Source organism: Carcharodon carcharias, chromosome 15 (assembly GCF_017639515.1).
Source record: "Carcharodon carcharias isolate sCarCar2 chromosome 15, sCarCar2.pri, whole genome shotgun sequence".
NCBI classification, from domain to species: Eukaryota; Metazoa; Chordata; class Chondrichthyes; order Lamniformes; family Lamnidae; genus Carcharodon; species Carcharodon carcharias.
In genome coordinates, this window is record NC_054481.1 from 52,564,761 (window position 1) to 52,708,939 (window position 144,179).

The window sequence follows — 144,179 nt, forward strand, 5'->3', positions numbered from 1 at the left end:
GTGTCCAGAGTGTCACGCAACTGTGCGTCCAGAGTGTCCCATGACTGTTCATCCAGAGTGACCCGCCACAGTGCATCCAGAGTGCCCTGACACAGTGCATCCAGCGTTTCTTGCCACTTTGAATCCAGAGTGTCCCACCACTGTACATCCAGAGTGTCCTGGCAATGTGCATTCAGTGTGTCCCACCACTATTCATCCAGAGTGTCCCACTACAGTGCACCCAGAATGTCCGGACAAGGTGCATCCAGCGTGTCTTGCCACTGTGCATCCAGAGTGTCCTGGCAATGTGCATTCAGTGTGTCGCACCACTGTTCATCCAGAGTGTCCCGCCACAATGCATACAGTGTGCCCCGACACAGTGCATCCAGAGCGTCTTGACACTGTGCATCCAGAGTGTCCCGCCACTGTGCACCCAGAATGTCCCTCCAATGTGCATTCAGAGTGTCCCTCCACTGTGCATCCAGAGTGTCCAACCACAGTGCATCCAGACTGTCCCGACACAGTGCATCCATCTTATTTTGCCACTGGGCATCCAGAGTGTCCCGCCAATGTACATCCAGAGAGTCCTGGCAATGTGCATTCAGTGTGTCCCACCGAAGTTCATCCATAGTGTCCAACCTCTGTGCATCCAGAGTGTCCCCCACTGGGCATCCAGAGTGTCCACCAGCTCTTTATCGAGAGAGACCCCTCTCTTTAACCAGAATGTCCCACCACTCTTTATCCAGAGTGTCCCCCACTGTGCATCCAGAGTGTCCACCCACACGTTATCCAGAGTGACCCCACTCTTTACTCAGAATGTCCCACTACTGTTTATCCAGAGTGTCCCACCACGGTTTAGCCAGCGTGTCAAGCCACTGTGCATCCAGAGTGTCACGTGAATTTGCATCCAGCTTTTCCGACCACTGTCCATCCAGATTGTCCCTCCACCTTGCATTGACAGTGTCCTGCCACTGTACATCCTGGCAATGTGCATCCAGAGTGTCCCGCCACTGTGCACCCAGAGTTTCCTGGCAATGTGCATTTAGAGTGTCCCGCCACTGTACATGCAGAGTGTCCCACAACTTCGCATCCAGAGTGTCCGACCCAGTGCATCGAGCGTGTCTTGCCACTGTGCGTCCACAGTGTCCCACCACTGTACATTCAGATTGTCCTGGCAATGTGCATCCAGAGTGTCCCACCACTGTGCACCCAGAGTGTCCTGGCAATGTGCATTCAGAGTGTCCCACCACTGTGCATCCAGACTGTCCTGCCACTGTGCATCCAGAGTGTCCCGCCACTTTGCATCCAGAATGTCCAACACAGTGCATCCAGCGTGTCTTGCCACTGTGCATCCACAGTGTCCCGCCACTGTACATCCAGAGTGTCCAGGCAATGTGCATTCAGTGTGGCCCGCCAATGTACATCATGAGTGTCCAGGCAATGTGCATTTAGTGTGTCCCACCACTGTGCATCCAGATTGTCCCAACATTGTACTTCCAGAATGACCCACCACTGTGCATCCAGAGTGTCCCACCACTGTGCATCCAGAGTGTCCCACCACTGTACATCCAGAGTGTCCCGCCAATCTGCATCCAGAGTGTTCCGCCACAATGCATACAGAGTGCGCTGACACAGTGCATCCAGAGTGTCTTGCCACTGTGCATCCAGAGTGTCCCTCCACTGTGCACCCAAATGTGCCTCCAATGTGCATCCAGAGTGTCCCACCACTGTGCATCCAGAGTGTCGCACCACTGTACATCCAGAGTGTCCTGGCAATTTGCATTCAGAGTGTCCCGCCACTGTACATCCAGTGTGTCCTTGCAATGTGCATTCAGAGTATCCCACCACTGTGCACCCAGAGTGGCCTGGTAATGTGCATCCAGAGTGTCCCACAACAATGCATACAGAGTGCCCCGACACAGTGCATCCAGAGTGTCTTGCCACTGTGCATCCAGATTGTCCAACCACGGTGCATCCAGAGTGTCCCGACACAGTGCATCCATCGTATTTTGCCACTGGGCATCCAGAGTGCCCCACCAATGTACATCCAGAGTGTCCTGGCAATGTGCATTCAGTGTGTCCCACCAATGTTCATCCATGGTGTACCGCCACTGTTCATCCAGACTGTCCTGACAATGTGCATCCAGAGTGTCTTGCCACTGTGCATCCAGAGTGTCCCGCCACTTTGCATCCAGAATGTCCAACACAGTGCATCCAGCGTGTCTTGCCACTCTGCATCCAGAGTGTCCCACCACTGTACATCCAGAATGTCCTGGCAATGTGCATTCAGAGTGTCCCGCCACTGTGCACCCAGAGTGGCCTGGCAATGTGCATTCAGTGTGTCGCACCACTGTTCATCCAGAGTGTCCCGCCACAATGCATACAGTGTGCCCCGACACAGTGCATACAGAGCGTCTTGACACTGTGCATCCAGAGTGTCCCGCCACTGTGAACCCAGAATGTCCCTCCAATGTGCATTCAGAGTGTCCCTCCACTGTGCATCCAGAGTGTCCAACCACAGTGCTTCCAGACTGTCCCGACACAGTGCATCCATCTTATTTTGCCACTGGGCATCCAGAGTGTCCCGCCAATGTACATCCAGAGTGTCCTGGCAATGTGCATTCAGTGTGTCCCACCAAAGTTCATCCATAGTGTCCAACCTCTGTGCATCCAGAGTGTCCCCCACTGGGCATCCAGATTGTCCACCAACTCTTTATCGAGAGAGACCCCTCTCTTTAACCAGAATGTCCCACCACTCTTTATCCAGAGTGTCCCCCACTGTGCATCCAGAGTGTCCACCCACACGTTATCCAGAGTGACCCCACTCTTTACTCAGAATGTCCCACTACTGTTTATCCAGAGTGTCCCACCACGGTTTAGCCAGCGTGTCAAGCCACTGTGCATCCAGAGTGTCACGTGAATTTGCATCCAGCTTTTCCGACCACTGTCCATCCAGATTGTCCCTCCACCGTGCATTGACAGTGTCCTGCCACTGTACATCCTGGCAATGTGCATCCAGAGTGTCCCACCACTGTACATCCAGAGTTCCCTGGCAATATGCATTCAGAGTGTCCCGCCACTGTGCACCCAGAGTTTCCTGGCAATGTGCATTTAGAGTGTCCCGCCACTGTGCATGCAGAGTGTCCCACAAATTCGCATCCAGAGTGTCCGACCCAGTGCATCGAGCGTGTCTTGCCACTGTGCGTCCACAGTGTCCCACCACTGTACATTCAGATTGTCCTGGCAATGTGCATCCAGAGTGTCCCACCACTGTGCACCCAGAGTGTCCTGGCAATGTGCATTCAGAGTGTCCCACCACTGTGCATCCAGACTGTCCTGCCACTGTGCATCCAGAGTGTCCCGCCACTTTGCATCCAGAATGTCCAACACAGTGCATCCAGCGCGTCTTGCCACTGTGCATCCACAGTGTCCCGCCACTGTACATCCAGAGTGTCCTGGCAATGTGCATTCAGTGTGTCCCGCCAATGTACATCATGAGTGTCCAGGCAATGTGCATTTAGTGTGTCCCACCACTGTGCATCCAGATTGTCCCAACATTGTACTTCCAGAATGTCCCACCACTGTGCATCCAGAGTGTCCCACCACTGTGCATCCAGAGTGTCCCACCACTGTACATCCAGAGTGTCCTGGCAATGTGCATCCAGAGTGTTCCGCCACAATGCATACAGAGTGCCCCGACACAGTGCATCCAGAGTGTCTTGCCACTGTGCATCCAGAGTGTGCCTCCACTGTGCACCCAGAGTGTCCCGCCAATGTGCATCCAGAGTGTCCCACCAATGTACATCCAGAGTGTCCTGGCAATGTGCATTCAGAATGCCCCGCCACTGTACATCCAGAGTGACCTGTCAATGTGCATTCAGAGTGTCCTGCCACTGTGCACCCAGAGTGGCCTGGCAATGTGCATTCAGAGTGTCCCGCCACTGTGCATCCAGAGTGTCCCACAACAATGCATACAGAGTGCCCCGACACAGTGCATCCAGAGTGTCATGCCACTGTGCATCCAGATTGTCCAACCACAGTGCATCCAGAGTGTCCTGACACAGTGCATCCATCGGATTTTGCCACTGGGCATCCAGATTGTCCCGCCAATGTACATCCAGAGTGTCCTGGCAATGTGCATTCAGTGTGTCCCACCAATGTTCATCCACAGTGTCCCGCCACTGTTCATCCAGACTGTCCTGACAATGTGCATCCAGAGTGTCTTGCCACTCTGCATCCAGAGTGTCCCACCACTGTACATCCAGAATGTCCTAGCAATGTGCATTCAGAGTGTCCCGCCACTGTGCAGCCAGAGCGGCCTGGCAAACTGCATTCAGAGTGTTCCACCACTGTGCATCTAGAGTGTCCCGCCACAATGCATACAGAGTGCCCCGACACAGTGCATCCAGTGTGCCCCTCCACTGTGCATCTAGAGTGTCCAGCCACAGTGCATCCAGACTGTCCGGACACAGTGCATCCATCGTATTTTGCCACTGGGCTTCCAGAGTGTCCCGCCAATGTACATCCATAGTGTCCTGGCAATGTGCATTCAGTGTGTCCCACCAATGTTCATCCATAGAGTCCCGCCACTGTTCATCCAGACTGTCCTGACAATGTGCATCCAGAGTGTCCCACCACTGTACATCCAGAATGTCCCACCACTGAGCATCCAGACTGTCCCACCTCTGTGCATCCAGAGTGTCCCCCACTGGGCATCCAGAGTGTCCACCAACTCTTTATCGAGAGAGACCCCTCTCTTTAACCAGAATGTCCCACCACTTTTTATCCAGAGTGTCCCCCACTGTGCATCCAGAGTGTCCACCCACACGTTATCCAGAGTGACCCCACTCTTTACTCAGAATGTCCCACTACTGTTTATCCAGAGTGTCCCACCACGGTTTATCCAGCGTGTCAAGCCATTGTGCATCCAGTGTGGCACGTGAATTTGCATCCAGCTTTTCCCACCACTGTCCATCCAGATTGTCCCTCCACCGTGCATTGACAGTGTCCCGCCACTGTATATCCTGGCAATGTGCATTCAGTTTGTCCCACCACCGTTCCTCCAGACTGTCCCACCACAGTGCATCCAGAATGTCCTGACACAGTGCATCCAGCTTGTCTTGCCACTGTGCATCCAGAGTGTCCCGCCAATGTACATCCAGAGTGTCCTGGCAATGTGCATTCAGAATGTCCCACGACTGTGCATCCTGTCTGTCCTGCCACTGTGCATCCAGAGTGTCCCGCCACTTTGCATCCAGAGTGTCCAACACAGTGCATCCAGCGTGTCTTGCCACTGTGCATCCACAGTGTCCCACCACTGTACATCCAGAGTGTCCTGGAAATGTGCATTCAGTGTGTCCCGCCAATGTACATCCAGAGTATCCAGGCAATGTGCATTTAGAGTGTCCCACCACTGTGCATCCAGATTGTCCCAACACTGTACATCCAGAATGTCCCACCACTGTGCATCCAGAGTGTTCCACCACTGTGCATCCAGAGGGTCCCACCACTGCACATCCAGAGTGTCCGGCCACTGTGCATCCAGTGTGTCCCGCCACAATGCATCCAGAGTGTCCCGACAAGTGCATCCAGAGTGTCTTGCCACTGTGCATCCAGAGTGGCCTGGCAATGTGCATTCAGAGTGTCCCGCCACTGTGCATCCAGAGTGTCCCACAACAATGCATACAGAGTGCCCCGACACAGTGCATCCAGAGTGTCATGCCACTGTGCATCCAGATTGTCCAACCACAGTGCATCCAGAGTGTCCTGACACAGTGCATCCATCGGATTTTGCCACTGGGCATCCAGATTGTCCCGCCAATGTACATCCAGAGTGTCCTGGCAATGTGCATTCAGTGTGTCCCACCAATGTTCATCCACAGTGTCCCGCCACTGTTCATCCAGACTGTCCTGACAATGTGCATCCAGAGTGTCTTGCCACTCTGCATCCAGAGTGTCCCACCACTGTACATCCAGAATGTCCTAGCAATGTGCATTCAGAGTGTCCCGCCACTGTGCAGCCAGAGCGGCCTGGCAAACTGCATTCAGAGTGTTCCACCACTGTGCATCTAGAGTGTCCCGCCACAATGCATACAGAGTGCCCCGACACAGTGCATCCAGTGTGCCCCTCCACTGTGCATCTAGAGTGTCCAGCCACAGTGCATCCAGACTGTCCGGACACAGTGCATCCATCGTATTTTGCCACTGGGCTTCCAGAGTGTCCCGCCAATGTACATCCATAGTGTCCTGGCAATGTGCATTCAGTGTGTCCCACCAATGTTCATCCATAGAGTCCCGCCACTGTTCATCCAGACTGTCCTGACAATGTGCATCCAGAGTGTCCCACCACTGTACATCCAGAATGTCCCACCACTGAGCATCCAGACTGTCCCACCTCTGTGCATCCAGAGTGTCCCCCACTGGGCATCCAGAGTGTCCACCAACTCTTTATCGAGAGAGACCCCTCTCTTTAACCAGAATGTCCCACCACTTTTTATCCAGAGTGTCCCCCACTGTGCATCCAGAGTGTCCACCCACACGTTATCCAGAGTGACCCCACTCTTTACTCAGAATGTCCCACTACTGTTTATCCAGAGTGTCCCACCACGGTTTATCCAGCGTGTCAAGCCATTGTGCATCCAGTGTGGCACGTGAATTTGCATCCAGCTTTTCCCACCACTGTCCATCCAGATTGTCCCTCCACCGTGCATTGACAGTGTCCCGCCACTGTATATCCTGGCAATGTGCATTCAGTTTGTCCCACCACCGTTCCTCCAGACTGTCCCACCACAGTGCATCCAGAATGTCCTGACACAGTGCATCCAGCTTGTCTTGCCACTGTGCATCCAGAGTGTCCCGCCAATGTACATCCAGAGTGTCCTGGCAATGTGCATTCAGAATGTCCCACGACTGTGCATCCTGTCTGTCCTGCCACTGTGCATCCAGAGTGTCCCGCCACTTTGCATCCAGAGTGTCCAACACAGTGCATCCAGCGTGTCTTGCCACTGTGCATCCACAGTGTCCCACCACTGTACATCCAGAGTGTCCTGGAAATGTGCATTCAGTGTGTCCCGCCAATGTACATCCAGAGTATCCAGGCAATGTGCATTTAGAGTGTCCCACCACTGTGCATCCAGATTGTCCCAACACTGTACATCCAGAATGTCCCACCACTGTGCATCCAGAGTGTTCCACCACTGTGCATCCAGAGGGTCCCACCACTGCACATCCAGAGTGTCCGGCCACTGTGCATCCAGTGTGTCCCGCCACAATGCATCCAGAGTGTCCCGACAAGTGCATCCAGAGTGTCTTGCCACTGTGCATCCAGAGTGGCCTGGCAATGTGCATTCAGAGTGTCCCGCCACTGTGCATCCAGAGTGTCCCACAACAATGCATACAGAGTGCCCCGACACAGTGCATCCAGAGTGTCATGCCACTGTGCATCCAGATTGTCCAACCACAGTGCATCCAGAGTGTCCTGACACAGTGCATCCATCGGATTTTGCCACTGGGCATCCAGATTGTCCCGCCAATGTACATCCAGAGTGTCCTGGCAATGTGCATTCAGTGTGTCCCACCAATGTTCATCCACAGTGTCCCGCCACTGTTCATCCAGACTGTCCTGACAATGTGCATCCAGAGTGTCTTGCCACTCTGCATCCAGAGTGTCCCACCACTGTACATCCAGAATGTCCTAGCAATGTGCATTCAGAGTGTCCCGCCACTGTGCAGCCAGAGCGGCCTGGCAAACTGCATTCAGAGTGTTCCACCACTGTGCATCTAGAGTGTCCCGCCACAATGCATACAGAGTGCCCCGACACAGTGCATCCAGTGTGCCCCTCCACTGTGCATCTAGAGTGTCCAGCCACAGTGCATCCAGACTGTCCGGACACAGTGCATCCATCGTATTTTGCCACTGGGCTTCCAGAGTGTCCCGCCAATGTACATCCATAGTGTCCTGGCAATGTGCATTCAGTGTGTCCCACCAATGTTCATCCATAGAGTCCCGCCACTGTTCATCCAGACTGTCCTGACAATGTGCATCCAGAGTGTCCCACCACTGTACATCCAGAATGTCCCACCACTGAGCATCCAGACTGTCCCACCTCTGTGCATCCAGAGTGTCCCCCACTGGGCATCCAGAGTGTCCACCAACTCTTTATCGAGAGAGACCCCTCTCTTTAACCAGAATGTCCCACCACTTTTTATCCAGAGTGTCCCCCACTGTGCATCCAGAGTGTCCACCCACACGTTATCCAGAGTGACCCCACTCTTTACTCAGAATGTCCCACTACTGTTTATCCAGAGTGTCCCACCACGGTTTATCCAGCGTGTCAAGCCATTGTGCATCCAGTGTGGCACGTGAATTTGCATCCAGCTTTTCCCACCACTGTCCATCCAGATTGTCCCTCCACCGTGCATTGACAGTGTCCCGCCACTGTATATCCTGGCAATGTGCATTCAGTTTGTCCCACCACCGTTCCTCCAGACTGTCCCACCACAGTGCATCCAGAATGTCCTGACACAGTGCATCCAGCTTGTCTTGCCACTGTGCATCCAGAGTGTCCCGCCAATGTACATCCAGAGTGTCCTGGCAATGTGCATTCAGAATGTCCCACGACTGTGCATCCTGTCTGTCCTGCCACTGTGCATCCAGAGTGTCCCGCCACTTTGCATCCAGAGTGTCCAACACAGTGCATCCAGCGTGTCTTGCCACTGTGCATCCACAGTGTCCCACCACTGTACATCCAGAGTGTCCTGGAAATGTGCATTCAGTGTGTCCCGCCAATGTACATCCAGAGTATCCAGGCAATGTGCATTTAGAGTGTCCCACCACTGTGCATCCAGATTGTCCCAACACTGTACATCCAGAATGTCCCACCACTGTGCATCCAGAGTGTTCCACCACTGTGCATCCAGAGGGTCCCACCACTGCACATCCAGAGTGTCCGGCCACTGTGCATCCAGTGTGTCCCGCCACAATGCATCCAGAGTGTCCCGACAAGTGCATCCAGAGTGTCTTGCCACTGTGCATCCAGAGTGGCCTGGCAATGTGCATTCAGAGTGTCCCGCCACTGTGCATCCAGAGTGTCCCACAACAATGCATACAGAGTGCCCCGACACAGTGCATCCAGAGTGTCATGCCACTGTGCATCCAGATTGTCCAACCACAGTGCATCCAGAGTGTCCTGACACAGTGCATCCATCGGATTTTGCCACTGGGCATCCAGATTGTCCCGCCAATGTACATCCAGAGTGTCCTGGCAATGTGCATTCAGTGTGTCCCACCAATGTTCATCCACAGTGTCCCGCCACTGTTCATCCAGACTGTCCTGACAATGTGCATCCAGAGTGTCTTGCCACTCTGCATCCAGAGTGTCCCACCACTGTACATCCAGAATGTCCTAGCAATGTGCATTCAGAGTGTCCCGCCACTGTGCAGCCAGAGCGGCCTGGCAAACTGCATTCAGAGTGTTCCACCACTGTGCATCTAGAGTGTCCCGCCACAATGCATACAGAGTGCCCCGACACAGTGCATCCAGTGTGCCCCTCCACTGTGCATCTAGAGTGTCCAGCCACAGTGCATCCAGACTGTCCGGACACAGTGCATCCATCGTATTTTGCCACTGGGCTTCCAGAGTGTCCCGCCAATGTACATCCATAGTGTCCTGGCAATGTGCATTCAGTGTGTCCCACCAATGTTCATCCATAGAGTCCCGCCACTGTTCATCCAGACTGTCCTGACAATGTGCATCCAGAGTGTCCCACCACTGTACATCCAGAATGTCCCACCACTGAGCATCCAGACTGTCCCACCTCTGTGCATCCAGAGTGTCCCCCACTGGGCATCCAGAGTGTCCACCAACTCTTTATCGAGAGAGACCCCTCTCTTTAACCAGAATGTCCCACCACTTTTTATCCAGAGTGTCCCCCACTGTGCATCCAGAGTGTCCACCCACACGTTATCCAGAGTGACCCCACTCTTTACTCAGAATGTCCCACTACTGTTTATCCAGAGTGTCCCACCACAGTTTATCCAGCGTGTCAAGCCATTGTGCATCCAGTGTGGCACGTGAATTTGCATCCAGCTTTTCCCACCACTGTCCATCCAGATTGTCCCTCCACCGTGCATTGACAGTGTCCCGCCACTGTATATCCTGGCAATGTGCATTCAGTTTGTCCCACCACCGTTCCTCCAGACTGTCCCACCACAGTGCATCCAGAATGTCCTGACACAGTGCATCCAGCTTGTCTTGCCACTGTGCATCCAGAGTGTCCCGCCAATGTACATCCAGAGTGTCCTGGCAATGTGCATTCAGAATGTCCCACGACTGTGCATCCTGTCTGTCCTGCCACTGTGCATCCAGAGTGTCCCGCCACTTTGCATCCAGAGTGTCCAACACAGTGCATCCAGCGTGTCTTGCCACTGTTCATCCACAGTGTCCCACCACTGTACATCCAGAGTGTCCTGGAAATGTGCATTCAGTGTGTCCCGCCAATGTACATCCAGAGTATCCAGGCAATGTGCATTTAGAGTGTCCCACCACTGTGCATCCAGATTGTCCCAACACTGTACATCCAGAATGTCCCACCACTGTGCATCCAGAGTGTTCCACCACTGTGCATCCAGAGGGTCCCACCACTGCACATCCAGAGTGTCCGGCCACTGTGCATCCAGTGTGTCCCGCCACAATGCATCCAGAGTGTCCCGACAAGTGCATCCAGAGTGTCTTGCCACTGTGCATCCAGAGTGTCCCTCCACTGTGCACCCAAATGTGCCTCCAATGTGAATCCAGAGTGTCCCACCACTGTGCATCCAGAGTGTCGCACCACTGTACATCCAGAGTGTCCTGGCAATGTGCATTCAGAGTGTCCTGCCACTGTACATCCAGTGTGTCCTTGCAATGTGCATTCAGAGTGTCCCACCACTGTGCACCCAGAGTGGCCTGGTAATGTCCATCCAGAGTGTCCCACAACAATGCATACAGAGTGCCCCGACACAGTGCATCCAGAGTGTCTTGCCACTGTGCATCCAGATTGTCCAATCACAGTGCATCCAGAGTGTCCCAACACAGTGCATCCATCGTATTTTGCCACTGGGCATCCAGAGTGTCCCGCCAATGTACATCCAGAGTGTCCTGGCAATGTGCATTCAGTGTGTCCCACCAATGTTCATCCGTAGTGTACCGCCACTGTTCATCCAGACTGTCCTGACAATGTGCATCCAGAGTGTCTTGCCACTCTGCATCCAGAGTGTCCCACCACTGTACATCCAGAATGTCCTGGCAATGTGCATTCAGAGTTTCCCGCCACTGTGCACCCAGAGAGGCCTGGCAATGTGCATTCAGTGTGTCGCACCACTGTTCATCCAGAGTGTCCCGCCACAATGCATACAGTGTGCCCCGACACAGTGCATACAGAGCGTCTTGACACTGTGCATCCAGAGTGTCCCGCCACTGTGCACCCAGAATGTCCCTCCAATGTGCATTCAGAGTGTCCCTCCACTGTGCATCCAGAGTGTCCCGCCAATGTACATCCAGAGTGTCCTGGCAATGTGCATTCAGAATGTCCCACGACTGTGCATCCTGTCTGTCTTGCCACTGTGCATCCAGAGTGTCCCGCCACTTTGCATCCAGAGTGTCGAACACAATGCATCCAGCGTGTCGTGCCACTGTGCATCCACAGTGTCCCACCACTGTACATCCAGAGTGTCCTGGAAATGTGCATTCAGTGTTTCCCGCCAATGTACATCCAGAGTGTCCAGGCAATGTGCATTTAGAGTGTCCCACCACTGTGCATCCAGATTGTCCCAACACTGTACATCCAGAATGTCCCACCACTGTGCATCCAGAGTGTTCCACCACTGTGCATCCAGAGGGTCCCACCACTGCACATCCAGAGTGTCCCGCCACTGTGCATCCAGTGTGTCCCGCCACAATGCATCCAGAGTGTCCCGACAAGTGCATCCAGAGTGTCTTGCCACTGTGCATCCAGAGTGTCCCTCCACTGTGCACCCAAAGTGTGCCTCCAATGTGAATCCAGAGTGTCCCACCACTGTGCATCCAGAGTGTCGCACCACTGTACATCCAGAGTGTCCTGGCAATGTGCATTCAGAGTGTCCTGCCACTGTACATCCAGTGTGTCCTTGCAATGTGCATTCAGAGTGTCCCACCACTGTGCACCCAGAGTGGCCTGGTAATGTCCATCCAGAGTGTCCCACAACAATGCATACAGAGTGCCCCGACACAGTGCATCCAGAGTGTCTTGCCACTGTGCATCCAGATTGTCCAACCACGGTGCATCCAGAGTGTCCCGACACAGTGCATCCATCGTATTTTGCCACTGGGCATCCAGAGTGCCCCACCAATGTACATCCAGAGTGTCCTGGCAATGTGCATTCAGTGTGTCCCACCAATGTTCATCCATGGTGTACCGCCACTGTTCATCCAGACTGTCCTGACAATGTGCATCCAGAGTGTCTTGCCACTCTGCATCCAGAGTGTCCCACCACTGTACATCCAGAATGTCCTGACAATGTGCATTCAGAGCTTTCCGCCACTGTGCACCCAGAGTGGCCTGGCAATGTGCATTCAGTGTGTCACACCACTGTGCATCCGGAGTGTCCCACCACCATGCATACAGAGTGCCCCAACACAGTGCATCCAGAGTGTCTTCACAATGTGCATCCAGAGTGTCCCACCACTGTACATCCAGAATGTCCTGGCAAAGTGCATTCAGAGTGTCCCACCACTGTACATCCAGAATGTCCTGGCAATGTGCATTCAGAGTGTCCCGCCACTGTGCACCCAGAGTGTCCCTCCAATGTGCGTTCAGAGTGTCCCTCCACTGTGCATCCAGAGTGTCCAACCACAGTGCATCCAGAGTGTCCCGACACAGTGCAGCCATCGTATTTTGCCACTGGGCATCCAGAGTGTCCCGCCAATGTACATCCAGAGTGTCCTGCCATAGTGCATTCATTGTGTCCCACCAATGTTCATCCATAGTGTACCGCCACTGTGCATCCAGACTGTCCTGACAATGTGCATCCAGAGTGTCTTGCCACTCTGCACCCAGAGTGTCCCACCACTGTACATCCAGAATGTCCAGACAATGTGTATCTGGAGTGTCTTGCCACTGTGCATCCAGAGTGTCCCACCACTGTACATCCAGAGTTTCGTGCCAATATGCATTCAGAGTGTCCCGCCACTGTGCACCCAGAGTGTCCTGGCAATGTGCATTTAGAGTGTCACGTGAATTTGCATCCAGCTTTTCGCACCACTGTCCATCCAGATTGTCTCTCCACCGTGCATTGACAGTGTCCCACCACTGTACATCCTGGCAATGTGCATTCAGTGTGTCCCACCACTGTTCCTCCAGAGTCTCCCACCACAGTGCATCCAGAATGTCCTGACACAGTGCATCCAGCTTGTCTTGCCACTGTGAATCCAGAGTGCCCCACCACTGTGCATCCAGAGTGTCCAGACAATGTGTATCTGGAGTGTCTTGCCACTGTGCATCCAGAGTGTCCCACCACTGTACATCCAGAGTTTCCTGGCATTGTGCATTCAGAGTGTCCCGCCACTGTGCACCCAGAGTGGCCTGGCAATGTGCATTCAGTGTGTCGCACCACTGTTCATCCAGAGTGTCCCGCCACAATGCATACAGTGTGCCCCGACACAGTGCATACAGAGCGTCTTGACACTGTGCATCCAGAGTGTCCCGCCACTGTGCACCCAGAATGTCCCTCCAATGTGCATTCAGAGTGTCCCTCCACTGTGCATCCAGAGTGTCCCGCCAATGTACATCCAGAGTGTCCTGGCAATGTGCATTCAGAATGTCCCACGACTGTGCATCCTGTCTGTCTTGCCACTGTGCATCCAGAGTGTCCCGCCACTTTGCATCCAGAGTGTCGAACACAGTGCATCCAGCGTGTCTTGCCACTGTGCATCCACAGTGTCCCACCACTGTACATCCAGAGTGTCCTGGAAATGTGCATTCAGTGTTTCCCGCCAATGTACATCCAGAGTGTCCAGGCAATGTGCATTTAGAGTGTCCCACCACTGTGCATCCAGATTGTCCCAACACTGTACATCCAGAATGTCCCACCACTGTGCATCCAGAGTGTTCCACCACTGTGCATCCAGAGGGTCCCACCACTGCACATCCAGAGTGTCCCGCCACTGTGCATCCAGTGTGTCCCGCCACAATGCATCCAGAGTGTCCTGACAAGTGCATCCAGAGTGTCTTGCCACTGTGCATCCAGAGTGTCCCTCCACTGTGCACCCAAAGTGTGCCTCCAATGTGAATCCAGAGTGTCCCACCACTGTGCATCCAGAGTGTCGCACCACTGTACATCCAGAGTGTCCTGGCAATGTGCATTCAGTGTGTCCTTGCAATGTGCATTCAGAGTGTCCCACCACTGTGCATCCAGAGTGTCCCGCCAATGTACATCCAGAGTGTCCCACAACAATGCATACAGAGTGCCCCGACACAGTGCATCCAGAGTGTCTTGCCACTGTGCATCCAGATTGTCCAACCACGGTGCATCCAGAGTGTCCCGACACAGTGCATCCATCGTATTTTGCCACTGGGCATCCAGAGTGCCCCACCAATGTACATCCAGAGTGTCCTGGCAATGTGCATTCAGTGTGTCCCACCAATGTTCATCCATGGTGTACCGCCACTGTTCATCCAGACTGTCCTGACAATGTGCATCCAGAGTGTCTTGCCACTCTGCATCCAGAGTGTCCCACCACTGTACATCCAGAATGTCCTGACAATGTGCATTCAGAGTGTTCCGCCACTGTGCACCCAGAGTGGCCTGGCAATGTGCATTCAGTGTGTCACACCACTGTGCATCCGGAGTGTCCCACCACCATGCATACAGAGTGCCCCAACACAGTGCATCCAGAGTGTCTTCACAATGTGCATCCAGAGTGTCCCACCACTGTACATCCAGAATGTCCTGGCAAAGTGCATTCAGAGTGTCCCACCACTGTACATCCAGAATGTCCTGGCAATGTGCATTCAGAGTGTCCTGCCACTGTGCACCCAGAGTGTCCCTCCAATGTGCGTTCAGAGTGTCCCTCCACTGTGCATCCAGAGTGTCCAACCACAGTGCATCCAGAGTGTCCCGACACAGTGCATCCATCGTATTTTGCCACTGGGAATCCAGAGTGTCCCGCCAATGTACATCCAGAGTGTCCTGCCATAGTGCATTCATTGTGTCCCACCAATGTTCATCCATAGTGTACCGCCACTGTGCATCCAGAATGTCCTGACAATGTGCATTCAGAGTGTCTTGCCACTCTGCACCCAGAGTGTTCCACCACTGTACATCCAGAATGTCCAGACAATGTGTATCTGGAGTGTCTTGCCACTGTGCATCCAGAGTGTCCCACCACTGTACATCCAGAGTTTCGTGCCAATATGCATTCAGAGTGTCCCGCCACTGTGCACCCAGAGTGTCCTGGCAATGTGCATTTAGAGTGTCACGTGAATTTGCATCCAGCTTTTCGCACCACTGTCCATCCAGATTGTCTCTCCACCGTGCATTGACAGTGTCCCACCACTGTACATCCTGGCAATGTGCATTCAGTGTGTCCCACCACTGTTCCTCCAGAGTCTCCCACCACAGTGCATCCAGAATGTCCTGACACAGTGCATCCAGCTTGTCTTGCCACTGTGAATCCAGAGTGCCCCACCACTGTGCATCCAGAGTGTCCAGACAATGTGTATCTGGAGTGTCTTGCCACTGTGCATCCAGAGTGTCCCACCACTGTACATCCAGAGTTTCCTGGCATTGTGCATTCAGAGTGTCCCGCCACTGTGCACCCAGAGTGTCCTGGCAATGTGCATTTAGAGTGTCCCGCCACTGTGCATGCAGAGTGACCCACCATTTTGCATCCAGAGTGTCCGGCACAATGCATCGATCGTGTCTTGCCACTGTGCATCCACAGTGTCCCACCACTGTACATCCAGATTGTCCTGGCAATGTGCATTCAGAGTGTCCCACCACTGTGCATCCTTTCTGTCCTGCAACTGTGCATAAAGAGTGTCCCGCCACTTTGCATCCAGGGTGTCCAACACAGTGCATCCAGCGTGTCTTGCCACTGTGCATCCACAGTGTCCTGCCACTGTACATCCAGAGTGTCCTGGCAATGTGCATTCAGTGTGTCCGGCCAATGTACATCCAGAGTGTCCAGGCAATGTGCATTTAGTGTGTCCCACCACTGTGCATCCAGAGTGTCCCAACACTGTACATCCAGAATGTCCCGCCACTGTGCATACAGAGTGTCCCACCACTGTGCATCCAGAGGGTCCCACCACTGTGCATCCAGACTGTCCCGCCACAATGCATACAGAGTGCCCCGACACAGTGCATCCAGAGTGTCTTGCCACTGTGCATCCAGAGTGTCCCTCCACTGTGCACCCAGAGTGTGCCTCCAATGTGCATCCAGAGTGTCCCATTTCTATGCATCCACAGTGTCCCTCCACTGTACATCCAGAGTGTCCTGGCAATGTGCATTCAGAGTGTCCCGCCACTTTACATCCAGAGTGTCCCACAACAATGCATACAGAGTGCCCCGACACAGTGCATCCAGAGTGTCTTGCCACTGTGCATCCAGATTGTCCAATCACAGTGCATCCAGAGTGTCCCAACACAGTGCATCCATCGTATTTTGCCACTGGGCATCCAGAGTGTCCCGCCAATGTACATCCAGAGTGTCCTGGCAATGTGCATTCAGTGTGTCCCACCAATGTTCATCCATAGTGTACCGCCACTGTTCATCCAGACTGTCCTGACAATGTGCATCCAGAGTGTCTTGCCACTCTGCATCCAGAGTGTCCCACCACTGTACATCCAGAATGTCCTAGCAATGTGCATTCAGAGTGTCCCACCACTGTGCACCCTGAGTGCCTGGCAATGTGCATTCAAAGTGTCCCACCACTGTGCATCCAGAGTGTCCCACAACAATGAATACAGAGTGCCCCGACACAGTGCATCCAGAGTGTCTTGCCACTGTGCATCCAGATTGTCCAACCACAGTGAATTCAGAGTGTCCAGACACAGTGCATCCATCGTATTTTGCCACTGGGCATCCAGAGTGTCCCGCCAATGTACATCCAGAGTGTCCTGGCAATGTGCATTCAGTGTGTCCCACCAATGTTCATCCATAGTGTCCCGCTACTGTGCATCCAGACTGTTTTGACAATGTGCTTCCAGAGTGTCTTGCCACTCTGCATCCAGAGTGTCCCACCACTGTACATCCAGAATGTCCAGACAATGTGTATCTGGAGTGTCTTGCCACTGTGCATCCAGAGTGTCCCACCACTGTACATCCAGTTTCCTGGCAATGTGCATTCAGAGTGTCCCGCCACTCTGCACCCAGAGTGTCCTGTTAATGTGCATTTAGTGTGTCACATGAATTTGCATCCAGCTTTTCCCACCACTATCCATCCAGATTGTCTCTCCACCGTGCATTGACAGTATCCCGCCACTGTACATCCTGGCAATGTGCATTCAGTGTGTCCCACCAATGTTCCTCCAGAGTCTCCCACAACAGTGCATCCAGAATGTCCTGACACAGTGCATCCAGCTTGTCTTGCCATTGTGCATCCAGAGTGTCCCACCACTGTGCATCCAGAGTGTCCAGACAATGTGTATCTGGAGTGTCTTGCCACTGTGCATCCAGAGTGTCCCACCACTGTACATCCAGAGTTTCCTAGCAATGTGCATCCAGAGTGTCCCGCCACTGTGCACCCAGAGTGTCCTGGCAATGTGCATTTAGAGTGTCCCGCCACTGTGCATGCAGAGTGACCCACCACTTTGCATCCAGAGTGTCCGACACAGTGCATCGAGCGTGTCTTGCCACTGTGCATCCACAGTGTCCCACCACTGTACATCCAGATTGTCCTGGCAATGTGCATTCAGACTGTCCCACCACTGTGCACCCAGAGTGTCCTGGCAATGTGCATTCAGAGTGTCCCACCACTGTGCATCCTGTCTGTCCTGCCACTGTGCATCCAGAGTGTCCCGCCACTTTGCATCCAGAGTGTCCAACACAGTGCATCCAGCGTGTCTTGCCACTGTGCATCCACAGTGTCCTGCCACTGTACATCCAGAGTGTACTGGCAATGTGCATTTAGTGTGTCCCACCACTGTGCATCCAGAGTGTCCCAACACTGTACATCCAGAATGTCCCACCACTGTGCCTCCAGAGTGTCCCAACACTGTGCATCCAGAGGGTACCACCACTGTGCATCCAGAGTGTCCCACCACAATGCATACAGAGTGCCCCGATACAGTGCATCCAGAGTGTCTTGCCACTGTGCATCCAGATTGTCCAACCACAGTGCATCCAGAGTGTCCCAACACAGTGCATCCATCGTATTTTGCCACTGGGTATCCAGAGTGTCCTGCCAATGTACATCCAGAGTGTCCTGGCAATGTGCATTCAGTGTGTCCCACCAATTTTCATCCATAGTGTACCGCCACTGTTCATCCAGACGGTCTGACAATGTGCATCCAGAGTGTCTTGCCACTCTGCATCCAGAGTGTCCCACCACTGTACATCCAGAATGTCCTAGCAATGTGCAATCAGAGTGTCCCGCCACTGTGCACCCAGAGTGGCCTGGCAATGTGCATTCAAAGTGTCCCACCACTGTGCATCCAGAGTGTCCCACCACAACGAATACAGAGTGCCCCGACACAGTGCATCCAGAGTGTCTTGCCACTGTGCATCCAGATTGTCCAACCACAGTGAATTCAGAGTGTCCAGACACAGTGCATCCATCGTATTTTGCCACTGTGCATCCAGTGTGTCCCGCCAATGTACATCCAGAGTGTCCTGGCAATGTGCATTCAGTGTGTCCCACCAATGTTCATCCATAGTGTCCCGCTACTGTGCATCCAGACTGTCCTGACAATGTGCATCCAGAGTGTCTTGCCACTCTGCATCCAGAGTGTCCCACCACTGTACATCCAGAACGTCCAGACAATGTGTATCTGGAGTGTCATGCCACTGTGCATCCAGAGAATCCCACCACTGTACATCCAGTTTCCTGGCAATGTGCATTCAGAGTGTTCCACCACTGTGCATCCAGAGTGTCCCGCCACAATGCATACCGAGTGCCCCGACACAGTGCACCCAGAGTGTCTTGCCACTGTGCATCCAGATTGTCCAACCACAGTGAATTCCGAGTGTCCCGACATAGTGCATCCATCGTATTTTGCCACTGGGCATCCAGAGTGTCCTGCTAATGTACATCCAGAGTGTCCTGGCAATGTGCATTCAGTGTGTCCAACCAATGTTCATCCATAGTGTCCCGCCACTGTGCATCCAGACTGTCCTGACAATGTGCATCCAGAGAGTCCCGCCACTGTGCACTCAGTGTGGCCTGGCAATGTGCATTCAGAGTGTCCTGCTACTCTGCATCCAGAGTGTCCCTCAACAATGCATAAAGAATGCCCAGACACAGTGCATCCAGAGTGTCCTGCTAATGTACATCCAGAGTGTCCTGGCAATGTGCATTCAGTGTGTCCCACCAATGTTCATCCATAGTGTCCCGCCACTGTTCATCCAGACTGTCCTGACAATGTGCATCCAGAGTGTCTTGCCACTCTGCATCCTGAGTGTCCCACCACTGTGCATCCAGAATGTCCTGGCAATGTGCATTCAGAGTGTCCCGCCACTGTGCACCCAGAGTGGCCTGGCAAACTGCTTTCAGGGTGTTCCACCACTGTGCATCTAGAGTGTCCCGCCACAATGCATACAGAGTGCCCCGACACAGTGCATCCAGAGTGTCCCTCCACTGTGCATCCAGAGTGTCCAACCACAGTGCATCCAGACTGTCCGGAAACAGTGCATCCATCGTATTTTGCCACTGGGCATCCAGAGTGTCCCACCAATGTACATCCAGAGTGTCCTGGCAATGTGCATTCAGTGTGTCCCACCAATGTTCATCCATAGAGTCCCGCCACTGTTCATCCAGACTGTCCTGACAATGTGCATCCAGAGTGTCCCACCACTGTACATCCAGAATGTCCCACCACTGAGCATCCAGACTGTCCCACCTCTGTGCATCCAGAGTGTCCCCCACTGTGCACCCAGAGTGTCCACCAACTCTTTATCGAGAGAGACCCCTCTCTTTAACCAGAATGTCCCACCACTTTTTATCCAGAGTGTCCCCCACTGTGCATCCAGAGTGTCCACCCACACGTTATCCAGAGTGACCCCACTCTTTACTCAGAATGTCCCACTACTGTTTATCCAGAGTGTCCCACCACGGTTTATCCAGCGTGTCAAGCCACTGTGCATCCAGAGTGCCACGTGAATTTGCATCCAGCTTTTCCCACCACTGTCCATCCAGATTGTCCCTCCACAGTGCATTGACAGTGTCCCGCCACTGTACATCCTGGCAATATGCAATCAGTGTGTCCCACCACCGTTACTCCAGACTCTCCCACCACAGTGCATCCAGAATGTCCTGACACAGTGCATCCAGCTTGTCTTGCCACTGTGCATCCAGAGTGTCCCACCAATGTACATCCAGAGTGTCCTGGCAATGTGCATTCAGAATGTCCCACGACTGCGCATCCTGTCTGTCCTGCCACTGTGCATAAAGAGTGTCCCGCCACTTTGCATCCAGAGTGTCCAACACAGTGCACCAAGCGTGTCTTGCCACTGTGCATCCACAGTGTCCCACCACTGTACATCCAGAGTGTCCTGGCAATGTGCATTCAGTGTGTCCCGCCAATGTACATCCAGAGTGTCCAGGCAATGTGCATTTAGTGTGTCCCACCACTGTGCATCCAGATTGTCCCAACACTGTACATCCAGAATGTCCCACCACAGTGCATCCAGAGTGTCCCACCACTGTGCATCCAGAGGGTCCCACCACTGTGCATTCAGAGTGTCCCACTACTGTGCATCCAGTGTGTCCCGCCACAATGCATACAGAGTGTCCCGACACAGTGCATCCAGAGTGTCTTGCCACTGTGCATCCAGAGTGCCCCTCCACTGTTCACCCAGAGTGTGCCTCCAATGTGCATCCAGAGTGTCCCACCACTGTGCATCCAGAGTGTCGCACCACTGTACATCCAGAGTGTCCTGGCAATGTGCATTCAGAGTGTCCTGCCACTGTACATCCAGTGTGTCGTTGCAATGTGCATTCAGAGTGTCCCACCACTGTGCACGCAGAGTGGCCAGGTAATGTGCATTCAGAGTGTCCCGCCACTGTACTTCCAGAGTGTCCCACAACAATGCATACAGAGTGCCCCGACACAGTGCATCCAGAGTGTCTTGCCACTGTGCATCCAGATTGTCCAACCACAGTGCATCCAGAGTGTCCTGACACAGTGCATCCATCGTATTTTGCCACTGGGCATCCAGATTGTCCCGCCAATGTACATCCAGAGTGTCCTGGCAATGTGCATTCAGTGTGTCCCACCAATGTTCATCCACAGTGTCCCACCACTGTTCATCCAGACTGTCCTGACAATGTGCATCCAGAGTGTCTTGCCACTCTGCATCCAGAGTGTCCCACCACTGTACATCCAGAATGTCCTGGCAATGTGCGTTCAGAGTGTCCCGCCACTGTGCAGCCAGAGCGGCCTGGCAAACTGCATTCAGAGTGTTCCACCACTGTGCATCTAGAGTGTCCCGCCACAATGCATACAGAGTGCCCCGACACAGTGCATCCAGTGTGCCCCTCCACTGTGCATCTAGAGTGTCCAGCCACAGTGCATCCAGACTGTCCGGACACAGTGCATCCATCGTATTTTGCCACTGGGCTTCCAGAGTGTCCCGCCACTGTGCATCCAGTGTGTCCCGCCACAATGCATCCAGAGTGTTCCGACAAGTGCATCCAGAGTGTCTTGCCACTGTGCATCCAGAGTGTCCCTCCACTGTGCACCCAAATGTGCCTCCAATGTGCATCCAGAGTGTCCCACCTTTGTGCATCCAGAGTGTCGCACCACTGTACATCCAGAGTGTCCTGGCAATTTGCATTCAGAGTGTCCCGCCACTGTACATCCAGTGTGTCCTTGCAATGTGCATTCAGAGTATCCCACCACTGTGCACCCAGAGTGGCCTGGTAATGTGCATCCAGAGTGTCCCACAACAATGCATACAGAGTGCCCCGACACAGTGCATCCATCGTATTTTGCCACTGGGCATCCAGAGTGCCCCACCAATGTACATCCAGAGTGTCCTGGCAATGTGCATTCATTGTGTCCCACCAATGTTCATCCATGGTGTAACGCCACTGTTCATCCAGACTGTCCTGACAATGTGCATCCAGAGTGTCTTGCCACTCTGCATCCAGAGTGTCCCACCACTGTACATCCAGAATGTCCTGGCAATGTGCATTCAGAGTGTCCAGCCACTGTGCACCCAGAGTGGCCTGGCAATGTGCATTCAGAGTGTCCCACCACTGTGCATCCGGAGTGTCCCGCCACAATGCATACAGAGTGCCCCAACACAGTGCATCCAGAGTGTCTTGACACTGCGCATCCAGAGTTTCCCACCACTGTACATCCAGAATGTCCTGGCAATGTGCATTCAGAGTGTCCTGCCACTGTGCACCCAGAGTGTCCCTCCAATGTGCATTCAGAGTGTCCCTCCACTGTGCATCCAGAGTGTCCAACCACAGTGCATCCAGAGTGTCCCGACACAGTGCATCCATCGTATTTTGCCACTGGGAATCCAGAGTGTCCCGCCAATGTACATCCAGAGTGTCCTGGCAATGTGCATTCAGTTTGTCCCACCAATGTTCATCCATAGTGTCCCGCCACTGTGCATCCAGACTGTCCTGACAATGTGCATCCAGAGTGTCTTGCCACTCTGCATCCAGAGTGTCCCACCACTGTACATCCAGAATGTCCAGACAATGTGTATCTGGAGTGTATTGCCACTGTGCATCCAGAGTGTCACACCACTGTACATCCAGAGTTTCGTGGCAATGTGCATTCAGAGTGTCCCGCCACTGTGCACCCAGAGTGTCCTGGCAATGTGCATTTAGAATGTCACGTGAATTTGCATCCAGCTTTTCCCACCACTGTCCATCCAGATTATCACTCCACCATGCATTGACAGTGTCCCGCCACTGTACATCCTGGCAATGTGCATTCAGTGTGTCCCACCACTGTTCCTCCAGAGTCTCCCACCACAGTGCATCCAGAATGTACTGACAATGTGCATCCAGCTTGTCTTGCCACTGTGCATCCAGAGTGTCCCACCACTGTACATCCAGAGTTTCCTGGCAATGTGCATTCAGAGTTTCCCACCACTGTGCATCCAGAGTGTCCAGACAATGTGTATCTGGAGTGTCTTGCCACTGTGCATCCGGAGTGTCCCACCTCTGTACATCCAGAGTTTCCTGGCAATGTGCATTCAGAGTGTCCCGCCACTGTGCACCCAGAGTGTCCTGGCAATGTGCATTTAGAGTGTCACGTGAATTTGCATCCAGCTTTTCCCACCACTGTCCATCCAGATTGTCTCTCCACCGTGCATTGACAGTGTCCCGCCACTGTACATCCTGGCAATGTGCATTCAGTGTGTCCCACCACTGTTACTCGAGAGTCTCCCACCACAGTGCATCCAGAATGTCCTGACACAGTGCATCCCGCTTGTCTTGCCACTGTGCATCCAGAGTGTCCCACCACTGTGCATCCAGAGTGTCCAGACAATGTGTATCTGGAGTGTCCCGCCACTGTGCACCCAGAGTGTCCGGGCAATGTGCATTTAGAGTGTCCCGCCACTGTGCATGCAGAGTGACCCACCACTTGGCATCCAGAGTGTCCGACACAATGCATCGAGCGTGTCTTGCCACTGTGCATTCACAGTGTCCCACCACTTTACATCCAGATTGTCCTGGCAATGTGCATTCAGAGTGTCTCACCACTGTGTACCCAGAGTGTCCAAGCAATGTGCATTCAGAGTGTCCCACCTCTGTGCATCCTGTCTGTCCTGCAACTGTGCATCCAGGGTGTCCCGCCACTTTGCATCCAGGGTGTCCAACACATTGCATCCAGCGAGTCTTGCCACTGTGCATCCACAGTGTCCTGCCACTGTACATCCAGAGTGTCCTGGCAATGTGCATTCAGTTTGTCCCGCCAATGTACATCCAGAAAGTCCAGGCAATGTGCATTTAGTGTGTCCCACCACTGTGCATCCAGAGTGCCCCAACACTGTACATCCAGAATGTCCCACCACTGTGCATCCAGAGGGTCCCACCACTGTGCATCCAGAGTGTCCCGCCACAATGCATACAGAGTGCCCCGACACAGTGCATCCAGAGTGTCTTGCCACTGTGCATCCAGAGTGTCCCTCCACTGTGCACCCAGAGTGTGCCTCCAATGTGCATCCAGAGTGTCCCATTTCTATGCATCGACAGTTTCCCACCACTGTACATCCAGAGTGTCCTGGCAATGTGCATTCAGATTGGCCCGCCACTGTACATCCAGAGTGTCCTGGCAATGGGCATTCAGAGTTTCGTGCCACTGTGCACCCAGAGTGGCCTGGTAATGTGCATTCAGAGTGTCCCGCCACTGTGCATCCAGAGTGTCCCACAACAATGCATACAGAGTGCCCCGACACAGTGCATCCAGAGTGTCTTGCCACTGTGCATCCAGATTGTCCAATCACAGTGCATCCAGAGTGTCCCAACACAGTGCATCCATCGTATTTTGCCACTGGGCATCCAGAGTGTCCCGCCAATGTACATCCAGAGTGTCCTGGCAATGTGCATTCAGTGTGTCCCACCAATGTTCATCCGTAGTGTACCGCCACTGTTCATCCAGACTGTCCTGACAATGTGCATCCAGAGTGTCTTGCCACTCTGCATCCAGAGTGTCCCACCACTGTACATCCAGAATGTCCTGGCAATGTGCATTCAGAGTGTCCCGCCACTGTGCACCCAGAGTGGCCTGGCAATGTGCATTCAAAGTGTCCCACCACTGTGCATCCAGAGTGTCCCACAACAATGAATACAGAGTGCCCCGACACAGTGCATCCAGAGTGTCTTGCCACTGTGCATCCAGATTGTCCAACCACAGTGAATTCAGAGTGTCCCGACACAGTGCATCCATCGCATTGTGCCACTGGGCATCCAAAGTGTCCCGCCAATGTACATCCAGAGTGTCCTGGCAATGTGCATTCAGTGTGTCCCACCAATGTTCATCCATAGTGTCCCGCTACTGTTCATCCAGACTGTCCTGACAATGTGCATCCAGAGAGTCTTGCCACTCTGCATCCAGAGTGTCCCACCACTGTACATCCAGAATGTACAGACAATGTGTATCTTGAGTGTCCTGCCACTGTGCATCCAGAGTGTCCCACCACTGTACATCCAGAGTTTCCTGGCAATGTGCATTCAAAGTGTCCCGCCACTGTGCACCCAGAGTGTCCTGGCAATGTGCATTTAGAGTGTCACATGAATTTGCATCCAGCTTTCCCCACCACTGTCCATCCAGATTGTCTCTCCACCGTGCATTTACAGTGTCCCGCCACTGTACATCCTGGCAATGTGCATTCAGTGTGTCCCACCACTGTTCCTCCAGAGTCTCCCACCACAGTGCATCCAGAATGTCCTGACACCGTGCATCCAGCTTGTCTTGCCACTGTGCATCCAGAGTGTCCCACCACTGTACATCCAGAATGTCCTGGCAATGTGCATTCAGAGTGTCCAGCCACTGTGCACCCAGAGTGGCCTGGCAATGTGCATTCAGAGTGTCCCACCACTGTGCATCCGGAGTGTCCCGCCACAATGCATACAGAGTGCCCCAACACAGTGCATCCAGAGTGTCTTGACACTGCGCATCCAGAGTTTCCCACCACTGTACATCCAGAATGTCCTGGCAATGTGCATTCAGAGTGTCCTGCCACTGTGCACCCAGAGTGTCCCTCCAATGTGCATTCAGAGTGTCCCTCCACTGTGCATCCAGAGTGTCCAACCACAGTGCATCCAGAGTGTCCCGACACAGTGCATCCATCGTATTTTGCCACTGGGAATCCAGAGTGTCCCGCCAATGTACATCCAGAGTGTCCTGGCAATGTGCATTCAGTTTGTCCCACCAATGTTCATCCATAGTGTCCCGCCACTGTGCATCCAGACTGTCCTGACAATGTGCATCCAGAGTGTCTTGCCACTCTGCATCCAGAGTGTCCCACCACTGTACATCCAGAATGTCCAGACAATGTGTATCTGGAGTGTATTGCCACTGTGCATCCAGAGTGTCACACCACTGTACATCCAGAGTTTCGTGGCAATGTGCATTCAGAGTGTCCCGCCACTGTGCACCCAGAGTGTCCTGGCAATGTGCATTTAGAATGTCACGTGAATTTGCATCCAGCTTTTCCCACCACTGTCCATCCAGATTATCACTCCACCATGCATTGACAGTGTCCCGCCACTGTACATCTTGGCAATGTGCATTCAGTGTGTCCCACCACTGTTCCTCCAGAGTCTCCCACCACAGTGCATCCAGAATGTCCTGACACAGTGCATCCAGAGTGTCTTGCCACTGTGCATCCAGATTGTCCAATCACAGTGCATCCAGAGTGTCCCAACACAGTGCATCCATCGTATTTTGCCACTGGGCATCCAGAGTGTCCCGCCAATGTACATCCAGAGTGTCCTGGCAATGTGCATTCAGTGTGCCCCACCAATGTTCATCCGTAGTGTACCGCCACTGTTCATCCAGACTGTCCTGACAATGTGCATCCAGAGTGTCTTGCCACTCTGCATCCAGAGTGTCCCACCACTGTACATCCAGAATGTCCTGGCAATGTGCATTCAGAGTGTCCCGCCACTGTGCACCCAGAGTGGCCTGGCAATGTGCATTCAAAGTGTCCCACCACTGTGCATCCAGAGTGTCCCACAACAATGAATACAGAGTGCCCCGACACAGTGCATCCAGAGTGTCTTGCCACTGTGCATCCAGATTGTCCAACCACAGTGAATTCAGAGTGTCCCGACACAGTGCATCCATCGCATTTTGCCACTGGGCATCCAAAGTGTCCCGCCAATGTACATCCAGAGTGTCCTGGCAATGTGCATTCAGTGTGTCCCACCAATGTTCATCCATAGTGTCCCGCTACTGTTCATCCAGACTGTCCTGACAATGTGCATCCAGAGAGTCTTGCCACTCTGCATCCAGAGTGTCCCACCACTGTACATCCAGAATGTACAGACAATGTGTATCTTGAGTGTCCTGCCACTGTGCATCCAGAGTGTCCCACCACTGTACATCCAGAGTTTCCTGGCAATGTGCATTCAAAGTGTCCCGCCACTGTGCACCCAGAGTGTCCTGGCAATGTGCATTTAGAGTGTCACATGAATTTGCATCCAGCTTTCCCCACCACTGTCCATCCAGATTGTCTCTCCACCGTGCATTTACAGTGTCCCGCCACTGTACATCCTGGCAATGTGCATTCAGTGTGTCCCACCACTGTTCCTCCAGAGTCTCCCACCACAGTGCATCCAGAATGTCCTGACACCGTGCATCCAGCTTGTCTTGCCACTGTGCATCCAGAGTGTCCCACCACTGTGCATCCAGAGTGTCCAGACAATGTGTATCTGGAGTGTCTTGCCACTGTGCATCCAGAGTGTCCCACCACTGTACATCCAGAATGTCCTGGCAATGTGCATCCGGAGTGTCCAGCCACTGTGCACCCAGAGTGGCCTGGCAATGTGCATTCAGAGTGTCCCACCACTGTGCATCCGGAGTGTCCCGCCACAATGCATACAGAGTGCCCCAACACAGTGCATCCAGAGTGTCTTGACACTGCGCATCCAGAGTTTCCCACCACTGTACATCCAGAATGTCCTGGCAATGTGCATTCAGAGTGTCCTGCCACTGTGCACCCAGAGTGTCCCTCCAATGTGCATTCAGAGTGTCCCTCCACTGTGCATCCAGAGTGTCCAAACACAGTGCATCCAGAGTGTCCCGACACAGTGCATCCATCGTATTTTGCCACTGGGAATCCAGAGTGTCCCGCCAATGTACATCCAGAGTGTCCTGGCAATGTGCATTCAGTTTGTCCCACCAATGTTCATCCATAGTGTCCCGCCACTGTGCATCCAGACTGTCCTGACAATGTGCATCCAGAGTGTCTTGCCACTCTGCATCCAGAGTGTCCCACCACTGTACATCCAGAATGTCCAGACAATGTGTATCTGGAGTGTATTGCCACTGTGCATCCAGAGTGTCACACCACTGTACATCCAGAGTTTCGTGGCAATGTGCATTCAGAGTGTCCCGCCACTGTGCACCCAGAGTGTCCTGGCAATGTGCATTTAGAATGTCACGTGAATTTGCATCCAGCTTTTCCCACCACTGTCCATCCAGATTATCACTCCACCATGCATTGACAGTGTCCCGCCACTGTACATCCTGGCAATGTGCATTCAGTGTGTCCCACCACTGTTCCTCCAGAGTCTCCCACCACAGTGCATCCAGAATGTACTGACAATGTGCATCCAGCTTGTCTTGCCACTGTGCATCCAGAGTGTCCCACCACTGTACATCCAGAGTTTCCTGGCAATGTGCATTCAGAGTTTCCCACCACTGTGCATCCAGAGTGTCCAGACAATGTGTATCTGGAGTGTCTTGCCACTGTGCATCCGGAGTGTCCCACCTCTGTACATCCAGAGTTTCCTGGCAATGTGCATTCAGAGTGTCCCGCCACTGTGCACCCAGAGTGTCCTGGCAATGTGCATTTAGAGTGTCACGTGAATTTGCATCCAGCTTTTCCCACCACTGTCCATCCAGATTGTCTCTCCACCGTGCATTGACAGTGTCCCGCCACTGTACATCCTGGCAATGTGCATTCAGTGTGTCCCACCACTGTTACTCGAGAGTCTCCCACCACAGTGCATCCAGAATGTCCTGACACAGTGCATCCCGCTTGTCTTGCCACTGTGCATCCAGAGTGTCCCACCACTGTGCATCCAGAGTGTCCAGACAATGTGTATCTGGAGTGTCCCGCCACTGTGCACCCAGAGTGTCCGGGCAATGTGCATTTAGAGTGTCCCGCCACTGTGCATGCAGAGTGACCCACCACTTGGCATCCAGAGTGTCCGACACAATGCATCGAGCGTGTCTTGCCACTGTGCATTCACAGTGTCCCACCACTTTACATCCAGATTGTCCTGGCAATGTGCATTCAGAGTGTCTCACCACTGTGTACCCAGAGTGTCCAAGCAATGTGCATTCAGAGTGTCCCACCTCTGTGCATCCTGTCTGTCCTGCAACTGTGCATCCAGGGTGTCCCGCCACTTTGCATCCAGGGTGTCCAACACATTGCATCCAGCGAGTCTTGCCACTGTGCATCCACAGTGTCCTGCCACTGTACATCCAGAGTGTCCTGGCAATGTGCATTCAGTTTGTCCCGCCAATGTACATCCAGAAAGTCCAGGCAATGTGCATTTAGTGTGTCCCACCACTGTGCATCCAGAGTGCCCCAACACTGTACATCCAGAATGTCCCACCACTGTGCATCCAGAGGGTCCCACCACTGTGCATCCAGAGTGTCCCGCCACAATGCATACAGAGTGCCCCGACACAGTGCATCCAGAGTGTCTTGCCACTGTGCATCCAGAGTGTCCCTCCACTGTGCACCCAGAGTGTGCCTCCAATGTGCATCCAGAGTGTCCCATTTCTATGCATCGACAGTTTCCCACCACTGTACATCCAGAGTGTCCTGGCAATGTGCATTCAGATTGGCCCGCCACTGTACATCCAGAGTGTCCTGGCAATGGGCATTCAGAGTTTCGCGCCACTGTGCACCCAGAGTGGCCTGGTAATGTGCATTCAGAGTGTCCCGCCACTGTGCATCCAGAGTGTCCCACAACAATGCATACAGAGTGCCCCGACACAGTGCATCCAGAGTGTCTTGCCACTGTGCATCCAGATTGTCCAATCACAGTGCATCCAGAGTGTCCCAACACAGTGCATCCATCGTATTTTGCCACTGGGCATCCAGAGTGTCCCGCCAATGTACATCCAGAGTGTCCTGGCAATGTGCATTCAGTGTGTCCCACCAATGTTCATCCGTAGTGTACCGCCACTGTTCATCCAGACTGTCCTGACAATGTGCATCCAGAGTGTCTTGCCACTCTGCATCCAGAGTGTCCCACCACTGTACATCCAGAATGTCCTGGCAATGTGCATTCAGAGTGTCCCGCCACTGTGCACCCAGAGTGGCCTGGCAATGTGCATTCAAAGTGTCCCACCACTGTGCATCCAGAGTGTCCCACAACAATGAATACAGAGTGCCCCGACACAGTGCATCCAGAGTGTCTTGCCACTGTGCATCCAGATTGTCCAACCACAGTGAATTCAGAGTGTCCCGACACAGTGCATCCATCGCATTTTGCCACTGGGCATCCAAAGTGTCCCGCCAATGTACATCCAGAGTGTCCTGGCAATGTGCATTCAGTGTGTCCCACCAATGTTCATCCATAGTGTCCCGCTACTGTTCATCCAGACTGTCCTGACAATGTGCATCCAGAGAGTCTTGCCACTCTGCATCCAGAGTGTCCCATCACTGTACATCCAGAATGTACAGACAATGTGTATCTTGAGTGTCCTGCCACTGTGCATCCAGAGTGTCCCACCACTGTACATCCAGAGTTTCCTGGCAATGTGCATTCAAAGTGTCCCGCCACTGTGCACCCAGAGTGTCCTGGCAATGTGCATTTAGAGTGTCACATGAATTTGCATCCAGCTTTCCCCACCACTGTCCATCCAGATTGTCTCTCCACCGTGCATTTACAGTGTCCCGCCACTGTACATCCTGGCAATGTGCATTCAGTGTGTCCCACCACTGTTCCTCCAGAGTCTCCCACCACAGTGCATCCAGAATGTCCTGACACCGTGCATCCAGCTTGTCTTGCCACTGTGCATCCAGAGTGTCCCACCACTGTGCATCCAGAGTGTCCAGACAATGTGTATCTGGAGTGTCTTGCCACTGTGCATCCAGAGTGTCCCACCACTGTACATCCAGAGTTTCCTGGCACTGTGCATTCAGTGTGTCCCACCACTGTGCACCCAGAGTGTCCTGGCAATGTGCATTTAGAGTGTCCCGCCACTGTGCATGCAGAGTGACCCACCACTTTGCATCCAGAGTGTCCGACACAGTGCATCGAGCGTGTCTTGCCACTGTGCATCCACAGTGTCCCACCACTGTACATCCAGATTGTCCTGGCAATGTGCATTCAGACTGTCCCACCACTGTGCATCCTGTCTGTCCTGCCACTGTGCATCCAGAGTGTCCCGCCACTTTGCATCCAGTGTGTCCAACACAGTGCATCCAGCGTGTCTTGCCACTGTGCATCCACAGTGTCCTGCCACTGTACATCCAGAGTGTCCTGGCAATGTGCACTCATTGTGTCCCACCACTGTTCGTCCAGAGTCCCCCGCCACAGTGCATCCAGAATGTCCTGACACAGTGCATCCAGCGTGTCTTGCCACTGTGCTTCCAGAGTGTCCAGACAATGTGTATCTGGAGTGTCTTCCCACTGTGCCTTCAGATTATACCACCACTGTACATCCAGTGTGTCCTGGCAATGTGCATTCAGAGTGTCCCGCCTCTGTGCACACAGAGTGGCCTGACAATGATCATTCAGAGTGGCCCGCCACTGTGCATCCTGAGTGTCCCACCACAATGCATCCAGAGTGTCCCGACACAGTGCATCCAGCGTGTCCCACGACAATGCATCCAGAGTGTCCCGACACAGTGCATCCAGCGTGTCTTGCCACTGTGCATCCAGAGTGTCCCACCACTGTACAACCCGAGTGTCCTGGCAATGTGCATTCAGTGTGCCCCACCACTGTTCATCCAGAGTGTCACACCACAGTGCATCCAGAATGTCCCAACACAGTGCATCCAGCATGTCTGGCTACTCTGCATTCAGAGTGTCCCGCCACTGTACATCCAGAGTGTCCAGCCATTGTGCATTCAGAGTGTCATGCGAATTTGCATCCAGCGTTTCCCACCATTGTCCATCCAGATTGTCCCTCCACTGTGCATCCAGAGTCTCCCTCCGCTGTGCATCCCGAGTGTCCCCGCAATTTCCCTCCATAGTGTCCCTCCACCATACATTCACATTGTCCTGCCACTGTGCATCCAGTGTATCCTGAAACTGTGAGTCCAGTATGTCGCACAACTGTGCATCCAGAGTGTCCCACGACTGTGTATCCAGAGTGTCCCACCACTGTGCATCCAGAGTGTCCCACCACTGTGCATCCAGTGTGTCCTGGCACTGTTCATCCAGAGTGCACACTGTCCATCCACTGTGCATCCGGAGTGTCCTGCATCTGTGCATTCACTGTGTCCTGCCTATTTGCAACCAGAATTTCGTGACACTGTGCATCCAGAGTGTCCATCCACTGTGCATCCAGGGTGACACTCCAATGTGCATCTAGAGTGTCCACCTGCTTTGCAACCAGAGTCGCCCTCCCCGTAGCATCCAGAGGTTACCCCATTGTGCATCCAGAGTGTCCCTCTACAGCCCATCCAGAGTTTTCTGCAACTGTGCTTCCAGAGAGTCCTGCGACTGTGCATCCAGAGTGTCCCTCCACTGTGTATCCAGAGTATCCCACCACTGTACATTCATAATGTCTGACACTGTGCATTCAGAGTGTCCCCCAAAATTGCATCCAGAGAGTCCCACAACTGTGCATCCAGAGTGTCCATCCACTGTGCATCCAGAGTGTCATGTGAATTTGCATCCAGCGTTTTGGGCCACTGTCCATCCAGATTGTCCCTCCACTGTGCATCCAGAGTCTCCCTCCACTGTGCATCCTGAGTGTCCCAGCAATTTCCCTCCAAACTGTCCCTCCACCGTGCATTCACAGTGTCCTGCCACTGTGCATCCAGTGTATCCTGCAACTGCATGGCCAGAGTGTCACGCAACTGTGCGTCAAGCGTGTCCCACGACTGTGCATCCAGAGTATGCCGCCACAGTGCATCCAGGGTACCCCGACACAGTGCATCAATCGTGTCTTAACACTGAGCATTCAGAGTGTCCCGCCACTGTGCATCCCATCTATCCTGCAACTGTGCGTCCAGAGTGTCCCGCAGCTGTGCGTCAAGAGTGTCCCGTGATTGTGCATCCAGAGTGTCCCACCACTGTGCATCCATAGTTTCCCGCCATTGTGCAACCAGAGTGACCATCCACTGTGCATCCTGAGTGTCCATCCGCTTTGCATCCGGTGACTCCCCTCACTGTGCATCCAGATTATCCATCCACTCTGCATCCAGAGTGTCCCACCTCTGTGAATCCATAGTGTCCCGCCACTGTGTATCCAGAGTGACCCTACACTGTGCATTGAGAGTGTCCATCCTCTTTGCATAAAGAGATTGCCCCCACTGTGCATCCAGAGTGTCCCTCCATTCTGCATCCAGAGTGTCCTGCAACTGTGCATACAGAGTGTCCAGCCACTGTGCATCCAGAGTGTCCAGCCTCTATGCATCTAGAGGGTCCCTCCACTGTGCATCAAGAGAGTCCCGCCACTGTGCATCCACAGTGACCCTTCACTTTGCATCCAGATTGCCCCTCCACTGTGCATCCAGATTCTCCCTCCACTTTGCACCCAGAGTGTCCCCCCAATCTTTATCCAGATTGTCTCCCCACTCTTTAGCCAGAATGTCCCATAACTGTTTATTCAGAGTGTGCTAACACTGTTTATCCAGAATGTCCCACCACTGTGCACCCTGAGTGTCCTTCCAATGTGCATCCAGAGTGTCCCACCACTGTACATCCAGAGTGTCCTGGCAATGTTCATCCAGAGTGTCCCACCAATGTGTATCCAGAGTGCCAAGACAATATGAGTCCAGAATGTCCACCACGGTGCATCCAGAGTGTCCCACCACTGTGCATCAAGAGTGTCCCACCAATGTGCATCCACAGTGTCCCTCCACTTTGCATCCAGATTGCCCCTCCACCATGCATCCAGATTCTCCCTCCACTTTGCACCCAGAGTGTCCCCCCACTCTTTATCCAAAGTGTCCCCCCACACTTTAGCCTGAATGTCCCGCATCTGTTTATCCAGAGAGTACCGCCACTGTTTATCCAGAGTGACCCACCACTGTGCATTCAGTGTGTCCCTCCACTGTGCATCCAGAGTGTCCCGCCACTGAGAATCCAGAGTGTCCCACCACTGTGCATCCAGACTGTCCCGACAATGTGCATCCAGAGTGTCTTGCAACTCTGCATTCACAGTGTCCCACCAATGTACATCAAGAATGTCCCACCACTCTGCATCCAGAGTGTCCCCCACTGTGCATCCAGAGTGTCCACCACTGTGCATCCAGAGTGAACACCATCTCTTTATCAAGATAGACCCCACTCTTTATCCAGAATGTCCCACTACTGTTTATCCAGACTGTCCCACCACGGTTTATCCAGAGTGTCCAGCCACTGTGCACCAGATTGTCAAGCCACTGTGCATCCAGAGTGTCACGTAAATTTGCATCCAGCTTTTCCCACCACCGTCCATCCAGATTGTCCCTCCACTGTGCATCCAGAGTCTCCCTCCACAGTGCATCCAGTGTGTCCCACCAATTTCCACCGGAGTGTCACTCCATCGTGCACTCACAGTGTCCAGCCACTGTGCATCCAATGTATCCTGCAACTGTGTGTCCAGAGTGTCGTGCAACTGTGCATCCAGAGTGCCCTGACACAGTGCATCCAGAGTGTCCCGCCACTGTGCACCCAGAGTGTCCCTCCAATGTGCATTCAGAGTGTCCCTCCACTGTGCATCCAGAGTGTCCCACCAAAGTGCATCAAGAGTGTCCCGACAAAGTGCATCCAGCGTATTTTGCCACTGGGCATCCAGAGTTTCCTGGCAATGTGCATTCAGTGTGTCCCACCAATATTCTTCCATAGTGTCCTGCCACTATGCATCCAGACTGTCCTGACAATGTGCATCCAGAGTGTCTTGCCACTGTGCATTCAGTGTGTCCCACCACTGTACATCCAGAATGTCCCACCACTGTGCATCCAAGGTGTCACACCACTGTGCATCCAGAGTGTCCCCCACTGTGCATCCAGAGTGTCTACCAACTCTTTATCGAGACAGACCCCACTCTTTAACCAGAATGTCCCACCACTGTTTATCCAGATTGTCTCCCACTGTGAATCCAGAGTGTCCACCCAAACTTTATCCAGAGGGACCCCACTCTTTACTCAGAATGTCCCACTACTATTTATCCAGAGTGTCCCACCATAGTTTATCCAGAGTGTCAACCACTGTGCATCCAGAGTGTCACGTGAATTTGCATCCAGCTTTTCCCGCCACTGTCCATCCAGATTGTCCCTCCACCATGCATTCACAGTGTTCCACCACTTTGCATCCAGTTTATCCTGCAACTGTGTGTCCAGAGTGTCACACAACTGTGCGTCCAGAGTGTCCCACCACTCTGCGTCCAGAATGTGCTGCCACAGGGCATCCAGCGCGCTCCAACACAGTGCATCAAGCGTGTCTTGCCACTGTGCATCCAGAGTGACCCGCCACTGTGCTTCCAGAGTGTCTTGGCAATGTGCATTCAGTGTGCCCCACCACTGTTCATCCAGAGTGTCCCGCCACAGTGCATCCAGAGAGTCCCAACACAGTGCATCCAGCATGTCTTGCTACTCTGCATTCAGAGTGCCCCGCCACTGTACATCCAGAGTTTCCAGCCATTGTGCATTCAGAGTGTCATGTGAATTTGCATCAAGGGTTTCCCACCATTGTCCATCCAGATTGTCCCTCCACTGTGCATCCAGAGTCTCCCTCCACTGTGCATCCCGAGTGTCCCAGCAATTTCCCTCCATAGTGTCCCTCCACCATACATTCACATTGGCAAGCCACTGTGCATCCAGTGTATCCTGAAACTGTGAGTCCAGTATGTCGCGCAACTGTGCATCCAGAGTGTCCCACGACTGTGTATCCAGAGTGTCCCACCACTGTGCATCCAGAGTGTCCCACCACTGTGCATCCAGTGTATCCTGGCACTGTTCATCCAGATTGCACACTGTCCATCCACTGTGCATCCGGAGTGTCCTGCATCTGTGCATTCACTGTGTCCTGACTATTTGCAACCAGAATTTCGTGCCACTGTGCATCCAGAGTGTCCATCCACTGTGCATCCAGGATGACACTCCAATGTGCATCTAAAGTGTCCACCCACTTTGCAACCAGAGTCTCCCTCCCCGTAGCATCCAGAGGTTACCCCACTGTGCATCCAGAGTGTCCCTCTACAGCACATCCAGAGTTTTCTACAACTGTGCTTCCGTGGAGTCCTGCGACTGTGCATCCAGAGTGTCCCTCCACTGTGTATCCAGAGTATCCCACCACTGTACATTCATAATGTCTGACACTGTGCATTCAGAGTGTCCCCCAAAATTGCATCCAGAGTGTCCCACAACTGTGCATCCAGAGTGTCCATCCACTGTGCATCCAGAGTGTCATGTGAATTTGCATCTGGCGTTTTGGGCCACTGTCCATCCAGATTGTCCCTCCACTGTGCATCCAGAGTCTCCCTCCACTGTGCATCCTGAGTGTCCCAGCAATTTCCCTCCAATCTGTCCCTCCACCGTGCATTCACAGTGTCCTGCCACTGTGCATCCAGTGTATCCTGCAACTGCATGGCCAGAGTGTCACGCAACTGTGCGTCAAGGTGTCCCACGACTGTGCATCCAGTTATGCCGCCACAGTGCATCCAGGGTACCCCGACACAGTGCATCAATCGTGTCTTAACACTGTGCATTCAGAGTGTCCCGCCACTGTGCATCCCGTCTATCCTGCAACTGTGCGTCCAGAGTGTCCCGCAGCTGTGCGTCAAGAGTGTCCCATGATTGTGCATCCAGAGTGTCCCACCACTGTGCATCCATAGTTTCCCGCCACTGTGCAACCAGAGTGACCATCCACTGTGCATCCTGAGTGTCCATCCGCTTTGCATTCGGTGACTCCCCTCACTGTGCATCCAGATTATCCATCCACTCTGCATCCAGAGTGTCCCACCACTGTGAATCCATAGTGTCCCGCCACTGTGTATCCAGAGTGACCCGCCACTGTGCATTGAGAGTGTCCATCCACTTTGCATCCAGAGATTGCCCCCACTGTGCATCCAGAGTGTCCCTCCATTCTGCGTCCAGAGTGTCCTGCAACTGTGCATACAGAGTGTCCCGCCACTGTGCATCCACAGTGACCCTTCACTTTGCATCCAGATTGCCCCTCCACTGTGCATCCAGATTCTCCCTCCACTTTGCACCCAGAGTGTCCCCCCAATCTTTATCCAGATTGTCTCCCCACTCTTTAGCCAGAATGTCCCATAACTGTTTATTCAGAGTGTACTACCACTGTTTATCCAGAATGTCCCACCACTGTGCACCCAGAGTTTCCTTCCAATGTGCATCCAGAGTGTCCCACCACTGTACATCCAGAGTGTACTGGCAATGTGCATCCAGAGTGTCCCACCAATGTGTATCCAGAGTGCCAAGACAATGTGCATCCAGAATGTCCACCACTGCGCATCCAGAGTGCCCCCACCACTGTGCATCAAGAGTGTCCCGCCACTGTGCATCCACAGTGTCCCTCCACTTTGCATCCAGATTGCCCCTCCACCATGCATCCAGATTCTCCCTCCACTTTGCACCCAGAGTGTCCCCCCACTCTTTATCCAAAGTGTCCCCCCACACTTTAGCCTGAATGTCCCGTATCTGTTTATCCAGAGAGTACCGCCACTGTTTATCCAGAGTGTCCCACCACTGTGCATTCAGTGTGTCCCTCCAATGTGCATCCAGAGTGTCCCGCCACTGAGAATGCAGAGTGTCCCACCACTGTGCATCCAGACTGTCCCGACAATGTGCATCCAGAGTGTCTTGCCACTCTGCATTCAGAGTGTCCCACCAATGTACATCCAGAATGTCCCACCACTCTGCATCCAGAGTGTCCCCCACTGTGCATCCAGAGTGTCCCCCACTGTGCATCCAGAGTGAACACCATCTCTTTATCGAGATAGACCCCACTCTTTATCCAGAATGTCCCACTACTGTTTATCCAGACTGTCCCACCACGGTTTATCCAGAGTGTCCAGCCACTGTGCACCAGATTGTCAAGCCACTGTGCATCCAGAGTGTCACGTAAATTTGCATCCAGCTTTTCCCACCACCGTCCATCCAGATTGTCCCTCCACTGTGCATCCAGAGTCTTCCTCCACAGTGCATCCAGTGTGTCCCACCAATTTCCACCGGAGTGTCACTCCATCGTGCACTCAAAGTGTCCAGCCACTGTGCATCCAATGTATCCTGCAACTGTGTGTCCAGAGTGTCGTGCAACTGTGCATCCAGAGTGCCCTGACACAGTGCATACAGAGTGTCCCTCCAATGTGCATTCAGAGTGTCCCTCCACTGTGCATCCAGAGTGCCCCGCCACTGTGCTTCCAGAGTATCTTGGCAATGTGCATTCAGTGTGCCCCACCACTGTTCATCCAGAGTGTCACGCCACAGTGCATCCAGAGTGTCCCAACACAGTGCATCCAGCATGTCTTGCTACTCTTCATTCAGAGGGTCCCGCCACTGTACATCCAGAGTGTCCAGCCATTGTGCATTCAGAGTGTCATGTGAATTTGCATCCAGCGTTTCCCACCATTGTCCATCCAGATTGTCCCTCCACTGTGCATCCAGAGTCTCCCTCCGCTTGCATCCCGAGTGTCCCAGCAATTTCCCTCCATAGTGTCCCTCCACCATACATTCACATTGTCCTGCCACTGTGCATCCAGTGTATCCTGAAACTGTGAGTCCAGTATGTCGCGCAACTGTGCATCCAGAGTGTACCACGACTGTGTATCCAGAGTGTCCCACCACTGTGCATCCAGAGTGTCCCACCACTGTGCATCCAGTGTGTCCTGGCACTGTTCATCCAGAGTGCACACTGTCCATCCATTGTGCATCCGGAGTGTCCTGCATCTGTGCATTCACTGTGTCCTGCCTATTTGCAACCAGAATTTCGTGCCACTGCGCATCCAGAGTGTCCATCCACTGTGCATCCAGGGTGACACTCCAATGTGCATCTAGAGTGTCCACCCGCTTTGCAACCAGAGTCTCCCTCCCCGTAGCATCCAGAGGTTACCCCACTGTGCATCCAGAGTGTCCCTCTACAGCACATCCAGAGTTTTCTGCAACTGAGCTTCCAGAGAGTCCTGCGACTGTGCATCCAGAGTATCCCTCCACTGTGTATCCAGAGTATCCCACCACTGTACATTCATAATGTCTGACACTGTGCATTCAGAGTGTCCCCCAAAATTGCATCCAGAGTGTCCCACAACTGTGCATCCAGAGTGTCCATCCACTGTGCATCCAGAGTGTCATGTGAATTTGCATCCAGCGTTTTGGGCCACTGTCCATCCAGATTGTCCCTCCACTGTTCATCCAGAGTCTCCCTCCACTGTGCATCCTGAGTGTCCCAGCAATTTCCCTCCAAACTGTCCCTCCACCGTGCATTCACAGTGTCCTGCCACTGTGCATCCAGTGTATCCTGCAACTGCATGGCCAGAGTGTCACGCAACTGTGCGTCAAGCGTGTCCCACGACTGTGCATCCAGAGTATGCCGCCAGAGTGCATCCAGGGTACCCCGACACAGTGCATCAATCGTGTCTTAACACTGTGCATTCAGAGTGTCCCGCCACTGTGCATCCCGTCTATCCTGCAACTGTGCGTCCAGAGTGTCCCGCAGCTGTGCGTCAAGAGTGTCCTGTGATTGTGCATCCAGAGTGTCCCACCACTGTGCATCCATAGTTTCCCGCCACTGTGCAACCAGAGTGACCATCCACTGTGCCTCCTGAGTGTCCATCCGCTTTGCATCCGGCGACTCCCCTCACTGTGCATCCAGATTATCCATCCACTCTGCATCCAGAGTGTCCCACCACTGTGAATCCATAGTGTCCCGCCACTGTGTATCCAGAGTGACCCTCCACTGTGCATTGAGAGTGTCCATCCTCTTTGCATCCAGAGATTGCCCCCACTGCGCATCCAGAGTGTCCCTCCATTCTGCATCCAGAGTGTCCTGCAAATGTGCATACAGAGTGTCGAGCCACTGTGCATCCAGAGTGTCCAGCCTCTATGCATCTAGAGGGTCCCTCCACTGTGCAGCAAGAGTGTCCCGCCACTGTGTATCCACAGTGACCCTTCACTTTGCATCCAGATTGCCCCTCCACTGTGCATCCAGATTCTCCCTCCAATTTGCACCCAGAGTGTCCCCCCAATCTTTATCCAGATTGTCTCCCCACTCTTTAGCCAGAATGTCCCATAACTGTTTATTCAGAGTGTGCTAACACTGCTTATCCAGAATGTCCCAACACTGTGCGCCCAGAGTGTCCCGCCACTGAGAATCCAGAGTGTCCCACCACTGTGCATCCAGACTGTCCCACCAAAGTGCATCAAGAGTGTCCCGACAAAGTACATCCAGCGTATTTTGCCACTGGGCATCCAGAGTTTCCTGGCAATGTGCATTCAGTGTGTCCCACCAATATTCTTCCATAGTGTCCTGCCACTATGCATCCAGACTGTCCTGACAATGTGCATCCAGAGTGTCTTGCCACTGTGCATTCAGTGTGTCCCACCACTGTACATCCAGAATGTCCCACCACTGTGCATCCAAGGTGTCACACCACTGTGCATCCAGAGTGTCCCCCACTGTGCATCCAGAGTGTCTACCAACTTTTTATCGAGACAGACCCCACTCTTTAACCAGAATGTCCCACCACTGTTTATCCAGAGTGTCTCCCACTGTGAATCCAGAGTGTCCACCCAAACTTTATCCAGAGGGACCCCACTCTTTACTCAGAATGTCCCACTACTATTTATCCAGAGTGTCCCACCACAGATTATCCAGAGTGTCAACCACTGTGCATCCAGAGTGTCACGTGAATTTGCATCCAGCTTTTCCCGCCACTGTCCATCCAGATTGTCCCTCCACCATGCATTCACAGTGTTCCACCATTGTGCATCCAGTGTATCCTGCAACTGTGTGTCCACAGTGTCACGCAACTGTGCGTCCAGAGTGTCCCACCACTCTGCGTCCAGAATGTGCTGCCACAGGGCATCCAGCATGCCCCAACACAGTGCATCAAGCGTGTCTTGCCACTGTGCATCCAGAGTGACCCGCCACTGTGCTTCCAGAGTGTCTTGGCAATGTGCATTCAGTGTGCCCCACTACTGTTCATCCAGAGTGTCCCGCCACAGTGCATCCAGAGAGTCCCAACACAGTGCATCCAGCATGTCTTGCTACTCTGCATTCAGAGTGGCCCGCCACTGTACATCCAGAGTTTCCAGCCATTGTGCATTCAGAGTGTCATGTGAATTTGCATCAAGGGTTTTCCACCATTGTCCATCCAGATTGTCCCTCCACTGTGCATCCAGAGTCTCCCTCCGCTGTGCATCCCGAGTGTCCCAGCAATTTCCCTCCATAGTGTCCCTCCACCATACATTCACATTGTCAAGCCACTGTGCATCCAGTGTATCCTGAAACTGTGAGTCCAGTATGTCGCGCAACTGTGCATCCAGAGTGTCCCACGACTGTGTATCCAGAGTGTCCCACCACTGTGCATCCAGAGTGTCCCACCACTGTGCATCCAGTGTATCCTGGCACTGTTCATCCAGAGTGCACACTGTCCATCCACTGTGCATCCGGAGTGTCCTGCATCTGTGCATTCACTGTGTCCTGCCTATTTGCAACCAGAATTTCGTGCCACTGTGCATCCAGAGTGTCCATCCACTGTGCATCCAGGATGAGACTCCAATGTGCATCTAAAGTGTCCACCCACTTTGCAACCAGAGTCTCCCTCCCCGTAGCATCCAGAGGTTACCCCACTGTGCATCCAGAGTGTCCCTCTACAGCACATCCAGAGTTTTCTGCAACTGTGCTTCCAGAGAGTCCTGCGACTGTGCATCCAGAGTGTCCCTCCACTGTGTATCCAGAGTATCCCACCACTGTACATTCATAATGTCTGACACTGTGCATTCAGAGTGTCCCCCAAAATTGCATCCAGAGTGTCCCACAACTGTGCATCCAGAGTGTCCATCCACTGTGCATCCAGAGTGTCATGTGAATTTGCATCTAGCGTTTTGGGCCACTGTCCATCCAGATTGTCCCTCCACTGTGCATCCAGAGTCTCCCTCCACTGTGCATCCTGAGTGTCCCAGCAATTTCCCTCCAAACTGTCCCTCCACCGTGCATTCACAGTGTCCTGCCACTGTGCATCCAGTGTATCCTGCAACTGCATGGCCAGAGTGTCACGCAACTGTGCGTCAAGCGTGTCCCACGACTGTGCATCCAGAGTATGCCGCCACAGTGCATCCAGGGTACCCCGACACAGTGCATCAATCGTGTCTTAACACTGTGCATTCAGAGTGTCCCGCCACTGTGCATCCCGTCTATCCTGCAACTGTGCGTCCAGAGTGTCCCGCAGCTGTGCGTCAAGAGTGTCCCGTGATTGTGCATCCAGAGTGTCCCACCACTGTGCATCCATAGTTTCCCGCCACTGTGCAACCAGAGTGACCATCCACTGTGCATCCTGAGTGTCCATCCGCTTTGCATCCGGTGACTCCCCTCACTGTGCATCCAGATTACCATCCACTCTGCATCCAGAGTGTCCCACCACTGTGAATCCATAGTGTCCCGCCACTGTGTATCCAGAGTGACCCGCCACTGTGCATTGAGAGTGTCCATCCACTTTGCATCCAGAGATTGCCCCCACTGTGCATCCAGAGTGTCCCTCCATTCTGCGTCCAGAGTGTCCTGCAACTGTGAATACAGAGTGTCCCGCCACTGTGCATCCACAGTGACCCTTCACTTTGCATCCAGATTGCCCCTCCACTGTGCATCCAAATTCTCCCTCCACTTTGCACCCAGAGTGTCCCCCCAATCTTTATCCAGATTGTCTCCCCACTCTTTAGCCAGAATATCCCATAACTGTTTATTCAGAGTGTACTACCACTGTTTATCCAGAATGTCCCACCACTGTGCACCCAGAGTGTCCTTCCAATGTGCATCCAGAGTGTCCCACCACTGTACATCCAGAGTGTCCTGGCAATGTGCATCCAGAGTGTCCCACCAATGTGTATCCAGAGTGCCAAGACAATGTGCATCCAGAATGTCCACCACTGCGCATCCAGATTGCCCCCACCACTGTGCATCAAGAGTGTCCCGCCACTGTGCATCCACAGTGTCCCTCCACTTTGCATCCAGATTGCCCCTCCACCATGCATCCAGATTCTCCCTCCACTTTGCACCCAGAGTGTCCCCCCACTCTTTATCCAAAGTGTCCCCCCACACTTTAGCCTGAATGTCCCGTATCTGTTTATCCAGAGAGTACCGCCACTGTTTATCCAGAGTGTCCCACCACTGTGCATTCAGTGTGTCCCTCCAATGTGCATCCAGAGTGTCCCGCCACTGAGAATCCAGAGTGTCCCACCACTGTGCATCCAGACTGTCCTGACAATGTGCATCCAGAGTGTCTTGCCACTCTGCATTCAGATTGTCCCACCAATGTACATCCAGAATGTCCCACCACTCTGCATCCAGAGTGTCCCCCACTGTGCATCCAGAGTGTCCCCCACTGTGCATCCAGAGTGTCCACCATCTCTTTATCGAGATAGACCCCACTCTTTATCCAGAATGTCCCACTACTGTTTATCCAGACTGTCCCACCACGGTTTATCCAGAGTGTCCAGCCACTGTGCACCAGATTGTCAAGCCACTGTGCATCCAGAGTGTCACGTAAATTTGCATCCAGCTTTTCCCACCACCGTCCATCCAGATTGTCCCTCCACTGTGCATCCAGAGTCTCCCTCCACAGTGCATCCAGTGTGTCCCACCAATTTCCACCGGAGTGTCACTCCATCGTGCACTCACAGTGTCCAGCCACTGTGCATCCAATGTATCCTGCAACTGTGTGTCCAGAGTGTCGTGCAACTGTGCATCCAGAGTGCCCTGACACAGTGCATCCAGAGTGTCCCGCCACTGTGCACCCAGAGTGTCCCTCCAATGTGCATTCAGAGTGTCCCTCCACTGTGCATCCAGAGTGTCCCACCAAAGTGCATCAAGAGTGTCCCGACAAAGTGCATCCAGCGTATTTTGCCACTGGGCATCCAGAGTTTCCTGGCAATGTGCATTCAGTGTGTCCCACCAATATTCTTCCATAGTGTCCTGCCACTATGCATCCAGACTGTCCTGACAATGTGCATCCAGAGTGTCTTGCCACTGTGCATTCAGTGTGTCCCACCACTGTACATCCAGAATGTCCCACCACTGTGCATCCAAGGTGTCACACCACTGTGCATCCAGAGTGTCCCCCACTGTGCATCCAGAGTGTCTACCAACTCTTTATCGAGAGAGACCCCACTCTTTAACCAGAATGTCCCACCACTGTTTATCCAGATTGTCTCCCACTGTGAATCCAGAGTGTCCACCCAAACTTTATCCAGAGGGACCCCACTCTTTACTCAGAATGTCCCACTACTATTTATCCAGAGTGTCCCACCACAGTTTATCCAGAGTGTCAACGACTGTGCATCCAGAGTGTCACGTGAATTTGCATCCAGCTTTTCCCGCCACTGTCCATCCAGATTGTCCCTCCACCATGCATTCACAGTGTTCCACCACTGTGCATCCAGTGTATCCTGCAACTGTGTGTCCAGAATGTCCCACCACTCTGCGTCCAGAATGTGCCGCCACAGGGCATCCAGCGTGCCCCAACACAGTGCATCAAGCGTGTCTTGCCACTGTGCATCCAGAGTGCCCCGCCACGGTGCTTCCAGAGTGTCTTGGCAATGTGCATTCAGTGTGCCCCACCACTGTTCATCCAGAGTGTCACGCCACAGTGCATCCAGAGTGTCCCAACACAGTGCATCCAACATGTCTTGCTACTCTGCATTCAGAGTGTCCCGCCACTGTACATCCAGAGTGTCCAGCCATTGTGCATTCAGAGTGTCATGTGAATTTGCATCCAGCGTTTCCCGCCATTTTCCATCCAGATTGCCCCTCCACTGTGCATCCAGAGTCTCCCTCCGCTGTGCATCCAGAGGGTCCCAGCAATTTCCCTCCATAGTGTCCCTCCACCATACATTCACATTGTCCTGCCACTGTGCATCCAGTGTATCCTGAAACTGTGAGTCCAGTATGTCGCGCAACTGTGCATTCAGAGTGTCCCACCACTGTGTATCCAGAGTGTCCCACCACTGTGCATCCAGAGTGTCCCACCACTGTGCATCCAGTGTGTCCTGGCACTGTTCATCCAGAGTGCACACTGTCCATCCACTGTGCATCCGGAGTGTCCTGCATCTGTGCATTCACTGTGTCCTGCCTATTTGCAACCAGAATTTCGTGCCACTGTGCATCCAGAGTGTCCATCCACTGTGCATCCAGGGTGAAACTCCAATGTGCATCTAGAGTGTCCACCCGATTTGCAACCAGAGTCTCCCTCCCCGTAGCATCCAGAGGTTACCCCACTGTGCATCCAGAGTGTCCCTCTACAGCACATCCAGAGTTTTCTGCAACTGTGCTTCCAGAGAGTCCTGCGACTGTGCATCCAGAGTGTCCCTCCACTGTGTATCCAGAGTATCCCACCACTGTACATTCATAATGTCTGACACTGTGCATTCAGTGTGTCCCCCAAAATTGCATCCAGAGTATCCCACAACTGTGCATCCAGAGTGTCCATCCACTGTGCATCCAGAGTGTCATGTGAATTTGCATTCAGCGTTTTGGGCCACTGTCCATCCAGATTGTCCCTCCACTGTGCATCCAGAGTCTCCCTCCACTGTGCATCCTGTGTGTCCCAGCAATTTCCCTCCAAACTGTCCCTCCACCGTGCATTCACAGTGTCCTGCCACTGTGCATCCAGTGTATCCTGTAACTGCATGGCCAGAGTGTCACCCAACTGTTCGTCAAGCGTGTCCCACGACTGTGCATCCAGAGTATGCCGCCACAGTGCATCCAGGGTACCCCGACACAGTGCATCAATCGTGTCTTAACATTGTGCATTCAGAGTGTCCCGCCACTGTGCATCCCGTCTATCCTGCAACTGTGCGTCCAGAGTGTCCCGCAGCTGTGCGTCAAGAGTGTCCCGTGATTGTGCATCCAGAGTGTCCCACCACTGTGCATCCATAGTTTCCCGCCACTGTGCAACCAGAGTGACCATCCACTGTACATCCTGAGTGTCCATCCGCTTTGCATCCGGCGACTCCCCTCACTGTGCATCCAGATTATCCATCCACTCTGCATCCAGAGTGTCCCACCACTGTGAATCCATAGTGTCCCGCCACTGTGTATCCAGAGTGACCAACACTGTGCATTGAGAGTGTCCATCCTCTTTGCATCCAGAGATTGCCCCCACTGTGCATCCAGAGTGTCCCTCCATTCTGCATCCAGAGTGTCCAGCAACTGTGCATACAGAGTGTCCAGCCACTGTGCATCCAGAGTGTCCAGCCTCTATGCATCTAGAGGGTCCCTCCACTGTGCATCAAGAGTGTCCCGCCACTGTGCATCCACAGTGACCCTTCACTTTGCATCCAGATTGCCCCTCCACTGTGCATCCAGATTCTCCCTCCACTTTGCACCCAGAGTGTCCCCCCACTCTTTATCCAGATTGTCTCCCCACTCTTTAGCCAGAATGTCCCATAACTGTTTATTCAGAGTGTGCTAACACTGTTTATCCAGAATGTCCCACCACTGTGCACCCAGAGTGTCCCACCACTGTGCATCCAGATTGTCCAGACAATGTGCATCCAGAGTGTCTTGCCACTCTGAATTCAGAGTGTCCCACCAATTTACATCCAGAATGTCCCACCACTCTGCATCCAGAGTGTCCCCCACTGTGCATCCAGAGTGTCACCCACTGTGCATCCAGAGTGTCCACCATCTCTTTATCGAGATAGACCCCACTCTTTATCCAGAATGTCCCACTACTGTTTATCCAGACTGTCCCACCTTGGTTTATCCAGAGTGTCCAGCCACTGTGCACCAGGTTGTCAAGCCACTGTGCATCCAGAGGGTCACGTAAATTTGCATCCAGCTTTTCCCACCACCGTCCATCCAGATTGTCCCTCCACTGTGCATCCAGACTCTCCCTCCACAGTGCATCCAGTGTGTCCCACCAATTTCCACCGGAGTGTCACTCCATCGTGCACTCACAGTGTCCAGCCACTGTGCATCCAATGTATCCTGCAACTGTGTGTCCAGAGTGTCGTGCAAATGTGCATCCAGAGTGCCCTGACACAGTGCATCCAGAGTGTCCCGCCACTGTGCACCCAGAGTGTCCCACCAATGTGCATTCAGAGTGTCCCTCCACTGTGCATCCAGAGTGCCCCGCCACTGTGCTTCCAGAGTATCTTGGCAATGTGCATTCAGTGTGCCCCACCATTGTTCATCCAGAGTGTCACTCCACAGTGCATCCAGAGTGTCCCAACACAGTGCATCCAGCATGTCTTGCTACTCTGCATTCAGAGTGCCCCGCCACTGTACATCCAGAGTTTCCAGCCATTGTGCATTCAGAGTGTCATGTGAATTTGCATCCAGGGTTTCCCGCCATTGTCCATCCAGATTGTCCCTCCACTGTGCATCCAGAGTCTCCCTCCGTGTGCATCCCGAGTGTCCCAGCAATTTCCCTCCATAGTGTCCCTCCACCATACATTCACATTGTCCTGCCACTGTGCATCCAGTGTATCCTGAAACTGTGAGTCCAGTATGTCGCGCAACTGTGCATCCAGAGTGTCCCACGACTGTGTATCCAGAGTGTCCCACCACTGTGCATCCAGAGTGACCCACCACTGTGCATCCAGTGTGTCCTGGCACTGTTCATCCAGAGTGCACACTGTCCATCCACTCTGCATCCGGAGTGTCCTGAATCTGTGCATTCACTGTGTCCTGCCTATTTGCAACCAGAATTTCGTGCCAATGTGCATCCAGAGTGTCCATCCACTGTGCATCCAGGGTGACACTCCAATGTGCATCTAGAGTGTCCACCCGCTTTGCAACCAGAGTCTCCCTCCCCGTAGCATCCAGAGGTTACCCCACTGTGCATCCAGAGTGTCCCTCTACAGCACATCCAGAGTTTTCTGCAACTGTGCTTCCGTGGAGTCCTGCGACTGTGCATCCAGAGTGTCCCTCCACTGTGTATCCAGAGTATCCCACCACTGTACATTCATAATGTCTGACACTGTGCATTCAGAGTGTCCCCCAAAATTGCATCCAGAGTGTCCCACAACTGTGCATCCAGAGTGTCCATCCACTGTGCATCCAGAGTGTCATGTGAATTTGCATCCAGCGTTTTGGGCCACTGTCCATCCAGATTGTCCCTCCACTGTGCATCCTGAGTGTCCCAGCAATTTCCCTCCAAACTGTCCCTCCACCGTGCATTCACAGTGCCCTGCCACTGTGCATCCAGTATATCCTGCAACTGCATGGCCAGAGTGTCACGCAACTGTGCGTCAAGCGTGTCCCACGACTGTGCATCCAGAGTATGCCGCCACAGTGCATCCAGGGTACCCCGACACAGTGCATCAATCGTGTCTTAACAATGTGCATTGAGTGTCCCGCCACTGTGCATCCCGTCTATCTTGCAACCCTGCATCCAGAGTCTCCCGCAGCTGTGCGTCAAGAGTGTCCCGTGATTGTGCATCCAGAGTGTCCCACCACTGTGCATCCATAGTTTCCCACCACTGTGCAACCAGAGTGACCATCCAATGTGCATCCTGAGTGTCCATCCGCTTTGCATCCGGCGACTCCCCTCACTGTGCATCCAGATTATCCATCCACTCTGCATCCAGAGTGTCCCACCACTTTGAATCCATAGTGTCCTGCCACTGTGTATCCAGAGTGACCCTTCACAGTGCATTGAGAGTGTCCATCCACTTTGCATCCAGAGATTGCCCCCACTGTGCATCCAGAGTGTCCCTCCATTCTGCATCCAGAGTGTTCTGCAACTGTGCATACAGAGTGTCCAGCCACTGTGCATCCAGAGTGTCCAGCCTCTATGCATCTAGAGGGTCCCTCCACTGTGCATCCACAGTGACCCTTCACTTTGCATCCAGATTGCCCCTCCACTGTGCATCCAGATTCTCCCTCCACTTTGCACCCAGAGTGTCCCCCCAATCTTTATCCAGATTGTCTCCCCACTCTTTAGCCAGAATGTCCCATAACTGTTTATTCAGAGTGTACTACCACTGTTTATCCAGAATGTCCCACCACTGTGCACCCAGAGTGTCCTTCCAATGTGCATCCAGAGTGTCCCACCACTGTACATCAAGAGTGTCCTGGCAATGTGCATCCAGAGTGTCCCACCAATGTGTATCCAGAGTGCCAAGACAATGTGCATCCAGAATGTCCACCACTGCGCATCCAGAGTGCCCCCACCACTGTGCATCAAGAGTGTCCCGCCACTGTGCATCCACAGTGTCCCTCCACTTTGCATCCAGATTGCCCCTCCACCATGCATCCAGATTCTCCCTCCACTTTGCACCCAGAGTGTCCCCCCACTCTTTATCCAAAGTGTCCCCCCACACTTTAGCCTGAATGTCCCGTATCTGTTTATCCAGAGAGTACCGCCACTGTTTATCCAGAGTGTCCCACCACTGTGCATTCAGTGTGTCCCTCCAATGTGCATCCAGAGTGTCCCGCCACTGAGAATCCAGAGTGTCCCACCACTGTGCATCCAGACTGTCCCGACAATGTGCATCCAGAGTGTCTTGCCACTCTGCATTCAGAGTGTCCCACCAATGTACATTCAGAATGTCCCACCACTCTGCATCCAGAGTGTCCCCCACTGTGCATCCAGAGTGTCCCCCACTGTGCATCCAGTGTGAACACCATCTCTTTATCGAGATAGACCCCACTCTTTATCCAGAATGTCCCACTACTGTTTATCCAGACTGTCCCACCACGGTTTACCCAGAGTGTCCAGCCACTGTGCACCAGATTGTCAAGCCACTGTGCATCCAGAGTGTCACGTAAATTTGCATCCAGCTTTTCCCACCACCGTCCATCCAGATTGTCCCTCCACTGTGCATCCAGAGTCTCCCTCCACAGTGCATCCAGTGTGTCCCACCAATTTCCACCGGAGTGTCACTCCATCGTGCACTCACAGTGTCCAGCCACTGTGCATCCAATGTATCCTGCAACTGTGTGTCCAGAGTGTCGTGCAACTGTGCATCCAGAGTGCCCTGACACAGTGCATCCAGAGTGTCCCGCCACTGTGCACCCAGAGTGTCCCTCCAATGTGCATTCAGAGTGTCCCTCCACTGTGCATCCAGAGTGTCCCACCAAAGTGCATCAAGAGTGTCCCGACAAAGTGCATCCAGCGTATTTTGCCACTGGGCATCCAGAGTTTCCTGGCAATGTGCATTCAGTGTGTCCCACCAATATTCTTCCATAGTGTCCTGCCACTATGCATCCAGACTGTCCTGACAATGTGCATCCAGAGTGTCTTGCCACTGTGCATTCAGTGTGTCCCACCACTGTACATCCAGAATGTCCCACCACTGTGCATCCAAGGTGTCACACCACTGTGCATCCAGAGTGTCCCCCACTGTGCATCCAGAGTGTCTACCAACTCTTTATCGAGACAGACCCCACTCTTTAACCAGAGTGTCCCACCACTGTTTATCCAGAGTGTCTCCCACTGTGAATCCAGAGTGTCCACCCAAACTTTATCCAGAGGGACCCCACTCTTTACTCAGAATGTCCCACTACTATTTATCCAGAGTGTCCCACCACAGTTTATCCAGAGTGTCAACCACTGTGCATCCAGAGTGTCACGTGAATTTGCATCGAGCTTTTCCCGCCACTGTCCATCCAGATTGTCCCTCCACCATGCATTCACAGTGTTCCACCACTGTGCATCCAGTGTATCCTGCAACTGTGTGTCCACAGTGTCACGCAACTGTGCGTCCAGAGTGTCCCACCACTCTGCGTCCAGAATGTGCTGCCACAGGGCATCCAGCATGCCCCAACACAGTGCATCAAGCGTGTCTTGCCACTGTGCATCCAGAGTGACCCGCCACTGTGCTTCCAGAGTGTCTTGGCAATGTGCATTCAGTGTGCCCCACCACTGTTCATCCAGAGTGTCCCGCCACAGTGCATCCAGAGAGTCCCAACACAGTGCATCCAGCATGTCTTGCTACTCTGCATTCAGAGTGCCCCGCCACTGTACATCCAGAGTTTCCAGCCATTGTGCATTCAGAGTGTCATGTGAATTTGCATCCAGGGTTTCCCGCCATTGTCCATCCAGATTGTCCCTCCACTGTGCATCCAGAGTCTCCCTCCGCGTGCATCCCGAGTGTCCCAGCAATTTCCCTCCATAGTGTCCCTCCAACATACATTCACATTGTCCGGCCACTGTGCATCCAGTGTATCCTGAAACTGTGAGTCCAGTATGTTGCGCAACTGTGCATCCAGAGTGTCCCACGACTGTGTATCCAGAGTGTCCCACCACTGTGCATCCAGAGTGACCCACCACTGTGCATCCAGTGTGTCCTGGCACTGTTCATCCAGAGTGCACACTGTCCATCCACTCTGCATCCGGAGTGTCCTGAATCTGTGCATTCACTGTGTCCTGCCTATTTGCAACCAGAATTTCGTGCCACATTGCATCCAGAGTGTCCATCCACTGTGCATCCAGGGTGACACTCCAATGTGCATCTAGAGTGTCCACCCGCTTTGCAACCAGAGTCTCCCTCCCCGTAGCATCCAGAGGTTACCCCACTGTGCATCCAGAGTGTCCCTCTACAGCACATCCAGAGTTTTCTGCAACTGTGCTTCCGTGGAGTCCTGCGACTGTGCATCCAGAGTGTCCCTCCACTGTGTATCCAGAGTATCCCACCACTGTACATTCATAATGTCTGACACTGTGCATTCAGAGTGTCCCCCAAAATTGCATCCAGAGTGTCCCACAACTGTGCATCCAGAGTGTCCATCCACTGTGCATCCAGAGTGTCATGTGAATTTGCATCCAGCGTTTTGGGCCACTGTCCATCCAGATTGTCCCTCCACTGTGCATCCTGAGTGTCCCAGCAATTTCCCTCCAAACTTTCCCTCCACCGTGCATTCACAGTGCCCTGCCACTGTGCATCCAGTATATCCTGCAACTGCATGGCCAGAGTGTCACGCAACTGTGCGTCAAGCGTGTCCCACGACTGTGCATCCAGAGTATGCCGCCACAGTGCATCCAGGGTACCCCGACACAGTGCATCAATCGTGTCTTAACAATGTGCATTCAGAGTGTCCCGCCACTGTGCATCCCGTCTATCTTGCAACCCTGCATCCAGAGTCTCCCGCAGCTGTGCGTCAAGAGTGTCCCGTGATTGTGCATCCAGAGTGTCCCACCACTGTGCATCCATAGTTTCCCACCACTGTGCAACCAGAGTGACCATCCACTGTGCATCCTGAGTGTCCATCCGCTTTGCATCCGGCGACTCCCCTCACTGTGCATCCAGATTATCCATCCACTCTGCATCCAGAGTGTCCCACCACTTTGAATCCATAGTGTCCTGCCACTGTGTATCCAGAGTGACCCTTCACTGTGCATTGAGAGTGTCCATCCACTTTGCATCCAGAGATTGCCCCCACTGTGCATCCAGAGTGTCCCTCCATTCTGCATCCAGAGTGTTCTGCAACTGTGCATACAGAGTGTCCAGCCACTGTGCATCCAGAGTGTCCAGCCTCTATGCATCTAGAGGGTCCCTCCACTGTGCATCCACAGTGACCCTTCACTTTGCATCCAGATTGCCCCTCCACTGTGCATCCAGATTCTCCCTCCACTTTGCACCCAGAGTGTCCCCCCAATCTTTATCCAGATTGTCTCCCCACTCTTTAGCCAGAATGTCCCATAACTGTTTATTCAGAGTGTACTACCACTGTTTATCCAGAATGTCCCACCACTGTGCACCCAGAGTGTCCTTCCAATGTGCATCCAGAGTGTCCCACCACTGTACATCCAGAGTGTCCTGGCAATGTGCATCCAGAGTGTCCCACCAATGTGTATCCAGAGTGCCAAGACAATGTGCATCCAGAATGTCCACCACTGTGCATCCAGAGTGTCCCACCACTGTGCATCAAGAGTGTCCCACCACTGTGCATCCACAGTGTCCCTCCACTTTGCATCCAGATTGCCCCTCCACCATGCATCCAGATTCTCCCTCCACTTTGCACCCAGAGTGTCCCCCCATTCTTTATCCAAAGTGTCCCCCCACACTTTAGCCTGAATGTCCCGTATCTGTTTATCCAGAGAGTACCGCCACTGTTTATCCAGAGTGTCCCACCACTGTGCATCCAGAGTGTCCCGCCACTGAGAATCCAGAGTGTCCCACCACTGTGCATCCAGACTGTCCCGACAATGTGCATCCAGAGTGTCTTGCCACTCTGCATTCAGAGTGTCCCACCAATGTACATCCAGAATGTCCCACCACTCTGCATCCAGAGTGTCGCCCACTGTGCATCCAGTGTGTCCCACCACTGTACATCCAGAATGTCCCACCACTGTGCATCCAAGGTGTCACACCACTGTGCATCCAGAGTGTCCCCCACTGTGCGTCCAGAGTGTCTACCAACTCTTTATCGAGAGAGACCCCACTCTTTAACCAGAATGTCCCACCACTGTTTATCCAGAGTGTCTCCCACTGTGAATCCAGAGTGTCCACCCAAACTTTATCCAGATGGACCCCAGTCTTTACTCAGAATTTCCCACTACTATTTATCCAGAGTGTCCCACCACAGTTTAACCAGAGTGTCAACCACTGTGCATCCAGAGTGTCACGTGAATTTGCATCCAGCTTTTCCCGCCACTGTCCATCCAGATTGTCCCTCCACCATGCATTCACAGTGTTCCACCATTGTGCATCCAGTGTATCCTGCAACTGTGTGTCCACAGTGTCACGCAACTGTGCGTCCAGAGTGTCCCACCACTCTGCGTCCAGAATGTGCTGCCACAGGGCATCCAGCATGCCCCAACACAGTGCATCAAGCGTGTCTTGCCACTGTGCATCCAGAGTGACCCGCCACTGTGCTTCCAGAGTGTCTTGGCAATGTGCATTCAGTGTGCCCAACCACTGTTCATCCAGAGTGTCCCGCCACAGTGCATCCAGAGTGTCCCAACACAGTGCATCCAGCATGTCTTGCTACTCTGCATTCAGAGTGTCCCGCCACTGTACATCCAGAGTGCCAGCCATTGTGCATTCAGAGTGTCATGTGAATTTGCATCCAACATTTCCCGCCATTGTCCATCCAGATTGTCCCTCCACTGTGCATCCAGAGTCTCCCTCCGCTGTGCATCCCGAGTGTCCCAGCAATTTCCCTCCATAGTGTCGCTCCACCATACATTCACATTGTCCTGCCACTGTGCATCCAGTGTATCCTGAAACTGTGAGTCCAGTACGTCGCGCAACTGTGCATCCAGAGTGTCCCACCACTGTGTATCCAGAGTGTCCCACCATTGTGCATCCAGTGTGTCCTGGCACTGTTCATCCAGAGTGCACACTGTCCATCCACTGTGCATCCGGAGTGTCCTGCATCTGTGCATTCACTGTGTCCTGCCTATTTGCAACCAGAATTTCGTGCCACTGTGCATCCAGGGTGACACTCCAATGTGCATCTAGAGTGTCCACCCGCTTTGCAACCAGAGTCTCCCTCCCCGTAGCATCCAGAGGTTACCCCACTGTGCATCCAGAGTGTCCCTCTACAGCACATCCAGAGTTTTCTGCAACTGTGCTTCCGTGGAGTCCTGCGACTGTGCATCCAGAGTGTCCCTCAACTGTGTATCCAGAGTATCCCACCACTGTACATTCATAATGTCTGACACTGTGCATTCAGAGTGTCCCCCAAAATTGCATCCAGAGTGTCCCACAACTGTGCATCCAGAGTGTCCATCCACTGTGCATCCAGAGTGTCATGTGAATTTGCATCCAGCGTTTTGGGCCACTGTCCATCCAGATTGTCCCTCCAGATTGTGCATCCAGAGTCTCCCTCCACTGTGCATCCTGAGTGTCCCAGCAATTTCTCTCCAAACTGTCCCTCCACCGTGCATTCACAGTGTCCTGCCACTGTGCATCCAGTGTATCCTGCAACTGCATGGCCAGAGTGTCACGCAACTGTGCGTCAAGCGTGTCCCACGACTGTGCATCCAGAGAATGCCGCCACAGTGCATCCAGGGTACCCCGACACAGTGCATCAATCGTGTCTTAATACTGTGCATTCAGAGTGTCCCGCCACTGTGCATCCCGTCTATCCTGCAACTGTGCGTCCAGAGTGTCCCGCAGCTGTGCGTCAAGAGTGTCCCGTGATTGTGCATCCAGAGTGTCCCACCACTGTGCATCCATAGTTTCCCGCCACTGTGCAACCAGAGTGACCATCCACTGTACATCCTGAGTGTCCATCCGCTTTGCATCCGGCGACTCCCCTCACTGTGCATCCAGATTATCCATCCACTCTGCATCCAGAGTGTCCCACCACTGTGAATCCATAGTGTCCCGCCACTGTGTATCCAGAGTGACCCTCCACTGTGCATTGAGAGTGTCCATCCACTTTGCATCCAGAGATTGCCCCCACTGTGCATCCAGAGTGTCCCTCCATTCTGCATCCAGAGTGTCCTGCAACTGTGCATACAGAGTGTCCAGCCACTGTGCATCCAGAGTGTCCAGCCTCTATGCATCTAGAGGGTCCCTCCACTGTGCATCAAGAGTGTCCCGCCACTGTGCATCCACAGTGACCCTTCACTTTGCATCCAGATTGCCCCTCCACTGTGCATCCAGATTCTCCCTCCACTTTGCACCCAGAGTGTCCCCCCAATCTTTATCCAGATTGTCTCCCCACTCTTTAGCCAGAATGTCCCATAACTGTTTATTCAGAGCGTACTACCACTGTTTATCCAGAATGTCCCACCACTGTGCACCCAGAGTGTCCTTCCAATGTGCATCCAGAGTGTCCCACCACTGTACATCCAGAGTGTCCTGGCAATGTGCATCCAGAGTGTCCCACCAATGTGTATCCAGAGTGCCAAGACAATGTGCATCCAGATTGTCCCACCACTGTGCATTCAGAGTGTCCCACCAATGTGCATCAAGAGTGTCCCTCCACTGTGCATCCACAGTGTCCCTCCACTTTGCATCCAGATTGCCCCTCCACCATGCATCCAGATTCTCCCTCCACTTTGCACCCAGAGTGTCCCCCCACTCTTTATCCAAAGTGTCCCCCCACACTTTAGCCCGAATGTCCCGTATCTGTTTATCCAGAGAGTACCGCCACTGTTTATCCAGAGTGTCCCACCACTGTGCATTCAGTGTGTCCCTCCACTGTGCATCCAGAGTGTCCCACCACTGAGAATCCAGAGTGTCCCACCACTGTGCATCCAGACTGTCCTGACAATGTGCATCCAGAGTGTCTTGCCACTCTGCATTCAGAGTGTCCCACCAATGTACATCCAGAATGTCCCACCACTCTGCATCCAGAGTGTCGCCCACTGTGCATCCAGTGTGTCCCACCACTGTACATCCAGAATGTCCCACCACTGTGCATCCAAGGTGTCACACCACTGTGCATCCAGAGTGTCCCCCACTGTGCGTCCAGAGTGTCTACCAACTCTTTATCGAGAGAGACCCCACTCTTTAACCAGAATGTCCCACCACTGTTTATCCAGAGTGTCTCCCACTGTGAATCCAGAGTGTCCACCCAAACTTTATCCAGATGGACCCCAGTCTTTACTCAGAATGTCCCACTACTATTTATCCAGAGTGTCCCACCACAGTTTATCCAGAGTGTCAACCACTGTGCATCCAGAGTGTCACGTGAATTTGCATCCAGCTTTTCCCGCCACTGTCCATCCAGATTGTCCCTCCACCATGCATTCACAGTGTTCCACCACTGTGCATCCAGTGTATCCTGCAACTGTGTGTCCACAGTGTCACGCAACTGTGCGTCCAGAGTGTCCCACCACTCTGCGTCCAGAATGTGCTGCCACAGGGCATCCAGCATGCCCCAACACAGTGCATCAAGCGTGTCTTGCCACTGTGCATCCAGAGTGACCCGCCACTGTGCTTCCAGAGTGTCTTGGCAATGTGCATTCAGTGTGCCCAACCACTGTTCATCCAGAGTGTCCCGCCACAGTGCATCCAGAGTGTCCCAACACAGTGCATCCAGCATGTCTTGCTACTCTGCATTCAGAGTGTCCCGCCACTGTACATCCAGAGTGCCAGCCATTGTGCATTCAGAGTGTCATGTGAATTTGCATCCAACATTTCCCGCCATTGTCCATCCAGATTGTCCCTCCACTGTGCATCCAGAGTCTCCCTCCGCTGTGCATCCCGAGTGTCCCAGCAATTTCCCTCCATAGTGTCGCTCCACCATACATTCACATTGTCCTGCCACTGTGCATCCAGTGTATCCTGAAACTGTGAGTCCAGTACGTCGCGCAACTGTGCATCCAGAGTGTCCCACCACTGTGTATCCAGAGTGTCCCACCATTGTGCATCCAGTGTGTCCTGGCACTGTTCATCCAGAGTGCACACTGTCCATCCACTGTGCATCCGGAGTGTCCTGCATCTGTGCATTCACTGTGTCCTGCCTATTTGCAACCAGAATTTCGTGCCACTGTGCATCCAGGGTGACACTCCAATGTGCATCTAGAGTGTCCACCCGCTTTGCAACCAGAGTCTCCCTCCCCGTAGCATCCAGAGGTTACCCCACTGTGCATCCAGAGTGTCCCTCTACAGCACATCCAGAGTTTTCTGCAACTGTGCTTCCGTGGAGTCCTGCGAAAGTGCATCCAGAGTGTCCCTCCACTGTGCATCCAGAGTCTCCCTCCACTGTGCATCCTGAGTGTCCCAGCAATTTCTCTCCAAACTGTCCCTCCACCGTGCATTCACAGTGTCCTGCCACAGTGCATCCAGTGTATCCTGCAACTGCATGGCCAGAGTGTCACGCAACTGTGCGTCAAGCGTGTCCCACGACTGTGCATCCAGAGTATGCCGCCACAGTGCATCCAGGATACCCCGACACAGTGCATCAATCGTGCCTTAACACTGTGCATTCAGAGTGTCCCGCCACTGTGCATCCCGTCTATCCTGCAACTGTGCGTCCAGAGTGTCCCGCAGCTGTGCGTCAAGAGTGTCCCGTGATTGTGCATCCAGAGTGTCCCACCACTGTGCATCCATAGTTTCCCACCACTGTGCAACCAGAGTGACCATCCACTGTACATCCTGAGTGTCCATCCGCTTTGCATCCGGCGACTCCCCTCACTGTGCATCCAGATTATCCATCCACTCTGCATCCAGAGTGTCCCACCACTGTGAATCCATAGTGTCCCGCCACTCTGTATCCAGAGTGACCCTCCACTGTGCATTGAGAGTGTCCATCCACTTTGCATCCAGAGATTGCCCCCACTGTGCATCCAGAGTGTCCCTCCATTCTGCATCCAGAGTGTCCTGCAACTGTGCATACAGAGTGTCCAGCCACTGTGCATCCAGAGTGTCCAGCCTCTATGCATCTAGAGGGTCCCTCCACTGTGCATCAAGAGTGTCCCGCCACTGTGCATCCACAGTGACCCTTCACTTTGCATCCAGATTGCCCCTCCACTGTGCATCCAGATTCTCCCTCCACTTTGCACCCAGAGTGTCCCCCCAATCTTTATCCAGATTGTCTCCCCACTCTTTAGCCAGAATGTCCCATAACTGTTTATTCAGAGTGTACTACCACTGTTTATCCAGAATGTCCCACCACTGTGCACCCAGAGTGTCCTTCCAATGTGCATCCAGAGTGTCCCACCACTGTACATCAAGAGTGTCCTGGCAATGTGCATCCAGAGTGTCCCACCAATGTGTATCCAGAGTGCCAAGACAATGTGCATCCAGATTGTCCCACCACTGTGCATTCAGAGTGTCCCACCAATGTGCATCAAGAGTGTCCCTCCACTGTGCATCCACAGTGTCCCTCCACTTTGCATCCAGATTGCCCCTCCACCATGCATCCAGATTCTCCCTCCACTTTGCACCCAGAGTGTCCCCCCACTCTTTATCCAAAGTGTCCCCCCACACTTTAGCCCGAATGTCCCGTATCTGTTTATCCAGAGAGTACCGCCACTGTTTATCCAGAGTGTCCCACCACTGTGCATTCAGTGTGTCCCTCCACTGTGCATCCAGAGTGTCCCACCACTGAGAATCCAGAGTGTCCCACCACTGTGCATCCAGACTGTCCTGACAATGTGCATCCAGAGTGTCTTGCCACTCTGCATTCAGAGTGTCCCACCAATGTACATCCAGAATGTCCCACCACTCTGCATCCAGAGTGTCCCCCACTGTGCATCCAGAGTGTCCCCCACTGTGCATCCAGAGTGTCCACCATCTCTTTATCGAGATAGACCCCACTCTTTATCCAGAATGTCCCACTACTGTTTATCCAGACTGTCCCACCACGGTTTATCCAGAGTGTCCAGCCACTGTGCACCAGATTGTCAAGCCACTGTGCATCCAGAGTGTCACGTAAATTTGCATCCAGCTTTTCCCACCACCGTCCATCCAGATTGTCCCTCCACTGTGCATCCAGAGTCTCCCTCCATAGTGCATCCAGTGTGTCCCACCAATTTCCACCGGAGTGTCACTCCATCGTGCACTCACAGTGTCCAGCCACTGTGCATCCAATGTATCCTGCAACTGTGTGTCCAGAGTGTCGCGCAACTCTGCATCCAGAGTGCCCTGACACAGTGCATCCAGAGTGTCCCGCCACTGTGCACCCAGAGTGTCCCTCCAATGTGCATTCAGAGTGTCCCTCCACTGTGCATCCAGAGTGTCCCACCAAAGTGCATCAAGAGTGTCCCGACAAAGTGCATCCAGCGTATTTTGCCACTGGGCATCCAGAGTTTCCTGGCAATGTGCATTCAGTGTGTCCCACCAATATTCTTCCATAGTGTCCTGCCACTATGCATCCAGACTGTCCTGACAATGTGCATCCAGAGTGTCTTGCCACTGTGCATTCAGTGTGTCCCACCACTGTACATCCAGAATGTCCCACCACTGTGCATCCAAGGTGTCACACCACTGTGCATCCAGAGTGTCCCCCACTGTGCATCCAGAGTGTCTACCAACTCTTTATCGAGAGAGACCCCACTCTTTAACCAGAATGTCCCACCACTGTTTATCCAGAGTGTCTCCCACTGTGAATCCAGAGTGTCCACCCAAACTTTATCCAGAGGGACCCCACTCTTTACTCAGAATGTCCCACTACTATTTATCCAGAGTGTCCCACCACAGTTTATCCAGAGTGTCAACCACTGTGCATCCAGAGTGTCACGTGAATTTGCATCCAGCTTTTCCCGCCACTGTCCATCCAGATTGTCCCTCCACCATGCATTCACAGTGTTCCACCACTGTGCATCCAGTGTATCCTGCAACTGTGTGTCCACAGTGTCACGCAACTGTGCGTCCAGAGTGTCCCACCACTCTGCGTCCAGAATGTGCTGCCACAGGGCATCCAGCGTGCCCCAACACAGTGCATCAAGCGTGTCTTGCCACTGTGCATCCAGAGTGACCCGCCACTGTGCTTCCAGAGTGTCTTGGCAATGTGCATTCAGTGTGCCCCACCACTGTTCATCCAGAGTGTCCCGCCACAGTGCATCCAGAGTGTCCCAACACAGTGCATCCAGCATGTCTTGCTACTCTGCATTCAGAGTGTCCCGCCACTGTACATCCAGAGTGTCCAGCCATTGTGCATTCAGAGTGTCATGTGAATTTGCATCAAACATTTCCCGCCATTGTCCATCCAGATTGTCCCTCCACTGTGCATCAAGAGTCTCCCTCTGCTGTGCATCCCGAGTGTCCCAGCAATTTCCCTCCATAGTGTCCCTCCACCATACATTCACATTGTCCTGCCACTGTGCATCCAGTGTATCCTGAAACTGTGAGTCCAGTATGTCGCGCAACTGTGCATCCAGAGTGTCCCACCACTGTGCATCCAGAGTGTCCCACCACTGTGCATCCAGAGTGTCCCACCACTGTGCATCCAGTGTGTCCTGGCACTGTTCATCCAGAGTGCACACTGTCCATCCACTGTGCATCCGGAGTGTCCTGCATCTGTGCATTCACTGTGTCCTGCCTATTTGCAACCAGAATTTCGGGCCACTGTGCATCCAGAGTGTCCATCCACTGTGCATCCAGGGTGACACTCCAATGTGCATCTAGAGTGTCCACCCACTTTGCAACCAGAGTCTCCCTCCCCGTAGCATCCAGAGGTTACCCCACTGTGCATCCAGAGTGTCCCTCTACAGCCCATCCAGTTATCTGCAACTGTGCTTCCAGAGAGTCCTGCGACTGTGCATCCAGAGTGTCCCTCCACTGTGTATCCAGAGTATCCCACCACTGTACATTCATAATGTCTGACACTGTGCATTCAGAGTGTCCCGCCACTGTGCATCCCGTCTATCCTGCAACTGTGCGTCCAGAGTGTCCCGCAGCTGTGCGTCAAGAGTGTCCCGTGATTGTGCATCCAGAGTGTCCCACCACTGTGCATCCATAGTTTCCCACCACTGTGCAACCAGAGTGACCATCCACTGTACATCCTGAGTGTCCATCCGCTTTGCATCCGGCGACTCCCCTCACTGTGCATCCAGATTATCCATCCACTCTGCATCCAGAGTGTCCCACCACTGTGAATCCATAGTGTCCCGCCACTCTGTATCCAGAGTGACCCTCCACTGTGCATTGAGAGTGTCCACCACTTTGCGTCCAGAGATTGCCCCCACTGTGCATCCAGAGTGTCCCTCCATTCAGCATCCAGAGTGTCCTGCAACTGTGCATACAGAGTGTCCAGCCGCTGTGCATCCAGAGTGTCCATCCTCTATGCATCTAGAGGGTCCCTCCACTGTGCATCAAGAGTGTCCCGCCACTGTGCATCCACTGTGACCCTTCACTTTGCATCCAGATTGCCCCTCCACTGTGCATCCAGATTCTCCCTCCACTTTGCACCCAGACTGTCCCCCCAATCTTTATCCAGATTGTCTCCCCACTCTTTAGCCAGAATGTCCCATAACTGTTTATTCAGAGTGTACTACCACTGTTTATCCAGAAAGTCCCACCACTGTGCACCCAGAGTGTCCTTCCAATGTGCATCCAGAGTGTCCCACCACTGTACATCCAGAGTGTCCTGGCAATGTGCATCCAGAGTGTCCCACCAATGTGTATCCAGAGTGCCAAGACAATGTGCATCAAGATTGTCCCACCACTGTGCATTCAGAGTGTCCCACCAATGTGCATCAAGAGTGTCCCTCCACTGTGCATCCACAGTGTCCCTCCACTTTGCATCCAGATTGCCCCTCCACCATGCATCCAGATTCTCCCTCCACTTTGCACCCAGAGTGTCCCCCCACTCTTTATCCAAAGTGTCCCCCCACACTTTAGCCCGAATGTCCCGTATCTGTTTATCCAGAGAGTACCGCCACTGTTTATCCAGAGTGTCCCACCACTGTGCATTCAGTGTGTCCCTCCACTGTGCATCCAGAGTGTCCCACCACTGAGAATCCAGAGTGTCCCACCACTGTGCATCCAGACTGTCCTGACAATGTGCATCCAGAGTGTCTTGCCACTCTGCATTCAGAGTGTCCCACCAATGTACATCCAGAATGTCCCACCACTCTGCATCCAGAGTGTCCCCCACTGTGCATCCAGAGTGTCCCCCACTGTACATCCAGAGTGTCCACCATCTCTTTATCGAGATAGACCCCACTCTTTATCCAGAATGTCCCACTACTGTTTATCCAGACTGTCCCACCACGGTTTATCCAGAGTGTCCAGCCACTGTGCACCAGATTGTCAAGCCACTGTGCATCCAGAGTGTCACGTAAATTTGCATCCAGCTTTTCCCACCACCGTCCATCCAGATTGTCCCTCCACTGTGCATCCAGAGTCTCCCTCCACAGTGCATCCAGTGTGTCCCACCAATTTCCACCGGAGTGTCACTCCATCGTGCACTCACAGTGTCCAGCCACTGTGCATCCAATGTATCCTGCAACTGTGTGTCCAGAGTGTCGTGCAACTGTGCATCCAGAGTGCCCTGACACAGTGCATCCAGAGTGTCCCGCCACTGTGCACCCAGAGTGTCCCTCCAATGTGCATTCAGAGTGTTCCTCCACTGTGCATCCAGAGTGTCCCACCAAAGTGCATCAAGAGTGTCCCGACAAAGTGCATCCAGCGTATTTTGCCACTGGGCATCCAGAGTTTCCTGGCAATGTGCATTCAGTGTGTCCCACCAATATTCTTCCATAGTGTCCTGCCACTATGCATCCAGACTGTCCTGACAATGTGCATCCAGAGTGTCTTGCCACTGTGCATTCAGTGTGTCCCACCACTGTACATCCAGAATGTCCCACCACTGTGCATCCAAGGTGTCACACCACTGTGCATCCAGAGTGTCCCCCACTGTGCATCCAGAGTGTCTACCAACTCTTTATCGAGAGAGACCCCACTCTTTAACCAGAATGTCCCACCACTGTTTATCCAGAGTGTCTCCCACTGTGAATTCAGAGTGTCCACCCAAACTTTATCCAGAGGGACCCAACTCTTTACTCAGAATGTCCCACTACTATTTATCCAGAGTGTCCCACCACAGTTTATCCAGAGTGTCAACCACTGTGCATCCAAAGTGTCACGTGAATTTGCATCCAGCTTTTCCCGCCACTGTCCATCCAGATTGTCCCTCCACCATGCATTCACAGTGTTCCACCACTGTGCATCCAGTGTATCCTGCAACTGTGTGTCCACAGTGTCACGCAACTGTGCGTCCAGAGTGTCCCACCACTCTCCGTCCAGAATGTGCTGCCACAGGGCATCCAGCGTGCCCCAACACAGTGCATCAAGCGTGTCTTGCCACTGTGCATCCAGAGTGACCCGCCACTGTGCTTCCAGAGTGTCTTGACAATGTGCATTCAGTGTGCCCTACCACTGTTCATCCAGAGTGTCCCTCCACAGTGCATCCAGAGTGTCCCAACACAGTGCATCCAGCATGTCTTGCTACTCTGCATTCAGAGTGTCCCGCCACTGTACATCCAGAGTGTCCAGCCATTGTGCATTCAGAGTGTCATGTGAATTTGCATCCAACATTTCCCGCCATTGTCCATCCAGATTGTCCCTCCACTGTGCATCCAGAGTCTCCCTCCGCTGTGCATCCCGAGTGTCCCAGCAATTTCCCTCCATAGTGTCCCTCCACCATACATTCACATTGTCCTGCCACTGTGCTTCCAGTGTATCCTGAAACTGTGAGTCCAGTATGTCGCGCAACTGTGCATCCAGAGTGTCCCACCACTGTGTATCCAGAGTGTCCCACCACTGTGCATCCAGAGTGTCCCACCACTGTGCATCCAGTGTGTCCTGGCACTGTTCATCCAGAGTGCAAACTGTCCATCCACTGTGCATCCGGAGTGTCCGGCATCTGTGCATTCACTGTGTCCTGCCTATTTGCAACCAGAATTTCGTGCCACTGTGCATCCAGAGTGTCCATCCACTGTGCATCCAGGGTGACACTCCAATGTGCATCTAGAGTGTCCACCCACTTTGCAACCAGAGTCTCCCTCCCCGTAGCATCCAGAGGTTACCCCACTGTGCATCCAGAGTGTCCCTCTACAGCACATCCAGAGTTTTCTGCAACTGTGCTTCCGTGGAGTCCTGCGACTGTGCATCCAGAGTGTCCCTCCACTGTGTATCCAGAGTATCCCACCACTGTACATTCATAATGTCTGACACTGTGCATTCAGAGTGTCCCCCAAAATTGCATCCAGAGTGTCCCACAACTGTGCATCCAGAGTGTCCATCCACTGTGCATCCAGAGTGTCATGTGAATTTGCATCCAGCGTTTTGGGCCACTGTCCATCCAGATTGTCCCTCCACTGTGCATCCAGAGTCTCCCTCCACTGTGCATCCTGAGTGTCCCAGCAATTTCCCTCCAAACTGTCCCTCCACCGTGCATTCACAGTGTCCTGCCACTGTGCATCCAGTGTATCCTGCAACTGCATGGCCAGAGTGTCACGCAACTGTGCGTCAAGCGTGTCCCATGACTGTGCATCCAGAGTATGCCGCCACAGTGCATCCAGGGTACCCCGACACAGTGCATCAATCGTGTCTTAACACTGTGCATTCAGAGTGTCCCACCACTGTGCATCCCGTCTATCCTGTAACTGTGCGTCCAGAGTGTCCCGCAGCTGTGCGTCAAGAGTGTCCCGTGATTGTGCATCCAGAGTGTCCCACCACTGTGCATCCATAGTTTCCCACCACTGTGCAACCAGAGTGACCATCCACTGTGCATCCTGAGTGTCCATCCGCTTTGCATCCGGCGACTCCCCTCACTGTGCATCCAGATTATCCATCCACTCTGCATCCAGAGTGTCCCACTACTGTGAATCCATAGTGTCCCGCCACTGTGTATCCAGAGTGACCCTCCACTGTGCATTGAGAGTGTCCATCCTCTTTGCATCCAGAGATTGCCCCCACTGTGCATCCAGAGTGTCCATCCACTGTGCATCCAGGGTGACACTCCAATGTGCATCTAGAGTGTCCACCCACTTTGCAACCAGAGTCTCCCTCCCCGTAGCATCCAGAGGTTACCCCACTGTGCATCCAGAGTGTCCCTCTAGAGCACATCCAGATTTTTCTGCAACTGTGCTTCCAGAGAGTCCTGCGACTGTGCATCCGGAGTGTCCCACCACTGTACATCCAGAGAGTCCTGGAAATGTGCATTCAGTGTGTCCCACCACTGTTCATCCAGAGTGTCTCTCCACAGTGCATCCAGCGTGTCCCACCACTGTATATCCAGAATGTCCTGGCATTATGCATTCAATCTGTCCTACCATTATTCATCCAGAGTGTCCCAATATGGTGCATCCAGAGTGTCCCGACAATGTGTATCCAGAGTGTCTTGCCACTGTGCATCCAGAGTGTGCCACGACTGTACATCCAGAATGTCCCACCACTGTGCATCCAGAGTGTCCCACCACTGTGCATCAAGAATGTCCCCCACTGTGCATCCAAAGTGTCCACCCACACTTTATCCAGAGTGACCCCACTCTTTAATCAGAATGTCCAACCACTGTTTTTCCAGCGTGTCCCGCCATGGTTAATGCTGAGTGTCCAGCCACTGTGCACCAGAGTGTCCAGCCACTGTGCATTCAGAGTGTCATGTGAATTTGCATCAAGCATTTCCCGCCACTGACCAGCCAGTTTGTCCCTTCACTGTGCATCCAGAGTCTCCCTCCACTGTGCATCCTGAGTGTCCCAGCAATTTCCCTCCATAGTGTCCCTCCACCGTACATTCACAGTGTCCCGCTACTGTGCATCCAGTGTATCCTGAAACTGTGAGTCCAGAGTGTCGCGCAACTGTGGGTCCAGAGTGTCCCGCGACTGTTAATCCAGAGTGTCCTGCGACTGGGCATCCAGTGTATCCCACCACAGTGCATTCATAGTGTCCCGCACTGTGCATTCAGAGTGTCCCCCAAAAATGCATCCAGAGTGTCCCACAACTTTGCATCCAGAGTGTCCAGCCACTGTGCATCCAGAGTGTCATGTGAACTTGCATTGAGCGTTTCCCGCCACTGTCCATCCAGATTGTCCCTCCACTGTGCATCCAGAGTCTCCCTCCAATGTGCATTCAGAGTGTCCCTCCACTGTGCATCCAGAGTGTCCCACCACAGTGCATCCAGAGTGTCCTGACAAAGTGCATCCAGTGTATTTTGCCACTGTGCATCCAGAGTGTCCCAACACTGTGCATCCAGACTGTCCCAACAATGTGCATCCAGAGTGTCTTGCCACTGTGCATCCAGAGTGTCCCACCACTGTACATCCAGAATATCCCACCAATGTGCATCCAGAGTGTCACACCACTGTGCATCCAGAGTGTCCCACCACTGTTCATCCAGAGTGTCCTACCACAGTGCATCCAGAGTGTCCCGACAAAGTGCATCCAGCGTGTCTTGCCACTCTGCATTCAGAGTGTCCCGCCATTGTACATCCAGAGTGTCCTGGCAATGTGCATTCAGTGTGTCCCACCACTGTTCATCCAGAGTGTCCCAATACAGTGCATCTAGAGTGTCCCGACAATGTGTATCCAGAGTGTCTTGCCACTGTGCATCCAGAGTGTGCCACGACTGTACATCCAGAATGTTCCATCACTGTGCATCCAGAGTGTCCCACCACTGTGCATCAAGAATGTCCCCCACTGTGCATCCAAAGTGTCCACCCACACTTTATCCAGAGTGACCCCACTCTTTAATCAGAATGTCCAACCACTGTTTTTCCAGCGTGTCCCGCCATGGTTAATGCTGAGTGTCCAGCCACTGTGCACCAGAGTGTCCAGCCACTGTGCATTCAGAGTGTCATGTGAATTTGCATCAAGCATTTCCCGCCACTGACCAGCCAGTTTGTCCCTTCACTGTGCATCCAGAGTCTCCCTCCACTGTGCATCCTGAGTGTCCCAGCAATTTCCCTCCATAGTGTCCCTCCACCGTACATTCACAGTGTCCCGCTACTGTGCATCCAGTGTATCCTGAAACTGTGAGTCCAGAGTGTCGCGCAACTGTGGGTCCAGAGTGTCCCGCGACTGTTAATCCAGAGTGTCCTGCGACTGGGCATCCAGTGTATCCCACCACAGTGCATTCATAGTGTCCCGCACTGTGCATTCAGAGTGTCCCCCAAAAATGCATCCAGAGTGTCCCACAACTTTGCATCCAGAGTGTCCAGCCACTGTGCATCCAGAGTGTCATGTGAACTTGCATTGAGCGTTTCCCGCCACTGTCCATCCAGATTGTCCCTCCACTGTGCATCCAGAGTCTCCCTCCAATGTGCATTCAGAGTGTCCCTCCACTGTGCATCCAGAGTGTCCCACCACAGTGCATCCAGAGTGTCCTGACAAAGTGCATCCAGTGTATTTTGCCACTGTGCATCCAGAGTGTCCCAACACTGTGCATCCAGACTGTCCCAACAATGTGCATCCAGAGTGTCTTGCCACTGTGCATCCAGAGTGTCCCACCACTGTACATCCAGAATATCCCACCAATGTGCATCCAGAGTGTCACACCACTGTGCATCCAGAGTGTCCCACCACTGTTCATCCAGAGTGTCCTACCACAGTGCATCCAGAGTGTCCCGACAAAGTGCATCCAGCGTGTCTTGCCACTCTGCATTCAGAGTGTCCCGCCATTGTACATCCAGAGTGTCCTGGCAATGTGCATTCAGTGTGTCCCACCACTGTTCATCCAGAGTGTCCCAATACAGTGCATCTAGAGTGTCCCGACAATGTGTATCCAGAGTGTCTTGCCACTGTGCATCCAGAGTGTGCCACGACTGTACATCCAGAATGTTCCATCACTGTGCATCCAGAGTGTCCCACCACTGTGCATCCAGAGTGTCCCCCACTGAGCATCCAGAGTGTCCACCCACACTTTATCCAGATTGACCCCACTCTTTACTCAGAATGTCCAACCACTGTTTTTCCAACGTGTATCGCCATGGTTAATGCAGAGTGTCCAGCCACTGTGCATTCAGAGTATCATGTGAATTTGCATCCAGCGTTTCCCGCCACTGTCCATCCAGATTGTCCCTCCACTGAGCATCCAGAGTCTCCCTCCGCTGTGCATCCTGAGTGTCCCAGCAATTTCCCTCCATAGTGTCCCTCCACCATAAATTCACAGTGTCCCGCCACTATGCATCCAGTGTATCCTGAAACTGTGAGTTCAGAAGGTCGCGCAACTGTGCATCCAGAGTGTCCTGCAACTGTGTATCCAGACTGTCCCACCACTGTGCATCCAGAGTGCCCCAATACAGTGCATGCAGCGTGTCTTGCCACTGTGCATTAGAGTGACCCGCCACTGTACATCCAGAGTGTCCTGGCAATGTGCATTCAGTGTGTCCCACCACTGTTCATCCAGAGTGTCCCGCCACAGTGCATCCAGAGTGTCCCGACAAAGTGCATCCAGCGTGTCTTGCCACTCTGCATTCAGAGTGTCCTGCCACTGTACATCCAGCGTGTCCTGGCAATGTGCATTCAGTGCGTCCCACCACTGTTCATCCAGAGTGTCCCAATACGGTGCATCCAGAGTGTCCTGGCAATGCGTATCCAGAGTGTCTTGCCACTGTGCATCCAGAGTGTGCCACGACTTTGCATCAAGAGTGTCCCCCACTGTGCATCCAGAGTGTCCACCCACACTTTATCCAGATTGACCCCACTCTTTACTCAGAATGTCCAACCACTGTTTTTCCAGCGTGTCCCACCATGGTTCATGCAGAGTGTCCAGCCACTGTGCAAATGAGTGTCCAGCCACTGTGCATTCAGAGTGTCATGTGAATTTGCATCCAGTGTTTCCCACCACTGTCCATCCAGATTGTCCCTCCACTGTGAATCCAGAGTCTCTCTCCACTGTGCATCCTGAGTGTCCCAGCAATTTCCCTCCATAGTGTCCCTCCACCGTAAATTCACAGTGTCCCACCACTGTGCATCCAGTGTATCCTGAAACTGTGAGTCCAGAATGTCGCACAACTGTGCGTCCAAAGTGTCCCGCCACTGTGTATCCAGAGTGTCCCATGACTGGGCATCCAGAGTGTCCCCCTACTGTGCATCCAGTGTATCCTGCAACTGTGTGTCCAGAGTGTCCCACCACTGTGCATCCAGAGTGTCCCACCACTGTGCATCCAGAGTATTCTGCCACTGTCCATACACACTGTCCAGCCACTGTGCATCTGGAGTGTCCTGCATCTGTGCATCCAGTGTGTCCTGCCTATTTGCAACCAAAATTTCATGCCACTGTGCATCCAGAGTGTCCATCCACTGTGCATCCAGTGTGACACTCCAATGTGCATCTAGAGTGTCCACCCGCTTTGCAACCATAGTCTCCCTCCCCGTAGCATCCAGAGGTTACCCCACTGTGCATCCAGAGTGTCCCTCTACAGCACATCCAGAGTGTTCCACAACTGTGCTTCCAGAGAGTCCTGCGACTGTGCATCCAGACTGTCCCTCCACTGTGCATCCAGAGTATCCCACCACTGTGCATTCATAATGTCCCACACTGTGCATTCAGAGTGTCCCCCAAATTTGCATCCAGAGTGTCCCGCAACTGTGCACCCAGACTGTCCAGCCACTGTGCATCCAGAGTGTCATGTGAATTTGCATCCAGCGTTTCCCGCCACTGTCCATCCAGATTGTCCCTCCACTGTTCATCCAGAGTCTCCCACCACTGTGCATTCTTAGTGTCCCAGCAATTTCCCTCCATAGTGTCCCTCCACCATAAATTCACAGTGTCCCGCCACTATGCATCCAGTGTATCCTGAAACTGTGAGTTCAGAATGTCGTGGAACTGTGCATCCAGAATGTCCTGCAACTGTGTATCCAGACTGTCCCACCACTGTGCATCCAGAGTGTCCCACCACTGTGCATCCAGAGTGTCCATCCACTGTGCATCCAGGGTGACACTCCAATGTGCATCTAGAGTGTCCACCCGCTTTGCAACCAGAGTCTCCCTCCCCATAGCATCCAGAGGTTACCCCACTGTGCATCCAGAGTGTTCCTCTACTGCACATCCAGAGTGTTCCGCAACTGTGCTTCCAGAGAGTCCTGCAACTGTGCATCCAGAGTGTCCCTCCACTGTGCATCCAGAGTATCCCACCACTGTGCATTCATAGTGTCCCGCACTGTGCATTCAGAGTGTCCCCCAAATATGCATCCAGAGTGTCTTACAAATTTGCATCCAGAGTGTCCAGCCACTATGCATCCAGAGTGTCATGTGAATTTGCATCCAGCGTTTCCCGCCACTGTCCATCCAGATTGTCCCTCCACTGTGCAACCAGAGTCTCCCTCCAATGTGCATTCAGAGTGTCCCACCAATATTCATCCATAGTGTCCTGCCACTGTGCATCCAGACTGTCCCAAAAATGTGCATCCAGAGTGTCTTGCCACTGTGCATCCAGAGTGTCCCACCACTTTACATGCAGAATGTCCCACCACTGTGCATCCAGAGTGTCACACCTCTGTGCATCCAGAGTGTCCCCCACTCTGCATCCAGAGTGTCCACCAACTCTTTATCGAGAGAGACCCCACTCTTTAACCAGAATGTCCCACCACTGTTTATCCAGAGCGTCCCCCACTGTGCATCCAGAGTGTCCACCCAAACTTTATCCAGAGTGACCCCACTCTTTACTCAGAATGTCCCACTACTGTTTATCCAGAGTGTCCCGCCACGGTTTATCCAGAGTGGCAAGCCACTGTGCATCCAGAGTGTCACGTGAATTTGCATCCAGCTTTTCCCGCCACTGTCCATCCAGATTGTCCCTCCACCGTGCATTCACAGAGTTCCACCACTGTGCATCCAGTGTATCCTGCAACTGTGTGTCCAGAGCGTCACACAACTGTGCGTCCAGAGTGTCCCACCACTCTGCGTCCAGGGTTAGCCGCCACAGTGCATCCAGAGTGCCCCACCACAGTCCATCCAGAGTGCCCCAATACAGTGCATGCAGCGTGTCTTGCCACTGTGCATTAGAGTGACCCGCCACTGTACGTCCAGAGTGTCCTGGCAATGTGCATTCAGTGTGTCCCACCACTGTTCATCCAGAGTGTCCCGCCACAGTGCATCCAGAGTGTCCCGACAAAGTGCATCCAGCGTGTCTTGCCACTGTGCATCCAGAGTGTGCCACGACTTTGCATCAAGAGTGTCCCCAACTGTGCATCCAGAGTGTCCACCCACACTTTATCCAGATTGACCCCACTCTTTACTCAGAATGTCCAACCACTGTTTTTCCAGCGCGTCCCACCATGGTTCATGCAGAGTGTCCAGCCACTGTGCAAAAGAGTGTCCAGCCACTGTGCATTCAGAGTGTCATGTGAATTTGCATCCAGTGTTTCCCGCCACTGTCCATCCAGATTGTCCCTCCACTGTGAATCCAGAGTCTCCCTCCACTGTGCATCCTGAGTGTCCCAGCAATTTCCCTCCATAGTGTCCCTCCACCGTAAATTCACAGTGTCCCGCCACTGTGCATCCAGTGTATCCTGAAACTGTGAGTCCAGAATGTCGTGCAACTGTGCGTCCAGAGTGTCCCGCCACTGTGTATCCAGAGTGTCCCATGACTGGGCATCCAGAGTGTCCCCCTACTGTGCATCCAGTGTATCCTGCAACTGTGTGTCCAGAGTGTCCCACCACTGTGCATCCAGAGTGTCCCACCACTGTGCATCCAGAGTGTCCTGGCACTGTTCATCCAGAGTGCACAGCGATTGTGCATCCAGAATATTCTGCCACTGTCCATACACACTGTCCATCCACTGTGCATCTGGAGTGTCCTGCATCTGTGCATCCAGTGTGTCCTGCCTATTTGCAACCAAAATTTCATGCCACTGTGCATCCAGAGTGTCCATCCACTGTGCATCCAGTGTGACACTCCAATGTGCATCTAGAGTGTCCACCCGCTTTGCAACCATAGTCTCCCTCCCCGTAGCATCCAGAGGTTACCCCACTGTGCATCCAGAGTGTCCCTCTACAGCACATCCAGAGTGTTCCGCAACTGTGCTTCCAGAGAGTCCTGCGACTGTGCATCCAGACTGTCCCTCCACTGTGCATCCAGAGTATCCCACCACTGTGCATTCATAATGTCCCACACTGTGCAATCAGAGTGTCCCCCAAATTTGCATCCAGAGTGTCCCGCAACTGTGCACCCAGACTGTCCAGCCACTGTGCATCCAGAGTGTCATGTGAATTTGCATCCAGCGTTTCCCACCACTGTCCATCCAGATTGTCCCTCCACTGTTCATCCAGAGTCTCCCACCACTGTGCATTCTTAGTGTCCTAGCAATTTCCCTCCAAACTGTCCATCCACCGTACATTCACAGTGTCCCGCCACTGTGCATCCAGTGTATCCTGCAACTGTGTATCCAGTGTGTCACGCAACTGTGCGTCCAGAGTGTCCCACGACTAGGCATCCAGAGTGTCTCCCTACTGTGCATTCAGTGTATCCTGCAACTGTGTGTCCAGAGTGTCCCACCACTGTGTATCCAGAGTCTCCCAACACTGTGCATCCAGAGTGTCCCACCCCTGTGAATCCAGAGTGCACAGCGATTGTGCATCCAGAGTGGCCCGGCACTGTCCATACAGACTTCCCAGCAACTGTGCATCCTGAGTGCCCTGCATCTCTGCATCTAGAGTGTCCTGCCACTGTGTATCCAGAATGTCCCAGCACTTAGCATCAAGAGTGTCTTGGACTGTACATCCAGAGTGTCCCGCCTCTGTGCATCCAGAGTGTCCCACCACTGTGCATACAGTGCGACCTAGCACTTTGCATCCAGATTGTCATCCGCTGTACAGCCAGTGTGCCCCGCCTATGTGCAACCAGAATGTCGTGCCACTGTGAGTCCAGAGTGTCCATCCAATGTGCATCCAGGGTGACACTCCAATGTGCATTTAGAGTGTCCACCCACTTTGCAACCAGAGTCTCCCTCCCTGTAGCATCCAGAGGTTACCCCACTGTGCATCCAGAGTGTCCCACCAATTTCCCTCTGGAGTGTCCCTCCACCATGCATTCACAGTGTCCCGCCACTGTGCATCCAGTGTATCTTGCTAATGTGTGTCAAGAGTGTCACGCAACTGTGCGTCCAGAGTGTCCAATGACTGTGCATCCAGAGTGCCCCGACACAGTGCATCCAGCGTGTCTTGCCACTGTGCATCCAGAGTGTCCCGCCACTGTACATCCAGAGTGTCCTGGCAATTTCCCTCTGGAGTGTCCCTCCACCATGCATTCACAGTGTCCCGCCACTGTGCATCCAGTGTATCTTGCCACTGTGCATCCAGAGTGTCCTGGCTATGTGCATTCAGTGTGCCCCACCACTGTTTATTCAGAGTGTCCCCCACTGTGCATCCAGAGTGTCCACCAACTCTTTATCGAGAGAGACCACACTCTTTAAACAGAATGTTCCACCACTGTTTATCCAGAGTGTCCCCCACTGTGCATCCAGACTGTCCACCCAAACTTTATCCAGAGTGACCGAACTCTTTACTCAGAATGTCCCACTACTATTTATCCAGAGTGTCCCTCTTTGGTTTATCCAGAGTGTCCAGCCATTGTGCACCAGAGTGTGCAGCTACTGTGCATCCAGAGTGTCCTGGCAATGTGCATTCAGAGTGTCCCTCCACTGTGCATCCAGAATGTCCCGCCACTGTGCATCCAGAGTGTCCCTCCACTGAGCATCCAGCGTGTCTGACACAGTGCATCCAGCGTGTCCCACCACTGTGCATCCAGAGTGTCCCAACAATGTGCATCCAGAGTGTCTTGCCACTCTGCATCCAGAGTGTCCCAACACTGTACATCAAGAATGTCCCACCACTCTGCATCCAGAGCGTCCCCCACTGTGCATCCAGAGTGTCCACCATCTCTTTATCGAGATAGACCCCACTCTTTATCCAGAATGTCCTACCACTGTTTATCTAGAGTATCCCACCACTGTGCATCCAGAGTGTACCCCACTGTGCTTCCAGAGTGTCCACAAACACTTTATCCAGAGTGACCCCACTCTTAATTCAGAATGTCCCACCACTGTTAATCTAGAGTGTCCCACCACTGTGCATCCAGAGGTTACCCCACTGTGCATCCAGAGTGTCCCTCTACAGCACATCCAGAGTTTTCTGCAACTGTGCTTCCGTGGAGTCCTGCGACTGTGCATCCAGAGTGTCCCTCCACTGTGTATCCAGAGTATCCCACCACTGTACATTCATAATGTCTGACACTGTGCATTCAGAGTGTCCCCCAAAATTGCATCCAGAGTGTCCCACAACTGTGCATCCAGAGTGTCCATCCACTGTGCATCCAGAGTGTCATGTGAATTTGCATCCAGCGTTTTGGGCCACTGTCCATCCAGATTGTCCCTCCACTGTGCATCCAGAGTCTCCCTCCACTGTGCATCCTGAGTGTCCCAGCAATTTCCCTCCAAACTGTCCCTCCACCGTGCATTCACAGTGTCCTGCCACTGTGCATCCAGTGTATCCTGCAACTGCATGGCCAGAGTGTCACGCAACTGTGCGTCAAGCGTGTCCCATGACTGTGCATCCAGAGTATGCCGCCACAGTGCATCCAGGGTACCCCGACACAGTGCATCAATCGTGTCTTAACACTGTGCATTCAGAGTGTCCCACCACTGTGCATCCCGTCTATCCTGTAACTGTGCGTCCAGAGTGTCCCGCAGCTGTGCGTCAAGAGTGTCCCGTGATTGTGCATCCAGAGTGTCCCACCACTGTGCATCCATAGTTTCCCACCACTGTGCAACCAGAGTGACCATCCACTGTGCATCCTGAGTGTCCATCCGCTTTGCATCCGGCGACTCCCCTCACTGTGCATCCAGATTATCCATCCACTCTGCATCCAGAGTGTCCCACTACTGTGAATCCATAGTGTCCCGCCACTGTGTATCCAGAGTGACCCTCCACTGTGCATTGAGAGTGTCCATCCTCTTTGCATCCAGAGATTGCCCCCACTGTGCATCCAGAGTGTCCATCCACTGTGCATCCAGGGTGACACTCCAATGTGCATCTAGAGTGTCCACCCACTTTGCAACCAGAGTCTCCCTCCCCGTAGCATCCAGAGGTTACCCCACTGTGCATCCAGAGTGTTCCTCTACTGCACATCCAGAGTGTTCCGCAACTGTGCTTCCAGAGAGTCCTGCAACTGTGCATCCAGAGTGTCCCTCCACTGTGCATCCAGAGTATCCCACCACTGTGCATTCATAGTGTCCCGCACTGTGCATTCAGAGTGTCCCCCAAATATGCATCCAGAGTGTCTTACAAATTTGCATCCAGAGTGTCCAGCCACTATGCATCCAGAGTGTCATGTGAATTTGCATCCAGCGTTTCCCGCCACTGTCCATCCAGATTGTCCCTCCACTGTGCAACCAGAGTCTCCCTCCAATGTGCATTCAGAGTGTCCCACCAATATTCATCCATAGTGTCCTGCCACTGTGCATCCAGACTGTCCCAAAAATGTGCATCCAGAGTGTCTTGCCACTGTGCATCCAGAGTGTCCCACCACTTTACATGCAGAATGTCCCACCACTGTGCATCCAGAGTGTCACACCTCTGTGCATCCAGAGTGTCCCCCACTCTGCATCCAGAGTGTCCACCAACTCTTTATCGAGAGAGACCCCACTCTTTAACCAGAATGTCCCACCACTGTTTATCCAGAGCGTCCCCCACTGTGCATCCAGAGTGTCCACCCAAACTTTATCCAGAGTGACCCCACTCTTTACTCAGAATGTCCCACTACTGTTTATCCAGAGTGTCCCGCCACGGTTTATCCAGAGTGGCAAGCCACTGTGCATCCAGAGTGTCACGTGAATTTGCATCCAGCTTTTCCCGCCACTGTCCATCCAGATTGTCCCTCCACCGTGCATTCACAGAGTTCCACCACTGTGCATCCAGTGTATCCTGCAACTGTGTGTCCAGAGCGTCACACAACTGTGCGTCCAGAGTGTCCCACCACTCTGCGTCCAGGGTTAGCCGCCACAGTGCATCCAGAGTGCCCCACCACAGTCCATCCAGAGTGCCCCAATACAGTGCATGCAGCGTGTCTTGCCACTGTGCATTAGAGTGACCCGCCACTGTACGTCCAGAGTGTCCTGGCAATGTGCATTCAGTGTGTCCCACCACTGTTCATCCAGAGTGTCCCGCCACAGTGCATCCAGAGTGTCCCGACAAAGTGCATCCAGCGTGTCTTGCCACTCTGCATTCAGAGTGTCCTGCCACTGTACATCCAGCGTGTCCTGGCAATGTGCATTCAGTGCGTCCCACCACTGTTCATCCAGAGTGTCCCAATACGGTGCATCCAGAGTGTCCTGGCAATGCGTATCCAGAGTGTCTTGCCACTGTGCATCCAGAGTGTGCCACGACTTTGCATCAAGAGTGTCCCCAACTGTGCATCCAGAGTGTCCACCCACACTTTATCCAGATTGACCCCACTCTTTACTCAGAATGTCCAACCACTGTTTTTCCAGCGCGTCCCACCATGGTTCATGCAGAGTGTCCAGCCACTGTGCAAAAGAGTGTCCAGCCACTGTGCATTCAGAGTGTCATGTGAATTTGCATCCAGTGTTTCCCGCCACTGTCCATCCAGATTGTCCCTCCACTGTGAATCCAGAGTCTCCCTCCACTGTGCATCCTGAGTGTCCCAGCAATTTCCCTCCATAGTGTCCCTCCACCGTAAATTCACAGTGTCCCGCCACTGTGCATCCAGTGTATCCTGAAACTGTGAGTCCAGAATGTCGTGCAACTGTGCGTCCAGAGTGTCCCGCCACTGTGTATCCAGAGTGTCCCATGACTGGGCATCCAGAGTGTCCCCCTACTGTGCATCCAGTGTATCCTGCAACTGTGTGTCCAGAGTGTCCCACCACTGTGCATCCAGAGTGTCCCACCACTGTGCATCCAGAATGTCCTGCAACTGTGTATCCAGACTGTCCCACCACTGTGCATCCAGAGTGTCCCACCACTGTGCATCCAGAGTGTCCATCCACTGTGCATCCAGGGTGACACTCCAATGTGCATCTAGAGTGTCCACCCGCTTTGCAACCAGAGTCTCCCTCCCCATAGCATCCAGAGGTTACCCCACTGTGCATCCAGAGTGTTCCTCTACTGCACATCCAGAGTGTTCCGCAACTGTGCTTCCAGAGAGTCCTGCAACTGTGCATCCAGAGTGTCCCTCCACTGTGCATCCAGAGTATCCCACCACTGTGCATTCATAGTGTCCCGCACTGTGCATTCAGAGTGTCCCCCAAATATGCATCCAGAGTGTCTTACAAATTTGCATCCAGAGTGTCCAGCCACTATGCATCCAGAGTGTCATGTGAATTTGCATCCAGCGTTTCCCGCCACTGTCCATCCAGATTGTCCCTCCACTGTGCAACCAGAGTCTCCCTCCAATGTGCATTCAGAGTGTCCCACCAATATTCATCCATAGTGTCCTGCCACTGTGCATCCAGACTGTCCCAAAAATGTGCATCCAGAGTGTCTTGCCACTGTGCATCCAGAGTGTCCCACCACTTTACATGCAGAATGTCCCACCACTGTGCATCCAGAGTGTCACACCTCTGTGCATCCAGAGTGTCCCCCACTCTGCATCCAGAGTGTCCACCAACTCTTTATCGAGAGAGACCCCACTCTTTAACCAGAATGTCCCACCACTGTTTATCCAGAGCGTCCCCCACTGTGCATCCAGAGTGTCCACCCAAACTTTATCCAGAGTGACCCCACTCTTTACTCAGAATGTCCCACTACTGTTTATCCAGAGTGTCCCGCCACGGTTTATCCAGAGTGGCAAGCCACTGTGCATCCAGAGTGTCACGTGAATTTGCATCCAGCTTTTCCCGCCACTGTCCATCCAGATTGTCCCTCCACCGTGCATTCACAGAGTTCCACCACTGTGCATCCAGTGTATCCTGCAACTGTGTGTCCAGAGCGTCACACAACTGTGCGTCCAGAGTGTCCCACCACTCTGCGTCCAGGGTTAGCCGCCACAGTGCATCCAGAGTGCCCCACCACAGTCCATCCAGAGTGCCCCAATACAGTGCATGCAGCGTGTCTTGCCACTGTGCATTAGAGTGACCCGCCACTGTACGTCCAGAGTGTCCTGGCAATGTGCATTCAGTGTGTCCCACCACTGTTCATCCAGAGTGTCCCGCCACAGTGCATCCAGAGTGTCCCGACAAAGTGCATCCAGCGTGTCTTGCCACTCTGCATTCAGAGTGTCCTGCCACTGTACATCCAGCGTGTCCTGGCAATGTGCATTCAGTGCGTCCCACCACTGTTCATCCAGAGTGTCCCAATACGGTGCATCCAGAGTGTCCTGGCAATGCGTATCCAGAGTGTCTTGCCACTGTGCATCCAGAGTGTGCCACGACTTTGCATCAAGAGTGTCCCCAACTGTGCATCCAGAGTGTCCACCCACACTTTATCCAGATTGACCCCACTCTTTACTCAGAATGTCCAACCACTGTTTTTCCAGCGCGTCCCACCATGGTTCATGCAGAGTGTCCAGCCACTGTGCAAAAGAGTGTCCAGCCACTGTGCATTCAGAGTGTCATGTGAATTTGCATCCAGTGTTTCCCGCCACTGTCCATCCAGATTGTCCCTCCACTGTGAATCCAGAGTCTCCCTCCACTGTGCATCCTGAGTGTCCCAGCAATTTCCCTCCATAGTGTCCCTCCACCGTAAATTCACAGTGTCCCGCCACTGTGCATCCAGTGTATCCTGAAACTGTGAGTCCAGAATGTCGTGCAACTGTGCGTCCAGAGTGTCCCGCCACTGTGTATCCAGAGTGTCCCATGACTGGGCATCCAGAGTGTCCCCCTACTGTGCATCCAGTGTATCCTGCAACTGTGTGTCCAGAGTGTCCCACCACTGTGCATCCAGAGTGTCCCACCACTGTGCATCCAGAATGTCCTGCAACTGTGTATCCAGACTGTCCCACCACTGTGCATCCAGAGTGTCCCACCACTGTGCATCCAGAGTGTCCATCCACTGTGCATCCAGGGTGACACTCCAATGTGCATCTAGAGTGTCCACCCGCTTTGCAACCAGAGTCTCCCTCCCCATAGCATCCAGAGGTTACCCCACTGTGCATCCAGAGTGTTCCTCTACTGCACATCCAGAGTGTTCCGCAACTGTGCTTCCAGAGAGTCCTGCAACTGTGCATCCAGAGTGTCCCTCCACTGTGCATCCAGAGTATCCCACCACTGTGCATTCATAGTGTCCCGCACTGTGCATTCAGAGTGTCCCCCAAATATGCATCCAGAGTGTCTTACAAATTTGCATCCAGAGTGTCCAGCCACTATGCATCCAGAGTGTCATGTGAATTTGCATCCAGCGTTTCCCGCCACTGTCCATCCAGATTGTCCCTCCACTGTGCAACCAGAGTCTCCCTCCAATGTGCATTCAGAGTGTCCCACCAATATTCATCCATAGTGTCCTGCCACTGTGCATCCAGACTGTCCCAAAAATGTGCATCCAGAGTGTCTTGCCACTGTGCATCCAGAGTGTCCCACCACTTTACATGCAGAATGTCCCACCACTGTGCATCCAGAGTGTCACACCTCTGTGCATCCAGAGTGTCCCCCACTCTGCATCCAGAGTGTCCACCAACTCTTTATCGAGAGAGACCCCACTCTTTAACCAGAATGTCCCACCACTGTTTATCCAGAGCGTCCCCCACTGTGCATCCAGAGTGTCCACCCAAACTTTATCCAGAGTGACCCCACTCTTTACTCAGAATGTCCCACTACTGTTTATCCAGAGTGTCCCGCCACGGTTTATCCAGAGTGGCAAGCCACTGTGCATCCAGAGTGTCACGTGAATTTGCATCCAGCTTTTCCCGCCACTGTCCATCCAGATTGTCCCTCCACCGTGCATTCACAGAGTTCCACCACTGTGCATCCAGTGTATCCTGCAACTGTGTGTCCAGAGCGTCACACAACTGTGCGTCCAGAGTGTCCCACCACTCTGCGTCCAGGGTTAGCCGCCACAGTGCATCCAGAGTGCCCCACCACAGTCCATCCAGAGTGCCCCAATACAGTGCATGCAGCGTGTCTTGCCACTGTGCATTAGAGTGACCCGCCACTGTACGTCCAGAGTGTCCTGGCAATGTGCATTCAGTGTGTCCCACCACTGTTCATCCAGAGTGTCCCGCCACAGTGCATCCAGAGTGTCCCGACAAAGTGCATCCAGCGTGTCTTGCCACTCTGCATTCAGAGTGTCCTGCCACTGTACATCCAGCGTGTCCTGGCAATGTGCATTCAGTGCGTCCCACCACTGTTCATCCAGAGTGTCCCAATACGGTGCATCCAGAGTGTCCTGGCAATGCGTATCCAGAGTGTCTTGCCACTGTGCATCCAGAGTGTGCCACGACTTTGCATCAAGAGTGTCCCCAACTGTGCATCCAGAGTGTCCACCCACACTTTATCCAGATTGACCCCACTCTTTACTCAGAATGTCCAACCACTGTTTTTCCAGCGCGTCCCACCATGGTTCATGCAGAGTGTCCAGCCACTGTGCAAAAGAGTGTCCAGCCACTGTGCATTCAGAGTGTCATGTGAATTTGCATCCAGTGTTTCCCGCCACTGTCCATCCAGATTGTCCCTCCACTGTGAATCCAGAGTCTCCCTCCACTGTGCATCCTGAGTGTCCCAGCAATTTCCCTCCATAGTGTCCCTCCACCGTAAATTCACAGTGTCCCGCCACTGTGCATCCAGTGTATCCTGAAACTGTGAGTCCAGAATGTCGTGCAACTGTGCGTCCAGAGTGTCCCGCCACTGTGTATCCAGAGTGTCCCATGACTGGGCATCCAGAGTGTCCCCCTACTGTGCATCCAGTGTATCCTGCAACTGTGTGTCCAGAGTGTCCCACCACTGTGCATCCAGAGTGTCCCACCACTGTGCATCCAGAGTGTCCTGGCACTGTTCATCCAGAGTGCACAGCGATTGTGCATCCAGAATATTCTGCCACTGTCCATACACACTGTCCATCCACTGTGCATCTGGAGTGTCCTGCATCTGTGCATCCAGTGTGTCCTGCCTATTTGCAACCAAAATTTCATGCCACTGTGCATCCAGAGTGTCCATCCACTGTGCATCCAGTGTGACACTCCAATGTGCATCTAGAGTGTCCACCCGCTTTGCAACCATAGTCTCCCTCCCCGTAGCATCCAGAGGTTACCCCACTGTGCATCCAGAGTGTCCCTCTACAGCACATCCAGAGTGTTCCGCAACTGTGCTTCCAGAGAGTCCTGCGACTGTGCATCCAGACTGTCCCTCCACTGTGCATCCAGAGTATCCCACCACTGTGCATTCATAATGTCCCACACTGTGCAATCAGAGTGTCCCCCAAATTTGCATCCAGAGTGTCCCGCAACTGTGCACCCAGACTGTCCAGCCACTGTGCATCCAGAGTGTCATGTGAATTTGCATCCAGCGTTTCCCACCACTGTCCATCCAGATTGTCCCTCCACTGTTCATCCAGAGTCTCCCACCACTGTGCATTCTTAGTGTCCTAGCAATTTCCCTCCAAACTGTCCATCCACCGTACATTCACAGTGTCCCGCCACTGTGCATCCAGTGTATCCTGCAACTGTGTATCCAGTGTGTCACGCAACTGTGCGTCCAGAGTGTCCCACGACTAGGCATCCAGAGTGTCTCCCTACTGTGCATTCAGTGTATCCTGCAACTGTGTGTCCAGAGTGTCCCACCACTGTGTATCCAGAGTCTCCCAACACTGTGCATCCAGAGTGTCCCACCCCTGTGAATCCAGAGTGCACAGCGATTGTGCATCCAGAGTGGCCCGGCACTGTCCATACAGACTTCCCAGCAACTGTGCATCCTGAGTGCCCTGCATCTCTGCATCTAGAGTGTCCTGCCACTGTGTATCCAGAATGTCCCAGCACTTAGCATCAAGAGTGTCTTGGACTGTACATCCAGAGTGTCCCGCCTCTGTGCATCCAGAGTGTCCCACCACTGTGCATACAGTGCGACCTAGCACTTTGCATCCAGATTGTCATCCGCTGTACAGCCAGTGTGCCCCGCCTATGTGCAACCAGAATGTCGTGCCACTGTGAGTCCAGAGTGTCCATCCAATGTGCATCCAGGGTGACACTCCAATGTGCATTTAGAGTGTCCACCCACTTTGCAACCAGAGTCTCCCTCCCTGTAGCATCCAGAGGTTACCCCACTGTGCATCCAGAGTGTCCCACCAATTTCCCTCTGGAGTGTCCCTCCACCATGCATTCACAGTGTCCCGCCACTGTGCATCCAGTGTATCTTGCTAATGTGTGTCAAGAGTGTCACGCAACTGTGCGTCCAGAGTGTCCAATGACTGTGCATCCAGAGTGCCCCGACACAGTGCATCCAGCGTGTCTTGCCACTGTGCATCCAGAGTGTCCCGCCACTGTACATCCAGAGTGTCCTGGCAATTTCCCTCTGGAGTGTCCCTCCACCATGCATTCACAGTGTCCCGCCACTGTGCATCCAGTGTATCTTGCCACTGTGCATCCAGAGTGTCCTGGCTATGTGCATTCAGTGTGCCCCACCACTGTTTATTCAGAGTGTCCCCCACTGTGCATCCAGAGTGTCCACCAACTCTTTATCGAGAGAGACCACACTCTTTAAACAGAATGTTCCACCACTGTTTATCCAGAGTGTCCCCCACTGTGCATCCAGACTGTCCACCCAAACTTTATCCAGAGTGACCGAACTCTTTACTCAGAATGTCCCACTACTATTTATCCAGAGTGTCCCTCTTTGGTTTATCCAGAGTGTCCAGCCATTGTGCACCAGAGTGTGCAGCTACTGTGCATCCAGAGTGTCCTGGCAATGTGCATTCAGAGTGTCCCTCCACTGTGCATCCAGAATGTCCCGCCACTGTGCATCCAGAGTGTCCCTCCACTGAGCATCCAGCGTGTCTGACACAGTGCATCCAGCGTGTCCCACCACTGTGCATCCAGAGTGTCCCAACAATGTGCATCCAGAGTGTCTTGCCACTCTGCATCCAGAGTGTCCCAACACTGTACATCAAGAATGTCCCACCACTCTGCATCCAGAGCGTCCCCCACTGTGCATCCAGAGTGTCCACCATCTCTTTATCGAGATAGACCCCACTCTTTATCCAGAATGTCCTACCACTGTTTATCTAGAGTATCCCACCACTGTGCATCCAGAGTGTACCCCACTGTGCTTCCAGAGTGTCCACAAACACTTTATCCAGAGTGACCCCACTCTTAATTCAGAATGTCCCACCACTGTTAATCTAGAGTGTCCCACCACTGTGCATCCAGAGGTTACCCCACTGTGCATCCAGAGTGTCCCTCTACAGCACATCCAGAGTTTTCTGCAACTGTGCTTCCGTGGAGTCCTGCGACTGTGCATCCAGAGTGTCCCTCCACTGTGTATCCAGAGTATCCCACCACTGTACATTCATAATGTCTGACACTGTGCATTCAGAGTGTCCCCCAAAATTGCATCCAGAGTGTCCCACAACTGTGCATCCAGAGTGTCCATCCACTGTGCATCCAGAGTGTCATGTGAATTTGCATCCAGCGTTTTGGGCCACTGTCCATCCAGATTGTCCCTCCACTGTGCATCCAGAGTCTCCCTCCACTGTGCATCCTGAGTGTCCCAGCAATTTCCCTCCAAACTGTCCCTCCACCGTGCATTCACAGTGTCCTGCCACTGTGCATCCAGTGTATCCTGCAACTGCATGGCCAGAGTGTCACGCAACTGTGCGTCAAGCGTGTCCCATGACTGTGCATCCAGAGTATGCCGCCACAGTGCATCCAGGGTACCCCGACACAGTGCATCAATCGTGTCTTAACACTGTGCATTCAGAGTGTCCCACCACTGTGCATCCCGTCTATCCTGTAACTGTGCGTCCAGAGTGTCCCGCAGCTGTGCGTCAAGAGTGTCCCGTGATTGTGCATCCAGAGTGTCCCACCACTGTGCATCCATAGTTTCCCACCACTGTGCAACCAGAGTGACCATCCACTGTGCATCCTGAGTGTCCATCCGCTTTGCATCCGGCGACTCCCCTCACTGTGCATCCAGATTATCCATCCACTCTGCATCCAGAGTGTCCCACTACTGTGAATCCATAGTGTCCCGCCACTGTGTATCCAGAGTGACCCTCCACTGTGCATTGAGAGTGTCCATCCTCTTTGCATCCAGAGATTGCCCCCACTGTGCATCCAGAGTGTCCATCCACTGTGCATCCAGGGTGACACTCCAATGTGCATCTAGAGTGTCCACCCACTTTGCAACCAGAGTCTCCCTCCCCGTAGCATCCAGAGGTTACCCCACTGTGCATCCAGAGTGTTCCTCTACTGCACATCCAGAGTGTTCCGCAACTGTGCTTCCAGAGAGTCCTGCAACTGTGCATCCAGAGTGTCCCTCCACTGTGCATCCAGAGTATCCCACCACTGTGCATTCATAGTGTCCCGCACTGTGCATTCAGAGTGTCCCCCAAATATGCATCCAGAGTGTCTTACAAATTTGCATCCAGAGTGTCCAGCCACTATGCATCCAGAGTGTCATGTGAATTTGCATCCAGCGTTTCCCGCCACTGTCCATCCAGATTGTCCCTCCACTGTGCAACCAGAGTCTCCCTCCAATGTGCATTCAGAGTGTCCCACCAATATTCATCCATAGTGTCCTGCCACTGTGCATCCAGACTGTCCCAAAAATGTGCATCCAGAGTGTCTTGCCACTGTGCATCCAGAGTGTCCCACCACTTTACATGCAGAATGTCCCACCACTGTGCATCCAGAGTGTCACACCTCTGTGCATCCAGAGTGTCCCCCACTCTGCATCCAGAGTGTCCACCAACTCTTTATCGAGAGAGACCCCACTCTTTAACCAGAATGTCCCACCACTGTTTATCCAGAGCGTCCCCCACTGTGCATCCAGAGTGTCCACCCAAACTTTATCCAGAGTGACCCCACTCTTTACTCAGAATGTCCCACTACTGTTTATCCAGAGTGTCCCGCCACGGTTTATCCAGAGTGGCAAGCCACTGTGCATCCAGAGTGTCACGTGAATTTGCATCCAGCTTTTCCCGCCACTGTCCATCCAGATTGTCCCTCCACCGTGCATTCACAGAGTTCCACCACTGTGCATCCAGTGTATCCTGCAACTGTGTGTCCAGAGCGTCACACAACTGTGCGTCCAGAGTGTCCCACCACTCTGCGTCCAGGGTTAGCCGCCACAGTGCATCCAGAGTGCCCCACCACAGTCCATCCAGAGTGCCCCAATACAGTGCATGCAGCGTGTCTTGCCACTGTGCATTAGAGTGACCCGCCACTGTACGTCCAGAGTGTCCTGGCAATGTGCATTCAGTGTGTCCCACCACTGTTCATCCAGAGTGTCCCGCCACAGTGCATCCAGAGTGTCCCGACAAAGTGCATCCAGCGTGTCTTGCCACTCTGCATTCAGAGTGTCCTGCCACTGTACATCCAGCGTGTCCTGGCAATGTGCATTCAGTGCGTCCCACCACTGTTCATCCAGAGTGTCCCAATACGGTGCATCCAGAGTGTCCTGGCAATGCGTATCCAGAGTGTCTTGCCACTGTGCATCCAGAGTGTGCCACGACTTTGCATCAAGAGTGTCCCCAACTGTGCATCCAGAGTGTCCACCCACACTTTATCCAGATTGACCCCACTCTTTACTCAGAATGTCCAACCACTGTTTTTCCAGCGCGTCCCACCATGGTTCATGCAGAGTGTCCAGCCACTGTGCAAAAGAGTGTCCAGCCACTGTGCATTCAGAGTGTCATGTGAATTTGCATCCAGTGTTTCCCGCCACTGTCCATCCAGATTGTCCCTCCACTGTGAATCCAGAGTCTCCCTCCACTGTGCATCCTGAGTGTCCCAGCAATTTCCCTCCATAGTGTCCCTCCACCGTAAATTCACAGTGTCCCGCCACTGTGCATCCAGTGTATCCTGAAACTGTGAGTCCAGAATGTCGTGCAACTGTGCGTCCAGAGTGTCCCGCCACTGTGTATCCAGAGTGTCCCATGACTGGGCATCCAGAGTGTCCCCCTACTGTGCATCCAGTGTATCCTGCAACTGTGTGTCCAGAGTGTCCCACCACTGTGCATCCAGAGTGTCCCACCACTGTGCATCCAGAATGTCCTGCAACTGTGTATCCAGACTGTCCCACCACTGTGCATCCAGAGTGTCCCACCACTGTGCATCCAGAGTGTCCATCCACTGTGCATCCAGGGTGACACTCCAATGTGCATCTAGAGTGTCCACCCGCTTTGCAACCAGAGTCTCCCTCCCCATAGCATCCAGAGGTTACCCCACTGTGCATCCAGAGTGTTCCTCTACTGCACATCCAGAGTGTTCCGCAACTGTGCTTCCAGAGAGTCCTGCAACTGTGCATCCAGAGTGTCCCTCCACTGTGCATCCAGAGTATCCCACCACTGTGCATTCATAGTGTCCCGCACTGTGCATTCAGAGTGTCCCCCAAATATGCATCCAGAGTGTCTTACAAATTTGCATCCAGAGTGTCCAGCCACTATGCATCCAGAGTGTCATGTGAATTTGCATCCAGCGTTTCCCGCCACTGTCCATCCAGATTGTCCCTCCACTGTGCAACCAGAGTCTCCCTCCAATGTGCATTCAGAGTGTCCCACCAATATTCATCCATAGTGTCCTGCCACTGTGCATCCAGACTGTCCCAAAAATGTGCATCCAGAGTGTCTTGCCACTGTGCATCCAGAGTGTCCCACCACTTTACATGCAGAATGTCCCACCACTGTGCATCCAGAGTGTCACACCTCTGTGCATCCAGAGTGTCCCCCACTCTGCATCCAGAGTGTCCACCAACTCTTTATCGAGAGAGACCCCACTCTTTAACCAGAATGTCCCACCACTGTTTATCCAGAGCGTCCCCCACTGTGCATCCAGAGTGTCCACCCAAACTTTATCCAGAGTGACCCCACTCTTTACTCAGAATGTCCCACTACTGTTTATCCAGAGTGTCCCGCCACGGTTTATCCAGAGTGGCAAGCCACTGTGCATCCAGAGTGTCACGTGAATTTGCATCCAGCTTTTCCCGCCACTGTCCATCCAGATTGTCCCTCCACCGTGCATTCACAGAGTTCCACCACTGTGCATCCAGTGTATCCTGCAACTGTGTGTCCAGAGCGTCACACAACTGTGCGTCCAGAGTGTCCCACCACTCTGCGTCCAGGGTTAGCCGCCACAGTGCATCCAGAGTGCCCCACCACAGTCCATCCAGAGTGCCCCAATACAGTGCATGCAGCGTGTCTTGCCACTGTGCATTAGAGTGACCCGCCACTGTACGTCCAGAGTGTCCTGGCAATGTGCATTCAGTGTGTCCCACCACTGTTCATCCAGAGTGTCCCGCCACAGTGCATCCAGAGTGTCCCGACAAAGTGCATCCAGCGTGTCTTGCCACTCTGCATTCAGAGTGTCCTGCCACTGTACATCCAGCGTGTCCTGGCAATGTGCATTCAGTGCGTCCCACCACTGTTCATCCAGAGTGTCCCAATACGGTGCATCCAGAGTGTCCTGGCAATGCGTATCCAGAGTGTCTTGCCACTGTGCATCCAGAGTGTGCCACGACTTTGCATCAAGAGTGTCCCCAACTGTGCATCCAGAGTGTCCACCCACACTTTATCCAGATTGACCCCACTCTTTACTCAGAATGTCCAACCACTGTTTTTCCAGCGCGTCCCACCATGGTTCATGCAGAGTGTCCAGCCACTGTGCAAAAGAGTGTCCAGCCACTGTGCATTCAGAGTGTCATGTGAATTTGCATCCAGTGTTTCCCGCCACTGTCCATCCAGATTGTCCCTCCACTGTGAATCCAGAGTCTCCCTCCACTGTGCATCCTGAGTGTCCCAGCAATTTCCCTCCATAGTGTCCCTCCACCGTAAATTCACAGTGTCCCGCCACTGTGCATCCAGTGTATCCTGAAACTGTGAGTCCAGAATGTCGTGCAACTGTGCGTCCAGAGTGTCCCGCCACTGTGTATCCAGAGTGTCCCATGACTGGGCATCCAGAGTGTCCCCCTACTGTGCATCCAGTGTATCCTGCAACTGTGTGTCCAGAGTGTCCCACCACTGTGCATCCAGAGTGTCCCACCACTGTGCATCCAGAGTGTCCTGGCACTGTTCATCCAGAGTGCACAGCGATTGTGCATCCAGAATATTCTGCCACTGTCCATACACACTGTCCATCCACTGTGCATCTGGAGTGTCCTGCATCTGTGCATCCAGTGTGTCCTGCCTATTTGCAACCAAAATTTCATGCCACTGTGCATCCAGAGTGTCCATCCACTGTGCATCCAGTGTGACACTCCAATGTGCATCTAGAGTGTCCACCCGCTTTGCAACCATAGTCTCCCTCCCCGTAGCATCCAGAGGTTACCCCACTGTGCATCCAGAGTGTCCCTCTACAGCACATCCAGAGTGTTCCGCAACTGTGCTTCCAGAGAGTCCTGCGACTGTGCATCCAGACTGTCCCTCCACTGTGCATCCAGAGTATCCCACCACTGTGCATTCATAATGTCCCACACTGTGCAATCAGAGTGTCCCCCAAATTTGCATCCAGAGTGTCCCGCAACTGTGCACCCAGACTGTCCAGCCACTGTGCATCCAGAGTGTCATGTGAATTTGCATCCAGCGTTTCCCACCACTGTCCATCCAGATTGTCCCTCCACTGTTCATCCAGAGTCTCCCACCACTGTGCATTCTTAGTGTCCTAGCAATTTCCCTCCAAACTGTCCATCCACCGTACATTCACAGTGTCCCGCCACTGTGCATCCAGTGTATCCTGCAACTGTGTATCCAGTGTGTCACGCAACTGTGCGTCCAGAGTGTCCCACGACTAGGCATCCAGAGTGTCTCCCTACTGTGCATTCAGTGTATCCTGCAACTGTGTGTCCAGAGTGTCCCACCACTGTGTATCCAGAGTCTCCCAACACTGTGCATCCAGAGTGTCCCACCCCTGTGAATCCAGAGTGCACAGCGATTGTGCATCCAGAGTGGCCCGGCACTGTCCATACAGACTTCCCAGCAACTGTGCATCCTGAGTGCCCTGCATCTCTGCATCTAGAGTGTCCTGCCACTGTGTATCCAGAATGTCCCAGCACTTAGCATCAAGAGTGTCTTGGACTGTACATCCAGAGTGTCCCGCCTCTGTGCATCCAGAGTGTCCCACCACTGTGCATACAGTGCGACCTAGCACTTTGCATCCAGATTGTCATCCGCTGTACAGCCAGTGTGCCCCGCCTATGTGCAACCAGAATGTCGTGCCACTGTGAGTCCAGAGTGTCCATCCAATGTGCATCCAGGGTGACACTCCAATGTGCATTTAGAGTGTCCACCCACTTTGCAACCAGAGTCTCCCTCCCTGTAGCATCCAGAGGTTACCCCACTGTGCATCCAGAGTGTCCCACCAATTTCCCTCTGGAGTGTCCCTCCACCATGCATTCACAGTGTCCCGCCACTGTGCATCCAGTGTATCTTGCTAATGTGTGTCAAGAGTGTCACGCAACTGTGCGTCCAGAGTGTCCAATGACTGTGCATCCAGAGTGCCCCGACACAGTGCATCCAGCGTGTCTTGCCACTGTGCATCCAGAGTGTCCCGCCACTGTACATCCAGAGTGTCCTGGCAATTTCCCTCTGGAGTGTCCCTCCACCATGCATTCACAGTGTCCCGCCACTGTGCATCCAGTGTATCTTGCCACTGTGCATCCAGAGTGTCCTGGCTATGTGCATTCAGTGTGCCCCACCACTGTTTATTCAGAGTGTCCCCCACTGTGCATCCAGAGTGTCCACCAACTCTTTATCGAGAGAGACCACACTCTTTAAACAGAATGTTCCACCACTGTTTATCCAGAGTGTCCCCCACTGTGCATCCAGACTGTCCACCCAAACTTTATCCAGAGTGACCGAACTCTTTACTCAGAATGTCCCACTACTATTTATCCAGAGTGTCCCTCTTTGGTTTATCCAGAGTGTCCAGCCATTGTGCACCAGAGTGTGCAGCTACTGTGCATCCAGAGTGTCCTGGCAATGTGCATTCAGAGTGTCCCTCCACTGTGCATCCAGAATGTCCCGCCACTGTGCATCCAGAGTGTCCCTCCACTGAGCATCCAGCGTGTCTGACACAGTGCATCCAGCGTGTCCCACCACTGTGCATCCAGAGTGTCCCAACAATGTGCATCCAGAGTGTCTTGCCACTCTGCATCCAGAGTGTCCCAACACTGTACATCAAGAATGTCCCACCACTCTGCATCCAGAGCGTCCCCCACTGTGCATCCAGAGTGTCCACCATCTCTTTATCGAGATAGACCCCACTCTTTATCCAGAATGTCCTACCACTGTTTATCTAGAGTATCCCACCACTGTGCATCCAGAGTGTACCCCACTGTGCTTCCAGAGTGTCCACAAACACTTTATCCAGAGTGACCCCACTCTTAATTCAGAATGTCCCACCACTGTTAATCTAGAGTGTCCCACCACTGTGCATCCAGAGGTTACCCCACTGTGCATCCAGAGTGTCCCTCTACAGCACATCCAGAGTTTTCTGCAACTGTGCTTCCGTGGAGTCCTGCGACTGTGCATCCAGAGTGTCCCTCCACTGTGTATCCAGAGTATCCCACCACTGTACATTCATAATGTCTGACACTGTGCATTCAGAGTGTCCCCCAAAATTGCATCCAGAGTGTCCCACAACTGTGCATCCAGAGTGTCCATCCACTGTGCATCCAGAGTGTCATGTGAATTTGCATCCAGCGTTTTGGGCCACTGTCCATCCAGATTGTCCCTCCACTGTGCATCCAGAGTCTCCCTCCACTGTGCATCCTGAGTGTCCCAGCAATTTCCCTCCAAACTGTCCCTCCACCGTGCATTCACAGTGTCCTGCCACTGTGCATCCAGTGTATCCTGCAACTGCATGGCCAGAGTGTCACGCAACTGTGCGTCAAGCGTGTCCCATGACTGTGCATCCAGAGTATGCCGCCACAGTGCATCCAGGGTACCCCGACACAGTGCATCAATCGTGTCTTAACACTGTGCATTCAGAGTGTCCCACCACTGTGCATCCCGTCTATCCTGTAACTGTGCGTCCAGAGTGTCCCGCAGCTGTGCGTCAAGAGTGTCCCGTGATTGTGCATCCAGAGTGTCCCACCACTGTGCATCCATAGTTTCCCACCACTGTGCAACCAGAGTGACCATCCACTGTGCATCCTGAGTGTCCATCCGCTTTGCATCCGGCGACTCCCCTCACTGTGCATCCAGATTATCCATCCACTCTGCATCCAGAGTGTCCCACTACTGTGAATCCATAGTGTCCCGCCACTGTGTATCCAGAGTGACCCTCCACTGTGCATTGAGAGTGTCCATCCTCTTTGCATCCAGAGATTGCCCCCACTGTGCATCCAGAGTGTCCATCCACTGTGCATCCAGGGTGACACTCCAATGTGCATCTAGAGTGTCCACCCACTTTGCAACCAGAGTCTCCCTCCCCGTAGCATCCAGAGGTTACCCCACTGTGCATCCAGAGTGTTCCTCTACTGCACATCCAGAGTGTTCCGCAACTGTGCTTCCAGAGAGTCCTGCAACTGTGCATCCAGAGTGTCCCTCCACTGTGCATCCAGAGTATCCCACCACTGTGCATTCATAGTGTCCCGCACTGTGCATTCAGAGTGTCCCCCAAATATGCATCCAGAGTGTCTTACAAATTTGCATCCAGAGTGTCCAGCCACTATGCATCCAGAGTGTCATGTGAATTTGCATCCAGCGTTTCCCGCCACTGTCCATCCAGATTGTCCCTCCACTGTGCAACCAGAGTCTCCCTCCAATGTGCATTCAGAGTGTCCCACCAATATTCATCCATAGTGTCCTGCCACTGTGCATCCAGACTGTCCCAAAAATGTGCATCCAGAGTGTCTTGCCACTGTGCATCCAGAGTGTCCCACCACTTTACATGCAGAATGTCCCACCACTGTGCATCCAGAGTGTCACACCTCTGTGCATCCAGAGTGTCCCCCACTCTGCATCCAGAGTGTCCACCAACTCTTTATCGAGAGAGACCCCACTCTTTAACCAGAATGTCCCACCACTGTTTATCCAGAGCGTCCCCCACTGTGCATCCAGAGTGTCCACCCAAACTTTATCCAGAGTGACCCCACTCTTTACTCAGAATGTCCCACTACTGTTTATCCAGAGTGTCCCGCCACGGTTTATCCAGAGTGGCAAGCCACTGTGCATCCAGAGTGTCACGTGAATTTGCATCCAGCTTTTCCCGCCACTGTCCATCCAGATTGTCCCTCCACCGTGCATTCACAGAGTTCCACCACTGTGCATCCAGTGTATCCTGCAACTGTGTGTCCAGAGCGTCACACAACTGTGCGTCCAGAGTGTCCCACCACTCTGCGTCCAGGGTTAGCCGCCACAGTGCATCCAGAGTGCCCCACCACAGTCCATCCAGAGTGCCCCAATACAGTGCATGCAGCGTGTCTTGCCACTGTGCATTAGAGTGACCCGCCACTGTACGTCCAGAGTGTCCTGGCAATGTGCATTCAGTGTGTCCCACCACTGTTCATCCAGAGTGTCCCGCCACAGTGCATCCAGAGTGTCCCGACAAAGTGCATCCAGCGTGTCTTGCCACTCTGCATTCAGAGTGTCCTGCCACTGTACATCCAGCGTGTCCTGGCAATGTGCATTCAGTGCGTCCCACCACTGTTCATCCAGAGTGTCCCAATACGGTGCATCCAGAGTGTCCTGGCAATGCGTATCCAGAGTGTCTTGCCACTGTGCATCCAGAGTGTGCCACGACTTTGCATCAAGAGTGTCCCCAACTGTGCATCCAGAGTGTCCACCCACACTTTATCCAGATTGACCCCACTCTTTACTCAGAATGTCCAACCACTGTTTTTCCAGCGCGTCCCACCATGGTTCATGCAGAGTGTCCAGCCACTGTGCAAAAGAGTGTCCAGCCACTGTGCATTCAGAGTGTCATGTGAATTTGCATCCAGTGTTTCCCGCCACTGTCCATCCAGATTGTCCCTCCACTGTGAATCCAGAGTCTCCCTCCACTGTGCATCCTGAGTGTCCCAGCAATTTCCCTCCATAGTGTCCCTCCACCGTAAATTCACAGTGTCCCGCCACTGTGCATCCAGTGTATCCTGAAACTGTGAGTCCAGAATGTCGTGCAACTGTGCGTCCAGAGTGTCCCGCCACTGTGTATCCAGAGTGTCCCATGACTGGGCATCCAGAGTGTCCCCCTACTGTGCATCCAGTGTATCCTGCAACTGTGTGTCCAGAGTGTCCCACCACTGTGCATCCAGAGTGTCCCACCACTGTGCATCCAGAATGTCCTGCAACTGTGTATCCAGACTGTCCCACCACTGTGCATCCAGAGTGTCCCACCACTGTGCATCCAGAGTGTCCATCCACTGTGCATCCAGGGTGACACTCCAATGTGCATCTAGAGTGTCCACCCGCTTTGCAACCAGAGTCTCCCTCCCCATAGCATCCAGAGGTTACCCCACTGTGCATCCAGAGTGTTCCTCTACTGCACATCCAGAGTGTTCCGCAACTGTGCTTCCAGAGAGTCCTGCAACTGTGCATCCAGAGTGTCCCTCCACTGTGCATCCAGAGTATCCCACCACTGTGCATTCATAGTGTCCCGCACTGTGCATTCAGAGTGTCCCCCAAATATGCATCCAGAGTGTCTTACAAATTTGCATCCAGAGTGTCCAGCCACTATGCATCCAGAGTGTCATGTGAATTTGCATCCAGCGTTTCCCGCCACTGTCCATCCAGATTGTCCCTCCACTGTGCAACCAGAGTCTCCCTCCAATGTGCATTCAGAGTGTCCCACCAATATTCATCCATAGTGTCCTGCCACTGTGCATCCAGACTGTCCCAAAAATGTGCATCCAGAGTGTCTTGCCACTGTGCATCCAGAGTGTCCCACCACTTTACATGCAGAATGTCCCACCACTGTGCATCCAGAGTGTCACACCTCTGTGCATCCAGAGTGTCCCCCACTCTGCATCCAGAGTGTCCACCAACTCTTTATCGAGAGAGACCCCACTCTTTAACCAGAATGTCCCACCACTGTTTATCCAGAGCGTCCCCCACTGTGCATCCAGAGTGTCCACCCAAACTTTATCCAGAGTGACCCCACTCTTTACTCAGAATGTCCCACTACTGTTTATCCAGAGTGTCCCGCCACGGTTTATCCAGAGTGGCAAGCCACTGTGCATCCAGAGTGTCACGTGAATTTGCATCCAGCTTTTCCCGCCACTGTCCATCCAGATTGTCCCTCCACCGTGCATTCACAGAGTTCCACCACTGTGCATCCAGTGTATCCTGCAACTGTGTGTCCAGAGCGTCACACAACTGTGCGTCCAGAGTGTCCCACCACTCTGCGTCCAGGGTTAGCCGCCACAGTGCATCCAGAGTGCCCCACCACAGTCCATCCAGAGTGCCCCAATACAGTGCATGCAGCGTGTCTTGCCACTGTGCATTAGAGTGACCCGCCACTGTACGTCCAGAGTGTCCTGGCAATGTGCATTCAGTGTGTCCCACCACTGTTCATCCAGAGTGTCCCGCCACAGTGCATCCAGAGTGTCCCGACAAAGTGCATCCAGCGTGTCTTGCCACTCTGCATTCAGAGTGTCCTGCCACTGTACATCCAGCGTGTCCTGGCAATGTGCATTCAGTGCGTCCCACCACTGTTCATCCAGAGTGTCCCAATACGGTGCATCCAGAGTGTCCTGGCAATGCGTATCCAGAGTGTCTTGCCACTGTGCATCCAGAGTGTGCCACGACTTTGCATCAAGAGTGTCCCCAACTGTGCATCCAGAGTGTCCACCCACACTTTATCCAGATTGACCCCACTCTTTACTCAGAATGTCCAACCACTGTTTTTCCAGCGCGTCCCACCATGGTTCATGCAGAGTGTCCAGCCACTGTGCAAAAGAGTGTCCAGCCACTGTGCATTCAGAGTGTCATGTGAATTTGCATCCAGTGTTTCCCGCCACTGTCCATCCAGATTGTCCCTCCACTGTGAATCCAGAGTCTCCCTCCACTGTGCATCCTGAGTGTCCCAGCAATTTCCCTCCATAGTGTCCCTCCACCGTAAATTCACAGTGTCCCGCCACTGTGCATCCAGTGTATCCTGAAACTGTGAGTCCAGAATGTCGTGCAACTGTGCGTCCAGAGTGTCCCGCCACTGTGTATCCAGAGTGTCCCATGACTGGGCATCCAGAGTGTCCCCCTACTGTGCATCCAGTGTATCCTGCAACTGTGTGTCCAGAGTGTCCCACCACTGTGCATCCAGAGTGTCCCACCACTGTGCATCCAGAGTGTCCTGGCACTGTTCATCCAGAGTGCACAGCGATTGTGCATCCAGAATATTCTGCCACTGTCCATACACACTGTCCATCCACTGTGCATCTGGAGTGTCCTGCATCTGTGCATCCAGTGTGTCCTGCCTATTTGCAACCAAAATTTCATGCCACTGTGCATCCAGAGTGTCCATCCACTGTGCATCCAGTGTGACACTCCAATGTGCATCTAGAGTGTCCACCCGCTTTGCAACCATAGTCTCCCTCCCCGTAGCATCCAGAGGTTACCCCACTGTGCATCCAGAGTGTCCCTCTACAGCACATCCAGAGTGTTCCGCAACTGTGCTTCCAGAGAGTCCTGCGACTGTGCATCCAGACTGTCCCTCCACTGTGCATCCAGAGTATCCCACCACTGTGCATTCATAATGTCCCACACTGTGCAATCAGAGTGTCCCCCAAATTTGCATCCAGAGTGTCCCGCAACTGTGCACCCAGACTGTCCAGCCACTGTGCATCCAGAGTGTCATGTGAATTTGCATCCAGCGTTTCCCACCACTGTCCATCCAGATTGTCCCTCCACTGTTCATCCAGAGTCTCCCACCACTGTGCATTCTTAGTGTCCTAGCAATTTCCCTCCAAACTGTCCATCCACCGTACATTCACAGTGTCCCGCCACTGTGCATCCAGTGTATCCTGCAACTGTGTATCCAGTGTGTCACGCAACTGTGCGTCCAGAGTGTCCCACGACTAGGCATCCAGAGTGTCTCCCTACTGTGCATTCAGTGTATCCTGCAACTGTGTGTCCAGAGTGTCCCACCACTGTGTATCCAGAGTCTCCCAACACTGTGCATCCAGAGTGTCCCACCCCTGTGAATCCAGAGTGCACAGCGATTGTGCATCCAGAGTGGCCCGGCACTGTCCATACAGACTTCCCAGCAACTGTGCATCCTGAGTGCCCTGCATCTCTGCATCTAGAGTGTCCTGCCACTGTGTATCCAGAATGTCCCAGCACTTAGCATCAAGAGTGTCTTGGACTGTACATCCAGAGTGTCCCGCCTCTGTGCATCCAGAGTGTCCCACCACTGTGCATACAGTGCGACCTAGCACTTTGCATCCAGATTGTCATCCGCTGTACAGCCAGTGTGCCCCGCCTATGTGCAACCAGAATGTCGTGCCACTGTGAGTCCAGAGTGTCCATCCAATGTGCATCCAGGGTGACACTCCAATGTGCATTTAGAGTGTCCACCCACTTTGCAACCAGAGTCTCCCTCCCTGTAGCATCCAGAGGTTACCCCACTGTGCATCCAGAGTGTCCCACCAATTTCCCTCTGGAGTGTCCCTCCACCATGCATTCACAGTGTCCCGCCACTGTGCATCCAGTGTATCTTGCTAATGTGTGTCAAGAGTGTCACGCAACTGTGCGTCCAGAGTGTCCAATGACTGTGCATCCAGAGTGCCCCGACACAGTGCATCCAGCGTGTCTTGCCACTGTGCATCCAGAGTGTCCCGCCACTGTACATCCAGAGTGTCCTGGCAATTTCCCTCTGGAGTGTCCCTCCACCATGCATTCACAGTGTCCCGCCACTGTGCATCCAGTGTATCTTGCCACTGTGCATCCAGAGTGTCCTGGCTATGTGCATTCAGTGTGCCCCACCACTGTTTATTCAGAGTGTCCCCCACTGTGCATCCAGAGTGTCCACCAACTCTTTATCGAGAGAGACCACACTCTTTAAACAGAATGTTCCACCACTGTTTATCCAGAGTGTCCCCCACTGTGCATCCAGACTGTCCACCCAAACTTTATCCAGAGTGACCGAACTCTTTACTCAGAATGTCCCACTACTATTTATCCAGAGTGTCCCTCTTTGGTTTATCCAGAGTGTCCAGCCATTGTGCACCAGAGTGTGCAGCTACTGTGCATCCAGAGTGTCCTGGCAATGTGCATTCAGAGTGTCCCTCCACTGTGCATCCAGAATGTCCCGCCACTGTGCATCCAGAGTGTCCCTCCACTGAGCATCCAGCGTGTCTGACACAGTGCATCCAGCGTGTCCCACCACTGTGCATCCAGAGTGTCCCAACAATGTGCATCCAGAGTGTCTTGCCACTCTGCATCCAGAGTGTCCCAACACTGTACATCAAGAATGTCCCACCACTCTGCATCCAGAGCGTCCCCCACTGTGCATCCAGAGTGTCCACCATCTCTTTATCGAGATAGACCCCACTCTTTATCCAGAATGTCCTACCACTGTTTATCTAGAGTATCCCACCACTGTGCATCCAGAGTGTACCCCACTGTGCTTCCAGAGTGTCCACAAACACTTTATCCAGAGTGACCCCACTCTTAATTCAGAATGTCCCACCACTGTTAATCTAGAGTGTCCCACCACTGTGCATCCAGAGTGTACCCCACTGTGCTTCCAGAGTGTCCACAAACACTTTATCCAGAGTGACCCCACTCTTTATTCAGAATGTCCCACCACTGTTTATCCAGAGTGTCCCGCCACGGTTTATCCAGAGTGTCCAGCCACTGTGCAAAAGATTGTCCAGCCACTGTGCATCCACAGTGTCACGTAAATTTGCATCCAGCTTTTCCCACCACCGTCCATCCAGATTGTCCCTCCACTGTGCATCCAGAATCACCCTCCACTGTGCATTCAGTGTGTCCCACCAATTTCCCTCCGGAGTGTCACTCCATCATGCATTCACAGTGTCCAGCCACTGTGCATCCAATGTATCCTGCAACTGTGTGTCCAGAGTGTCGCGCAACTGTGCATCCAGAGTGTCCCACGACTGTGCATCCAGAGTGTCCCACCACAATATATACAGAGTGCCCCGACACAGTGCATCCAGAGCGTCTTGCCACTGTGCATCCAGAGTGTCCCGCCACTGTGCACCCAGAGTGTCCCTCCAATGTGCATCCAGAGTGTCTTGCCACGGTGCATCCAGCGTGTCTTGCCACTGTGCATCCAGAGTGTCCCGCCACTGTACATCCAGAGTGTCCTGGCAATGTGCATTCAGTATGTCCCACCACTGTTCATCCAGAGTGTCCCGCCACAGTGCATCCAGAGTGTCCCGGCACAGTGCATCCAGCGTGTCTTGCCACTGTGCATTCAGAGTGTCCCACCACTGTACATCCAGAGTGTCCTGGCATTGTGCATTCAGTGTGTCCCACCACTGTTCATCCAGAATGTCCCAAAACGTTGCATCCAGATTGTCCCGACAACGTGTATCCAGTGTGTCTTGCCACTGTGCATCCAGAGTGTGCCACGACTGTACATCCAGAATGTCCCATCACTGTGCATCCAGAGTTTCCCACCACTGTGCATCAAGAGTGTCCCCTACTGTGCATCCAGAGTGTCCACCCACACTTTATCCAGAGTGATCCCACTCTTTACTCAGAATGTCCAACCACTGTTTTTCCAGTGTGTACCGCCATGGTTAATCCAGAATGTCCAGCCACTGTGCACCAGAGTGTCCAGCCACTGTGCACCAGAGTGTCACGTAAATTTGCATCCAGCATTTCCCACCACTGTCCATCCAGATTGTCCCTCCACTGTTCAACTAGAGTCTCCCTCCACTGTGCATCCTGAGTGTCCCAGCAATTTCTCTCCATAGTGTCTCTCCACTGTACATTCACAGCCACTGTGCATCCAGTGTATCCTGAAACTGTGTGTCCAGAGTGTCGCGCAACTGTGCGTTCAGAGTGTCCCGTGACTGTGTATCCAGAGTGTCCCACGACTGCTCATCCAGAGTGTCCCCATAATGTGCATCCAGTGTATCCTGCGACTGTGTGTCCAGAGTGTCCCACCACTGTGCATTCAGAGTGTCCCGCCACTGTGCATCCAGAGGGTCCTGGCACTGTTCATCCAGAGTGCACAGCGATTGTGCATCCAGAGTGTTCTGCCACTGTCCATACACACTGCCCAGCCTCTTTGCATCCAGAGTGTCCTGCATCTGTGCATCCAGTGTGTCCTGCCTATTTGCAACCAGAATGTCGTGCCACTGTGCATCCAGAGTGTCCATCCACTGTGCATCCAGGGTGACACTCCAATGTGCATCTAGAGTGTCCACTCGCTTTGCAACCAGAGTCTCCCTCCCCATAGCATCCAGCAGTTACCCCACTGTGCATCCAGAGAGTCCCTCAACTGCACATCCAGAGTGTCCCACAACTGTGCATCCAGAGTTTCCAGCCACTGTGTTTCCAGAGTGTCACGCGAATTTGCATCCAGCGTTTTCCGCCACTGTCCATACAGATTTTCCCTCCACTGTGCATCCAGAGTCTCCCTCCACTGTGCATCCTGAGTGTCCCATCAATTTCCCTCCATAGTGTCCCTCCACCGTACATTCACAGTGTCCCGCCACTGTGCATTAAGAGTATCCTGCAACTGTGCATCCAGAGTGTCCCACCACAATATATACAGAGTGCCCCGACACAGTGCATCCAGAGTGTCTTGCCACTGTGCATCCAGAGTGTCCCGCCACTGAGCACCCAGAGTGTCCCTCCAATGTGCATTCAGAGTGTCCCTCCGATGTGCATCCAGAGTGTCCCACCAAAGTGCATCCAGAGTGTCTTGCCATGGTGCATCCAGAGTGTCTTGCCACTGTGCATCCAGAGTGTCCCGCCGCTGTGCACACAGAGAGTCCCTCCAATGTGCATTCAGAGTCTCCCGCCACTGTGCATCCAGAGTGTCACACCAAAGTGCATCAAGAGTGTCCCGACAAAGTGCATCCAGCGTATTCTGCCACTGGGAATTCAGAGTGTCCCGCCACTGTACATCCAGAGTGTCCTGGCAATGTGCATTCAGTGTGTCCCACCAACGTTCATCCATAGTGTCGTGCCACTGTGCATCCAGACTGTCCCAACAATGTGCATCCAGAGTGTCTTGCCACTGTGCATCCAGTGTGTCCCACCACTGTACATCCAGAATGTCCCACCACTGTGCATCCAGAATGACCCACCACTGTGCATCCAGAGTGTCCCCCACTGTGCATCCAGAGTGTCCACCAACTCTTTATCGAGAGAGACCCCTCTCTTTAACCAGAATGCCCCAACACTGTTTATCCAGAGTGACCCCCACTGTGCATCCAGAGTGTCCACCCAAACTTTATCCAGAGTGACCCCACTCTTTGCTCAGAATGTCCAAATATTGTTTATCCAGAGTGTCAAGCCACTGTGCATCCACAGTGTCCCGCCACTGTACATCCAGAGTGTCCTGGCAATGTGCATTCAGTATATCCCACCACTGTTCATCCAGAGTGTCCCGCCACAGTGCATCCAGAGTGTCCCGGCACAGTGCATCCAGCGTGTCTTGCCACTGTGCATTCAGAGTGTCCCACCACTGTACATCCAGAGTGTCCTGGCAATGTGCATTCAGTGTGTCCCACCACTGTTCATCCAGAATGTCCCAAAACGTTGCATCCAGATTGTCCCGACAACGTGTATCCAGTGTGTCTTGCCACTGTGCATCCAGAGTGTGCCACGACTGTACATCCAGAATGTCCCATCACTGTGCATCCAGAGTTTCCCACCACTGTGCATCAAGAGTGTCCCCTACTGTGCATCCAGAGTGTCCACCCACACTTTATCCAGAGTGATCCCACTCTTTACTCAGAATGTCCAACCACTGTTTTTCCAGTGTGTACCGCCATGGTTAATCCAGAATGTCCAGCCACTGTGCACCAGAGTGTCCAGCCACTGTGCATCCAGAGTGTCACGTAAATTTGCATCCAGCATTTCCCGCCACTGTCCATCCAGATTGTCCCTCCACTGTTCAACCAGAGTCTCCCTCCACTGTGCATCCTGAGTGTCCCAGCAATTTCTCTCCATAGTGTCTCTCCACTGTACATTCACAGCCACTGTGCATCCAGTGTATCCTGAAACTGTGTGTCAAGAGTGTCGCGCAACTGTGCGTTCAGAGTGTCCCGTGACTGTGTATCCAGAGTGTCTCACGACTGGTCATCCAGAGTGTCCCCATAATGTGCATCCAGTGTATCCTGCGACTGTGTGTCCAGAGTGTCCCACCACTGTGCATTCAGAGTGTCCCGCCACTGTGCATCCAGAGGGTCCTGGCACTGTTCATCCAGAGTGCACAGCGATTGTGCATCCAGAGTGCTCTGCCACTGTCCATACACACTGCCCAGCCTCTTTGCATCCAGAGTGTCCTGCATCTGTGCATCCAGTGTGTCCTGCCTATTTGCAACCAGAATGTCGTGCCACTGTGCATCCAAAGTGTCCATCCACTGTGCATCCATGGTGACACTCCAATGTGCATCTAGAGTGTCCACTCGCTTTGCAACCAGAGTCTCCCTCCCCGTAGCATCCAGCAGTTACCCCACTGTGCATCCAGAGTGTCCCTCAACTGCACATCCAGAGTGTTCCACAACTGTGCTTCCAGACAGTCCTGTGACTGTGCATCCAGAGTGTCCCCAAAATTTGCATCCAGAGTGTCCCACAACTGTGCATCCAGAGTTTCCAGCCACTGTGTTTCCAGAGTGTCACGTGAATTTGCATCCAGCGTTTTCCGCCACTGTCCATACAGATTTTCCCTCCACTGTGCATCCAGAGTCTCCCTCCACTGTGCATCCTGAGTGTCCCATCAATTTCCCTCCATAGTGTCCCTCCACCGTACATTCACAGTGTCCCGCCACTGTGCATTAAGAGTATCCTGCAACTGTGCATCCAGAGTGTCCCACCACAATATATACAGAGTGCCTCGACACAGTGCATCCAGAGTGTCTTGCCACTGTGCATCTAGAGTGTCCCGCCACTGTGCACCCAGAGTGTCCCTCCAATGTGCATTCAGAGTGTCCCTCCAATGTGCATCCAGAGTGTCCCACCAAAGTGCATCCAGAGTGTCTTGCCACGGTGCATCCAGAGTGTCTTGCCACTGTGCATCCAGAGTGTCCCGCCTTTGTGCACACAGAGAGTCCCTCCAATGTGCATTCAGAGTCTCCCGCCACTGTGCATCCAGAGTGTCACACCAAAGTGCATCAAGAGTGTCCCGACAAAGTGCATCCAGCGTATTTTGCCACTGGGAATTCAGAGTGTCCCGCCACTGTACATCCAGAGTGTCCTGGCAATGTGCATTCAGTGTGTCCCACCAACGTTCATCCATAGTGTCGTGCCACTGTGCATCCAGACTGTCCCAACAATGTGCATCCAGAGTGTCTTGCCACTGTGCATCCAGTGTGTCCCACCACTGTACATCCAGAATGTCCCACCACTGTGCATCCAGAATGTCCCACCACTGTGCATCCAGAGTGTCCCCAACTGTGCATCCAGAGTGTCCACCAACTCTTTATCGAGAGAGACCCCTCTCTTTAACCAGAATGCCCCAACACTGTTTATCCAGAGTGACCCCACTCTTTGCTCAGAATGTCCAAATATTGTTTATCCAGAGTGTCAGGCCACTGTGCATCCAGTGTGTCATGTGAATTTGCATCCAGCTTTTCCCGCCACTGTCCATCCAGATTGTCCCTACACCGTGCATTCACACTGTCCCGCAATTGTGCATCCAGTGTATCCTGCAACTGTGTGTCCAGAGTGTCAGGCAACTGTGCGTCCAGAGTGTCCCACGACTTTGCATCCATACTGTGCTGCCAGAGTGCATCCAGAGTGCCCCGACACAGTGCATCAAGCGTGTCTTGCCACTGTGCATCCAGAGTGTCCCGCCACTGTACATCCAGAGTGTCCTGGCAATGTGCATTCAGTATGTCCCACCACTGTTCATCCAGAGTGTCCCGCCACAGTGCATCCAGAGTGTCCCGGCACAGTGCATCCAGCGTGTCTTGCCACTGTGCATTCAGAGTGTCCCACCACTGTACATCCAGAGTGTCCTGGCAATGTGCATTCAGTGTGTCCCACCACTGTTCATCCAGAATGTCCCAAAACGTTGCATCCAGATTGTCCCGACAACGTGTATCCAGTGTGTCTTGCCACTGTGCATCCAGAGTGTGCCACGACTGTACATCCAGAATGTCCCATCACTGTGCATCCAGAGTTTCCCACCACTGTGCATCAAGAGTGTCCCCTACTGTGCATCCAGAGTGTCCACCCACACTTTATCCAGAGTGATCCCACTCTTTACTCAGAATGTCCAACCACTGTTTTTCCAGTGTGTACCGCCATGGTTAATCCAGAATGTCCAGCCACTGTGCACCAGAGTGTCCAGCCACTGTGCATCCAGAGTGTCACGTAAATTTGCATCCAGCATTTCCCGCCACTGTCCATCCAGATTGTCCCTCCACTGTTCAACTAGAGTCTCCCTCCACTGTGCATCCTGAGTGTCCCAGCAATTTCTCTCCATAGTGTCTCTCCACTGTACATTCACAGCCACTGTGCATCCAGTGTATCCTGAAACTGTGTGTCCAGAGTGTCGCGCAACTGTGCGTTCAGAGTGTCCCGTGACTGTGTATCCAGAGTGTCTCACGACTGGTCATCCAGAGTGTCCCCATAATGTGCATCCAGTGTATCCTGCGACTGTGTGTCCAGAGTGTCCCACCACTGTGCATTCAGAGTGTCCCGCCACTGTGCATCCAGAGGGTCCTGGCACTGTTCATCCAGAGTGCACAGCGATTGTGCATCCAGAGTGTTCTGCCACTGTCCATACACACTGCCCAGCCTCTTTGCATCCAGAGTGTCCTGCATCTGTGCATCCAGTGTGTCCTGCCTATTTGCAACCAGAATGTCGTGCCACTGTGCATCCAGAGTGTCCATCCACTGTGCATCCATGGTGACACTCCAATGTGCATCTAGAGTGTCCACTCGCTTTGCAACCAGAGTCTCCCTCCCCGTAGCATCCAGCAGTTTCCCTCAACTGCCCATCCAGATTGTCCCTCCACTGTGCATCCAGAGTCTCCCTCCACTGTGCATCCTGAGTGTCCCAGCAATTTTCCTCCATAGTGTCCCTCCACCGTACATTCACAGTGTGCCGCCACTGTGCATCCAGTGTATCCTGCAACTGTGTGTCCAAAGTGTCACACAACTGTGCATCCAGGGTGTCCCGCGACTGTGTATCTAGAGTGTCCCATGACTAGGCATCCAGAGTGTCCCCCTACTGTGCATCCAGTGTATCCTGCAACTGTGTGTCCAGAGTGTCCCACCACTGTGCATCCAGAGTGTCTTCCCACTGTGCATCCAGAGTGTACCACCACTGCACATCCAGAGTGTCCTGGCAATGTGCATTCACTGTGTCCCACCACTGTTCATCCAGAGTGTCCAGCAACAGTGCATCCAGAGTGTCCCACCACTGTACATCCAGAATGTCCCACCAGTGTGCATCTAGAGTGTCTTGGCACTGTGCATCCAGAGTGCACAGCGATTGTGCATCCAGAGTGTCCCGCCACTGTCCATACAGACTGTCCAGCCACTGTGCATCTGGAGTGTCCTGCATCTGTGCATCCAGAGGGTCCTGCCACTGTGTATCCAGAGTTTCCCACCGCTGTGCATAGAGTGGAACCCAACACTTTGCATCCAGAGTGTCCCCCGCTGTACATCCAGAGTCTCCCACCTATATGCAACCGGAATGTCGTGCCACAGTGCATCCAGAGTGTCCATCCACTGTGCATCCAGGGTGACACACCAATGTGCATCTAGAGTGTCCACCCACTGTGCAACCAGAGTCGCCATCCCGTAGCATCCAGAGGTTACCCCACTGTGCATCCAGAGTGTCCCTCTACAGCACATCCAGAGTGTTCCGCAACTGTGCTTCCAGAGAGTCCTGCGACTGTGCATCCAGAGTGTCCCCAAAATTTGCATCCAGAGTGTCCCGCAACTGTGCATCCAGAGTTTCCAGCCACTGTGCATCCAGAGTGTCACGTGAATTTGCATCCAGCGTTTTCCGCCACTGTCCATACAGATTTTCCCTCCACTGTGCATCCAGAGTCTCCCTCCACTGTGCATCCTGAGTGTCCCAGCAATTTTCCTCCATAGTGTCCCTCCACCGTACATTCACAGTGTGCCGCCACTGTGCATCCAGTGTATCCTGCAACTGTGTGTCCAAAGTGTCACACAACTGTGCATCCAGGGTGTCCCGCGACTGTGTATCTAGAGTGTCCCATGACTAGGCATCCAGAGTGTCCCCCTACTGTGCATCCAGTGTATCCTGCAACTGTGTGTCCAGAGTGTCCCACCACTGTGCATCCAGAGTGTCTTCCCACTGTGCATCCAGAGTGTACCACCACTGCACATCCAGAGTGTCCTGGCAATGTGCATTCACTGTGTCCCACCACTGTTCATCCAGAGTGTCCAGCAACAGTGCATCCAGAGTGTCCCACCACTGTACATCCAGAATGTCCCACCAGTGTGCATCTAGAGTGTCTTGGCACTGTGCATCCAGAGTGCACAGCGATTGTGCATCCAGAGTGTCCCGCCACTGTCCATACAGACTGTCCAGCCACTGTGCATCTGGAGTGTCCTGCATCTGTGCATCCAGAGGGTCCTGCCACTGTGTATCCAGAGTTTCCCACCGCTGTGCATAGAGTGGAACCCAACACTTTGCATCCAGAGTGTCCCCCGCTGTACATCCAGAGTCTCCCACCTATATGCAACCGGAATGTCGTGCCACAGTGCATCCAGAGTGTCCATCCACTGTGCATCCAGGGTGACACACCAATGTGCATCTAGAGTGTCCACCCACTGTGCAACCAGAGTCGCCATCCCCGTAGCATCCAGAGGTTACCCCACTGTGCATCCAGAGTGTCCCTCTACAGCACATCCAGAGTGTTCCGCAACTGTGCTTCCAGAGAGTCCTGCGACTGTGCATCCAGAGTGTCCCCAAAATTTGCATCCAGAGTGTCCCGCAACTGTGCATCCAGAGTTTCCAGCCACTGTGCATCCAGAGTGTCACGTGAATTTGCATCCAGCGTTTTCCGCCACTGTCCATACAGATTTTCCCTCCACTGTGCATCCAGAGTCTCCCTCCACTGTGCATCCTGAGTGTCCCATCAATTTCCCTCCATAGTGTCCCTCCACCGTACATTCACAGTGTCCCGCCGCTGTGCATTAAGAGTATCCTGCAACTGTGTGTCCAGAGTGTCACGCAACTGTGCGTCCATTGTGTCCCGCGACTGTATCCAGAGTGTCCTGTGACTGGGCATCCAGAGTGTCCCCCTACTGTGCATCCAGTGTATCCTGCAACTGTGTGTCCAGAGTGTCCCACCATGGTGCATACAGAGTGTCCCATCACTGTGCATCCAGAGTGCCCAGCGATTGTGCATCCAGAGTGTCCCGGCGCTGTCCATACAGACTTCCCAGCCAATGTGCATCCAGAGTGCCCTGCATCTGTGCATCCAGAGTGTCCTGCCACTGTGTATCCAGAATGTCCCAGCACTTTGCATCAAGAGTGTCCTGGACTGTACATCCAGAGTGTCTCACCACTGTGCATACAGTGTGACATAGCACTTTGCATTCAGAGTGTCCCCCGCTGTGCATCCAGTGTGTCCTGCCTAATGTGCAACCAGAATGTCGTGCCACTGTGCGTCCAGAGTGTCCATCCACTGCGCATCCAGGGTGACACTCCAATGTGCATCTAGAGTGTCCACCCGCTTTGCAACCAGAGTCTCCCTCCCTGTAGCATCCAGAGGTTACCCCACTGTGCATCCAGAGTGTCCCATCAATTTCCCTCTGGTGTGTCCCTCCACCATGCATTCACAGTGTCCCTCCACTGTGCATCCAGTGTATCCTGCAACTGTGTGTCCAGAGTGTCATGCAACTGTGCATCCAGAGTATCCCACGACTGTGCATCCAGAGTGCCCTGACACAATGCATCCAGCGTGTCTTGCCACTGTGCATCCAGAGTGTCCCGCCACTGTACATCCAGAGTGCCCTGGCAATGTGCATTCAGTGTGTCCCACCACTGTTTATTCAGAGTTTCCCGTCACTGTTTATCCAGAGTGTCCAGCTATTGTGCACCAGAGTGTCCCCCACTGTGCGTCCAGAGTGTCCACCAACACTTTATCGAGAGAGACCCCACCCCCCCCCCACTCTATAACCAGAATGTCCCACCGCTGTTTATCCAGAGTGTCCCCCACTTTGCATCCAGACTGTCCACCAACACTTTATCCAGAGTGACCGCACTCTTTACTCAGAATGTCCCACTACTGTTTATCTAGAGTGTCCCGCTTTGGTTTATCCAGAGTGTCCAGCCACTGAGCACCAGATTGTCCAGCCACTGTGCATCCAGAGTGTCACTTGAATTTGCATCCAGCATTTCCCACCACTGTCCATCCAGATTGCCCCTCCACTGTGCACCCAGAGTCTCCCTCCACTGTGCATCCTGAGTGTCCCAGAAATTTCCCTCCATAGTGTCCCTCCAACGTACATTCACAGTGTCCCGCCACTGTGCATCCAGTATATCCTGCAACTGTGTGTCCAGAGTGTCACGCAACTGTGCGTCCAGAGTGTCCCGCGACTGCATCCAGAGTGTCCCATGACTGGGCATCCAGAGTGTCCCCCTACTGTGCATCCAGTGTATCCTGCAACTGTGTGTCCGGAGTGTCCCACCACTGTGCATACAGTGCGACCTAGCACTTTGCATCCAGAGTGTCCCCCGCAGTACATCCAGTGTGTCCCGCCTATGTGCAACCAGAATGTCGTGCCACTGTGTATCCAGAATGTCCCAGCACTTTGCATCAAGAGTGTCCTGGACTGTACATCCAGATTGTCCTGCCTCTGTGAATCCAGAGTGCCCCACCACTGTGCATACAGTGCGACCTAGCACTTTGCATCCAGAGTCTCCCCCGCTGTACATCCAGAGTCTCCCGCCTATGTGCAACCAGAATGTTGTGCCACTGTGCGTCCAGAGTGTCCATCCACTGTGCATCCAGGGTGACACTCCATTGTGCATCTAGAGTGTCCACCCGCTTTGCAACCAGAGTCTCCCTCCCCGTAGCATCCAGAGGTTACACCACTGTGCATCCAGAGTGTCCCACCAATTTCCCTCTGGAGTGTCCTTGCACCGTGCATTCACAGTGTCCCACCACTGTGCATCCAGTGTATCCTGCAACTGTGTGTCAAGAGTGTCACGCAACTGTGCGTCCAGAGTGTCCCACGACTGTGCATCCAGAGTGCCCTGACACAGTGCATACAGCGTGTCTTGCCATTGTGCATCCAGAGTGTCCCGCCACTGTACATCCAGAGTGTCCTGGCAATGTGCATTCAGTGTGTCCCACCACTGTTTATTCAGAGTTTCCCGTCACTGTTTATCCAGAGTGTCCAGCTATTGTGCACCAGAGTGTCCCCCACTATGCATCCAGACTGTCCACCAACTCTTTATCGAGAGAGACCCCACTCCTTAACCAGAATGTCCCACCGCTGTTTATCCAGAGTGTCCCCCACTGTGCATCCAGTGTGTCCACCAACTCTGTATCGAGAGAGACCCCACTTTTTAACCAGAATGTCCCACCGCTGTTTATCCGGAGTGTCCCCCACTGTGCATCCAGACTGTCCACCCACACTTTATCCAGAGTGACCGCACTCTTTACTCAGAATGTCCCACTACTGTTTATCCAGAGTGTCCCGCTTTGGTTTATCCAGAGTGTCCAGCCACTGTGCATCCAGAGTGTCACGAGAATTTGCATCCAGCTTTTCCCGCCACTGTCCATCCAGATTGTCCCTCCACTGTGCATCCAATGTCTCCCTCCATTGTGCATCCAGAGGGTCCCACTAATTTTCCTCTGGAGTGCCCCTCCACCGTGCATTCACAGTGACCCGCCACTGTGCATCTAGTGTATCCTGCAACTGTGTGTCCAGAGTGTCATGCAACTATGCGTCCAAAGTATCCCACGACTGTGCATCCAGAGTGTTCCACCATTGTATATCCAGAATGTCCCACCACTGTGCATCTGGAGTGTCCCACCACTGTATATCCAGAATGTCCCACCACTGTTCATCGGAGTGTCCCACAACGGTGCATCAAGATTGTCCCGACAATGTGTATCCAGAGTGCCTTGCCACTGTGCATCCAGAGTGTCCCACCACTGTATATCCAGAAGGTCCCACCACTGTGCATCCAGAGTGTCCCACTACTGTGCATCAAAAGTGTCCCCCACTGTGCATCCAGAGTGTCCACCAACTCTTTATCAAGATAGACCCTATTCTTTATGAAGAATGTCCCACCACAGTATATTCAGAGTGTCCCGCCACTGTTTATGCAGAGTGTCCAGCCATTGTGCACCAGAGTGTCCCCCACTGTGCATCCAGAGTGTCCACCCACACTTTACCCAGAGTGACCCCACACTTTACTCAGAATGTCCAACCACTGTTTAACCAGAGTTTCCAGCCACGGTTTATCCAGAGTGCACAGCGATTGTGCATCCAGAGTGTTCCGCCACTGTCCATACAGACTGCCCAGCCACTGTGCATCCGGAGTGTCCTGCATCTGTTCATCCAGTGTGTCCTGCCTATGTGCAACCAGAATGTTGTTCCACTGTGCATCCAGAGTGTCCATCCACTGTGCATCCAGGGTGAAACTCCAGTGTGCATATAGAGTGTCCACCCGCTTTGCAACCAGAGTCTCCCTCCCCGTAGCATCCAGAGGTGACCCCACGGTGCATCCAGAGTATACCTCCACTGCGCATCCAGAGTGTTCAGCAACTGTGCTTACAGAGAGTCCTGCGACTGTGCATCCAGAGTGTCCCTCCACTGTGCATCCAGAGTATCTCACCACTGTGCATTCATAGTGTCCTGCACTGTGCATTCAGAGTGTCCCCCAAATTTGCATACAGAGAGTCCCGCAACTGTGCATCCAGAGTGTCCAGCCACTGTGCATCCAGAGTGTCACGTGAATTTGCATCCAGCGTTTTCTGCTACTGTCCATCCAGATTGTCCCTCCACTGTGCATCCAGAGTCTCCCTCCACTGTGCATCCTGAGTGTCCCAGAAATTTCCCTCTATAGTGCCCCTCCACCGTACATTCACAGTGTCCCGCCACTGTGCATCCAGTGTATCCTTCAATTGTGTGTCCAGAGTGTCACGCAACTGTGCGTCCATTGTGTCCCACGACTGTATCCAGAGTGTCCCGTGACTGGGCATCCAGAGTGTCCCCCTACTGTGCATCCAGTGTATCCTGCAACTGTGCATCCAGAGTGTCCCACCACTGTGCATCCAGAGTGCACAGCGATTGTGCATCCAGAGTGCAGAGCGATTGTGCATCCAGAGTGTCCCGCCACTGTGCATCCAGAGTGTCACTTGAATTTGCATCCAGCGTTTCCCTCAACTGCCCATCCAGATTGTCCCTCCACTGTGCATCCAGAGTCTCCCTCCACTGTGCATCCTGAGTGTCCCAGCAATTTTCCTCCATAGTGTCCCTCCACCGTACATTCACAGTGTGCCGCCACTGTGCATCCAGTGTATCCTGCAACTGTGTGTCCAAAGTTTCACACAACTGTGCATCCAGGGTGTCCCGCGACTGTGTATCTAGAGTGTCCCATGACTAGGCATCCAGAGTGTCCCCCTACTGTGCATCCAGTGTATCCTGCAACTGTGTGTCCAGAGTGTCCCACCACTGTGCATCCAGAGTGTCTTCCCACTGTGCATCCAGAGTGTTCCGCAACTGTGCTTCCAGAGAGTCCTTTGACTGTGCATCCAGAGTGTCCCTCCACTGTGTATCCAGAGTAACCCACCACAGTGCATTCATAGTGTCCCGCACTGTGCATTCAGAGTGTCCACCTACAATTTATCCAGAGTGACCCCACTCTTTACTCAGAATGTCCAACCAATGTTTATCCAAAGTGTCCCGCCATGGTTTATCCAGAGTTTCCAGCCACTGTGCACCAGAGTGTCCAGCCACTGTGCATCCAGAGTGTCACGTAAATTTGCATCCAGCATTACCCGCCACTGTCCATCCAGATTGTCCCTACACTGTGCATCCAGAGTCTCCCTCCACTGTACATCCTGAGTGTCCCAGCAATTTCCCTCCATAATGTCCCTCCACCATACATTCACAGTGTCCCGCCACTGTGCATCCAGTGTATCCTGCAACTGTGTGTCCAGAGTGTCGTGCAACTGTGTGTCCAGAGTGTGCCACCACTGTTCATCCACAGTGTCCCACCACAGTGCAACCAGAGTGTCCCAACACAGTTCATCCAGCGTGTCTTGCACTGTACATCCAGAGTGACCCGCCACTGTACATCCAGAGTGTCTTTGCAATGTGCATTCAATGTGTACCACCACTGGTCATCCAAAGTGTCCCACCACGGTGCATCCAGATTGTCCCGACAATGTGTATCCAGAGTGTCTTGCCACTGTGCATCCAGAGTGTCCCGCCACTGTACATCCAGAATGTCCCACCACTGCATCCAGAGTGTCCTGGCACTGTGCATCCAGAGTGCACAGCGATTGTGCATCCAGAGTGTCCCGCCACTGTCCATAAAGACTGTCCAGCCACTGTGCATCTGGAGTGTCCTGCATCTGTGCATCCAGAGGGTCCTGCCACTGTGTATCCAGAGTGTCCCACCACTGTGCATAGAGTGGGACCCAGCACTTTGCATCCAGAGTGTCCCGGTCTGTACATCCAGCGTGTCCCGCCCCTGTGCATCCAGATTGTCCCACCACTGTGCATACAGTGTGACCCAGCACTTTGCATCCAGAGTGTCCCCCGCTGTACATCCAGAGTGTCCCGCCTATGTGCAACCAGAATGTCATGCCACTGTGCATCCAGAGTGTCCATCCACTGTGCATCCAGGGTGACACTCCAATGTGCATCTAGAGTGTTCAACCGCTTTGAAACCAGAGTCTCCCTCCCCGTAGCATCCAGAGCGTCCCCCACTGTGCAACCAGAGTGTCCCACCACTGTACATCCAGATTGTCTCCCACTGTGCATCCAGAGTGCCCCCCCAATCTTTATCAAGAATGCCCCCCTCTCTTTATCCAGAATGTCCTGCCATTGTTTATCCAGAGTGTCCCACCTCTGTGCATCCATAGTTTCCCGCCACTGTGCAACCAGTGTGACCATCCACTGTGCATCCTGAGTGTCCATCCGCTTTGCATCCAGAGTCCCCCTCCACTTTGCATCCAGAGTTTCCCCTCACTGTGCATCCAGATTATCCGTCCACTGTGCATCCAGAGTGTCCCACCACAGTGAATCCATAGTGTCCCGCCACTGTGTATCCAGAGTGAATCTCCACTGTGCATTGAGAGTGTCCATCCACTTTGCATCCAGAGATTTCCCCCACAGTGCATCCAGAATGTCCCTCCACTCTGCATTCAGAGTGTCCTGCAGATTGTGCATACAGAGTGTCCAGCCACTGTGCATCCAGTTTGTCCAGCTACTATGCATCTAGAGGGTCCCTCCACTGTGCATCCAGAGTGTCCTGCCACTGTGCATCTAGAGGGTCCCTCCACTGTGCATCCAGATTGCCCCTCCACCGTGCATCCAGATTCTCCCTCCACTTTGCACCCAGAGTGTCCCCCCACTCTTTATTCAGAGTGTCCCATCACTCTTTAGCCAGAATGTCCGTTAACTCTTTATTCAGACTGTAACACCACTGTTTATCCAGAGTGTCCCTCCAATGTGCATCCAGAGTGTCCCACCACTGTACATCTAGAGTGTCCTGGCAATGTGCATTCAGAGTGTCCCACCACTGTGCATCCACAGTGTCCCGCCACAGTGCATCCAGATTTTCTGACACAGTTCCTCCAGCGGCTCTTGCCACTATGCATCCACAGTGTCCCGCCATTGTACATCCAGAGTGTCCTGGCAATGTGCATTCAGTGTGTGCCATCACTGTTCATCCAGAGTGTCCCACCACTGTGCATCCAGAGTGTCCCAGCAATGTGCATCCAGAGTATCTTGTCACTGTGCATCCAGAGTGTCCCACCACTATACATCAAGAATTTCCCAACACACTGCATCCAAAGTGTCCCACCACTTTGCATCCAGAGTGTCCCCCACTGTGCATCCAGAGTGTCCCACCACGGTGCATCCAGTGTGTCCCTACACTGTGCATCCAGAGTGCAAAGCGACTGTGCATCCAGAGAGTCCCACCAATGTTCATACAGACGGTCCAGCCACTGTGCATCCAGTGTGTCCTGCAACTGTACATCCAGAGTGTCCTGCCACTGTGCATCCTGAATGTCCCACCACTGTGCATACAGAGAGTCCCACCACTGTACATCCCGAGTGTCCCACCACAGTGCTTCCAGAGTTTCCCTCCACTGTACATCCAGAGTGCACAGCGATTGTGCATCCAGAATGTCCCACCATGGTGCATCCAGCGTGTCCTGGCACTGTAGACCAAAGTGCACAGCAACTGTGCATCCAGATTGTCCTGCCACTGTCCATACAGACTGTCCGGCCACTGTGCCTCTGGAGTGTTTTGCAACTGTACATACATATTGTCCTGCAAATGTGCATCCAGAATGTCCCACCACTATGCATACAGAGTGCCCCACCACTTTGCATCCAGAGTGCCCCCCACTCTACATCCAGAGTGTCCCACCAGTGTGCATCTAGAATGTCGTAGCACTGTGCATCCAGAGTGTCCTACCACTGTGCATCCAGAGTGTCCCCCCACTCTTTATCCAGAATATCCCACAATTATTTATCCAGAGTGTACTGCCACTGATAATCCAGAGTGTCCCACCACTGTGCATCAATAGTTTCCCGCCACTGTGCAACCAGAGTGACCCTCCACTATGCATCCTGAGTGTCCATCCGTTTTGCATCCAGAGTCTCCCTCCACTTTGCATCCAGAGTTTCCCCTCACTGTGCATCCAGATTATCCGTCCACTGTGCATCCAGTGTGTCCCACCACTGTGAATCCATAGTGCCCCCCAATGTGTATTCAGATTGTCCTTCCAATGTGCATCGAGAGTGTCCCGCCACTGTACATCCAGAGTATCCTGGCAATGTGCATTCAGAGTGTCCCGCCACTGTGCACCCACAGTGTCCCGCCATAGTTCATCCAGAGTGTCCTGACACATTGCCTCCAGGGACTCTTGCCACTGTGCATCCAGAGTGTCCCACCACTGTACATCCAGAGTGTCCTGGCAATGTGCATTTAGTTTGTCCCATCACTTTTCATCTAGAGTGTCCCACCACTGTGCATCCAGAGTGTCCCAACAATGTGCATCCAGAGTGTCTTGCCACTGTGCATCCAGAGTGTCCCACCACTGTGCATCCAGAATTTCTCACCACTCTGCATCCAGAGTGTCCCACCACTTTGCATCCAGAGTGTCCCCATTGTGCTTCCAGAGTGTCCCACCACGGTGCATCCAGAGTGTCCCTACAATGTGCATCCACAGTGCAAAGTGACTGTGAATCCAGAGTGTCCCGCCACTGTCCATACAGATGGTCCAGCCACTGTGCATCTGGAGTGTCCTGCAACTGTACATCCAGAGTGTCCTGCCACTGTGCATCCAGAATGTCCCACCCCTGTGCATACAGAGTGACCCAGCACTTTGCATCCAGAGTGCCACCCACTGTACCTTCAGAGTGTCCAGCCACTGTGCATCCAGAAGGTCGTGCCACTGTGCATCCAGAGTGTCCCACCACTGTGCATCCAGGGTGACCCTCCACTGTGCATCCAGAGTGTCCATTCCCTTTAAAACCAGAGTCTCCCTCCCCGTAGCATCCAGAGGGTTCCCCACTGTGCATCCAGAGTGTCCCACCACTGTGCATCCAGTTTGACCCCCACTGTGCATCCAGAGTGTCCACCCACTCTTTATCCAAAGTGTCCCCCTCTCTTTATCCAGACTGTCCAGCAATTGTTTATCCAGAGTGTACCACCACTGATAATCCAGACTGTCCCACCACTGTGCATTCATTGTTTCCCGCCACTGTGCAACCAGAGGGACAAACCACTGTGCATCCTGAGTGTCCATCCGCTTTGCATCCGGTGACTCCCCTCACTGTGCATCCAGATTATCCGTCCACTCTGCATCAAGAGTGTCCCGCCACTGTGCATCCACAGTGACCCTCCACTTTGCATCCAGATTGCCCCTCCACTGTGCATCCAGATTCTCCCTCCACTTTGCACCCAGACTGTCCCCCCAATCTTTATCCAGATTGTCCCCCCACTCTTTAGCCAGAATGTCCCGTAACTGTTTATTCAGAGTGTACTACCACTGTTTATCCAGAGTGTCCCACCACTGTGCACCCAGAGTGTCCTTCCAATGTGCATCCAGAGTGTCCCGCCACTGTACATCAAGAGTGTCCTGGCAATGTGCATTCAGAGTGTTCTGCCACTGTGCATCCACAGTGTCCCGCCACAGTGCATCCAGAGTGTCCCAACACTGTGCATCCAGCGTGTCTTCCCACTGTGCATCCAGAGTGTCCTGCCACTGTACATCCAGATTGTCCTGGCAATGTGCATTCAGTGTGTCCCAACACTGTTCATCCAGAGTGTCCCACCACTGTGCATCCAGAGTGTCCCAACAATGTGCATTCAGAGTGTGTTGCCAATGTGCATCCAGAGTGTCACACCACTGTACATCCAGAATGTCTCACCACTGTGCATCCAGAGTGTACCACCACTGTACATCCAGAGTGTACCACCACTGTATATCCAGAGTGTCCCCCACTGTGCATCCAGAGTGTCCACCCACTCTTTATCGAGAGAGACCCCACTCTTTATCCAGAATGTCCCACCACTGTTTATTCAGAGTGACCCACCACTGTTTATCCAGAATGTCCAGCCATTGTGCACCAGAGTGTCCCCCACTGTGCATCCAGAGTGTCCGCCAACACTTTATCGAGAGTGACCCCACTCTTGATCCAGAAAGTCCCGCCACTGTTTATCCAGAGTGTCCTGCCACTGTTTCTCCAGAGGGTCCCTCCACTGTTCATCCAGTGTCTCCCTCCACTGTGCATCCAGAGTTTCCCACCAATTTCCCTCCAGAGTTTCTCTCCACCGTGCATTCAGAGTGTCCCGCCACTGTGCATCCCGTCTATCCTGCAACTGTGCGTCCAGAGTGTCCCGCAGCTGTGCGTCAAGAGTGTCCCGTGATTGTGCATCCAGAGTGTCCCACCACTGTGCATCCATAGTTTCCCGCCACTGTGCAACCAGAGTGACCATCCACTGTGCATCCTGAGTGTCCATCCGCTTTGCATCCGGCGACTCCCCTCACTGTGCATCCAGATTATCCATCCACTCTGCATCCAGAGTATCCCACCACTGTGAATCCATAGTGTCCCGCCACTGTGTATCCAGAGTGACCCTCCACTGTGCATTGAGAGTGTCCATCCACTTTGCATCCAGAGATTGCCCCCACTGTGCATCCAGAGTGTCCCTCCATTCTGCATCCAGAGTGTCCTGCAACTGTGCATACAGAGTGTCCAGCCACTGCGCATCCAGAGTGTCCAGCCTCTATGCATCTAGAGGGTCCCTCCACTGTGCATCAAGAATGTCCCGCCACTATGCATCCACAGTGACCCTTCACTTTGCATCCAGATTGCCCCTCCACTGTGCATCCAGATTCTCCCTCCACTTTGCACCCAGAGTGTCCCCCCAATTTTTATCCAGATTGTCTCCCCACTCTTTAGCCAGAATGTCCCATAACTGTTTATTCAGAGTGTACTACCACTGTTTATCCAGAATGTCCCACCACTGTGCACCCAGAGTGTCCTTCCAATGTGCATCCAGAGTGTCCCACCACTGTACATCCAGAGTGTCCTTCCAATGTGCATCCAGAGTGTCCTGCCACTGTTTATCCAGAGTGTCCCGCCACTGTATATCCAGAGGGTCCCTCCACTGTGCATCCAGTGTCTCCCTCCACTGTGCATCCAGAGTTTCCCACCAATTTCCCTCCAGGGTTTCTCTCCACCGTGCATTCAGAATGTCCCGCCACTGTGCATCCAGTCTATCCTGCAACTATGCGTCCAGAGTGTCCCGTGATTGTACATCCAGAGTGTCCCACCACTGTGCATCCCGAGTGTCCCACCACTGTGCTTCCAGTGTATCCCACCACTGTACATCCAGAGTGCACAGCGATTGTGCATCCAGAATGTCCCGCCACGGTGCATCCAGCATGTCCTGGCACTGTGCATCCAGAGTGCACATCAACTGTGCATCCGGAGTGTCCTGCCACTGTCCATACAGACTGTCCGGCCACTGTGCCTCTGGAGTGTCCTGCAACTGTACATCCATATAGTCCTGCAAATGTGCATCCAGTGTGTCCCACCACTATGCATACAGAGTGACCCACCACTTTGCACCCAGAGTGTCCCCCACTCTACATCCAGAGTGTCCCACCACTGCGCTTCTAGAATGTCGTGGCACTGTGCATCCAGAGTGTCCCACCACTGTGCATCCAGAGTCTCCCCCCACTCTTTATCCAGAGTGTCCCCCCACTCTTTATCCAGAATGTCTCACAATTATTTATCCAGAGTGTACTGCCACTGATAATCCAGAGTGTCCCACCACTGTGCATCAATAGTTTCCTGCCACTCTGCAACCAGAGTGACCCTCCACTATGCATCCTGAGTGTCCATCCGTTTTGCATCCAGAGTCTCCCTCCACTTTGCATCCAGAGTTTCCCCTCACTGTGCATCCAGAGTATCTGCCCACTGTGCATCCAAAGTGTCCCAACACTGTGAATCCATAGTGCCCCCCAATGTGTATCCAGAGTGTCCTTCCAATGTGCATCGAGAGTGTCCCGCCACTGTACATCTAGAGCGTCCCACCACTTTGCATCCAGAGTGTCCCCCACTGTGCATCCAGAATGTCCCACCACGGTGCATCCAGAGTGTCCCTACACTGTGCATCCAGAGTGCAAAGCGACTGTGCATCCAAAGAGTCCCGCCACTGTCCATACAGATGGTCCAGCCACTGTGCATCCAGAATGTCCCATCACTGTGCATACAAAGTGACCCACCACTTTGCATCCAGTGCCCCCCCCCCCTGCCCCCCCCCCCCCACTGTACCTTCAGAGTGTCCCACCACTGTGCATCCAGGGTGATCCTCCACTGTGTATCTAGATTGTCCACTCTCTTTATAACCAGAGTCTCCCTCCCTGTAGCATCCAGAGAGTCCATACTTGCATCCAGAGTGTCCCACCACTGTGCATCCAGTTTGTCCCCCACTGTGCATCCAGAGTGTCCCCCCCCCCCCAATCTTTATCCAAAGTGTCCCCCTCTCTTTATCCAGAATGTCCCGCAATTGTTTATGCAGAGTGTACTGCCACTGATAATCCAGAGTGTCCCAACACTGTGTTTCCATAGTTTCCCGCCACTGTGCAACCAGAGTGACCATCCACTGTGCATCCTGAGTGTCCATCCACTTTGCATCCGGCGACTCCCCTCACTGTGCATTCAGAGTATCTGTCCACTGTGCATCGAGAGTGTCCCACCACTCTGAATCCATAGTGTCCCGCCACTGTGTATCCAGAGTGACCCTCCACTGTGCATTGAGAGTGTCCATTCACTTTGAATCCAGAGATTGCCCCCATTGTGCATCCAGAGTGTCCCTCCAATCTGCATCCAGAGTGTCCTGCAACTGTGCATACAGAGTGTCCAGCCACTGTGCATCCAGTTTGTCCAGCCTCTATGCATCTAGAGGGTCCCTCCACTGTGCATCAAGAGTGTCCCGCCACTGAGCATCCAGAGTGTCCTGCCACTGTGCATCCAGGTGTCCAGCCACTGTGCATCAAGAGTGTCCCATAACTGTGCATCCACAGGGACCCTCCACTTTGCATCCAGATTGCCCCTCCACTGTGCATCCAGATTCTCCCTCTACTTTGCACCCAGGGTGTCCCACCAATCTTTATCCAGATTGTGGCCCCACTCTTTAGCCAGAATGTCCCGTAACTGTTTATTCAGAGTGTACTACCACTGTTTATCCAGAGTGTCCCACCACTGTGCACCCAGAGTGTCCTTCCAATGTGCATCCAGAGTGTCCCGCCACTGTAACATCCAGAGTGTCCTGGCAATGTGCATTCAGAGTGTTCTGCCACTGTGCATCCACAGTGTCCCGCCACAGTGCATCCAGAGTGTCACAACACAGTGCATCCAGCGTGTCTTGCCACTGTTCATCCAGAGTGTCACACCACTGTACATCCAGAAAGTCTCACCACTGTGCATCCAGAGTGTCCCACCACTGTGCATCCAGAGTGACCACCAACTCTTTATCGAGAGATACCCCACTCTTTATCCATAATGTCCCACCACTGTTTATTCAGAGTGATCCGCCACTGTTTATCCAGAGTTTCCAGCCATTGTGCACCAGAGTGTCCCCCACTGTGCATCCAGAGTGTCCACCAACACTTTATCGAGAGCGACCGCACTCTTTATCCAGAATGTCCCGCCGATATTTATCCAGAGTGTCCCGCCACTGTTTATCCAGAGTGTCCCTCCACTGTGCATCCAGTGTCTCCCTCCACTGTGCATCCAGAGTGTCCCACCAATTTCCCTTCAGAGTTTCTCTCCACCGTGCATTCAGAGTGTCCCACCACTGTGCATCCAGTGTGTCCCGCCACTGTGCATCCAGATTGTCCCCCACTGTGCATCCAGAGTCTCCCCCCACTCTTTATCCAGAGTGTCCCCCCACTCTTTATCCAGAATGTCCCACAATTGTTTATCCAGAGTGTAATGCCACTGATAATCCAGAGTGTCCCACCACTATGCATCAATAGTTTCCCGCCACTGTGCAACCAGAGTGACCCTCCACTATGCATCCTGAGTGTCCATCCGTTTTGCATCCAGAGTCTCCCTCCACTTTGCATCCAGAGTTTCCCCTCACTGTGCATCCAGAGTATCCGTCCACTGTGCATCGAGTGTGTCCCACCAATTTGAATCCATAGTGCCCCCCAATGTGTATCCAGAGTGACCCTCCACTGTGCATCCAGAGTGTCCCTCCACTTTGCATGCAGAGATTTCCCCCACTGTGCATCCAGAGTCTCCCTCCGCTCTGCATCCAGAGTGTCCTGCCACTATGCATCTAGAGGATCCCTCCACTGTGCATCCAGTGTGTCCATCCACTGTGCATCTAGAGGGTACCTCCACTGTGCATCAAGAGTGTCCCACCACTGTGCATCCACAGTGTCCCTCCACTTTGCATCCAGATTGCCCCTCCACCGTGCATCCAGATTCTCTCTCCAATTTGCACCCAGAGTGTCCTTCCACTGTGCACCCAGAGTGTCCCTCCACTGTGCACCCAGAGTGTCCCTCCAATGTGCATCCAGAGTGTCCTGCCACTGTACATCCAGAGTGTCCTGGCAATGTGCATTCAGAGTTCCCACCACTGTGCATCCGGAGTGTCCCACCACAGTGAATCCAGAGTGTCCCAACACTGTGCATGCAGTGGGTATTGCCACTGTGCATTCAGAGTGTCCTGCCACTGTACATCCAGAGCATCCTGGCAATGTGCATTCAGTGTGTCCCACCACTGTGCATTCAGAGTGTCCCACTACTGTGCATCCATAGTGTCCCCCGGTGGGCATCCAGAGTGTCCACCAACTCTTTATCGAGAGTGACTCCACTCTTTATCCAGAATGTCCCACCACTGTTTGTTCAGTGTCACACCTCTGTCTATCCAGAGTCTCCCTCTACTGTGCATCCAGAGTGTCCCACAAATTTCCCTCCAGAGTGTCTCTCTACTGTGCATTCAGAGTGGCCCGCCACTGTGCATCCAGTGTATCCTGCAAATGTGCGTCCAGAGTGTCCCGCAACTGTGCATCCAGTGTATCCTGCAACTGTGCGCCAGAGTGTCCCGCAACTGTGCGTCCAGAATGTTGCACCACTGTGCATCCAGAGTGTCCCACCACTGTGCTTCCAGTGTATCCCTCCACTGTGCATCCAGAATACACAGCGATTGTGCATCCAGAGTGTCCTGCCACTGTGCATCCAGAGTGCACAGCGATTGTGCATCCAGAGTGTCTTGCCACTGTACATACAGACTGTCCAGCCACTGTGCCTCCGTAGTGTCCTGCATCTGTACATCCATCTTGTCCTGCAAATGTGCATCCAGAGTGTCCCACCACTATGCATGCAGAGTGACCCACCACTTTGCATCCAGACTGCCCCCCCCCCCCCCCCACTGTACATCCAGAGTGTCCCGCCACTGTGAATCTACAATGTCATGGCACTGTGCATCCAGAGTGTCCCAACACGGTGCATTCAGATTGTCCCCCACTGTGCATCCAGACTGTCCCGCCACTATTTATCCAGAGTGTCCCCCCACTCTTTATCCAGAATGTCCCACAATTATTTATCCAGAGTGTACCGCCACTGATAATGCAGAGTGTCCCAGCACTGTGCATCAATAGTTTCCCGCCACTGTGCAACCAGAGTGACCCTCCACTATGCATCCTGAGTGTCCATCCGTTTTGCATCCAGAGTCTCCCTCCACTTTGCATGCAGAGTTTCCCCTCACTATGCATCCAGAGTATCCGTCCACTGTGCATCCAGAGTGTCCTGCCATTGTGCATCCAGTGTGTCCAGCCACTGTGCATCTACAGTGTCCCTCCACTGTGCATCAATAGTGTCCCGCCACTGTGCATCCAGTGTCCCTCCACTTTGCATCCAGATTGCCCCTCCACCGTGCATCCAGATTCTCCCTCCACTTTGCACCCAGAGTGTCCCCCCACTCTTTATCCAGAGTGTCCCCCCACTCTTTAGCCAGAATGTCCCATAACTGTTTATCCAGAGTGTACAGCCACTGTTTATCCAGAGTTTCCCACCACTGTGCACCCAGAGTGTCCCTCCAATATGAATTCAGAGTGTCCCACCACTGTGCATCCGGAGTGTCCCACCACAGTGCATCCAGAGTGTCCCAACACTGTGCATCCAGCGGGTCTTGCCACCGTGCATTCAGTGTCCTGCCACTGAACATCCAGAGTGTCCTGGCAATGTGCATTCAGTGTGTCCCACCACAGTGCATTCAGATTGTCCCAGCACTGGGCATCCAGAGTGTCCACCACTGGGCATCCAGAGTGTCCACCAACTCTTTATCGAGAGTGACCCAACTCTTTATCCAGAATGATCCACCACTGTTTATCCAGTGTCCAAATGCTGTTTATCCAGAGTCTCCCTCCACTGTAATCCAGAGTGTCCCATCAATTTCCCTCCAGATGGTCTCTCCACCGTTCATTCAGATTGGCCCACCACTGTGCATCCAGTGTATCCTGCAACTGTGCGTCCAGAGTGTCCTGCAACTGTGCATCCAGAGTATCCCATGACTGTGCATCCAGAGTGTCCCACCACGGTGCATCCAGAGTATCCCACCACTGTGCTTCCAGAGTATCCCTACACTGTGCATCCAGAGTGCACAGCGATTGTGCATCCAGAGAGTCCTGCCACTGCCCATACAGACTGTCCGGCCACTGTGCCTCTGGAGTGTCCTGCAACTGTACATCCATATTATCCTGCAAATGTGCATCCAGGGTGTCCCACCACTATGCATACAGAGTGACCCACCACTTTGCATCCAGACTGCCCCCCCACCCCCACTCTACAACCAGTGTGTCCTGCCACTGTGAATCTACAATGTCATGGCACTGTGCATCAAGAGTGTCCCCCCACTGTGCATCCAGATTGTCCCTCCACTTTGCATTCAGATTGCCCCTCCACCGTGCATCCAGATTCTCCCTCCACTTTGCACCCAGAGTGTCCCCCCACTCTTCATCCAGAGTGTCCCCCCACTCTTTAGCCAGAATGTCCCATAACTGTTTATCCAGAGTGTACAGCCACTGCTTATCCAGAGTTTTCCGCCACTGTGCACCCAGAGTTTCCCTCCAATATGAATTCAGAGTGTCCCACCACTGTGCATCCGGAGTGTCCCACCACAGTGCATCCAGAGTGTCCCAACACTGTGCATCCAGCGGGTCTTGCCACCATGCATTCAGAGTGTCCTGCCACTGAACATCCAGAGTGTCCTGGCAATGTGCATTCAGTGTGTCCCACCACAGTGCATTCAGATTGTCCCAGCACTGTGCATCCAGAGTGTCCAACACTGGGCATCCAGAGTATCCACCAACTCTTTATCGAGAGTGACCCAACTCTTTATCCAGAATGACCCACCACTGTTTATCCAGTGTCCAACCGCTGTTTATCCAGAGTCTCCCTCCACTGTGCATCCAGAGTGTCCCATCAATTTCCCTCCAGAGTGTCTCTCCACCGTGCATTCAGATTGGCCCGCCACTGTGCATCCAGTGTATCCTGCAACTGTGCGGCCAGAGTGTCCTGCAACTGTGCATCCAGAGTATCCCATGACTGTGCATCCAGAGTGTCCCACCATGGTGCATCCAGAGTATCCCACCGCTGTGCTTCCAGAGTATCCCTCCACTGTGCATCCAGAGTGCACAGCGATTGTGCATCCAGAGTGCCCCACCACTGTGCATCCAGCGTGTCCTGGCACTGTGCATCCAAAGTGCACAGCGACTGTGCATCCAGAGTGTCCTGCCACTGCCCATACAGACTGTCCGGCCACTGTGCCTCCGGAGTGTCCTGCAACTGTACATCCATATTATCCTGCAAATGTGCATCCAGGGTGTCCCACCACTATGCATACAGAGTGACCCACCACTTTGCATCCAGACTGCCCCCCCACCCCCACTCTACATCCAGTGTGTCCCGCCACTGTGAATCTACAATGTCATGGCACTGTGCATCCAGAGTGTCCCAGCACTGTGCATCCAGATTGTCCCTCACTATGCATCCAGAGTATCAGTCCACTGTGCATCCAGAATGTCCTGCCACTGTACATCCAGTGTGTCCAGCCACTGTGCATCTAGAGTGTCCCTCCACTGTGCATCAAGAGTGTCCCGCCACTGTGCATCCAGTGTCACTCCAATTTGCATCCAGATTGCCCCTGCACCGTGCATCCAGATTCTCCCTCCACTTTGAACCCAGAGTGTCCCCCCACTCTTTATCCAGAGTGTCCCCCCACTCTTTAGCCAGAATGTCCCATAACTGTTTATCCAGAGTGTACCGCCACTGTTTATCCACAGTTTCCCACCACTGTGCACCCAGAGTTTCCCTCCAATATGAATTCAGAGTGTCCCACCACTGTGCATCCGGAGTGTCCCACCACAGTGCATCCAGAGTGTCCCAACACTGTGCATCCAGCGGGTCTTGCCACCGTGCATTCAGAGTGTCCTGCCACTGAACATCCAGAGTGTCCTGGCAATGTGCATTCAGTGTGTCCCACCACAGTGCATTCAGATTGTCCCAGCACTGTGCATCCAGAGTGTCCACCACTGGGCATCCAGAGTATCCACCAACTCTTTATCGAGAGTGACCCAACTCTTTATCCAGAATGACCCACCACTGTTTATCCAGTGTCCAACCGCTGTTTATCCAGAGTCTCCCTCCACTGTGCATCCAGAGTGTCCCATCAATTTCCCTCCAGAGTGTCTCTCCACCGTGCATTCAGATTGGCCCGCCACTGTGCATCCAGTGTCACTCCAATTTGCATCCAGATTGCCCCTGCACCGTGCATCCAGATTCTCCCTCCACTTTGCACCCAGAGTGTCCCCCCACTCTTTATCCAGAGTGTCCCCCCACTCTTTAGCCAGAATGTCCCATAACTGTTTATCCAGAGTGTACCGCCACTCTTTATCCACAGTTTCCCACCACTGTGCACCCAGAGTGTCCCTCCAATGTGCATCCAGAGTGTCCCACCACTGTACATCCAGAGTGTCCTGGCAATGTGAATTCAGAGTGTCCCACCACTGTGCATCCGGAGTGTCCCACCACAGTGCATCCAGAGTGTCCACCACTGGGCATCTAGAGTGTCCACAAACTCTTTATCGAGAGTGACCTAACTCTTTATCCAGAATGACCCACAACTGTTTATCCAGTGTCCCACCGCTGTTTATCCAGAGTCTCCCTCCACTGTGCATCCAGAGTGTCCCACCAATTTCCCTCCAGAGTGTCTCTCCACCGTGCATTCAGAGTGGCCCGCCACTGAGCATCCAGTGTATCCTGCAAATGTGCGTCCAGAGTGCCCCACAACTGTGCGTCCAGAGTGTCCCACCACTGTGCATCCAGAGAGTCCCTCCACTGTGTATCCAGAGTGCACAGCGATTGTGTATCCAGAGTGTCCCTCCACTGTGCATCCAGCGTGTCCTGGCACTGTGCATCCAGAGTGCAAAGCGACAGTGCATCCAGAGTTTCCCCACCACTGTCCATACAGACTGCCCAGCCACTGTGCACCGGAGTGTCCTGCAACTGTGCATCCAGAGTGTCCTGCAACTGTGCAACCAGAGTGTCCTGCCACTGTGCATCCAGCGTGTCCCACCACTGTCATTACAGAGTAACCCACCACTTTGCATCCAGAGTGACCCCCACTGTACATCCAGAGTGTCCGGCCACTGTGCAGTCAGAATGTCATGCCACTGTGCATCCAGAGTGTCACTCCACTGTGCACCCAAAGTACCCCATCACTGTACATTCATACTGTCCCCCAATGTGCATCCAGAGTGTCCTCCAAATGTGCATCCAGAGTATCCAGGTAGCAAGAATAGAACCTACCTATCTAAGCATGAGAGTGAATGAGAAGCCTCTCAGAATGAAGGTGAATACTGGTGCAGCTACTATGGTGATTGCTGAGCATACTTTTAAATACCTGAAACATGGAGAATGTAAGTTAAATTTGAAAGAAACTGATGCCAAATTAACAACAAACAAGTCAAGGGTGTATGTAAATTCTCAGGATATTATGGAGGTCAATCACTGTGCATCCAGTGTGTCCAGCCACTGCGCATTTGGAGGGTCCCTCCACTGTGCATCAAGAGTGTCACGCCACTGTGCATTCAGAGGGTCCGGCGACTGTGCATCCAGAGTGTCCCACCACTGGGCATCCAGAGAGTCCATCCACTGTCCATCCAGAGTGTACAGCGATTGTGCATCCAGAGTGTCCCTCCACTGTGCATCCAGCGTGTCCTGGCACTGTGCACCAGAGTGCAGAGCGACTGTGCATCCAGAGTGTCCCACCACTGTGCATCCAGAGTGTCCTGCGATTGTGCATCCAGAGTGTCCCACCACAGTGCATTCAGAGTTTCCCAACACTGTGCATCCAGCGTGTCCTGGCACTGTGCATCCAGAGTGCAGAGCGACTGTGCATCCAGAGTGTCCCACCACTGTCCATACAGACTGCCCAGCCACTGTGCACCAGAGTGTCATGCAACTGTGCATCCAGAGTGTCTTGCCACTGTGCATCCAGCGTGTCCCACCACTGTGCATACAAAGATACCCACCACTTTGCATCCAGTGTGCCCCCCACTGTACATCCAGAGGGTCCCAACACTGTGCATCCAGGGTCACCCTCCACTGTGCATCCAGAGTGTCCAGCCGCTTTGCAACCAAAGTCCCCCTCCCCATAGCATCCAGAGGTTCCGCCACTGTGCATCCAGAGTGTCCATCCACTGTGCATCCAGAGTAACCAATCACTGTACATTCATAGTGTCCGCCACTGTGCATCCAGAGTGTCCTCCAAATGTGCATCCAGAGTGTCCAGCCACTTTGCCTCCAGTGTTTCCAGCCACTGTGCATTTGGAGGGTGCCTCCACAGTGCATCAAGAGTGTCACGCCACTGTGCATTCTGAGGGTCTGGCGACTGTGCATCCAGAGGGTCCCACCACTGTATATCCAGCGTGTCCCTCCACTATGCATCCAGAGTTCCAAGCACTGCGCATCCAGAGTGTCCCCCCGCTCTTTATCCAGAGTGACCCCCACTCTTTATCCAGAATGTCCCGCAATTGTTTATCCAGAGTGTACAACCACTGTTTATCCAGAGTGTCCCACCACTGTGCATCCATAGTTTCCTGCCACTGTACAACCAGAGTGACCCTCCACTGTGCATCCTGAGTGTCCATCGGCTTTAGATCCAGAGTGTCCCTCCACTTTGCATCCACAGTTTCCCCTCACTGTGCATCCAGAGTATCCGTCCACTGTGCATCCAGAGTGTCCCACCACTGTGCATGCATAGTGTCCCAACAATGTGCATCCAGAGTGTCTTGCCACTGTGCATCCAGAGTGTCACACCACTGTACATCCAGAATGTCCCACCACTGCGCATCCAGAGTTTCCCACCACTGTGCACCCAGAGTCTCCCCCACTGGGCATCCAGAGTGTCCACCAACTCTTTATCGACAGTGATCCCACTCTTTATCCAGAATGTCCCGCCACTCTTTATCCAGAGTGTCCCTCCACTGTGCATCCAGTGTTTCCCTCCACTGCGCATCCAGAGTGTCCCACCAATTTCCCTAAGGAGTGTCTCTCCTCCATGCATACAGATTGTCCCGCCACTGTGCATTCAGAGTGTCCTGCGATTGTGCATCCAGAGTGCCCCATCACTGTGCATCCAGAGTGTCCCAACACTGTGCATCCAGAGTGTCCCTCCACAGTGCCCCAAAGTGCACAGCGACTGTGCATCCAGAGTATCCAACAAATCTTTATCGAGAGAGACCGCACTCTTTATCCAGAATGTCTCACCACTGTTTATTCAGAGTGTCCCACCACTGTGCATACATAGTTTTCCGCCAATGTGCAACCAGAATGACCCTCCACTGTGCATCCTGAGTGTCCATCGGTTTTAGATCCAGAGTCTCCCTCCAATTTGCATCCAGAGTTTCCCCTCACTGTGCATCCAGAGTATCCATCGACTGTGCATCCAGAGTGTCCCACCACTGTACCTCCAGAGTGTCCCGACACTATGCATCCCGACACTGTGCATCCAGAGTGTATTGCCACTGTGCATCCAGAGTGTCCAAACACAGTGCATCCAGAGTGTCCCCCACTGTGCATCCAGAGTATCCAACAAATCTTTATCGAGAGAGACCCAACACTTTATCCAGAATGTCCCACCACTGTTTATTCAAAGTGTCCCACCACTGTTTATCCAGAGTGTCCAGCCATTGTGCACCGGAGTGTCCCCCACTGTGCATCCAGACTGTCCACCAACTCTTTATCAAGAGTGACCCCACTCTTTATCCAGAATATCCCACCACTGTTTATCCAGAGTGTTCCACCACTGTTAACCAGAGTGTCCCGCCACTTTTTATCCTGAGTGTCCCACCACTGTTTATCCAGAGTGTCCCTCCAATGTGCATCCAGAGTGTACCACCAATTTCACTCCAGAGTGTCTCTCCTCCATGCATTCATATTGTCCTGCCACTGTGCATCTGGAGTGTCCCCCCGCTCTTTATCCAGAATGTTCTGCAATTTTTTATCCAGAGTGTACCACCAATGTTTAGCCGGAGTGTCCCACCACTGTGCATCCATAGTTTGCCGCCAATGTGCAACCAGAGTGACCCTCCACTGTGCATCCTGAGTGTCCATCAGTTTTAGATCCAGAGTCTACCTCCAATTTGCATCCAGAGTTTCCCCTCACTGTGCATCCAGAGTATCCATCCACTGTGCATCCAGAGTGTCCCACTACTTTACCTCCAGAGTGTCCCGACACTGTGCATCCAGAGTGTATTGCCACTGTGCATCCAGAGTGTCCCACCACAGTGCATCCAGAGTGTCCCCCACTGTGCATCCAAAGTATCCAACAAATCTTTATCGAGAGAGACCGCACTCTTTATCCAGAATGTCTCACCACTGTTTATTCAGAGTGTCCCACCACTGTGCATACATAGTTTTCCGCCAATGTGCAACCAGAGTGACCCTCCACTGTGCATCCTGAGTGTCCATCGGTTTTAGATCCAGAGTCTCCCTCCAATTTACATCCAGAGTTTCCCCTCACTGTGCATCCAGAGTATCCGTCGACTGTGCATCCAGAGTGTCCCACCACTGTACCTCCAGAGTGTCCCGACACTGTGCATCCAGAGTGTATTGCCACTGTGCGTCCAGAGTGTCCCAACACAGTGCATCCAGAGTGTCCCCCACTGTGCATCCAGAGTATCCAACAAATCTTTATCGAGAGAGACCCAACACTTTATCCAGAATGTCCCACCACTGTTTATTCAAAGTGTCCCACCACTGTTTATCCAGAGTGTCCAGCCATTGTGCACCGGAGTGTCCCCCACTGTGCATCCAGACTGTCCACCAACTCTTTATCAAGAGTGACCCCACTCTTTATCCAGAATATCCCACCACTGTTTATCCAGAGCGTTCCACCACTGTTAACCAGAGTGTCCCGCCACTTTTTATCCTGAGTGTCCCACCACTGTTTATCCAGAGTGTCCCTCCAATGTGCATCCAGTGTATCCCTCCACTCTGCATCCAGAGTGTCCCACCAATTTCACTCCAGAGTTTCTCTCCTCCATGCATTCATATTGTCCTGCCACTGTGCATCTGGAGTGTCCCCCCGCTCTTTTTCCAGAATGTCAAGCAATTGTTTATCCAGAGTGTACCGCCACTGTTTATCCAGAGTGTCCCACCACTGTGCATCCGTAGTTTCCCACCACTGTGCAACAAGAGTGACCCTCCACTGTGCATCCTGAGTGTCCATCGGCTTTAGATCCAGAGTCACCCTCCAATTTGCAACCAGAGTTTCCCCTCACTGTGCATCCAGAAAATCAATTCACTGTGCATCCAGAGTGTCCCGACATTGTGCATCCAGAGTGTCCCTCCAATGTGCATCCAGTGTATCCCTCCACTGTGCATCCAGAGTGTCCCACCAATTTCCCTCCAGAGTGTCTCTCCTCCATGCATTCATATTGTCCTGCGACAGTGCATCTGTAGTGTCCCCCCGCTCTTTATTCAGAATGTTCCGCAATTGTTGGTCCAGAGTGCACCACCACTTTTTATCCAGAGTGTCCCACCACTGTGCATCCATAGTTTCCCGCCAATGTGCAACCAGAGTGACCCTCCACTGTGCATCCTGAGTGTCCATCGGTTTTAGATCCAGAGTCACCCTCCAATTTGCATCCAGAGTTTCCCCTCACTGTGCATCCAGAGTATCCGTCGACTGTGCATCCAAATTGTCCCACCACTGTACCTCCAGAGTATCCCGACACTGTGCATCCAGAGTGTATTGCCGCTGTGCATCCAGAGTGTCCCACCACAGTGCATCCAGAGTGTCCCCCACTGTGCATCCAGAGTATCCAACAAATCTTTATCGAGAGAGACCCAACACTTTATCCAGAATGTACCACCACTGTTTATTCAAAGTGTCCCACCACTGTTTATCCAGAGTGTCCAGCCATTGTGCACCGGAGGGTCCCCCACTGTGCATCCAGACTGTCCACCAACTCTTTATCAAGGGTGACCCCACTCTTTATCCAGAATATCCCACCACTGTTTATCCAGAGTGTTCCACCACTGTTAACCAGAGTGTCCCGCCACTTTTTATCCTGAGTGTCCCACCACTGTTTATCCAGAGTGTCCCACCAATGTTTAGCCGGAGTGTCCCACCACTGTGCATCCATAGTTTCCCGCCAATGTGCAACCAGAGTGACCCTCCACTGTGCATCCTGAGTGTCCATCGGTTTTAGATCCAGAGTCTACCTCCAATTTGCATCCAGAGTTTCCCCTCACTGTGCATCCAGAGTATCCATCCATTGTGCATCCAGAGTGTCCCACCACTTTACCTCCAGAGTGTCCCGACACTGTGCATCCAGAGTGTATTGCCACTGTGCATCCAGAGTGTCCCACCACAGTGCATCCAGAGTGTCCCCCACTGTGCATCCAGAGTATCCAACAAATCTTTATCGAGAGAGACCGCACTCTTTATCCAGAATGTCTCACCACTGTTTATTCAGAGTGTCCCACCACTGTGCATCCATAGTTTCCCGCCAATGTGCAACCAGAGTGACCCTCCACTGTGCATCCTGAGTGTCCATCGGTTTTAGATCCAGAGTCTCCCTCCAATTTGCATCCAGAGTTTCCCCTCACTGTGCATCCAGAGTATCCGTCGACTGTGCATCCAGAGTGTCCCACCACTGTACTTCCAGAGTGTCCCGACACTGTGCATCCAGAGTGTCCCCCACTGTGCATCCAGAGTATCCAACAAATCTTTATCGCGAGAGACCCAACACTTTATCCAGAATGTCCCACCACTGTTTATTCAAAGTGTCCCACCACTGTTTATCCAGAGTGTCCAGCCATTGTGCACCAGAGTGTCCCCCACTGTGCATCCAGACTGTCCACCAACTCTTTATCAAGAGTGACCCCTCTCTTTATCCAGAATATCCCACCACTGTTTATCCAGAGTGTTCCACCACTGTTAACCAGAGTGTCCCGCCACTTTTTATCCTGAGTGTCCCACCACTGTTTATCCAGAGTGTCCCTCCAATGTGCATCCAGTGTATCCCTCCACTCTATCCAGAGTGTCCCACCAATTTCACTCCAGAGTGTCTCTCCTCCATGCATTCATATTGTCCTGCCACTGTGCATCTGGAGTGTCCCCCCGCTCTATATCCAGAATGTTCCGCAATTTTTTATCCAGAGTGTACCACCAATGTTTATCCAGAGTGTCCCACCACTGTGCATCCATAGTTTCCCGCCAATGTGCAACCAGAGTGTCCCGCCACGGTGCATCCAGAGTGTCCCACCACTGTGCATCCAGAGTGTTCCCCCCTGTGCATCCAGAGTATCCACCAAATCTTTATCGAGAGAGACCCCACTCTTTATCCAGAATGTCCCACCACTTTTAATTCAGAGTGTCCCAAAACTGTTTATCTGGAGTTCCAGCCATTGTGCACCAGAGTGTCCCCCAATGGGCATCCAGAGTGTCCACAAACTCTTTATCGAGAATGACACAACTCTTTATCCAGAATGTCCCACCACTGTTTTTCCAGAGTGTCCCGCTACTGTTTATCCAGAGTATCCCGCCACTGTTCATCCAGAGCGTCCCTCCAATGTGCATCCAGTGTATCCCTCCACTGTGCATCCAGAGTGTCCCCCTGCTCTTTATTCTGAGTCTCCCCACACTCTTTATCCAGAATGTCCCACAATTGTTTATCCAGATTGTACCGCCACTGTTTATCCAGAGTGTCCCACCACTGTTTATTCAGAGTGTCCCCCTACTATTTATCCAGAGTGTCCAGCCATTGTGCACCAGATTGTCCCCCACTGTGCATCCAGAGTGTCCAACAACTCTTTATCGAGAGTGACCCCACTCTTTATCCAGAATGACCCACCACTCTTTATCCAGAGTGTCCCGACACTGTTTATCCAAAGAGTCCCGCCACTGTTTATCCAGAGTGTCCCTCCAATGTGCATCCAGTTTATCCCTAAACTCTGCATCCAGAGTGTCCCACCAATTTCCCTCCAGAGTGTCTCTCCTCCATGCATTCATATTGTCCCGTCACAGTGCATCTGTAGTGTCCCCCCGCTCTTTATCCAGAATGTTCCGCAATTGTTTATCCAGATTGTACCACCAATGTTTATCCAGAGTTTCCCACCACTGTGCATCCATAGTTTCCCGCCAATGTGCAACCAGAGTGACCCTCCACTGTGCATCCTGAGTGTCCATCGGTTTTAGATCCAGAGTCTCCCTCCAATTTGCATCCAGAGTTTCCCCTCACTGTGCATCCAGAGTATCCGTCGACTGTGCATCCAGAGTGTCCCACCACTGTACCTCCAGAGTGTCCTGACACTGTGCATCCAGAGTGTATTGCCACTGTGCATCCAGAGTGTCCAGCCACAGTGCATCCAGAGTGTCCCCCACTGTGCATCCAGAGTATCCAACAAATCTTTATCGAGAGAGACCCAACACTTTATCCAGAATGTCCCACCACTGTTTATTCAAAGTGTCCCACCACTGTTTATCCACAGTGTCCAGCCATTGTGCACCGGAGTGTTCCCCCACTGTGTATCCAGAGTGTCCACCAACTCTTTATCAAGAGTGACCCCACTCTTTATCCAGAATATCCCACCACTGTTTATCCAAAGTGTCCCTTCAATATGCATCCAGTGTATCCCTCCACTGTGCATCCAGAGTGTCCTACTAATTTCCCTCCAGAGTGTCTCTCCTCCGTGCATTCAGATTGTCCCACCACTGTGCATCCGGAGTGTCTCCCCACTCTTTATCCAGAATGTCCCGCAATTGTTTATCCAGAGTGTACCACCACTCTTTATCCAGAGTGTCCCACCACTGTGCATCCAGAGTGTCCCACCACTGTGCATCCAGTATGTCCTGACACTGTGCATCCAGAGTGTCTTGCCACTGTGCACCAAAGTGTCCCCTACTGTGCATCCAGAGGGTCCACCAACTCTTTATCGAGAGTGACCCCACTCTTTATCCAAAATGTCCCACCACTGTTTATCCAGAGTGTCCTGCCACTGTTTATCCAGAGTTTCCCTCCAATGTGCATCCAGTGTATCCCCCAACTCTGCATCCAGAGTGTCCCACCAATTTCTCTCCACAGTGTCTCTCCTCCGTGCATTCATATTGTCCCACCACTGTGCATCCGGAGTGTCCCCCCGCTCTTTATCCAGAATGTCCCGCAATTGTTTATCCAGAGTGTACAACCACTGTTTATCCAGAGTGTCCCACCACTGTGCATCCATAGTTTCCTGCCACTGTACAACCAGAGTGACCCTCCACTGTGCATCCTGAGTGTCCATCGGCTTTAGATCCAGAGTGTCCCTCCACTTTGCATCCACAGTTTCCCCTCACTGTGCATCCAGAGTATCCGTCCACTGTGCATCCAGAGTGTCCCACCACTGTGCATGCATAGTGTCCCAACAATGTGCATCCAGAGTGTCTTGCCACTGTGCATCCAGAGTGTCACACCACTGTACATCCAGAATGTCCCACCACTGCGCATCCAGAGTTTCCCACCACTGTGCACCCAGAGTCTCCCCCACTGGGCATCCAGAGTGTCCACCAACTCTTTATCGACAGTGATCCCACTCTTTATCCAGAATGTCCCGCCACTCTTTATCCAGAGTGTCCCTCCACTGTGCATCCAGTGTTTCCCTCCACTGCGCATCCAGAGTGTCCCACCAATTTCCCTAAGGAGTGTCTCTCCTCCATGCATACAGATTGTCCCGCCACTGTGCATTCAGAGTGTCCTGCGATTGTGCATCCAGAGTGCCCCATCACTGTGCATCCAGAGTGTCCCAACACTGTGCATCCAGAGTGTCCCTCCACAGTGCCCCAAAGTGCACAGCGACTGTGCATCCAGAGTATCCAACAAATCTTTATCGAGAGAGACCGCACTCTTTATCCAGAATGTCTCACCACTGTTTATTCAGAGTGTCCCACCACTGTGCATACATAGTTTTCCGCCAATGTGCAACCAGAATGACCCTCCACTGTGCATCCTGAGTGTCCATCGGTTTTAGATCCAGAGTCTCCCTCCAATTTGCATCCAGAGTTTCCCCTCACTGTGCATCCAGAGTATCCATCGACTGTGCATCCAGAGTGTCCCACCACTGTACCTCCAGAGTGTCCCGACACTGTGCATCCAGAGTGTATTGCCACTGTGCATCCAGAGTGTCCAAACACAGTGCATCCAGAGTGTCCCCCACTGTGCATCCAGAGTATCCAACAAATCTTTATCGAGAGAGACCCAACACTTTATCCAGAATGTCCCACCACTGTTTATTCAAAGTGTCCCACCACTGTTTATCCAGAGTGTCCAGCCATTGTGCACCGGAGTGTCCCCCACTGTGCATCCAGACTGTCCACCAACTCTTTATCAAGAGTGACCCCACTCTTTATCCAGAATATCCCACCACTGTTTATCCAGAGTGTTCCACCACTGTTAACCAGAGTGTCCCGCCACTTTTTATCCTGAGTGTCCCACCACTGTTTATCCAGAGTGTCCCTCCAATGTGCATCCAGAGTGTACCACCAATTTCACTCCAGAGTGTCTCTCCTCCATGCATTCATATTGTCCTGCCACTGTGCATCTGGAGTGTCCCCCCGCTCTTTATCCAGAATGTTCTGCAATTTTTTATCCAGAGTGTACCACCAATGTTTAGCCGGAGTGTCCCACCACTGTGCATCCATAGTTTGCCGCCAATGTGCAACCAGAGTGACCCTCCACTGTGCATCCTGAGTGTCCATCAGTTTTAGATCCAGAGTCTACCTCCAATTTGCATCCAGAGTTTCCCCTCACTGTGCATCCAGAGTATCCATCCACTGTGCATCCAGAGTGTCCCACTACTTTACCTCCAGAGTGTCCCGACACTGTGCATCCAGAGTGTATTGCCACTGTGCATCCAGAGTGTCCCACCACAGTGCATCCAGAGTGTCCCCCACTGTGCATCCAAAGTATCCAACAAATCTTTATCGAGAGAGACCGCACTCTTTATCCAGAATGTCTCACCACTGTTTATTCAGAGTGTCCCACCACTGTGCATACATAGTTTTCCGCCAATGTGCAACCAGAGTGACCCTCCACTGTGCATCCTGAGTGTCCATCGGTTTTAGATCCAGAGTCTCCCTCCAATTTACATCCAGAGTTTCCCCTCACTGTGCATCCAGAGTATCCGTCGACTGTGCATCCAGAGTGTCCCACCACTGTACCTCCAGAGTGTCCCGACACTGTGCATCCAGAGTGTATTGCCACTGTGCGTCCAGAGTGTCCCAACACAGTGCATCCAGAGTGTCCCCCACTGTGCATCCAGAGTATCCAACAAATCTTTATCGAGAGAGACCCAACACTTTATCCAGAATGTCCCACCACTGTTTATTCAAAGTGTCCCACCACTGTTTATCCAGAGTGTCCAGCCATTGTGCACCGGAGTGTCCCCCACTGTGCATCCAGACTGTCCACCAACTCTTTATCAAGAGTGACCCCACTCTTTATCCAGAATATCCCACCACTGTTTATCCAGAGCGTTCCACCACTGTTAACCAGAGTGTCCCGCCACTTTTTATCCTGAGTGTCCCACCACTGTTTATCCAGAGTGTCCCTCCAATGTGCATCCAGTGTATCCCTCCACTCTGCATCCAGAGTGTCCCACCAATTTCACTCCAGAGTTTCTCTCCTCCATGCATTCATATTGTCCTGCCACTGTGCATCTGGAGTGTCCCCCCGCTCTTTTTCCAGAATGTCAAGCAATTGTTTATCCAGAGTGTACCGCCACTGTTTATCCAGAGTGTCCCACCACTGTGCATCCGTAGTTTCCCACCACTGTGCAACAAGAGTGACCCTCCACTGTGCATCCTGAGTGTCCATCGGCTTTAGATCCAGAGTCACCCTCCAATTTGCAACCAGAGTTTCCCCTCACTGTGCATCCAGAAAATCAATTCACTGTGCATCCAGAGTGTCCCGACATTGTGCATCCAGAGTGTCCCTCCAATGTGCATCCAGTGTATCCCTCCACTGTGCATCCAGAGTGTCCCACCAATTTCCCTCCAGAGTGTCTCTCCTCCATGCATTCATATTGTCCTGCGACAGTGCATCTGTAGTGTCCCCCCGCTCTTTATTCAGAATGTTCCGCAATTGTTGGTCCAGAGTGCACCACCACTTTTTATCCAGAGTGTCCCACCACTGTGCATCCATAGTTTCCCGCCAATGTGCAACCAGAGTGACCCTCCACTGTGCATCCTGAGTGTCCATCGGTTTTAGATCCAGAGTCACCCTCCAATTTGCATCCAGAGTTTCCCCTCACTGTGCATCCAGAGTATCCGTCGACTGTGCATCCAAATTGTCCCACCACTGTACCTCCAGAGTATCCCGACACTGTGCATCCAGAGTGTATTGCCGCTGTGCATCCAGAGTGTCCCACCACAGTGCATCCAGAGTGTCCCCCACTGTGCATCCAGAGTATCCAACAAATCTTTATCGAGAGAGACCCAACACTTTATCCAGAATGTACCACCACTGTTTATTCAAAGTGTCCCACCACTGTTTATCCAGAGTGTCCAGCCATTGTGCACCGGAGGGTCCCCCACTGTGCATCCAGACTGTCCACCAACTCTTTATCAAGGGTGACCCCACTCTTTATCCAGAATATCCCACCACTGTTTATCCAGAGTGTTCCACCACTGTTAACCAGAGTGTCCCGCCACTTTTTATCCTGAGTGTCCCACCACTGTTTATCCAGAGTGTCCCACCAATGTTTAGCCGGAGTGTCCCACCACTGTGCATCCATAGTTTCCCGCCAATGTGCAACCAGAGTGACCCTCCACTGTGCATCCTGAGTGTCCATCGGTTTTAGATCCAGAGTCTACCTCCAATTTGCATCCAGAGTTTCCCCTCACTGTGCATCCAGAGTATCCATCCATTGTGCATCCAGAGTGTCCCACCACTTTACCTCCAGAGTGTCCCGACACTGTGCATCCAGAGTGTATTGCCACTGTGCATCCAGAGTGTCCCACCACAGTGCATCCAGAGTGTCCCCCACTGTGCATCCAGAGTATCCAACAAATCTTTATCGAGAGAGACCGCACTCTTTATCCAGAATGTCTCACCACTGTTTATTCAGAGTGTCCCACCACTGTGCATCCATAGTTTCCCGCCAATGTGCAACCAGAGTGACCCTCCACTGTGCATCCTGAGTGTCCATCGGTTTTAGATCCAGAGTCTCCCTCCAATTTGCATCCAGAGTTTCCCCTCACTGTGCATCCAGAGTATCCGTCGACTGTGCATCCAGAGTGTCCCACCACTGTACCTCCAGAGTGTCCCGACACTGTGCATCCAGAGTGTCCCCCACTGTGCATCCAGAGTATCCAACAAATCTTTATCGCGAGAGACCCAACACTTTATCCAGAATGTCCCACCACTGTTTATTCAAAGTGTCCCACCACTGTTTATCCAGAGTGTCCAGCCATTGTGCACCAGAGTGTCCCCCACTGTGCATCCAGACTGTCCACCAACTCTTTATCAAGAGTGACCCCTCTCTTTATCCAGAATATCCCACCACTGTTTATCCAGAGTGTTCCACCACTGTTAACCAGAGTGTCCCGCCACTTTTTATCCTGAGTGTCCCACCACTGTTTATCCAGAGTGTCCCTCCAATGTGCATCCAGTGTATCCCTCCACTCTATCCAGAGTGTCCCACCAATTTCACTCCAGAGTGTCTCTCCTCCATGCATTCATATTGTCCTGCCACTGTGCATCTGGAGTGTCCCCCCGCTCTATATCCAGAATGTTCCGCAATTTTTTATCCAGAGTGTACCACCAATGTTTATCCAGAGTGTCCCACCACTGTGCATCCATAGTTTCCCGCCAATGTGCAACCAGAGTGTCCCGCCACGGTGCATCCAGAGTGTCCCACCACTGTGCATCCAGAGTGTTCCCCCCTGTGCATCCAGAGTATCCACCAAATCTTTATCGAGAGAGACCCCACTCTTTATCCAGAATGTCCCACCACTTTTAATTCAGAGTGTCCCAAAACTGTTTATCTGGAGTTCCAGCCATTGTGCACCAGAGTGTCCCCCAATGGGCATCCAGAGTGTCCACAAACTCTTTATCGAGAATGACACAACTCTTTATCCAGAATGTCCCACCACTGTTTTTCCAGAGTGTCCCGCTACTGTTTATCCAGAGTATCCCGCCACTGTTCATCCAGAGCGTCCCTCCAATGTGCATCCAGTGTATCCCTCCACTGTGCATCCAGAGTGTCCCCCTGCTCTTTATTCTGAGTCTCCCCACACTCTTTATCCAGAATGTCCCACAATTGTTTATCCAGATTGTACCGCCACTGTTTATCCAGAGTGTCCCACCACTGTTTATTCAGAGTGTCCCCCTACTATTTATCCAGAGTGTCCAGCCATTGTGCACCAGATTGTCCCCCACTGTGCATCCAGAGTGTCCAACAACTCTTTATCGAGAGTGACCCCACTCTTTATCCAGAATGACCCACCACTCTTTATCCAGAGTGTCCCGACACTGTTTATCCAAAGAGTCCCGCCACTGTTTATCCAGAGTGTCCCTCCAATGTGCATCCAGTTTATCCCTAAACTCTGCATCCAGAGTGTCCCACCAATTTCCCTCCAGAGTGTCTCTCCTCCATGCATTCATATTGTCCCGTCACAGTGCATCTGTAGTGTCCCCCCGCTCTTTATCCAGAATGTTCCGCAATTGTTTATCCAGATTGTACCACCAATGTTTATCCAGAGTTTCCCACCACTGTGCATCCATAGTTTCCCGCCAATGTGCAACCAGAGTGACCCTCCACTGTGCATCCTGAGTGTCCATCGGTTTTAGATCCAGAGTCTCCCTCCAATTTGCATCCAGAGTTTCCCCTCACTGTGCATCCAGAGTATCCGTCGACTGTGCATCCAGAGTGTCCCACCACTGTACCTCCAGAGTGTCCTGACACTGTGCATCCAGAGTGTATTGCCACTGTGCATCCAGAGTGTCCAGCCACAGTGCATCCAGAGTGTCCCCCACTGTGCATCCAGAGTATCCAACAAATCTTTATCGAGAGAGACCCAACACTTTATCCAGAATGTCCCACCACTGTTTATTCAAAGTGTCCCACCACTGTTTATCCACAGTGTCCAGCCATTGTGCACCGGAGTGTTCCCCCACTGTGTATCCAGAGTGTCCACCAACTCTTTATCAAGAGTGACCCCACTCTTTATCCAGAATATCCCACCACTGTTTATCCAAAGTGTCCCTTCAATATGCATCCAGTGTATCCCTCCACTGTGCATCCAGAGTGTCCTACTAATTTCCCTCCAGAGTGTCTCTCCTCCGTGCATTCAGATTGTCCCACCACTGTGCATCCGGAGTGTCTCCCCACTCTTTATCCAGAATGTCCCGCAATTGTTTATCCAGAGTGTACCACCACTCTTTATCCAGAGTGTCCCACCACTGTGCATCCAGAGTGTCCCACCACTGTGCATCCAGTATGTCCTGACACTGTGCATCCAGAGTGTCTTGCCACTGTGCACCAAAGTGTCCCCTACTGTGCATCCAGAGGGTCCACCAACTCTTTATCGAGAGTGACCCCACTCTTTATCCAAAATGTCCCACCACTGTTTATCCAGAGTGTCCTGCCACTGTTTATCCAGAGTTTCCCTCCAATGTGCATCCAGTGTATCCCCCAACTCTGCATCCAGAGTGTCCCACCAATTTCTCTCCACAGTGTCTCTCCTCCGTGCATTCATATTGTCCCACCACTGTGCATCCGGAGTGTCCCCCCGCTCTTTATCCAGAATGGTATGCAATTGTTTATCCAGAGTGTACCACCACTTTTTATCCAGAGTGTCCCACCACTGTGCATCCATAGTTTCCTGCCAATGTGCAACCACAGTGACCCTCCACGGTGCATCCTGAGTTTCCATCGGCTTTAGATCCAGTGTCTCCCTCCAATTTGCATCCAGAGTTTCCCCTCACTGTGCATCCAGAGTATCCATCCACTGTGCATCCAGAGTTTCCCGACACTGTGCATCCAGAGTGTATTGCCACTGTGCATCCAGAGTGTCCCACCACTGTGAATACATAGTGTCCCGCCAATGTGTATCCAGAGTGACCCTCCACTGTGTATCGAGAGTGTCCATCCACTTTGCATGCAGAGATTTCCCCCATTGTGCATCCAGAGTGTCCCTCCTCTCTGCATCCAGAGAGTCCCGCAATTGTGTATACAGAGTGTCCAGCCACCTTGCATCCAGTGTGTCCAGCCACTGTGCATCCACAGGGTCCCTCCACTGTGCATCAAGCATGTCCCACCACTTTGCATCCAGAGTGTCCTGCCACTGTGCATCCAGTGTGTCCAGCCACTGTGCATCAAGAGGGTCCCTCCACTGTGCATCAAGAGTGTCCCACCACTGTGCATCCACAGTGTCCCTCAACTTTGCATCCAGATTGCCCCTCCACCGTGCATCCGGATTCTCCCTCCACTTTGCACACAGAGTATCCCCCCACTCTTTATCCAGAGTGACACCCACTCTTTAGCCAGAATGTCCCATAACTGTTTATCCAGAGTGTACTGCCAATGTTTATCCAGAGTCTCCCACCACTGCGCACCCAGAGTGTCCCTCCAATGTGCATCCAGAGTGCCCTGCCACTGTACATCCAGAGTATCCCAACACTGTGGATCCAGTTGGTCTTGCCACTGTGCATCCAGAGTGTCCTGCCACTGTACATCCAGAGTGACCTGGCAATGTGTCTTCAGAGTGTCCCACCGCTGTGTATTCAGATTGTCCCAGCATTGTGCATCCAGAGTGTCCACCACTGGGCATCCAGAGTGTCCACCAACTCTTTATCGAGAGTGACCCCACTCTTTATCCAGAATGACCCGCCACTGTTTTTCCAGAGTGTCCCACCACTGTGCACCAAGAGTGTCCCTCCAATGTGCATCCAGTGTGTCCCACCACTGTACATCCAGAGTGTCCTGGCAATGTGCATCCAGAGTGTCCCACCACTGTGAATCCTTAGTGTCCCGCCACTGTGTACCCAGAGTGACACTCCACTGTGCATTGAGAGTGTCCAACCACTTTGCATGCAGAGATTTCCCCCATTGTGCATCCAGATGTCCCTCCACTCTGCATCCAGAGAGTCCCGCAATTGTGTATACAGAGTGTCCAGCCACTGTGCATCTAGAGGGTCCCTCCACTGTGCATCAAGCTTGTCCTGCCACTGTGCATCCAGAGTGTCCGGCCACTGTGTATCCAGTATGTCCAGCCACTGTGCATGTAGAGGGTCCCTCCACTGTGCATCCAGAGTGTCCCACCATTGTGAATCCATAGTGTCCCACCACTGTGTATCAAGAGTGACCCTCCACTTTGCACCGAGAGTGTCCATCCACTTTGCATGCAGAGATTTCCCCCATTGTGCATCCAGAGTGTCCCTCCACTCTGCATCCAGAGATTCCTGCAATTGTGCATACAGAGTGTCCAGCCACTGTGCATCCAGTGTGTCCAGCCACAATGCATCTAGAGGGTCCCTCCACTGTGCATCAAGCGTGTCCCGCCACTGTGCTTCCAGAGTGTCCTGCCACTGTGCATCCAGTGTGTCCAGCCACTGTGCATCCAGTGTATCCCTCCACCGTGCATCCAGAGTGTCCCACCAATTTCACTCCAGAGTGTCTCTCCTCCGTGCATTCAGATTGTCCCGCCACTGTGCATCCACTGTATCCTGCAACTGTGCACCCAGAGTATCCCACGAATGTGCATCCAGAGTGTCCTGCCACTGTGCATCCAAAGTGTCCCACCACTGTGCATCCAGAGTGTCCAACCACTGTGCATCCAGAGTGTCCCCCTGCTCTTTATCCAGAGTCTCCCCACACTCTTTATCCAGAATGTCCCGCAATTGTTTATCCAGATTGTACCGCCGCTGTTTATCCAGAGTGTCCCACCACTGTTTATTCAGAGTGTCCCCCCACTGTTTATCCAGAGTGTCCAGCCATTTTGCACCAGAGTGTCCCCCACTGTGCATCCAGAGTGTCCACCAACTCTTTATCAAGAGCGACCCCACTCTTTATCCAGAATGTCCCACCACTGTTTATCCACAGTGTTCTGCCACATTTAACCAGAGTGTCCTGCCACTTTTTATCCTCAATGTCCCACCACTCTTTATCCAGTGTGTCCCTCCAATGTGCATCCAGTGTATCCCTCCAATCTGCATCCATAGTGTCCCACCAATTTCCCTCCACAGTGTCTCTCCTCCGTGCATTCAGATTGTCCGACCACGGTGCATCCACTCTATCCTACAACTGTGCATCCAGAGTGTCCCACAACTGTGCACCTAGAGTGTCCCGTGACTGTGCATCCAGAGCGTCCCACCACTGTGCATCCAGAGTGTCCCCCTGCTCTTTATCCAGAGTGTCCCCACACCATTTATCAAGAATGTTCCACAATTGTTTATCCAGATTGTACCGCCACTGTTTATCCAGAGTGTCCCACCACTGTTTATTCAGAGTGTCCCGCCACTGTTTATCCAAAGTGTCCAGCCATTGTGCACCAGAGTGTCCCCCATTGTGCATCCAGAGTGTCCACCAACTCTTTATCGAGAGTGACCCCACTCTTTATCCGAAACGTCCCATGATGTTTCTCCAGAGTGTGCCGCCACTGTTTATCCAGATTGTCCCACCACTGTGCATCCAAATTGTTCCACCACTGAGCATCCAGAGTTTCCCCCCGCTCTTTATCCAGAATGTCCCGCAATTGATTATCCAGAGTGTACCGCCACTGTTTATCCAGAGTGTCACACCACTGTGCATCCATAGTTTCCCTCCACTGTGCAACTAGAGTGACCCTCCACTGTGCATCCTGAGTGCCCATTGTCTTTAGATCCAGAGTCACCCTTCAATTTGCATCCAGAGTTTCCCCTCACTGTGCATCCAGAGTATCCATCCACTGTGCATCCAGAGTGTCCCACCACTGGGCTTCCAGAGTGTCCGAACACTGGGCATCCTGAGTGTCTTGCCACTGTGCATCCAGAGTCTCAACAACTGTGCATCCAGAGATTCCACCAAATATTTAGCGAGAGAGACCCCACTCTTTATCCAGAATGTCCCACCACTGTTTATTCAGAGTGTCCCACCACTGTTTATCCAGAGTGTCCAGCCATTGTGAACCAGAGTGTCCCACACTGTGCATCCAGAGTGTCCACCAACTCTTTATCGAGATTGACCCCACTC